This window comes from Ictidomys tridecemlineatus, chromosome 8 (genome assembly GCF_052094955.1).
Source record: "Ictidomys tridecemlineatus isolate mIctTri1 chromosome 8, mIctTri1.hap1, whole genome shotgun sequence".
Classification (NCBI taxonomy): Eukaryota; Metazoa; Chordata; class Mammalia; order Rodentia; family Sciuridae; genus Ictidomys; species Ictidomys tridecemlineatus.
In genome coordinates, this window is record NC_135484.1 from 124,501,710 (window position 1) to 124,635,637 (window position 133,928).

The 133,928-nt window shown below is 41.5% G+C and overlaps 5 protein-coding genes and 3 pseudogenes across 9 annotated transcripts; 6 read left to right on the forward strand and 2 right to left on the reverse strand.

Moving 5' to 3' along the window:
* The first annotated feature begins 855 nt into the window (after positions 1-855).
* On the forward strand, positions 856-31,684 carry Trim26 (tripartite motif containing 26). 5 transcript variants are annotated; one of them, XM_021735602.3, is made up of 9 exons: positions 856-1,012; positions 19,590-20,076; positions 20,232-20,327; positions 21,624-21,854; positions 23,868-23,885; positions 25,247-25,269; positions 25,689-25,804; positions 26,046-26,078; positions 26,625-31,684. In XM_021735602.3, the coding sequence occupies exons 2-9, from the start codon at positions 19,639-19,641 to the stop codon at positions 27,302-27,304; spliced, it is 1,635 nt and encodes a 544-aa protein (XP_021591277.1). In that variant the 5' UTR covers positions 856-1,012; positions 19,590-19,638; the 3' UTR covers positions 27,305-31,684. The 5 variants fall into 5 exon arrangements, with proteins under 5 accessions (XP_021591277.1, XP_077876535.1, XP_021591276.1 ...); XM_021735601.3 differs by lacking the exon at positions 856-1,012 and adding an exon at positions 1,506-1,658; XM_021735603.3 differs by lacking the exon at positions 856-1,012 and adding an exon at positions 11,846-11,990.
* Positions 31,685-44,403: 12,719 nt separating this feature from the next.
* Trim15 (tripartite motif containing 15) lies at positions 44,404-52,042 on the reverse strand. The gene is made up of 7 exons (XM_005338830.4): positions 51,659-52,042; positions 51,212-51,307; positions 49,431-49,661; positions 48,666-48,688; positions 47,010-47,125; positions 46,623-46,655; positions 44,404-45,630 (listed from the first exon to the last, which is right to left on the reverse strand). The coding sequence occupies exons 1-7, from the start codon at positions 52,040-52,042 to the stop codon at positions 45,116-45,118; spliced, it is 1,398 nt and encodes a 465-aa protein (XP_005338887.2). The 3' UTR covers positions 44,404-45,115.
* On the forward strand, positions 50,948-62,739 carry Trim10 (tripartite motif containing 10). The gene is made up of 7 exons (XM_013364542.4): positions 50,948-55,278; positions 56,666-56,761; positions 57,361-57,591; positions 58,325-58,347; positions 58,927-59,042; positions 60,196-60,228; positions 61,606-62,739. Exons 1-7 carry the CDS (start codon positions 54,850-54,852, stop codon positions 62,121-62,123), a joined length of 1,446 nt encoding a protein of 481 aa, XP_013219996.1. The 5' UTR covers positions 50,948-54,849; the 3' UTR covers positions 62,124-62,739.
* Positions 62,740-64,841: 2,102 nt separating this feature from the next.
* On the reverse strand, positions 64,842-84,217 carry Trim40 (tripartite motif containing 40). The gene is made up of 5 exons (XM_040282252.2): positions 80,718-84,217; positions 70,046-70,141; positions 69,389-69,523; positions 69,061-69,083; positions 64,842-67,967 (listed from the first exon to the last, which is right to left on the reverse strand). The coding sequence occupies exons 1-5, from the start codon at positions 81,060-81,062 to the stop codon at positions 67,901-67,903; spliced, it is 666 nt and encodes a 221-aa protein (XP_040138186.1). The 5' UTR covers positions 81,063-84,217; the 3' UTR covers positions 64,842-67,900.
* On the forward strand, positions 73,294-78,913 carry LOC110599516 (receptor-binding cancer antigen expressed on SiSo cells-like; annotated as a pseudogene).
* Positions 84,218-87,345: 3,128 nt separating the features above from the next.
* On the forward strand, positions 87,346-104,668 carry LOC101956125 (uncharacterized; annotated as a pseudogene).
* Positions 104,669-106,504: 1,836 nt separating this feature from the next.
* Positions 106,505-115,745, forward strand: Trim31 (tripartite motif containing 31). Its single transcript, XM_040282243.2, has 7 exons — positions 106,505-106,918; positions 107,527-107,622; positions 108,371-108,601; positions 110,636-110,658; positions 111,185-111,300; positions 113,439-113,513; positions 115,510-115,745. Exons 1-7 carry the CDS (start codon positions 106,505-106,507, stop codon positions 115,743-115,745), a joined length of 1,191 nt encoding a protein of 396 aa, XP_040138177.2.
* A 545-nt stretch (positions 115,746-116,290) lies between these two features.
* LOC144366302 (E3 ubiquitin-protein ligase TRIM31 pseudogene) lies at positions 116,291-117,210 on the forward strand (annotated as a pseudogene).
* The last annotated feature ends 16,718 nt before the right edge of the window (positions 117,211-133,928 follow it).

Consider the following 133,928-nt stretch of genomic DNA (forward strand, 5'->3'; position numbering starts at 1 on the left):
GCCAGCCCTCTCCCACCCCCAGGCCCTGCAGAGGTCTTCCATGCCCCTCCCTCCAAGTGTGCTGGAAAGGTATCAGAGAATTTAAGTCGGGGTGAAGAAAAAAAAGGGTGTGTGTGGAAAGACCACAAAGGGCTGGACCAGTGGACTGAGCAAGTTAAGTACCTCCTAGGATTCTGGGAGAGAACAGCTTAGTAGCATGATGTTATTTGAAGAGCATTTCAAACACACTTTCTTCCCACAACCCTGCAAGAGCAGGTAGCAGGTGGGTGTAGAATGTGTTGACACCATATCCAGAGCATAGGCCTGCCAGAGTTGTGTCCCATCTCCTCTTCCATTCATTCCAAATTTCCTCGCTCTCAGCAGCAGATGGGTGGAGGCTGGATGGGTTTTAGGGTTTAGGACCCTAGGATCACCAGGTCATGAAAATTCCCCACCCCAACACCTGCAACGCAGCGACTACGCCGCCTAGATGGGCCCGCACCTCTGTCTAGATCCCACCCTTAGGATCTGGGAACTGGCGGACAGCAGAACCTCAACGCCTCTTCCCAGCTTCTCCCAGCTCCGTGCCATTACTGAATGTAACAACCTCCCAGCTGCCGGGCAGTCTAGGGTATTTTCACGCAGCAGTGCCTGGGATATGGCGACGTCAGCACAGGGGATGGCCTTGCCGTGAGACCAGGTGCAGCGATTGCAGGCAGAGCAGGAAACCAGCATAGGCTGAGAAAACGGGATGCTTCGTCGTGGTTAGCTTCCTGGGCCGTGGGCTGCTGGGACGCGCCGAAGCCTCTTGGAAACCTCGCCACCAAGGTCCCTGGGAACCCTGGGAACCCGAGTCCCCGTCCACTTTGCGGGTTTTGTAGTTTCTAAATTCAGCGCGCAAGAACGGAAACAGTCCCACTGAGCCGGGCTAGGCCCCTATGCTCACAGAACCTCAGCTTTCTTTCCTGTCGGATGGGGACAGTGCCTGCCTTGCAGGAGGATATTTTACATACAGCGACTCACTTCGGAAATGGTAGTTAATTTTTATAAATAGTCCCCTGAGAATATTTGCCTGTTAAGATTCTGTCTTGTCCTGGAAACAAATTTAGGTCACGTTGAGAAGAGGGAGTCGTTTAATGGTGAGCCTTGGCGAGCGCCACTTCGCATTAAAGCCGCCGGCGACCCTGAACCCGTGCAAGGAGATCGGGAAGTGGGGACGTCTCGGGAAGACCAGGAAGGGATTATAGAACCCGAGTCCTACACGGGTGCTTCACTGGGCCTCATAAGTTAACTCCCTTAAAGCTTGTAACTGTATCCGCAGGCACCAAACTTGGGCTGCGGATCTGACCAGTCTCTGCCCTTCCGTTTTCAGTTTCCTTTTCTCGGGCCCTGCTGCCCCACCCCCCGGCCCTTGCTGCCCCACCCCCCGGCCCCTGCCTGGGGATTTGCCCGGTGATCAGTGACGTCAAGTAGACTAAAGTTCCCATTGGAGGGCGGAGTTCAGCAGGGGCCAATCCCGGGGCTGGTCGGGGAGAAATCTCGGCGGAGGGCACCGAGTAGCCGGGAGATTACGGGGCGGGGACGCGCTGTCGCGCTGGTTGCTCGAGCCTGAGTCGGACCCGGAACAGACCGGTGCGGGAGAGAAGCGACCCGGGCCCTCGATTTGCGGCTCGGGACTGGTGAGTAAGGGGCATCCGAAGAGAAATGCCGTGAAACAGCAGTCTTACACACGCGCCCCCGGCTTGGGGTGACTGAATGCGGCCGCAGGGCCCTGGGACAGAACCCGGCCTGGCCGCCGGGCGGGCTGGGTAGGGGGTCGAGTTCGTTGCGTCTCTCTGCCAACCGAATCCTTCCTGCTTGCTTGACCCTTCATTCGCCCTTCCTCGTCAGTCTTTCAAGCTTTCCGAGTCCAGCTCAGACTCTAATCCCTTGTAGTCCCCTGGGCTAGAAGTAAGCGGGACCCGGATGAAGGTCTGGTGGCTTGGAGCCGTGTAGATAGATAGCCATTCCAGCCATTCCGACTCCATGACCAAAGTTAGGTTTCCTTTCCTTTCTTCTTCTTTGGGTCAGCGTAAACCAGTTTCACCTCATACACTTGGAGCTGTATATTTTCCCTGCTAATTTTTTCTCTGTTTAGCCTTAGGAAAAAAAAAGTATATTAATTTAACCTTAAGGAATAAATAGGAGGGAAACATTTCAGAATTCCCAGTAGATTCCAGATTTTGACACCACAACCATTTGTGTGTGCTTCAAAAGAGGGGAGAATGACATTCATTCGTTCATGCATGCCTGAACCTCCTGTTTAACTGTTAGCTGAAATCATAATCCCTAACATGTTTTTTCCCCAACTTTAAAAAAAAATCACGTTTTCTAAATATAGATTTTTTAAATGTTTCAAAATTACAGTTTTCTTTTTTTTCGTAGACATTATTTTTTAGATTTAAGAAAAAAAATGAGAAGATAGTCTAGAGCTACCATATACCCCAAACATTTTACCCCTTAACGTCTTACATTAGTCTGGTACATTTGATGCAAATAATGAAGCAATATTGGTACATTATTGTTGACCAAAGTCCATAGTGTATTCAGATTTGCTTTTTTGCCTGAATACTTTTCTGTTTGATGATCCCATCTGTGTTAACATATTTTATTGTTGTCATGACTCTTTGGTTGTGTCAGTTACTCAGACTTCGTTTTGATGACCTTTGATGCATTTTCCTTCACTGTAAGAAATACGTGAGATAATTAACTTATAAAGAGAGAAAGTTTATTTTGGCTCACAGTTTTGGAGATTTCAGTCATGATTTATTGATCTCTGTTCTCCTCACTTCATGGCCAGAGAACCAAAAAGAAGAGAAAGAGAGGAAGAAACTGGGGTCCCTTCTAAGGCATACCCTCCCCCCACTCACGATGTAAAGACCTTCCACTGGGCCCCTACCTCTCAAAAGTTTCTACCACCTCCTGTGGTGCCAAGGGCAAGCCTTTAACACATGGACCTTTGGGGTATACCTATATATAGCCAAACTGTAGCAAATGGATATGTATATTTTAGGGTGACCCTCTGTTGGAATTTGCCTGTTGTTTTTCTCCTAAGACTGGTCTTATGGGTTATTTGAAGGAAAACCACAAAGTAGATTTCCATATTCATCACATCATTTCAAGGGTTTTATGATCTCTTCATGATTTATGACTTGATGCTGATCTTGATTACCTGACTGAGAGGTTTCTTCACTATAAAGTTACAGACTCTTATTTTCTCCCCTTTGTGTACTGTATTCTTGGAAGGAAGTCATTAAGTACACTCCTCAGGTAGGGAGTGGGGGGGTGAATGATCCTCCTCCTTGAGGGCAAGTATCTCCATATATTATTTGTAATTCTGTACAAGGGAGATTGATCTCCTCTTCCCTACTTAGTGATTTATTCAATCATTTATTTATATCATTATGGGCTCAGATATTTATTTTATGCTTTGGGTTATAATCCAGTACTACTTTATTCTGTTGCATAATTATTAGAGCTTTGGCCATTGAAATCTCTTTCAAGTTGGCTTCTCTGCGTCTCCTGTTTTAATAATGCTCTTTTGCTATTGAAAACACTTTTACTTATGTGACCTCTCTTGAACCTCAGACAGCTGGTAAACTTAGCAAAACATTTCCCCATGTTAAGAGGTAAGGAAACTGAATCCTGGGGGCAGTAGGTGACTTCTTAGATGTCACTTCCTGCAAGGGAATAACAGGCTGAACTTAGACTAGGTTCAACCACCATAAAAGACACTATAGCCAAGTGGCACACACCTGTAATCCCAGGAGCTCTGGAGGCAGAGACAGGAGGATTTCAAGTTCAAAGCTAGCCTCAGCAATGTCAAGGCGCTAAGCAAGTCAGTGAGACCCTAACTCTAAGTAAAATATAAAATAGGGCTGGGGATGTTGCTCAGTGGTCAAGTGCCCCTGAGTTCAATACTTGTACCCCCTCCCCCAAAAAAGAAACTGCAGACCTCAGATAGAGCATCCAGGGCGATTTCAGACTTAGACCCCCAGGATCAAAATAATAAAAAAAAAAAAAATGAGAAGTTGTTTTGTAAACAAAGGCTTAATTTGACTGTCATCCAAGATGAATTAAAATTTGCCAGCTTATTGACTCCCCCCATATCCCCCAAAATATGTGTGTGTGTGTGTGTGTGTGTGTAGGCCCAGGAGACCTGAGTGATATTTATGGCCAAGAATATCTCTTAGTCTGTTATGAAGCAAGTTTGTAAAGTGGAAAGGGAGAGTGTGATGAAAGCTGGGGAGAATGGAGAAGTAGTGGGGCTCTGAGTCTGGTGACACATTAATTTCACAAACATTTATAGACACTGCTTTCACTACTTTGTGCCATATACTGGAAATAAAAAGATCAGTGAGACATGACCCTTGGGTTCATATTCTTATTGGGTAAGAAGAGGGGTAAAAATACCAAGTATGAGGCAGTGTGATAGTATTATCATAGAAATACAGTGCGTCCAGAACTGCAGGAGGTAACTGAGGGAGGAGAACAGGAAGGAGCTCATAGATAAGGGAACCAATCCTGTTTAAGCCTTCAAGGCTGAGCTCTGCCTGAGAGAACATGTAGGAGGGTAAGGAAGAAAGTGGGGAGTTGTAAAAGGGGCTGTCTTTCCTATACACGTAGTGGTCAGAGCATCAGGCAGGGTGAGGTAGGGTTGGGGGCTGGACTGGTAAGTTGGAACCAGATTGTGGAGTGCCTTGTATGTCCCGATATACAGTTTTAACCTTAGCTATGAGTTTTGAAGCATGAGAATGACAAGATCCTTGTGTAAGAAGGATGATGCTCTCAGCATTTTGTAGGAGATAGACCATATTTCACCAAATATGAGATGCCATATTATTTTATATGCCCTTAACTGAAAAAACATTTTGCCAGTTAAGTTTATGATATATCACTGAACACAACTAATATGAAATTGATGGTATGGGTGTCTCAACCTTGATGAAAAATAGTAACTCCTTTAACTGCTGGTTTAGATGTCTTTCTCCCCCTGATTATGAATGGTTAAAATATCTCTATTTCATTAACCCATATATGTTGAGTTCATTGGCTTCATTTGTGATCTTGAAACACTAGATATGATAAACTGGTCTTTTTCTGTCTAATAGAGAGATAGAAAAGATAGAAAGATAGGTTGCGAAAATCAGCACAAAAATATTAGTGTTTCTGAACCAAAGATTTTAGCTATGTTTATTCTGCTTTGGTTGCTTTTGATAAGAGCAATTACTGTGCTTATGTTGCTATTAAATTGTTGGTGTACCTGCCAAACCTTCATTTCAATTTGTTGTGTGCATGGCTTTTATATTCTCTGACCTCCATTTTTTTTCATGGGTTAGGGTTAGGACTAGTGAAGTCCAGAAAGATCAAGATTCTAGCCCTGGGCGACACAGCAGACATAGTTGCTGAGGCTGGGTAAAAATCCAGATGTTTTAGCTTTAGCCTAGGATTCTATGCAGGCCTTGGTTAGAAGGATTGGTAATGAGTGGAAGAAGATTCTCCCTGTTTCCTTATTCAGAATTCATGGGAGCTGTGGGGAGCGACCATGATGGCCGAGAGCAGGTTGGTGATCTGTTATGTCCTAGCAGGTTTGTTCAACCCTTGAAAGCTAGCCAGAGAACTGCTCCTTGGTCTATGTTTGTTGCAGATATATCGACTGCACAAGCTATTTGTGTATTTCAACCTAATAACCTTTATTATAATGTTGGATCAGACAGTATTCTGTTTTTGCAGAAGATAGACAAGTTCAAAGAAAGAAAAAATAGTTTGAGCATAGAGCTAGCTTGAGGTACAGACTGACAGGATTTGGAAAGATGCCTTCAGGATCTGATATCCTTCAGTTCATCATCTTGGGTGCCGCAGTCTGGCTGGGCACAAAATAACCGAGCCGCCAGCAGGCACTTGTAGGTTCAAATAGGAACTCCTTTATTGCCCCGAACTCCTGCAAACGCCAGTGCGCCACCCACATGCCAGTTTGCCACCCAGGCAGCCCTTCCAGGAACACCACACCACACCACAACCAGAACTTTCTCCTGGGACTTCCTTCGCCCTCCACCGGGCTCCACTGGGAATTCAAGGGGCGCCCTATTGCCTGACCGCAGGGGTCCATATACAACTGAATACAGCAGGGGTCCATATACAACTGAATACACAGCCTGTTTCAATCCAGCATCACCCAATCACAGCAGTTATACACAGCTTAACTTAATTATCATCATCTTAATGGCTCGCTGGCATCACCTCTCAACCACTCCTTCTAGTAATATGCCAGGAGCCATTCCGACTAGGCTGTGGCTCTCAACACTTGGGTTGGCTTTATTTTCAAAGAAACTAACCTTCTGATTAACAAGACTGTTTTAGTATCTTCAAACCAAGCTTATTTCTTGAATGTAAGAAACCACCAAAATCTCCCCTCCCCAACTGAGTCTCCTTTTGACTGGCTATTGAGTAGTCTTATTCTGCCCTAAAGCAACTAGGGGTGGGGTGTGTGTGTGTGTGTGTGTGTGTGTGTGTGTGTGTGTGTGTCTAACAGGCCTTAAGATTTGTCACCTTTGAACTGAGGGAGAGCTTTATCCTAAGCACAGGATCCCCAGAAAGGAATTGAATGAAGTTACTTACCAAAGGAAGGAAGAATGGAATCTGAGTGGGTCCCTCCCCTCCCCTCAAAGATAAACATTTATAATGCTTACTAGTTGGGTCAATGAATTCAATATCTTTTGCTGCTATAGGATTCCTATTATTGGGCTTCTCTCATGTTGTTTCTTTTTATATTTTTACTGTTAAAAACATACACATATGATGAGATTCTATTTCTGACCACCAGATTAGCAAAAACTTTAAAGTTGACAGTAACAGGTGCTGGCATAGCTATGGAGCACCTCAAATACACCAGTACTCTCACTTTGGTAACAGTTTGGTCTGTGCTGATCAAGCTGAGGATGTGTCCACTTGCAAGGGTGTTCTAGGACATGTGTACACATATATTCATGGGACCAGTGTTTATAATTGCCCAAAACTGAAAATAAACTCAGATGGCTAGAAGTAGATGGTGTTAAAGTTTATACAGCAGCACCAAAAGGTTTAAAAATTAGCTCATAGGGGCTGGGGATGTGGCTCAAGCGGTAGCGCGCTCGCCTGGCGTGCGTGCGGCCCGGGTTCGATCCTCAGCACCACATACCAACAAAGATGTTGTGTCCGCCAACTAAAAAAAATAAATATAAAAAATTCTCTCTCTCCTCTCTCCTCTCTCACTCTCTCTTTAAAAAAAAAAAAATTAGCTCATAGTCACATGATTGAGCCTCATCAAAATGATGTTGATTACCCCTCCCCCCAAAAAAATTACATGCTGTTAATATGATTCCATTCATTTGAGGCTCAAAACCAGGAAAAAGAAATTATACTGTTTATGAATGCATGTGTAGGTCTAAAACTAAAGAAAAGGGCAGGCACTATTATAATTTATTCCACCACAACTATTTTCTCACTTTCTTCTCTCCTGATTTCCGCACCTTTTTGGAGCCAAACCTTGGATACTGTGACCCATTGGTGCTATGCGACCCACTGTTCTCCCTTCTACAGGAAAAGAAGAAACCACCTTTCTCCTATCTTGCTGGAGAAAAAGGACAGAGACTAGGACTGCTTTCATTCCTTCAGCAGACACCTATCATCCGCCTTCTTTGCATCAGACATAATTGCATGGACTTTGTCTAGTGGCTTCTTTTGGGCAGGAGGGGTCAGGGTGTGTGTTGGGGATGGAACCCTGGCTAGGCAAATGTTCTACTGCTGAGCTACATCCCAAGCACCATTTTTCTTTTCTTTCTGGTATTAGGGATTGAACCCAGGGACACTTTACCAAGAAACCACCAAAATCCCCCCTCCCCAACTAAGTCTCCTTGTGACTGGCAGTTATGTAGTCATGTTCTGCCCTGAAGCAAACGAGGGGTGGGGTGTGTGTGTGTGTGTGTGTGTGTGTGTTTAACAGGCCTTAAGATTTGTCACCTTTGAACTGAGGGAGAGCTTTGATCTGCATCCTCAGTCCCTTTTATTTACTTATTTATTTTGAGACAGAGTCTTGCTAAGTTGCTTAGAGTCTCACTGAGTTGCTGAGGCTGACCTCGAAATTATGATCCTCCCAAATTGCTGGGATTGTAGGTGTGTGCCAGCATGGCTGGCCTAAGCAAAGGAATAGTATTTTTAAAATGTTGGGTTGGGACATGCAGTAGTACTTTAAGATATAGAGAGGGGTTTGTTTTAGCTGTGGGTCAAGATAAATTTGGAGGCAGGGAATGTCAGGAAGTGATCTGGGGACAAGAACTGGGCCTAGATTATCTGGGGCCTCCCAGAAGAATGGAAGGGAAGGAGAGGAGTTCGACTATCCCTGGAGCACCAGAGAGCCATTGAGGGGTTTCATCCAAGGGAGTTTACATAAGCATATTGACACTTTTAACACGTGGCAGGGTATGCTTGAGGGACAGAAGGAAAGCCAAAATGGCTGGAGCATTGAAAGTAAAGGAGAGAGGAGGTTTAAGTAAATTGAGACACCACTGAGAGTTTGATAATCCTCATTATTGGATCCAATTTCAGCTTTTAAAGGATCATTCAATTATATCACTAGTTATAAGCTCTGGAAGGGCAAGGACCTTGCCATTTTTGTTCTCTTCTGTAACCTCAGTGCCTGGCATATAGTAGGCACCCAGTAAATAACCTGTTAGCTGTTGAGTGAATCATGACATCCTCCTTTTTAAGCCTTCAGTGGCTTCCAGAGCTGTTAGGATTAAGTCCAGTCTTAATGTGGCTTGCATAATTTGTTCCTCCTTTTTCTCCACCTTCCCTCTGCTCAAATGCAGTGGCCTGCCCTGCCCACCCCTGGCTTTATTTGTACTCATAGCCTTGTACTCATAGCCATCCTTTCCCTCCATTCTTCTGTCTGTGAGGCTGTCCCTCCACATCACTTCTAGTGGTGAGGGAGGTTTCATTCTCCACACCCCAGAGTGTGGTGTGGGGCAGTGGAAGGAGTTCTGGGCAGGGAGGTGCATCTCCCACAAGCTCTGCCACTGAGCAAGCCAAGTCAAGCCAAGGCTCTGACCCTCACATTTCTCATCTTTAAATAAAGGGGTTCAGCTAGTGTCCCAGTCCTGACTAGACATTAGAATCAACTGGGAAGTTTTTGTTTTTTATTTTTAAATACCAAAGCCAGGCCCAGTTCTGACATTCTGACTCATGTGGTCTAGGTATGTGTTGAAGCCTCCTCCCCAGGTGATTTTTGTGTCATCTGGGCTGCAAACCATCCCACTAGAGGATAAAGGATTCCTTCTTCTTTCATTTATTTATTTATTTTTTTCTCCCCATGGTGCTAGTGATTGAACACAGGTCGTCAAGAATGCTAGGTAGGCGCCCCAAGATTACTTCTTATATTTTTGGGTGCACAGCACACAGATGACTTTTGGGAATATTGTAGGCAAAAGAGAGTTTGGTTCATGAGTCAACATAAGACAAATTTCTAGTCAACAAACACCTAGAACTTCCAATTTTCTCTTAGGCAGGATTGCCCAGTAGACTGGCTGCAAGACAAGGACACTTTAAAGCCTTGTCTCATCTACCTCCCAGCTGGTGGCTTCCTCTAACCCTGTGGGAATTGCTGCTGCTTGGAGCATTCTCAAAGCCTGGTCCTGGTGGTACATAGGGCCCACACTGCCTTAGGAGCGCCACTATTGCTTGGCCTATGGGAGAAAGTAAAACCCACATGGGACCACAGAAATGCACTGTCCAGGCACCAGGATCTCCTGGGGATAGCCTGGTGCTCAGTACTCAGCCACAACCAAGGTTATAAAATTTGGGTGCTAGGGTACAGCCACTCCTCTAGTTTGCACATCTAGATCATACTTGCTTTTTGCCCTGAATTCTTTTTTTTTCTTTTTCTTTTTTAATATTTGTAGGCAGCCAAAGGAAAGCAAAAGTTTTTGCCTTGAATTCTGTTCTTTCTTGGGTTACTTGAGGTGTCTTTTGAAAGCTTGCTTCTAGGAGAATTTACTTATTTTGCATTAAGAAATGGACCTTGATCTGGGGCCCCAAAAGCCCTTAAATGAGATTCCCACAGAGCATGGACTCTAAATGTTAAGATGACAGGAAGAAGAAGCTATTATTTGGAGGCCCTGAACCTGTGGTCTATATGCAAGGGTGCAAACCTAGGTCCTTCAGCCACAGATTACATATCTGGGATTAAGTGTTTTCTAGGGTACCTCTCTGGCTTCTAGGAACCCAAAGCAGCAGGATGCAGGGGGAAATGTGCTGGTATTAGGGTACAAGAAGCCATAGACTCTTGAGTGAGTGTTTAGCACTTTCAGGAGCAGAAGCTGGCTGCTGTTAAGAAGCACAGGGCTAGAGTTCTGACCCCTTTCCTTTGGAACTGGGCCCAGGCACAGGTGGAGGCAAAGAGTGCCAGTATCTGCCCACAAGGTGTGGACATTGACAGCAATGCTTTCCTCAGCTAGGTTTTAGTTCATAGTTTCCACATGCTGAAATGTACTGCCAGGAATTAATGTCAGCTCCTGCCAGTCTGTTGATTAGAATATCTACTTGTAGGACAGAACTGGATTGTGGAGAAAGGGGAACTCAGCCAAAGGTAGCAAGTGTCCTCAGTTCTGCCCATGAAGAGGGTGCCATGAAGTTGCAGACCTTAGTTTTTGAAGCATCATCTTCTTTTGGTAGAAGTGCATCTGGCTTGTAGCTTATTGAAGGGATATAAGAATGGTCCCACAGAAGTGATATGTGACCTCAGGTACAAAGTAATTCATGAAGTGACTTCCTTGGGATTTAAAGTTGTTTTGTGAGTAAAGGGAATGGAGGTAGACCACATTAGCTCTGAGTTGTGTTGTTTTGTTTTTCTGGCTCTACTCTTTTTTATGGTCTGCCCAAGATCCAAGGTGTAAAAGGGAGAGTAAAGGTTTTTGCCTTTTATTGTGGAAATTTGTGGAGATAATCAGAGAGAATATGCTGAAGGCACAATGATAAAAAGGTCAAAACCATAGAGGAATGTGGTGGTTGAGGGAAGAGTTTTTGGAGAGGATCTGACAGAACTGGGCATGGGGAAAAAAAGAAAAGCTTTTCTGGTTTGCCCATATTCTGTCATACCCAACCTCATTTCCTCTAGTTATGAAATATTGAGATCCTCCTTCCATCACTGAAAAGGAAAAACTGCTATCCAACAGGACTACCTTATGTAAAGCATGCAATAGTGATGGCTAGGGTACTTTCAGTCAGTATCAGCAGAATATGTGTCCCTTTTCTTCTGTCAGCACTACTCAGCTCACAAAGCCTTCAATGTAGATGACCTCATCAGAGCATCCTAACAAAGGAGCTGGCATTAGACCCCATTTTACAGTGTGCTTGGGTTGGGGAAAGAGTGTGATGAACTGGGCTGAGGTATTGGCAACAAACACTGCTTTCTAACCCTAATGTTCTTGGACAGGGTTGCTGAATCCATTGAGCCTCAGTTTCCTCACAAGAGGATCCTGAACATGAAATATTGTTCAGATGTATAATTGGCAGATACCATTGCCCAGAAGTTGTTGTCACCTGGTTATTTGGTCCCAGAGCCCAAACTTGAATCTGGATTGTTCAAACCTGGGATCTTATTTGTAAGTATTTAACAGTACCACAGTCTTTCAGTATACATTGCAGATAGAGTCGGTACAACGAAGCAGTAAGATTTGTGTCGGTCATCTTTTCAGTACTGTGATAAAATATCTGAAAAAATAAACTTAAAAGTAGGAAAGGTTTTTGTTTTGTTTTGTTTTTTCTTCACAGTTTCAGAGATTTCAATCCATGGTTGCTGTATTGGTCAGCTTGTTTGCCTCTGGGACCAAAAGATAATTTGTGGCTCTCAACAAATTTTAAAGGAAAAGTTTATTTGGGGATCACAGTTTCAGAGGTCTCTGTTCATAGATGACCAGCTCTATTGCTCTGTGCTTGAGGTAAGGCAAAACATCATAGCCAGTGGCTGTGGTGGAGGAATGCAGCTCAGGACATGACAGTTAGGAAGCAGAGTGAGAAACTCCACTCACCAGAGACAAAATGTATACCCCAAAGTCAAGCCCCCAATGACCCACCTCTTCCAGCTACACCCTATCCTGCCTATGGTTACCTCCTAGTTAGTCCCTATCATCAGATTAATGTACTGATTAGGTTACAACTCATAACCCAATAATTTCACCTCTAAATTTTCTTGCATTTTCTCATCCATGAGCTTTTGGGGAACACTCATATCTCAATCATACCAGTTTGGCTAGCTCCATTTTTTTCTGGGCTTCCTAGGCAACACATCATAGTGGAAGGGGGAGTATGGTGGATCAGACCTGCTCACCTTGTGGCAGGAGAGAGAAAGAGGGAGAGGGAGGGCTCAGGGACAGGATATAGTCCCCAAGGGCACATCCTCAAAGACCAGCTCCCTTCAATTAGGAACATTAGCTCTGAGTTGTTTTGTTTTGTTTTCCTGGCTGTACCCTTTTCCTGGCTCAACTTCTACCTCCTACAGTTTCCGCTACCTCCCCATAGTGCCACCAGCTGAGAACCAAGCCTCTAATACATGAGCTTTTGGGGACATTCCAGATTTAAATGTAACAAGATTGAAAACAAGAGTGGATCTGTTTCATTTGTCTAGTTAGGACAGACTCTGGAAGAAGAAGAAAAAAAGTTCTATACAATAACATTGTCTTCAATTCCATTGAATCCATTTGTTTGTTCAGCACATGTGTGTTGAGCTTTTGCAATGTTTCAGGCACTTTTATCTCTATTGCAATGATTTAAATATTTTTGTTAGTTTCAGCTAGAGGCTGGGTGTGGTGGCTCATGCCTGTAATTCTAGCAACTTGGGAGTCTTGAGGCAGGAGGATTTCAAGTTCAAGGCCAGTCCAAGAGAGTTAGTGAGGCCCTAAGCAACATAGTAATACTCTTTCTCAAAATAAAAAGAGCTGGAAGTATTACTTAGTGGTAGAGTGTCCCTAGGTTCAATCCCCATTGCCAAAAAAAGAATGTGATCAAATCTATAGATCCTTTCCCCAGAATATTTTTCTTTTTACTTTGTTTTGTTGAGCCATTTCAAATTGAGGGTTTTTTATGTTTGTTTGTTTGCTTGCTTGCTTTTTGTAATTTAGGCCATTAGATTACAAGTGTATGTGACTGCACCTGGCTCAAATTAAGTTTCAGTCATACCACTCTGAATTCTGAAGAATCTATGGCCAAGAAATATAATATTCCCATTCATGATCTCAATAAATGCCATTAAGGAAATAATCACCCAAATTATTTTCAAATTAGTCCCCCCAAATTTTTATAGCTTAAAGAATTACAAAAACAGGTTTTAGTCATGGTTTTTGTTTTTTGGTTTTTTGTTTTTGTTTTTGTTTTGCATTTAGTTTTTACATCTCTTCTATGACATTGACTTTAATAGACCAGGCCATTTGTCTTGTGGAATGTCCCACATTCTGGATTTGTCTGTTTCCTCTTGGTGTGGTTTAACTTCACTATCAGCACTTTTTCTGTGGTGACATACTATAGTGTTCTTTTATCCTTCATATTTTCTCTAAACGGGAAGTCAAATCTAAATCTTGATTAGATTCATTCATGTTGAACATTTTTGGCAAGAAATCTCTATAGGTAATGCTGTATAGTCATATGATGCTTTATTAGGAAGCATATGCCAGTTTGCCTCATCTGTTAGTGATGCTGTATTTGGTTACTTGATTAAGAAGATCACTAGATTTCTCCCTTATTAAGAAACATTAGCCCCAGGTGTGGTGACACACACCTGTAATCCTAGCAACTCCAGAGGCTGAGATAGGAGGATCATAAATTTGAGGCCAGCCTCAGCAATATAGTAATACCTTGTCTCAAAAATATAAAAAATGCACAAGGCTGGTGATGGCAATGCAGTGGTAGAGTGCCCCTGGGTTTAATCCTCAGTACCAGGAGTGGAGGGACACATTAAGAAATAATCTACTCAGTGTACTTTGGCACCATGGGGGCTATTCTGTCCCCACAAATCTTTCATCTGTGGTTTTAGCATTTATTGATGATACTTGTGTTGTTATAATGGCAGATGTTCTTTCTTTTTCTATCCTTAACTTTCTTTTCTTTTTTGTGCTAGGAATTGAACCCATGGCCTCATGCATGCTATGCATGCTCTTACCACTAGATTATACTCCCAGCCCCAAATGGTGTCTAATTCTGTTTCCTCTATTTATTAATGTTTTTCTATAATCCTTAGGCAGTTTTATTTATCTAGTACAATGATTTTTATATAGTTTCAAGACATTTGAAGATCCACTGAAGCCCAGTATGGAGCCTGGCTAAGTGACAGTACCTGTCCTGGTAGTGATAGTACCATATTTTATGTGGAGGGGAGCTATAGCTAAGCTCTTAATAGTCCTTTTTGTCTTTCAGTAAATTGCAAAGTAAATTCTCATCCCCAAAGATGACACTTTCTTTTCCCCAACAACAACCATCCAAAAAAACCTCAGCTTTAAAACTTCCAAGCCATTCAACAAAGTAGCATGAGAAAGGGCTCCAAAGCCCACAAGAATTACCCATACCACTTCCTTTTCTTCTTTCCAAGTTCTTTATAGTGTGTTCCCACTGGAAGAATGCCTGGCAGGCTATTTCCTCAAAAGTAAGAGCAGGCAACTCAGCATTTCTACCAGCCTTACTGACATGCTAGGGGAACTTGATGACACCTTCATTTGCCAGTTGAATGCCTTGATCCCTTCATTTGAGCTGTGAACATGCATGTTTTTTCACACTCATTACATCTCTTAAAGTCACACATCTAAATCCATGAGTGCTTCCAGTTGGGATTTATTATCACAGTATAATCATCCCTTACATTTATATAGTACTTTACAAAGCACTCGTTATGTATTACAGTCACTATATTATAATCCTGTAGGTTTTCTCTTTAGTCTTATAGAATCAGGCCCTTATTTCTATGTATTTAGAGTCACTGTTGACAAAGGCCACTAGACTCTGTTGTGATAGACTTTGATTGTACATATCAATAATAGTATTGATTTGCCTGTGGTTCTAGTTGCTGCATTCCACTTGCTTACCTTTGCCTCCTGTTGGCTGGCTTCCTGGCCACTATCCTAGTTGCCATCCATGGATCTACAGCAGAGCTACTTCCCTACTCCTGCCCCACACCAGGAGGACTTTGTTTACTATAACTCTAGAGCACACTTGGCACCCTAGTTGGTTCTGCTCATTTATTCTCTTGCTGCTGCATTCAGTCTCAACTCTCTTTGTGGTTTGAATACTCTGATTTTGGGAACCAGGGGTCTGGGTTCTTTACTAGATTTCCTTTTGTATACCAGGCTTATGCTTAGTACTTTGAATACAATTTTTTCATATTCTGTGTTTCATTTAACTAAGAATGAATGAAGTTACCCTAGAATGGTAGTAAGGAGGATAAAATGCTAGAGGTCACCTGGTCCAATCCCCTAGTTTTACTTCTGAGGAAATAAACATGCCCAGGCTTCTTTCAGTTGTATCATACCACAGAAGTTTTAAAAACCCTTGGAGGTAAGATTACTCTCCCCAGATAAACTGAGGCCTGGAGTACTTAGATGACTTCTGTGATGTTGTCACAGAGTCAGAGGCAGAAGGCAGCTGTTGTCAAATGTGCCGCATCTTGTCACCTCTGACAAGAACAACCAGGCCTGCTTGACCAGGAGAGTCACAGTTGAGAATGAATCCGATACATCCAGGCTGTGCTGTGCTGACAGACTGAGTTTAGAGTCCAGCTGCCTCCAGGACTGAACCAAGGCCAAACCCTAGAATAGCCTGGGGAAACACACGCAGAGGGAGACATTACACTCAAACTTTTTGCTCTTTTGTTTTGTTTTGTTTTGTTTTGGTACTGGGAATTAAACCCAAGGGAACTCTACCAGTGAGCTATATCTGAGCTATATCCCCAAACTTTTTTTTTCCAGGTTACATTTTTTATTAGAATATTATATTTAAACATTTATTTGTGCTCCTTTTGACAAAATTATGCATATAAGGAATTTTATTTCAATCCCCATTTCTCCCTCTCCCTTTATCCCTCCATCTCTACTTTTCTTCTTTTCACTCCTTTATTTATTTTTGATTGGTACTTTCTACATATACATGAAAGAGAAATTCCCTTGGTGCATTTATATATCTATATATAATGTGATTCTGTTAGATTCTTAATATATTTTTTCCCTGCCCCTTCCTTTCTTCCTCCCTCTCATTCTTCTATTTCTGCTTCACTGATCTTCCCCGGATCTTTATGTTATCTGATCCCCTGCCCAACTCCTTTCTTTCCCTTGTTTTGTTTTAGCTTCCAAAAATGAGAGAAAACATTCAACCCATTCTCTTATTTCACTTAGCATGATTTTCTCCATTTCCATTCATTTACCGGCAAATACCATTATCATTCTCCTTTATGGCTGAGTGAAACTTCTTTGGGTATATACCACATTCTCTTGATTCATTTATCTATTGACAGGCATCTGGATTTATTCCATAATTTGGCTATTGTGAATTGTGCTGCTATAAACACTAAAGTGACTGTGTTGCTATAGAATGTTGATTTTAGTTCTTTTGGATAAATACCAAGGAGGATAACAGCTGGGTCATGTAGTGGTTCCATTTCTAATTTTTTGAGGAAACTCCACACTGCTTTTCCAAAGTGACTATACTAATTTGCAGTCCAATCAACGATATATGAGTGTACTTTTCCCACATCCTTGCCAGTATTTATTATTTATTTTCCTGATAATTGCTTTTCTGATGAGTGAGATGAAATCTTAATGTAGTTTTTATTTGCATTTCCCTGATTGTTGACAATTTTTTCATACATTTGATGGCCATTTATGTTTCTTCTTTTGAGAGATTTCTGTTTGGTTCTTTTGCCTACTTACTGATTTTTTTTTTTGCATTGTTTTTTTGAATTCTTTATATATTCTGGATATTGGTCCCCTGTCAGAGGAGTTGCTAGGAGAGATTTTTTTTTTCCCATTTCATAGGCTCTCTCTTTACACTCTTAATTATTTTCTTTGCTGTGTAGAAGTTTTTTAAACTGATGACATCCCATTTATAGATTCTTAGTTTTATTTCTTGAGCTTTAATTGTCTTGAGGAAGTTGGTACCTGCACGTATATAGTAGAGTGTTTTCTTACAGCAGTTGCAAGGTTTCTGGTTTAATTCCTAAGTCTTTGGTCCATTTTGATTTGACTTTTGTGCAGGGTTAAAAATAGGGTTCTAATTTCATTCTTTTACATGTAAATATCCAGTTTTCTGAAAGAATTAACATTTTAATCCTTCAGAGGACAGTCTCCAACTTCCCAGACTCACTCAAAATTGGCCTTCTTGATCTTTTGTTTGTTTGTGTTTTTTGGTGCTGGGGATTGAACCCAGGGCCTTGCGCTTGTGAGACAAGCACTCTACCAACTGAGCTATATCCCCAGGCCGGCCTTCTTGATCTTGATCTGACCTGACTCGATTTATCTATCTACATTGATAGCCTGTCTAATTGTGGCTTCAAAAGTTTGACTTCTTCTTTTCCTGTTTAATTTCACTCTCTTGCCTGGATGTTCTAGCTAGAGTTTGAAAACTGTATTGACTAGAAGTTTGAAAACTGTATTGACTAGAAGTGGTGAGAGTGAACACCCTTGTCTTGTTCTTGATTTTAGAGGAAAATCTTTTCGTTTCTTTCCATTTGGTATGACGTTGGCTTTGAGTTTGTCATATATAGCCTCTATAATGTTGAGGTAAGTTCTTTCTGTCCCTAATTTCTTAAGTGTTTTTAACATGAATCATTGCTGTATTTTATCAAAAGGCCATTTTTACTTCTATTGAGGTGATCATATGGTTCTTGTTCTTCTATTTACATGGATAATTACATTTATTGACTAGTGTATGTTGAACCAGCCTTGCACCCCTGGGATGAAGCCTACTTGGTCATGGTGCATTATCTTCTTATAGTGTTTTTGAATGGAGTTTGATAATATTAAGGATTTTTGTATCTGTGTTCATCAGGAGATTGGGCTGTAGTTTTTGTTTTCCTAGATATGTTTTTGTCTGGTTTTGTTATAAAGGTTATATTGGCTTTATAGATTGTTTTTAGGAGTGTCCCTTCCCTTTAAATTTCATGGAATAATTTGAAACTGATGTTAATTCTTTTTTAAAGGTCCGTAAATCTCAGATGAGAATCCTGGGCTTTTCTTTGTTGGTAGACTTTTAATTGCTATTTTGATTTCATTACGTGATATTGTTCTGTTTATGTTTTCTATATCTACCTGATTCAACTTGGGCAGGCCATATATGTCTAGAAATTTGTCACTATATTCCAGATTTTGTAGTTTTTTTGGAGTCTAAATTTTCAAAATAGTTTCCAGTGATCCTCTAGATTTCTGAAGTTTCTGTGGGCTTATTTGTTTGCAGAATCGACTCTTTGCTGACCCTATGTATTTTTTTTTTGTTCTCAACTTTATAAATTTAGCTCTGATTTTTAAATTTCCTATCTTCTACTGATTTGGGAGTTTGGTTTGTTCTAACAAGTCTAGGCCTTGAGGTGGAACATAAGCTTATTTGAGATCTCTATTTTTTTTTTTAATTAGGCACTCGATGCAAAAAGTTTTCCTTTTAGTACTGCTTTTGTTATTCCCAACCCTTTTTATTTTTTAATTTCTGACAGGGTCTTGCTCCATCACTCAGGCTGGCCTCAAACTTGCCATCAGCCTTTTGAGTTGCTGGGATTATAGGTGTGCACTACTGTACCCAGCAGTGCTCAGACTCTTTTTTTTATTAGTTGTTCAAAACATTACAAAGCTCTTGACATATCATATTTGATATGCATATTGATTCCAGCGGATTATGTACTCCCATTTTTACTCCGTATATAGATTGCAGAATCACATCAGTTACACATCCACTTTTTTACCTACTGCCATAACTAGTGTATGTTGTATTCTGCTGCCCTTCCTATCCTCTACTACCCCTCCTCCCCTCCCCTCCCCTCCCCAGTGCTCAGACTCTTGATGCTCCCTGATGCTTCCTGAGTTTAGTAGGGAACCTCAGTGTTCTTAATCCTTTTGAAACCTAGAAGAACAAAGAAAAGAATCTCTTTATTTGGTTAGGACCTTGTGGACAGATGTGCAGTCCGTGTACTGCCTAACAGAAAATACCATGTACACGGTAGACATTATAGATTTATGTTCATTATGGCCATTTTCCAGCAGGTAATGGTTGATTATTCTATTAGTTGATGCATTAGAGCACCTTTCCAAAAGATGAAGAGAATACACACTAAGGCAATACTATTTTCTCAGTAGGAAGGTTCAGGCTAGTGGCAGCCTGCTCTTCACTCTCTGAACCTCAGTTTTCTCATGTATAAAATGAGTTGGACTAGATTGATAAGATCTATTTTGCTCTGACACTGAATGAGTCATGTAAGGGCTGATGATATTAATTGAATGCTGTAGTCACAGCCCTTTGCAGGGTGCCACTCCTGCCCCTTTGCTCTGCCTACCCTTAACTCCTGTCTGTTTTTTAAGGAGGAGATACCCTACCAGTGAACTGAGACTACACTGAGCTAAGGGCACTATGGCCACATCAGCCCCTCTGCGGAGCCTAGAGGAGGAGGTAACCTGCTCTATCTGCCTCGATTACCTGCGGGACCCTGTGACCATTGACTGTGGCCACGTCTTCTGCCGCAGCTGTACCACAGATGTCCGGCCCATCTCTGGTGGACGTCCTGTCTGCCCGCTCTGTAAGAAGCCTTTTAAGAAGGAAAACATCCGACCTGTGTGGCAATTGGCTAGCCTGGTGGAGAACATTGAGCGGCTGAAAGTGGATAAGGGCAGGCAGCCTGGAGAAGTGGCCCGGGAACAGCAGGACACAAAGTTATGTGAGCGGCATCAGGAGAAGCTGCACTACTATTGTGAGGACGATGGGAAGCTGCTGTGTGTGATGTGCAGGGAGTCACGGGAGCACCGGCCACACACAGCTGTCCTGGTGGAGAAGGCCGCCCAGCCCCACAGGGTAAGCCCTCCTCACTCGGGAAGTACCCTCTGTCTTCCTTGGGATGCTTCACGATATACATCTCCAGAGGCAAGGCCTGGCTAAACCCCCTCTGGTGGGTTCTTACTGGCCCAGCCCAGAGCACCCATCTGTCTCCACTGCTTGTTTCTCCATAGGAAAAAATTCTGAACCACTTGAGTACCCTCAGGAGAGACAGAGACAAGATTCAGGGCTTTCAGGAGAAGGGAGAAGCTGATATTCTGGCTGCATTGGTGAGTGGGCCTTTAGGAAGCCATGAGCTAGTCATCTATGTGGGACTGGATGGGGAGGACAAAGTTGATGGCATTGAGAGGGGTGGTTCTGGGAGTAGCTCAGGAGGGTGGGCGTTGTGCTGGCAGGGGCAGGCATGGGCAGTAGCCCAAGCTTCATATGTATGCGCCAGCTGTGTGCTTCAGACTTTGGACTTGCTTCTCATCTCAAGGTGAGCGCGCCAGCTGTGTGCTTCAGACTTTGGACTTGCTTCTCATCTCAAGGTGAGCAGTTTGTCTGGATATCAACCAGGGTCCCTGTTCTCCTCATGACTCTCACCTTAGCTGCAGGGCACATGTTGGCAGCTGTGGCCTTCTGCCAGGGAACTAAGTAAGACCTAACTTGCTTCATTCTCCTTTTCAAGGAACAGAGGAGAGATGTGATTTCCTGAGAGTGAAAGGCAGCCAAGAGGGCTTGGGAGGAGAGAGCTGGCTGCAGGGTAGGAGCTGAGAAGGAAGGGGTGAAGAAGGCTGAAGCTGTCTAGGGAGGCCCAGTACGTGGCTAGTGGATAGAAAACTGGTAGCACTTTAGAGGTGGGTCAGGAGGGAAAAAGCTGACAAGATGGTTCCAATTTTCTGGGGGATTGTATGTACTGGGAAAGTAGACAGTAGAAGAATGTTGGGGCAGGACCAATAGCCAGTGACTAGGCCTTGGGAGACGGAGAAAGTAAACCTGAAGATAGCCCAGGTCTAAGGACCATCTGAGGCCCCCAGTATGCATGGATGCCTGTAGCCCAACCCATGCCAGCAGGGGAACTAAGGACTCCAACCAGACCCTAGCCCAGCCTCAGCAGGAAAGGACATGGTCCCTGAGCAAACATTCTGTTTTCACTGAGGAAACATGATACAGTCCTGCATGACAAGGAGGGGGTGCACGTAGACTTTTTATATGTTATGTTAAGATTCTGAAGGAAAGACTGAGCGGGCTTGATGATATTAATCAAGCAAAAGCAACACACAGAGATTTTGTCCAAGAAGGAGCAATGTGTTAGCTCATGAGTAGGACACACAGGAACAGATAGTGGAATCAGTTCTGATTGTGGTAGCAGAGTGAACTGGATTGATTTACTAGTCAGGTCTTTTGAGAATATTAGAGTAGACCAGAGCACTTAATAGCTTCTCTCACCTCAAGGGTTGTAGAGTTCACAAAGGGGAGTAATGAGGGGGAAAAGCTAGCCAGTGCACCTCTAATGCTGAGTCCTGGAGGTATTCTACATCCCAAGATGGAGGTGTCAGCCTTCTCCCTTTCTTCCCCTGCAGAAGAAGCTGCAAGAGCAGAGGCAGTACATTGTTGCAGAGTTCAAGCAGGGCCACCAGTTCCTGAAGAAGCGGGAGCAGCATCTGTTGGACCAGCTGGCCACCCTAGAGCAGTTGCTCACAGAGGGTAGGGAAAAGTTCAAGACCCGGGGCGTCGGGGAGCTTGCCCGACTGGCTCTGGTCATATCTGAGCTGGAGGGCAAGGCACGGCAGCCAGCTGCAGAACTCATGCAGGTGAGTGACCTCACAGGGCAGGGAGCTGGGAGACTCAGGGTGTGTCCTGTCCTGCCTCTACAGCATAGGACCATGGGAGAATTGCTTTCTTATGGTGCCTCAGTTTTCTTACCTGAAAACTGCACCTCATCTGAAACTTGGAAATAGTAATCATATCCTCCCCTCTTATTCCAAGGGTTATGTGAACATAAAGTGAGATAACTGACATGGTGTCACTTCAAATAATAAATAGTTTACAAAGAATATCTAAATAGTTAAAGTGTGCTATAAAAGTGGAAGGCAGGGTTGACAAGATCATCATTACCATGCTCATCACTACCCCCTAGAGCCCTCCTTGTGATAAGTTATCAGTAGATACTTGTTTGGTGACAGCTTAATGTGGTTTTGGGATGAAGAATGGGTTCGTGGCTGGGGTAGCTGAGGTAGTACTGAACAGCAGCTCTTGTCATGAACCTATAGTGTCTGGGAGGGATAGGCGACTGGGGGAGGGAGACATAGATGATGAATTATCCTCAGAAAATAAGGAGAAGAGCAGGTAAGGTGCCTAGGGATGCTTCCTGGAGGGGGGTGGCTTTGATGCTGAGAGTAGGTTGTCAGATTAAAATGACTCCACATCGCCTTCCTCCTGGTACTTCTCAGAGAATTCACTATCCTGACTCAGTAGCTTTTGGAGGGACAGAGGGCTCCATCTTTCCATCCTAATTAGCCAGGAAAGGAGCCATCTCGTGGTTTCCCCCCTCTTGCATGGTTTAGGATGACTGGGCCTGTCTGTCAGCAATGGAACCACCAGGAACTCTAGGATAATGGGATAGCCCAGTAGCAAAGCAAGTTCCCCTATGTGTGCCAGCCCAGGCAGCATAAAGAGATGGCCTCTTACTGCCTCTCCCTGCTATGGATTTGGACATTCAAAAGAGAACTGGCAAGGACTTCGCTCTTCTAATTCAGCCTCTACTGGCAAAATCACTGAGGTCCGGTATATAGAAGGGATTTATGGCAGGCCATGGGGCAGGTCAGGATTAGGATTGAATTCAAGCCTAGGTATTCTGACTTCCAGGTTCTCTGCTCTTGTTCTTTTCTCTTATTTTGTCCAAATGTGTGTCTGGCCCCCTCCTTTTCTCCAGATGTCATTCTGTTCCCTCAGATTTCTTTTTTGCAGGCTCTTTGGGTCACTTGTTTCCCCTCTTCTTCCCCTTCAGCGATGCACATCCTTTCTTCCCCTAGCCACCCACACCACATGTAGATACTTGGTTGCCTGTGTTGCAGAGAGAGACCCAGGGCTGAGGGCGCTAGTAGGGCTAAGGGCGCTAGTAGGGCTGAAACCTGATCCATCCCAGGAGTTGCCTCAAGGCAAAGGCACTGCTTTCACTGATTCAGAGCTTTCTGAAATTCTCCTTGCCATGGGTCAGGGGACCAGGAGAAAGGGGATGTCTGCTTAAAACCAGCACATGAAATATTGACACTGGTGGGATTTTTTTTGTGTGTTCAGGTTTGGTTTGACTGCAAGGAAACTGAATAACTAATTCTTTAATTATTGTTAGTATTTTCCCAGAGATTATTTGACTATTAAGGGACAGCAAGAAAGAGAACCAAAGCAGGGTCCAGAAGTCTGATAGAGAAGCAGAGGTGAGAAGGATCAATAGCAGGATAAAGTACATGAAACAGAGACCTTTGATAAAGGGAATGGAAGAGGAAAGAGTTCCTGGGCTGGGAGCATCAAGAAAATAGTAAAGGGTCAGGGGAATAGAACCCCAGTGTCCCAGAGGGACACTGACCTCCTCCCAGTCTGGCCCACAGTGGATCTTGCATAGAAAGTTTGCCCCTCTGCTTCTCCCACTGTTGGTCACTGACTATACCCATGAAGACCCTTGCAAGTACTCTCTGAAAATAACCAGATAGTCTAAGGAAGCCAGCTTGTTCCCTCTCCATTCCCATTTACTACTCTCTTCTCCATAACATATATCACTTACTAACATAATATGATATTTGTTGCTTCTTATCTGCTCCCCCTGCTAGGATGTCAGCTCTACACAGGTAGGGATTTGTGTCTCTTTCTCTTTTATTGCTGTCTCCTAAGCTTCTAGAACAGTGCCTAGTATATAGGAAGCACTGAATAAAGATTTGTGGAATAGATGAAGGAAGGCAAAAATCAATTAATACAAAGTGCTATGGAGGCTTTAACCTCACAGAAGAGGATCTAAACAGCGTTTCACAAGGACCCCACCCCTACTCACCCTATCCCACCACCAGTCTTTTCCTCATACAGACAGCACCACTTTCTTCCCTGCTGCTCAAGCCACGGCTTGTCCTCAGTTATCCTTGCCTATTTTAATCCCTTGAGTCTATCTCCAGAACATTCCTGGAATGTGCACCTTCTGTCTCCACTGCCACCTCCCTAGTTCAGGCTGTCTTCCTCCCTCTCTGGTCTACAGCAGCATCTCCCAGCTGACCGTCCCATATCACATTGCCACCCTTACTGCATTCTCCTCAGGGCAGCTAAGTGATTGGTCGCCTAGGGTTTGGGCCAGTTGCTGTACAGTAGCTCAAACAAAACAGAAGTTTATTTCTATGAGGGTCTATAGAGGTATCCATTAGGTCATTCTGGTATCCATTAGGTCATAAGGACAACATCACTAGAAGCACCAGCTTCTAGTGATGTTGTCCTTAGCAATGTGGTGAAAGTTGGGTTCATCACCACCGTGTAGAAATTTAGTCAGGAAGAAAAGAGAAACTGAAAGAAATTTTCTTTCTTTTTTTTTTTTTAAAGGACGTGACCCAGAAATCATAGTCATTGCTTTTTTTCATATCCCATTGGCTGGAACTTAGTCACATGACTAGACATGGTTATAGGAAATCTGGGAAATGTAGTTTTCAGAGTAGCTATATGCCCATCTGTAACTCAGTGGGTTCTGTTGTTAAAATGAAGATGACACAGTGGGTCCTGAAAGACACTTTGCAGTCTCAGCTGCATGTAAAGCAGATCACATATGTCATCCTTTTGCTTGAACCCCTTTCCACTGAACGTTGAAGAAATTCATACTCCTACCACCCATATCCATCCCTGCATGATCTGGCCCTGCCTCCTTTTCCAAGCCCTTTCCCATTTTTTTCTTACCAGTCATGTGGCTAACACTTTCTTGTTCTTCATACCCTAACTCTTGTGTTTCCTTGGAGAGGTTAGCCCTGCCATCCACTAGTCGCTTCTGTCATTGTGATTATTTTGTTTGTTATCTTGTTTTATCCAATGCTCCCACTACAATATCAGTTCCATAAGGAAGGGGCCACATTGGTTTTGTTTACTGAAGTGCCCCCACCTCTAATGCAGTACTAATTACATGTGAATGCAGTCTTATTTGACTCACATTGGTGCTTATGTTTTTTTTTTCCCCTTCCAGGATACCAGAGACTTTGTGAATAGGTAAGATTTTTTTTTCTGTATTGTACCTCATTCCCCTGTACCTGTGTCCCCTCCCTTCTTCTTTGTCCTGTTCCATGTGAACCAGTGAGGAGTGATAAACCTGATGGTCTTGTGGGAAACAAGAGCATGACCTGGAGGACTAGATATTCCTTTCCCCTGAGCATATCTCTGAGTAATGCCAGCTTCTTGTAATCACTGTCCTTGTAGAAACCTAACTTAGACAGGAGCCCTAGTATGTGGAATCTGCTGATGGACTTAAGTCTTGACTCAGGTAGTATCTCTGGGTCTCTGTTTTTGTGTCTCTTGATTGGAGATACAAAATAATCTGACCTTTCCTGACCTTTTCATAATTGTCATGAAGATTAGGAGAAAAGTAAGAAGAGCCAAATCACAGGTTGTCATGCCTGTTATCTTCTCAGGTATCCACGGAAGAAATTCTGGATTGGGAAGCCCATCACTCACATGGTTAAAAGAAAGACTGGAGAATTCTCAGATAAACTTCTCTCTTTGCAGCGAGGCCTGAGGCAATTCCAAGGTAAGGGTTGAGGAGAACATCAGGGCAGGAATCAGGAGGGACTACCACATAGAGAGAGAGCCCTTGGCTTTTCCCCATCATAATTTCAACCTCCCTCTTTTGAGGGCCTCCTGATTGTTTTCCTTTTATTCTTAGGGTCTCAGGGATGGAGCTGTATCACAAAATTAGTACCAGCCAAGTAAGAAATGGACCCATATATTTGCTAGGCTTGAAGGTCATTACTATTTTTTTTTCTCCCCAGGAAAGCTGCTGAGAGACTTGGAATATAAGACTGGTGAGTTGAGTGTACAAAGAGTTTTCCCAGATTCATCTCAGTTAAAGGAAACTCCCCCTACAGAAATTTTGGCTGCCACCTGTCAGCCCAGGTAGCCCCCCTAATTTCCCAGCTGGAGTCTTGAAGCCCCATTCTCCTTGCATTTTTTGGCCAATCTTCTACTCTTTAGTCTTCCTTAGGGCCTCTGCTTGGTGTTGGAATGCTCCTCTGCCCCGTGTTATTCTGTCCTCACAGGTATTACCACCAGTCTTTTCCCTGTGGCTAAGTTTCTACTTGTCTGCCTGACCATGTGGTCCTTTGGAGCAAATAGCAATGGTGGCTCAAGGTCAGAGGCCATCCCTGCCAAGGCCAATGCTATGCTCGCTCTCAGCCCTGCTGCCAGGTTGCGCACTGCGTACTTCTAAGGGATAGATGTCAGTAGCAGCCCTTGGATTATGTAGTGTGGCAGCCTTTCCATGGATACCATCAAGACCCCTTCAGTTATGCAGTGTGGTATCCCTTTTTACCTTGCCACTTACACTGTTACTTCTTCCCTTGTCCCCACAGTAAGTGTCACCCTGGACCCACAATCAGCCAGTGGGTACCTGCAGCCATCAGAGGACTGGAAGAGTGTGACTTACACCAGCCTGTACCAGAGTGTCTACCAGCACCCCCAGCAGTTTGACTGTGAGCCAGGAGTGCTAGGCAGTAAAGGTTTCACCTGGGGCAAGGTGTACTGGGAAGTAGAGATAGAGAGGGAGGGCTGGTCAGAGGATGAAGAAGAGGGGGACGAGGAGGAAGAGGGGGAAGAGGAAGAGGAGGAAGAAGAAGCTGGCTATGGGGATGGATATGATTGGGAGACAGATGAAGATGAAGAATCACTTGGGGATGAAGAAGAGGAGGAGGAGGAAGAAGAGGAGGAAGTTCTGGAAAGCTGCATGGTGGGGGTGGCCAGAGACTCTGTGAAGAGGAAGGGAGATCTCTCTCTGCGGCCAGAGGATGGGGTGTGGGCTCTGCGCCTCTCTTCCTCAAGCATCTGGGCCAACACCAGCCCTGAGGCCGAGCTCTTCCCAGCACTGCGGCCCCGGAGAGTGGGCATCGCCCTGGATTATGAAGGGGGCACCGTGACTTTCACCAATGCAGAGTCACAGGAACTCATTTATACCTTCTCTGCCACTTTCACTGGGCGCCTCGTCCCCTTCTTATGGCTCAAGTGGCCAGGAACACGCCTCTTGCTGAGACCCTGAGCCTAACACCTGTTCTCAGCCCCACACCCGTGGATGTGTCACTTCTCTGAGATCCCAGGACTCTGATAGGGGAGGTGCCTGGCCGAGCACCTGGAGCAGGGCAGAGGAGGAACCCCATGGCCACTGCCACGCACCTCCCCATCACCGTGGCCCTCAAGACTTCACTCAGTGCTGTCACTCTGTCTGTAATGCCCTCATCAGGCTCTTCTGCCTCTTGCTGGTTTCCTGTGGGACCTTCTGGCCCTGAAGTCCTTGAGGGCTCCCTTTCTTCTTTTTAACTACCCTATGCTCTTATCTTTGTGCTCTTTGTTGAATAAGGGGCCAAGGAAGGATTTTCTGGTCCAATATGGCATCCTGCGCCAGCTAGTCTTGGGAGGGACCATCATTTACACCTGAGACCCATTTTGTTGCCCTCAAACCTTTTAGGTTTCCCTTGCCAAAACTCACTCAGCTGTCCACCTTCCCTGGCATTTTACACAAACCTGCTCCCACCTCAGCTCAGATTTAAACATACATGAAAATGCTAGAAATAAACTGAAAAAAAACAGAGACTTCCCAGGCCATTTAGGTTGGCTGCCTGGAATGCTGGTAGGAATTATGTTCTCACAGAAGGTTCAGGACAAAGTCCTCTAAAATCAAGCTGGGTGTATGAGGTTTCCATAGCTAATAGGTGGGACTCCCAGAGCCTTGGGGGAAGGCTTTGGGATAACAACTGTGATAACAAGAAATCAACTGTGTGGATTGGTCCTTATAAGGAGAAATTTTTTTTAAAAGATCTAGAACATCTTGTTCTTGATTCCTATATCTAAAAACACCAGAGCAGATGCCCAAGACAGCAAATCCTCCCCTGCTAAGGGGACTCTCATCATTTTTTCCAGGGGTGTTAGGCTTTTGTCATTGGCCACTCAAGAGTTCAAGCTCAATTCTCTAGAGTGGAGGGCAAGACAAAAGCTTTGAGGAAAGGGAAGGAAAATAGGAGTCCACATCAAGCCTTTTAGATCCTCGTGTCAGGGAAGAGATCAAGGTATCTCCTCACTGCCTGTGGATTCAACCCTTGGTCCAAATGCCCCTAGCTCCCACAGTTTAACACAAGCTCACTGCTCTAGCCAAAGTGTTGTCCCAGTTTTTGTCCTTTCCAATTTAAGTGTTCCACCAGTCCCCTGCTTACCCAAGCATTGATTCCTCCCCTCTGGAGGATTGATTGCTCCCTTCCACTCTGGTTCTCAGTGGTCTCTTAGCTACCATATTGTCCCAGAGTGGCCCACTTTGTATGTATCACATGCTGCCTGAGTCACATGTACATCTTATTTCTGTATCTAGTTTGTAAGCTCCTCAATGGTGGATACCATCCCTTAATACTTCTCTTATAGTCTCCATGGCACCTAGTGCCGTGCTGGGCACAGAGTAGGTGCTCAATAAAGACTTGTTGAATGAACAACCTGGAGATAACGTATATATTTATTATGACATAGAGGTCACCATACTTATTGTGGCTTCAAAGAGCTTCTATTGATACTAATATCCCAGAGTTTTCTTTTGTTTCTAGAACTCTTGACTGCTTTCTATCTTCTCTTTGCACACATACTATCCTTTCTGTAAATCCCCAAAGAAGAGCCTTCCATAGACACAGATGGTTTCACCTTGTTCTTCCTCTCCTGTAGTTCCTTGAGCTAGGTCTAGCAGTAAGTGATCCACCTTGAGAAGGGTGGTAGCAGCTGGTATACCCATATTCTTGGGAAATTGATGCCCCCAAGAAAATGCCATCTATAGCCAGTCTTGGCTGCATTCAGTATTTAGCCACTTCTAAATTTTTGAAATTGCCATTTTAAAGACAGAAACAGAAAGATTCTACAAAACTACCTCTGAGATGACACTAATGGCAAAGAGCATATTTCCTCCCTGTACTCCCATTTGGGGACTCAAATTTTCCATTTTTATTTTTTAATGTGCATTAGTGTTTTATGAACTATGCCTACATAAATGATCAACTTTCTGTAGTGCTTCCAAAAAGAGCAATCCCCTGCTTCATTCCTCTCTCAATAAACCTGGTTCATCTTTTTTAAGCAGACTATTAGTGTTTATTTTCAATTCTTAATAACTTGAGTTTAGGGACTTATCCCCTGATTTCCCATTGTAAGGGAGGAAGATTTAGTTTTCTGCCCTCAGTGTACACACTTTCCCACCTATCCCCAGCCCTTCAATGTGGTCCTAACATTGAATAAGTAACCAGTCTGTCTATTATTATGTCTGAGTTCCTGCACAAGTTTTTGTCTTCCCTGGAGTCAATAACTGCTCTCCCCACCACTTCTGCTTTATTTCCTGTGACTTTATTACTACTCTAACCCCTCCCCAGTTGCTAAAGATCTCAAAATGCTCTTATAATTTTGTCTGATGCCTCTCTTCTGAAGCCTCCTGACTTTGAATCTGGAGCCATTGCTCCCTCACCTGTGCACGGCTTCCTGCATCTCCCTTCAACATCATATTGAGGATCCTGGGTTGGCTGCATTTCTTTGTCTTTTGTCTTCCCTCCTAATTTACTTCATTTTGATGAAGCATCATCTAGTAATTTCCTGAGAAAAGGTACCTGTAAGTTAAATCTTCTAAGTTGAATATCTGGAAATATCATCCCACTTTCACAATTAAAGAGTTTTGCTAAGTAAAGGATTCTTGAGTGGAAATAATTTTACTTAGGAATTTCAAAGGATGGCTCCACTGCCCTCTGGCTTCCATCTTTACTGTTGAGAATTCTTGTGGACCTTGGTTCCTGATCCTTTGATTGTGACATGCTGTTTACTGGAGGTTTGGGTGTTTTATCTATGTCCTCACTTAGATTTCTTGATGTACCTTTGTATGTTTTTTCCCTCTCCTTGTGCTGTATAACTCAATGAGCCTTTTGTGCAAGAGATTTATAGTCTTTTGGTTTTGGGAAATTGTATTGAACTATTTCTCGATGATTTTTTCCTCCATTTTTTACCTGTTTTCTCAAATTGATTATCTGCAGCCTTCACATACCTCCTGAGTGCATTTATAGAGTACCCATGATATGCCAGAACATTTCTAGGTTATAACAGTGATAAGGGTAACAGAGTTCTGCACTCGTGGAGTTTATATTCTACTGGAGGGAAATAGATGTGATAGAAAAAATGAATGTGAACATGTTTTGAATATGTTTTGAGGTTAAGGTCAACAGGACTTTCTTGGAAATAATCAGAAAAAAAAATGAACTGGGGTTTTGAATAAGGAGACAGATGAAAGTTAAGAAGTAGGTTTAGGAGCAATAGTAATAAAAGTCAACAGTACTGTTTTGCTTATGCTACATTTGAGATAATCCACTGGGCATCTAAGTGGAGAAGTCAAGCAGTTAATTGATTATAAGAAATCAGGGCTAGAACAACTGGATTGGGAGGATAGATAGACAGATGCCACTTAAATTCATGGAATGAGTGTGAAGATCATAACTAGAATGGGTCCATACTGATCCTTGGCCTTTGATATATAGATTGGCCAGGCAAAAAAGCTGGCAAAAGGAATAGAAGCCACAGCCAGTTGGGCAGAAAGAGGCCAATAGCAGAGGAGAAGAGACGATGTTTAAAGGAAGGTATGGCCAACTATGGTGCTCCTGAGAAGTCATGGAGGTGACAGCGGGGAAGTGATGGCTTTGGCCATGTGGAGAGGATGGAAGATGAAATGGAAAAAACAATTGTAACATTAAAAAAAATTAGCATAAAATGGATGCTAATTGTTGGAACACTAGATGGAGGGCCTGTGTCATATATGGTACCCTCTGCACCCTACCCTGTCACCTGAAAGGATGATCTCTGTGGGATGTATTAACCAGGGTCTCTTGCCCTCTGTCTTCTAATTGGGCTTAGCTAATGCATCATACCTGCAGAACATCCAAGGGTGGGAGCAGAGAAGCTGGTGTTTGTTCCCCTTCTTGTCCTTTGCCAGGAGTTGGCTAATGCTATTCTCTTCTATCTTAGGCCACAGCTCCTGTTGGAGCCACAGGTCTCCAAGTTCCATTGCTGCTCCTCCCTTACCCTTTCAGAGCTGGGGTCAGTAACTGCACTTGCCAACCCAGGAATGCTTCGCTGTTCCTTGGTTTGCCTTAACCCTACATGCATCTTTTTAAATAGTTCCTCCATTAAATTCTCCTTAAGTACTCCTTTTGGGCAGTGGTCATGGTAACAAATTAACTTTCAGGTGGGGGCAATGGAGGAAAGAGGAGGAAGGTGGAAATGAGACATGCTGGGTTGAGTGTGGAACTAAGGAGACTGCTTGTGCTACACATTTTTTAGGAGGATGAGCAAAGAAGGTTCCTTAAAGCCTGGTTGTTATATTTACATTAAAGTCTGTGAGAATAAACATGATGAGATAAGATGTAATTATTCAAGTAATCTTCTTTGGGGTGTGATGAAGAGAATGGAGTGAAGAGAAGGAATGGAGAGCATGCTTGACTTATAGAAGTAATAGGCTGGTTCCCAATCTAGCTCATGAACTTGAGAGACAGTTCTTGAAGAATCTTCCCGAAGGAGTCAGGAACACTTTTGAATAAAAGAAGATTGAATGATGAAATGATGACAAAAGTGCGCTACCGCTTGAGCCACATACCCAGCCCCAAAAAATTGTCATAGACTTGTTCTTTCATCTCAATATTTATACCTCTTAGGTCTCTTAATTACCTAGGACCTCCAGTGCAAGGTTGAAAGAAGTCATGATGTCATTCTCATTTTGTTCTTGTTTTTTAATGGGATGCTTCTATTTTTTAGTTGGAATTATTAAGTATGTTCAATTTGAAGTTTGATATATAAATATATTCTTTATAGAGTAAGAAAGTTTTAATTCCTAGTTGAAACATTTTCATTAGGAACGAGTATTAAATTATATCAAATGCCTTTCTATTTATATTCAAACAACCATCTTTTTTTCCTCTTATTAATGAATAACATTAATGAATATGTTAGATCAATTTTTCTATTTTGGGACAACAATCATTTAATTTCTGCTTGATTTCATTTATTAATTTTATTTAGAATTTTTATGTTTATATTTAAAATAAGGCCTAAATTTTTTTCTCTATGTAATTTTAATATCATTTATATTAGGTTCATAAAGTGATTTGGAAAGCAGAAATTATCTTCTTTTTCTCCCAAAGTTTTCATAAAATTTGCCCACAAATCAACATGGACATGGTGTTTATTTTTGTTGGGGGGGTGGGTTCAGGGGAGAAGGTATTAAATGTTTTATTTCTAATTTTACTTAATGAATGGTTATAGATCTATGTAGGTTTTCCATGTCATCAGGAGTGAATTTGAATAAGTCATTAAAATAAGGTTCTGTTTTTTGTTTTTTGTTGGTGCTGGGGATTGAACCCAGGACTTTGTGCCTACAAGGTGAGTTATATCCCCAGCGCAATATAAGGTTCTTTTTTTATAACATTTATTTTTTAGTTTTCGGTGGACACAACATTTTTATTTTATTTGTATGTGGTGCTGAGGATTGAACCCAGCGCCCTGCACATGCCAGGGGAGCGTGCTACCACTTGAGCCACATCCCTAGCCCAATATAAGGTTCTTAACAGTGTATTTGGTCCTGTTTTTTTTTTAATTTCTAATTTTTTTATACTTTTACTGTATGTTGGTCAATTTTGCTGAAGATTGGCTATATTGGTAATCTTTTTAAAAACCAAGTTTTCATTGTTGTTGAATGTTTTGATTATCTTCTTTATTTCACTCATTTTTATTCATCTCTCTCTTAACTTTTTTTAGGCTTTATTGTTTTTAACTTACTGAGCTAGACATAGTTTAATTTCACTATTTTTTCTCCAACATATATGTCTAAGACTGAATTTCTTATCTAAGTAATGCTGTGTGGACTAAAAGCCATGTCCACAAAATTCTTTGATACTCTTCTTCCTCTTTGATATTCCTTCCATCTGTACTCAAGAGGGAGAGGAGCTGGAGGATAAGAATTTTATATTCTATCTTTCTCCTTCATATACTTCACTCCTACCACTTTTATTTCTTCACTAATATATTTTTCTAATCTCCCATTTACTCAATATACCTATATTTTAATTTTCGTTTGTATCAATATCAGATGAATAGTATATAAATATTGAGAGATTCATGTACAAAATTTTCCTTTTTTGAATAATTTTCCCCTATCTTCTGCCCTCTAAATAACCTATTAGTCATTTTGTTCATCTGTGTACACAGTCAATTCAAATAAATGTGTAAATGTTGTACAAAACAACAACAACAACAAAATAAAGAGGTAGAGGGGTTGAGGGTGTAGGTGAGTGGAAGAGCCTGCACTTAGCACACGCAAGGCCCTGGGTTCAAGCCTCAGCACCAAAATAACAAAGTGATAGAGCTTAATTCTGCCTTCCTTGAGTATTAGTTGGACTTAGTGACTTAATCCTGACACATGGAATACTATAGCAGTGATGGCATGTGAACTTGAAATTGGAAATTCTAGCTTCAGATCACTTCAGATCCAGCTGGTATGTTGACTGCAGCTACATTTCAGAATCAGAAACTGAACCACCCAGCTAAGTTGTTCTCTGATTTCTGACCCACAAAAACTGTGAGATAATAAATTTTTATTTACATAGATGCTAAAATTAGGGGTAATATGTTACTATGTAGTAATATGCAAATAATGCAGCTGTGTTATCTACATCAAACTCTGCCAAGTGATATTGTCTTTCAGTTGTAATATTTTGAAATTTTCATTATGATTCTTTGGTCCATGAATAATTTACAAGTGTTTTAAAGTATTATGACTGTATAAGCATTCTAAATCATCTTTGACTTTTAATTTTATTACATTGTGATCAGAGATCATTGTCTGCATTATTGACAAGATGAAAATCATTTAGACATTGTTTTATTTTTAAAAAGAGGCCCGTCAGTTATGGCTTTATTATGTCATCGTACACCGAAGGAGATAGGTACTTTCCAAAACTAGAAGCAAGAAGTTTTGCAAGCATTCATATTGTTAGAAAACATGTTTATTCAAATATTATGACCAGAGAAATTATCAAACAAGAAAGTTGTTTAATGAAATAGACACTTTCAATGAAATGTTTTATCTGATTCTACAGACCAATGTTGGTCTCTGGAAAGAAACTTTTGTTACAAATTAACATTTTCAAGAAGAGATTTAAGAAAATGGGAAACAGAATTGGGTGGATTATAGTTACAAATTGCCACACAACTCTATACCCAGAACTGTGATGCTTTCTTTAATGTCCTTGGCAGGATACCTTACCAGAACATGCAGGAGGAAAGATCATCACTCTTTGTTTCCTTCTGATACTCCTTTCAGCAGCAGCTGCTACTTGGGAGAGCCAACATCCCCAACACTAAGCATAGAAATTCTACTGGCTAATGGAAGGAGAAAAGACAGGCTAGCAGCTTAAAAACTTAAAATAAGATAGAAGAAAGTGGGGGAAAATATTAAACAGAATATGGAGCATATGATGTTTTACTTTGACAGTGATGTTGATCTACATCTAGGCATTGGTCATTTTCCCAAAATGGTCCATGAGACTCAAAAAGACTATTTCCACCATGAAGTTCAAGGTTCTGTATATGCCCATTAGATAAATCTTTTTATACAAATATGCCACATTATTATTGGAATTAGAATTCCATGGTTCAAATATTTTAGGTCCTTAGTGATTTTTTTGTCTTTAAGTATCAATTGTCAAGAAAGATGTGTTCAAAAATATGTTACTGTGATTGTTGGTGTATCCAGTTTCCTTTGTGGAGTTCTCTTAATTGTTATATTCATTAGAGCTTAGAAGTGTTAGTTTCCAGATAAGTTGCTCCTTTTATCAAAATGTTGTATCCTTCTTTCTCCAACCTAATAATACTTCTTTCTTTTTTTCTCTGATACTGATTTATTTATATCAGCTTTTCTTTGGTTATTATTGGCTGATGTATCATTTTTAGTCTTTGTCACTTTTTTTGTTTTCTTGTAAATAGCATAACTGTGTTTTGTTTGTGTGTTTTGTTTCTTTGGTTTTATGTTTTGCCTCTGAAGCTAGGAGTTGGTCTTCTGGCAGATATGTTTATATTTACTATGATTATTGATAGAACAATTTATTTCTTTCACATTGTCTTATGATTTCTATTTATTTTCTTCTCTCCACCTCTTTCTCCTGTTTGTTAGATTGAGACTTCTTTATCCCATTCTTTCTCTTTTCCTGGTCTGGAACTTATTCTCTTTCCATTTATCCATAAATAGAAATTTAAATGCATACTTGAATTTAAAAAATAAAGTGTATCTGTGTCACTTCCTCTGAAACAATACAAAACCTTGGAATACATTAACTTGGACCACCTCCTCATCTGATGTGACATTATCATCATAGCAGCTTTGTTCCACCCTTGTGTTGCTTCCATTTTCTTAAAAACAGTGCTTCGAAGACAGGTTTATCATTCCCTGAGTATGCACATGCCAGAGTTCCTGTAGGATGAAACTATGGATCACAGAGTGACAACTTTACCAGATAACGCCAAATTTTTTAGAGTAGTCACACCAATTCACACTTCCCCTGTGGGGTTGAACTATCTTGTTGTTCGTGATTTTTGGTAATGTCTGCCTTGTGAACATCTATCTGCCTGTCTAGTTGATAAGTATGAGAACACTGTGGTTAAAATTTGCATTTCCTGGGCTGGGGTTGTAGCTCAGCAGTAGAGTACTTGCTTAGCACATGTGAGGCACTGGGTTTGATCCTCAACACCACATAAAAAAAAATAAATAAAGGTGCTATGTTCATCTACGCCTAAAAATCAATCAGTAAATAAATTTGCATTTTATGGCTGCTAAGGAGGGTTATGTAGGGTTACTTTTCAGGTTTCCTCTCCTGGTAATGCCACTCAAATGTTTTATGTTTTTCTCTCAGACTATCTTTTACATACTCATCTGCAGTCCTTGATGTGCTCTTTTGATTAAGCCTTTTGTCAGTTGTGTTTATTATCAGTATCTTCTTCCATTTGCAATTTGTCTTTTCACTCTTTTTAGTGTCTTGGTTATCAGAATTTCTTAACTTTAATGCTGGAGACTTTATTAATCTATACCTTTGTGGGAAGTGCTTTTTTATCATACTTAAGCGATCCTTCTCTACTTAAAGATATCCTGTATTATCTATTAGAAGATAATATTTTACAGATTTACATTTTATGTTACAGCGTAAAATTTAAGCAAAGTTGCAGTTATTGCTTCACAGATAAAGTTTTATTGGTTTTCCTTCAAATGTTGATTTAACCTTTCTTAAGATGACCCTGAGCACACCGTATTTTAGTGTTAAGATTCCAGTTAGCTGCTGCTGCTGTTGTTCCATAGACTTAATACTTCTTCATATTTACTCACATATTTACCAGATTTTTTGTTCAATAGTGAGGGTTTTTGTCTTCCAATGGGAAAAGGAGTCGTGTGTGTGTGTGTGTGTGTGTGTGTGTGTGTGTGTGTTTTCTATTGTTTGGTTGCATTTTGGAAGGAGGGAGCTAAGCAAGTACTAAGCAAATGCTCTGCTACAGAGCTACACCCCCAGCCCTGCTTCATGTGTTTTAAATTACATGTGAGCTCATCTTCAGGGGGTGTCCCAAGGACATTCCAGTGGTGCTTCTGCCAATCAATCCATGTGCAATTACAGTTAGTACCAATTTCATGTTTATTTTTTGGCTTTGGGGGAATCCTGCATCATAAACCAAAAATTTGTCTGTGTACCAGGCCAGGGTTTCTGTTTCTCAGAAATTTTAGGAAAAGCTCCCCTGCTTTTCTCTCTTCTGCCATGGGGAGTCTTCCTTCAACCTGGCCTTTCTTTGAATGTGTGGTCTACACAGTGTCCAGGCCTGATGCCAGTCTCAGTTGTGACTGCTTGTTACTGAACCAACATTTCATATGCTGAGTTATCCAGGATAACCAAAGGCAGAGAGTCTGGTGCAAGGGAGGCATTACACCCCTGTCACTCATGCTGCCTGGATTTTCACAGTTACTTAGGACTTTAAGGCTGAAATTCCTCCAGTAAGGCAGTGGTGCTCACCTATTTTCTTGTAAAACTGAAAAATAATCAACCACTTAACTCACAGTGCCATTGACAGAAATATATTTTTTTGACATTGGCTGGCAATGTGGTAAAGTTCAGGGTGAGTTATGTTCATCAACTGTAAAGTTGGTTCAAGACACATGTTTCAAAATCCCCCCTAACAAATTCAAAGTGACTCTGAACTTGACCAAAAAAAGAACAGCAAGGAAGATCATGTGATCCTGACACATGCCATGGTATGAGAGAATGAAACTTGTGTGGAACAAATAGCTCCTTCTTTAAAAAAAAATGAGATTGGGGACTGGAGTTGTGGCTCAGTGGTATAGCATTTACCTGGCATGTGTGAGTCCTGGGTTTGATCCTCAGCACCACATATAAATAAAAGATCCACTGACAACTAAATTTGATCCTTGGCACAGAATATAAATAAGTAAAAGATCCATTGACAACTTAAGAATATATTTTTTAAAATGAGATTGCCATTTCTCCCTAGGTCTCATTTATTCGAGGAAATAACCCATTTTCTCTACTACTTAAACTTTGTTGATTGCCTTGTCCCTAAAAGAGTCATTAGGTGTCTGCCTAAAGGCAGAAGTATGAATCTAAGCATTTGGGGGAGATTAAGTAAACATACTAAGGCTACATGACTAAAACATGAATTGGGATTAGAGCCAGGATCTTCCTGCTTTCAGAGCCCATGATTTTCACCACTGACACTAAGGTATGAGACCATTGCTTTTCCAAGAGGCCTGAAAGAAAGTGTGTGAAATTGACTCCCAATCCTATGAGAAACAAGGGAAGACTTAGAGGGTATGGGGTACAAGCAACACTCTTCCTCCTTTGCATGGACCACTCCTTCAGGGCAGTCAAGTCGCAGGTTCACAGAATTAAAAGGGATTCTAGATGCTCTTTAGGTGCTAGGGAGATTGGTTGATTTTTTTTCCTAAAGCCAAAATCATTGGCAGAGCCAAGACTAGAAGAGGCCTACACTTCTCCAAGTGGGGCTCTTGACTTGTTTGCATTTACTGTTAATTCTACACAGTTCTTAGGGCCACTTGCCCAGTCTCAAGATCTCTATAAAGAGACCCCTGTGAAGGGATGATACTGGTGGCAATGGTTTATTGTCATCATGAGAATAAATAGCTATTGTATCTTCTTTCTATTGAGTGTAGGAGGGAGGGAATTTACAAAGACTCGCTGTAAAAAGCCCCATACTCCTAAATTAAGATAATTTCTCTAGCAATTCTTACTAGTTTAAACTTTTCTATGTATTTGATACTGCACTTCTCTTTGAATTCAGGTGACACCCAACACTAGAGATGCAGAAAAAGCTGATGACCAGAGGCCATCCCTGGCTTCACCCCTTCTTTCATCTGTATAAGTTCTCCTTGGTTATTATTGTCCTAGAGTGCTGGACTGGGCTTAATCCCAGATTTAGACTTTGACTATACACTATTGATCACAAATGAGAAAAATAATGGATGAGTAAAGATTGTCCTTTTCCTAAATAATTTCTGTTGGATGCATGTTCTTGTGGCTCACACCACTTTCCTTCTGCATCTGCAGACCAGTCATGGGAGACATTAATCATTCAGCCTCCTGCCATGGTCTCATTTAAGGATATTTGCCTCAATTCCATCACCATGGCCAAACACCAACATTAACCACTTACTAAAGACCAAGCACAGTGGCAAAGCCCATCATGTGTATGAATCCATTTAAGTCTCACAGTAATGCCACAGAACAGGTACTTTTTGTCTCTTTTTCACACGAGAAGACTAAGATTCAGGGGCATTAAGCAATTTGCCTGCGGCAAAGCAACAGGTGAGAGTTTATTACTAAATAAATGAAAGGACTACCACCTGTGCCAAGTACCACTGACCTCACTGATTGGCCCTGCAGTAGATCTTATCAAGGGTCATCCAGACATCTGCCACACTTGCCCAAAACTTGCAGTCTGGTGTACACACACACACACACACACACACACACACACACACACACACACACATCAGGACTGAGCCAATTGAAAGCCTTTCCCAGGAAATTGGACCTTGGAGATCTAGAGTAGAAGCAGTCAGTGAGAGCTGTGATACAGAGTCTTACTCAAAGTGTGGTCCAGTGTTAACAGCACCAACAAATCATCTGAGAGCTTTTTAGAAATGTTAAAATTCAGCCTCCTCCGTATACCTTCTGAATCAGAAACTGCATTTTAATAACACTCCCAGATGACTTTTAAACACTTGAGAAGGGCTGATATAGAGACAGCATGGCCAAGAAGGTCCTGAGTAAGTGGAAAGATCTGTGTATAATTACTAAGTGAATTACTAAGAAATACTACTTTATTGTGTAAAGCTTATCTCAGAAAGGAATAACAGTTTAATATCAAAAGATCTGTTAAGGGATGACCACATCCATGGACAAATAGAAAAAAATTACAGTGACTATCTTGAAACATTAAAAGAAGGTGGGAGGGTATTAGTCTAAAACCTAAGGATTATTTGAACTATCCTAAGAAAATTAGGAATAGAAAAATACTACTAGAGACTGAATGTTTGTGTCCCTGTAACTCATGTTGAAACCTATTCCCCAAAGTGATGGTATTTGTAGGTGGAGCTTTAAGTCATTAGTGCAGAGTCCTTTTGACTGGAATTACTACCCTTATAAAAGAGACCCCCCAAAAGAACCCCTTCCACCATATAAGATTATAGTGAAAAGATAGTTATGAACCAATAAGTGGGTCCTTGCCATATATGGCATCTACCTTGATCTGGACTTCCCAGCCTCCAGAACCAAAATAAGCTTTTGTTGTTTATAAGCCACCCAGTCTATGGTATTTTATTATAGCAGCTCAAAAAACCTAAGACACACTTTCTAGTCCATTAAAGGCTCAAAAAATCCACAATTATTAACCCTACTGAACTTTCTTTCATGTTCATAAGAGACTAAGGGTGCCCTCTATCACAGCTACTGCTCAATACAGTGTTGGAGGTCTTGGCCCACATGACAGGATGAGAAAAATCAGAATTATATGAATTAGAAGGAAAGAGTCAAAACTATCTTTCAGATGACAAAATAAGTGACCTACAGAATGAACAAAATATCAGAATTAATAAGAGTATGGTAAAACTGATAGCTATAGATTAACTTATAAGAATCATTGCTTCTTTATATCAGCCTAATCAACAATAGGTTATATTTTTAAAATAATTTTGCACAGTGGCACTGTGTGCTTTTGAAATCCTTTTAGATACATGCAGTTATGATTCATTCAAGTGTTGCAGAGTAGTGCATTTTATGAATATACTGTTATTTATTTAGTAATTGAAACTGTGCTACCCAGGGATGCTTTACTACTGAGCTACATGTCACATCCCCAGCCCTTTTTATTTTTTATTTTCAGGTTGTTTAGGGCCTTGCTAAGTTGTGAGGCTGGCCTTAAACTTGCCGTCCTCCTGCCTCAGCCTCCCCAGTCACTGAGATTACAGGCATATACCACCACACCAAGCCCAAACTATTTTCAATGCATCTCATTGTATACATGTGTGACTATTTCTCCAGAGGGAGAATTACTAGGTCAAAGGATATGCATATTATCAGATATTACTAAATTGTTCCAGAAAGAAAATTTCAAATTCCCATATTTTCAAAATTTTAAGTTCTTCATAATCAAGTTTCAAAATTAAATGATATAAAGCAGATCTACACAGCCAAAGAAAGAACATTTTATGAATAGGATGATAATGTTAAAATTCTTTAAATTAATTTTCTCCAATCATTTCAAATTCAATTTTTTATGTCAATGTTAACTTCAGTTAGAAGAGCAGCATAATTTCTAAAAAAAAAAAAAAAAAAAAAAAGAAAGAAAGAAAGGAAGAAACTGGATTTTTGATTGTAAATCCAAACTGTAAATTTAGATAAAGGTTCACAAGAATCCACAAAATCAACCCTAGTGAACTTTCTTTCTCTTCATAAGAGACTAAGGGTGACCTCTATCACAACTACTGCTCAATATAGTGTTGGAGGTCTTGGCCCACATGACAGTTTGAGAAAAATCAGAATTATATGGATTAGAAGGGCAGAGTCAAAACTATTTTTCAGATGATAAAATAGTAAGTTGTAATCCAAACTGGGTTTACAATAAACTCTGTTAAGCAATTAGAAGCTATAATCTAACTATGCATAGCAATATGATTAGATCTTAAATGGTAATGGGTTGTTAAAAAGCACAAGATACTGAACTAGTACTATTATATATTTGAGGATTCCTATATATCCAAGGACATATGAAATGCATTAAAGAAGTAGCTATCTGTGGGGGTGAGAAAAATAGGAATGAAAAATGGAGAAAATATAACTAAAATTAGACCTCACATAGACTGATGATGACTATGTACCAAGAATGGAGTGTAATTGAGTCCATTCTCTACACTGAAAGTCCAAGGAAAAAAAAGAACTGGAGAAAAAAAAGGACATGAGTAAAGTCAGTGAGTCTATTTTTAGACAGAATGGTCCCACATTCAGAGCTGAGGGACAACCCATCTGCTGCAGCTGTAGTTCATTACATCCCTCCCATGGTAATCACTGTTCCTGGGCTCTGCAGAGGTTCCCTATGGACCCCACCTTACATTAACCTTTCTGGTTTTCTGAGGCAGCTCAAGAGTGTGACTGCTCCTCACATAATCCAGCATTCTGGCAGTTCTTTCAAAACTCAGGGCTCTCATGTTCCTCAGAAATCAGCTGCTCTTGTAAAAGTATTGGGAGCATCTTACATTGTGCTGAGTATTCTGAAGAGGAGATAGAGGATTTTTTTAAAATTATGTATTTATATGAGGATGGTTTTATATCACAAATAGCAACACAGATATCCTGAGATTCTCTGGCTTAGGGGTAGGAAGGTGGGATATTAGTGCTCAATTTGAGAAATAGCTAGAACCAGAAAGGGTGTGGTGGTGAAGAAATTAGCAACCTTACCAGGGCCTTAACTTGCTGTTCTGGTTTAGATATGAGGTGTCCCCCAAAAGTTCATGTATGAGGCAATGCAAGAATTTTCAGAGGCAAATGACTGGGTGATGAGAGCCTTAACCTAATCAGTGAATTAATACACCGATATGGATTAACTGGATAGGCAGGTAGATTGTAGCTAGAGGAGACAGGTCACTGGAGGTATGACTTTGGGGTTTATATTTGGTCCCTGGTGAGCAGAGCTGTCTTTCTGCTTCCACATTGACATGTCCTGAGTGTTTTCTTCCATCATGACCTTCTCCCATGATGTTCTGCCTTGGGCCCAGAGCTGTGGAGTCGGCCATTTGCAGTCTGATGGCGCTAGAGCAGATTACACTTAGTGAAGCTAGCCAATCCCTAAAAAACAAATACCAAATGTCTTCTTTGATATAATGAGAGCAACTAAGAACAGAGCAGGGAGGAAGAGCAGGAAGAAAAGATTAACATTAAACAGATACATGAGGTGGGAGGGAAAGGGAGAGAAAAGGGAAATTGCATGGTAATGGAGGGAGACCCTCATTGTTATACAAAATTACATATAAGAGGTTGTGAGGGGAATGGGAAAATAAACAAGAAGAGAAATGAATTACAGTAGATGGGGTAGAGTGAGAAGATGAGAGGGGAGGGGAGGGGGGATAGTAGAGGATAGGAAAGGTAGCAGAATACAACAGTTACTAATAGGGCATTATGTAAAAATGTGGATGTGTAACCGATGTGATTCTGCAATCTGTATTTGGGGTAAAATTGGGAGTTCATAACCAACTTGATTCTAATATATGAAATATGATATGTCAAGAGCTTTGTAATGTTTTGAACAACCAATAAAAAAAAGAAAAAAAAAGTCTGAGACCTCTGAAACCATGAGCCCCAAATTTTTTTTATTATTTTTTTTTTATTGGTTGTTAAAAACATTACAAAGCTCATGACATATCATCTTTCATACATTTGATTCAAGTGAGTTATGAACTCCCATTTTACCCCAAATACAAATTGCAGAATCACATCAGTTACACATTCACAATTTTTACATAATGCCATATTAGTGACTGTTGTATTCTGCTGCCTTTCCTATCCCCTACTATCCCCCCTCCCCTCCCCTCCCATCTTCCCTCCCTACCTCATCTGCTGTTGTTCAATTCTCTCCCTTGTTTCCCCCCCTTCCCCTCACAACCTCTTATATGTAATTTTGTGTGTAACATTGAGGGTCTCCTACCATTTCCATATGCTTTCCCTTCTCTCTCCCTTTCTCTCCCCCCACTCGTCTCTGTTTAATGTTAATCTTTTCCTCATCATGAGCCCCAAAATTAACTTTTCCTCTTCTAAGGTTTTTCTTGTCAGGTCTTTTGGTCATATCAACGAAAAACACTGACTAAAACACTTGCTTTGCAAAGTTATTTTAATGTGTGATCTGTTTCAATGTCCACATAATAGTAAAAGGAATAATAAATATTTGGGAAGTTGGTTAGATCTGAACAAAAGTTTCATTTTATTAAACAATAGGGTCTGGTGATTGTCCCATTGTCAACAGACAGGTTTTGAGTAGAAGAAGAGACAGGATCATGTCTTGATCACAGAATGATCAGACCCTCTGTACCTTTCTTCCCTCCCTTTACTTGTCAGCTTTCTATGACTGTAATAAGATCCTTGAGATAATTAATTTGGAGAAAAGGTTCATTCAGTTCATGATTCTGAAGGCTCAGTCCATGATTTAGTGACCCCATTGCTTTTGACTTCTGGCAAGGCAACACATCATGTGAGAGCCATTGGTGGAGCAAAACCATTCATCTCATGAGCCAAGAAACAAAATGGAAGAGGAGAGACCAGAGTCCCACAGTGCCCTCTCAGATTACCCCAGTGGCCTAAAGGCATTCCACTAGTCCTCACCTCCTAAAGGCTCCATCACCTCCCAACAGTGCGATACTGGGGATCAAGTCTTTAACATATAGGTCTTTGGGGAACACTCATTATCCAAACTATGGCACCTCTACCTCAGCTCCAAGTCCCCATAGACAGATTAGACACATGAAATACAAAAGTCTGTAGGCCACATACTTTACTAGAACCTTCTCTACAAATCTAAAGAAATGACCCAAAGGGCTGTTGAGAAGTCTCCATAGAGGTGGAGACATCTCCTAGTGTGTATCAAAATAAAGTCAATGGTAAAAGCAAGCCCAACAAAACCGTTCCCATGATGATTATTTTGAACCTTTTAAATTTTTATTTATGTCTGGCTGGATGCAGGGGTGCATGCCTGTAATCCCAGTGGCTGGAGAGGCTGAGTCAGGAGGACCCAAGTTTGAGGCCAACCTCAGCAACTTAGCAAAGCCTAAGCAACTTAGTGATACTCCATCTCAAAATAAGACACAAAAATGTGGACTGGGGATGTGGCTCAGTGTTTAAGCACCCTTGGGTTCAATCCCTGGCACACGCGCGCACGCGCGCACACACACACACACACACACACACACACACACACACACACAAAGTCTGTTCCCCCTCTCCTCCCAAAACCTACTGGCTCCCAGCTTTGCCACATATGCACCCCTGGTTCTCCACTCCCAGGAGTACTGTCAGAGTGTGAGGTATCAGGTGAGGACGGGAGGAAACTGAAAGGCATAAGATAAATAAAATAAAAACAACTACTGTTCTAGACTCCAAGATCTCATGTTCACCTGCCTCACTGGCCAGCCAGGGACAGAGACAGAGTTGGGTCCTAGGGCGCTGCTGTCTCTGCTATGTGGTGCTTCCTACGTCAAAGTCAAACAGGAACCTTTTTTCCAGACTGCAAAGAAAGGGTAGACTCTGCCTGAGAAAGAGGCAGTAAAGGTGAAGATGGGCACCTGGGTGTCTGCGTCTAGGAGGGTCACACGCCCCGCCTCATAGTCCAGGGTGACGTCTATGCAGTGAGGGATCTCGCTCAGCGGCAGGTCGGTTCCCGGGGAGGTGCTGGCCCAGCACTGCTGGTGCGAGATGATTACGGCCCAGACTCCCTCCTGGGTGCTCAGGCCCATCCCCCCCTTCCTCCTCACTTCCTCGGCAGCCACTCCCACGGTGCAGCCGCCTCCATCGCTCAGCTGCACTTTCACTTGCCAGCGGTGGAGTCCGGAGCAGAAGCCTGGAGAGCCCAGCACCACCGGCAAACTATCGAAGCGTTGGGGGCTGTCGGCCAGGTTCCGCTTATTCCGCGTATACCTCACTGACTTTCTGTCTTCTGAGAGGACCAGGCTTGCATTGGCGGTTTGAGGATCCAGAGTGAGGATCCCTAGAGGAAGGAGAGCGCAGACATCAATAGAACTGACAGCAACCAGGGCCCTGCTGTAACCTGACATTGGCCTGCTCCTCTGAATCTCAGTTTCTGCTTCTGTTCTGTAAAAACAGACAATGGCAACTTCTCTACCTAAATACCAAGCAGTGCTTGCTTCCCAAAGAGTAGCGGCTTTGCCGGCAGCAGCAGCATAGCCTGGGATTTGTCAGACACATTATATCGGGCCCCATCCCAGACCAACTAAGACAGAATCTGTTTTAACAAGATCCTTAGATGTTGTTTTTTTCCCCTCTCACATTAGAAAAATCACTGATATATTTCAGAATGACACAATGCTTGTGTAAATAATTTCTAAATTAAGTACCAACTTAAAAGTAAATGCTATAGCCAGTCATGGTGGCACATGCCTGTGATCCCAGTAACTTGGGAGGCTGGGCAGGAGGATCACAAGTTGGAGGCCAGCCTCAGCAATTTAGTGAGAGCCTGTCTCACAATAAAAAAGCAGGGGGCTGAATATGTGGTTCAGTTGTAGATCCCTAGTACTCTCCCCACCCCCCGCCCACACACACAAAAGGAAATGCTTTCTTTTGAAAATTGTACAATATTGTTCAAACCTATGGAGAATCTAGCACAATACCAGGCAAAAATCAAGGCCTTGTTAGCAATTTTGAATGAATAATATCTTTACAAGTAACTAATGTTAATTGAACATTTATTATGTACCAGGGATTATATTAGCTCTTTGAGTGTATATCAGCTCTTTAATCCTCACAGCTCGTTATGGGGTAGGCACTATTATAATTTCCATTTTATAGAATAAGTGTGGGATGAAGAGGCTTAATAATCTGCCCAGCACCCTAAAGCTAGCAAGAGCCAAAATAGAGAACCCAAGCAATCAGGCTCCAGAATGCATGCATATAATTGCTCTGTTTGCTGCCCAGGATGAAAGGATAAGTGAAGAATGGCTCCCCAAACCCTTAGTGGTTTACCTGAATCTGTTTCCAGATGACGCACCAAGTTTTCTAAGGGAAGCAGAAATAGAAAGATCTGTAATTTAATGTTTCTTAAAGGCACTCCCAGGGCAAGTTGTCCTGAATATGAGGACAGGGACAATGTGAGGAAGGCTCTTCGTTTGCTGTGGTCTAATAGAAGAGAAGTGGCCTCACATTCTTGGACTTCCAGTCCAGTGCCTATCCTCAGGGAAAGGAGGAAATACTCTGGGAAATGACTTCCATGAATAGAGTGGGGTCACTATGAGAAGCTTGGGGGGGAAGACACTTGAGCCAGGTTTTAAAGGTAGGAAAAAAATGTAGATGAATGGAAGGCAGAAGGGCACCTAATAGGAGTGGATGAAGCTTCAACCCCTTCCCCTTTACCTGAAAATTTCTTCATCATCTCCGGGAGGGCAAGTATTTTCTTGTGAAGGTCACGAATCTTCTTGATAAGGTCAGAAGAAATGGTCTCCTGACTCAGAAAAGTCTTCATCTCACAACTGCAGACAAGTTGGTAATTGGTTAGGTCCAATTCTCAAAAATTGGGTGATACTAACCAAACAGGACTACAATTAAACTAAAAACTGGTCCTACTGGCTGTGGTGAATAATTAGATGGAGTATAATTTCTCTACCTTTGATAGAAAGATACAGTTACTAATGCAACAGGCCCTTCAGATAGACTTTACAGGAACTAATGGCTACCACTCCTTAAGAAATGGAGGGTTGGTCCTCTAAAAGACTATTTGGAACTGTCAGCCTCTAGAGGGCAGTGCTGTACAATTTGAAAAACAGCCTTAAATTTTATTATTTATTAAATTATTATTATTATTATTATTATTATTTTGGTACCAGGGATTGAACCCAGGGGCACTTAACCCTTGATACACATCCCCAGCCCTTTTAATTTTTTTTTTTATTTGGAGACAGAGTCTCACTAAGTTGCTTAGGGCCTTGCGAAGTTGCTTAGGGCCTTGCGAAGTTGCTAAGGCTGGGTTTGAACTTGCAATCTTCCTGCCTTATCCTCCTAAGCCACTTGAATTACAGGTGTGCCCCACCATGCCTGACATGAATTATTCTTTCTAATTTGTGTGCTGATCTTTAAAAAGTGAAAGAGCCTAGGAAGGAAGAATAAAGGAGATGGGGACCAGGACTCAGTGGTAGAGCACTTGCCTAGCATGAACTGAGGCCCTGGGATCAATCCCCAGTACCTTTATTTAAAAATAAATAAAGGACATGAAAGAAAGTACATATTGACACATGTTGCAGTAGAAAGTCCCTGATTCTGGTCCTAGTGCAGCCCTTATTTGTCACTGGCTGTGTGGCTTTGTTAGTCACTTGTTAGTCACTGGCTATATGACCTTGCACAAGCATTTTACCTCCTTGAGCCTCAGCTTCTGCAACAGACTGGAAGATCTCTAATGACCTTTGTGGTCTCAGACTCTGACACTCTTTGAAAGCATATTTGGAGACATTTCCTGATTCATAGACATGTGGGATTATCCCTACCCCCACCCCCTCCACACAGCATATGACAAGTGTTCCCCAGTCTGAGTCTTAGTGAGGATTGCTAATGCACCCAGCAGAGAGGAAAGGAAGGAGCATGTATTTACAATGCCTTTCAGCACCTGGCAACTGTCCCATTTGGGTAGCATTGAAAAACTCTGCAGGAAGCAGGAGAAATGGATCTGGGGAAATCTGGCTAGTCTTCCCAGGTTCCATGCCTGTCATAGTCTATGACCATACTTTCCCTTTGAGTACTACTAATAGTGTGGATTACATATATTCCTAGATCAACCTAAAAACACAATTATTATTTATTACTCCATTTCTAGGAATAAAAATAGGTTCCCAATACTGGCCTATCAGTTTAAAACTAAACCTTTAGAATATAAAACTTCAGGGAGTTTGGACTTGGTGTGTGAGGGAGTGGCTCTTTTGTCAGTGCTTTTGCCTTTCTGGGTGACTATCCACAGGGAGGAGGTAGTAGCAGTGTCACGGGGATTCATGTGAAGGAGCTGGTGCCGGGAGTGTGCCCTACCTGTTCTGGTTGACTCTGACATCCTACAAAAGAGAGACAAGAACATGCACTTAGTTTCCATATATAATTCCTGTTAGGGATTCTGTACCTCCTTTCTTAATTCAAATATCAGCTCAAAACTCTTTTCCCCCAGTGAGTTGTGTCTATTTATTACCTACTCATTAAACTGTCCTGTTACCTCATGTTTCCTTGCTAGTGTGGATTCTGAAGCCAGTTCTTTTGTGATAATTTCTGTTTCAGTCTTAAAGGGTAAGTTCTACCTCCAAAGATTAAGAGCTGGTAGAGAGCCGGGACCAGCCTTGAGTTCTCAGCGGGACCTACAGAAGACAGCATCATAATAACCATGACAGACTCCATTTAAGGAATTCTCTTTGTGGTCACAGCCTATGTGGAGTGTTTTACATGGATTCTTTCTTATAATGTTTGCAAAAACCCTACAAAGGAGTTGCTATTATTATTCCTGTGCATAAAAGAGGTTAAAGAGACTCCTCTAGTGATACAACTAGAAGAACCAACATTCAAACCCAGAGCTCTCTGAACTCTTAACAAGAGCTCTTAACAATCTCTTAACACGACCACAGTGTATGCTTTGGGCAAGTTGCTAGACTCTCTGGGCTAGAGGAACTAGACAAGCATTGGTCCCTCCCATTAGAGATAATCTTCACTTCCCTTTCTGCCTCTCTCCAGCACATTCCAGCTCACAGCATGGTGCCCCTTCCCGTGGAATCCCTCTGCTCTCCCAAGAGGGGGTGGGGCGTCTCTCACTTGTAGAAGCTCACTTCCTGGCTGCTGACACTTTTCCTCCAGCTCCTTGATTTGGATTCCAAGCTGGGTGACCTCCTCAGAGACCTTAGTGATGTACTCATCCCTCTCCTTCCAGATCTGCTGCTCTAGCTCCCTCAGCCTGGCCAGCAGGAGATGCCGCTGGTCCTCCAGCTCCTGCTGCAGCCTCTCAAAAGTTGTTTCTACTTGTTGTTTTTTGTTTTCAATCTGAGTCTGTTAGGGAGAGAAAGATAGACATTGTCAGAAGGGGTTTACAGAGTTGACTTCCAGAAGAATTATTTTATTTTGGGTTCTCAGGGGCACTCAACCACTGAGCCACATCCTTAGCCCTATTTTGTATTTTATTTAGAGATAGAGTCTCACTGAGTTGCTTAGCACTTCACAGTTGCTAAGGCTGACTTTGAACCCCCGATCCTCCTGTCTCAGCAGCTTGAGCTACTAGGATTATAGGTGTGTGTCATCATGCCTTCCCAGAAGGATTACTGATGTACTTATTAAGAGGAATAGGGACTAAGGAGCTTGAAGATTCAATCCTCCAAATAAAACTAATGTAAATTGATAGGTCTCAGAGTAAATTTACCAGTGACAAGGGCTATGCTATCATTAGCTTGAGATTCAAATAATGATGCCACATTATGCTTTCAGAACCACATTAAGCTTTTCAAAGGGCCTTCCACATCTACAATACTATCTAAACTCCACTCTACTTTCTATAGAGTTAGGTGGAGATGATTATGGTAATTTCTTAGAGAGAAATTAAGGCAAAAGGAAGTTGTGATTAAAATCAACACAGGTTGGTGAACAAGTATGTGACCCTGGTTTTAGCCACTGAGGTCACCATCTACAGGGCATGTTTTGATGGGAGTCGAGATCTGGAGAGATCTTTCTGTCCTGATAGTCCATCTCCTTGGTCAAGGTACCAGCAATTCCACACTGTGGATTTCCTCCTGACTAACTTTGTAGCATGGATAAAGAGGTGTGAGGGAGCCAGATAGAGCCCCCACCATTAGCCTACTGACCTCAGGGTCATTCTTGTGTCAGAACTAGAATCCAGACACTTACATACATCTTTGAACCCCAAGGCTCCCATCTGAAGGTAGTGTTTTCAAGAAGACACACTCCAGCCAAAGAGTAAAGGACTAGGAGTCAAAAGACTCAGGTTTTTGTCATTTCATCATGAACCTGGGCTTTGCCATGTAGCCTTGCGAGCATCACTTTTCTGGAACTGAGTTTTTCACTCTGTAAGAAATGGATAAAAATGGATCTTGGAGCCAGGTGCCGAGACATGCCTGGAATCCCAGCAATTCATGAGGCTGAGGCAGGAGGATTGCAAGTTCAAGACCAAAGGCAACTTAGTTCTCACTAAGTCAAAATAAAAAATATTCATATTTTTAAATATATGTTATATGTATATATATTATACATATTCAATACATATTCTATATGAATATATATTCACCTATCTCAAAAAATATAAAGGTCTTGGGATGTAGCTCAGTGGTAGAGCACCTCTGGGTTCAATTCCAGTACCACACATTTATATGTAAAAAGGATCTTAGGTTAGAGGACATCAGAACCACTTCTAGCTCTGATGTTCTGAGATGTTCTGAGATCCCAAGTGACTTTGTGTGTGGCAGCAGAAAAGTGAATAAGAACAGTTTGCCAGGTTCTTTCCCGCCAGGCAACAGATACCAGACAACAGACTTCCCTAGTCAGTTAAGAAAAATCCCAGAGAAAATGGTGGCAAATGGCTTGGCCTTTACCAGAAGTGTGTGGAGCTTCTGATCTTCTCGACACTTTATGTCTTCAATCTTGTCCTTTTCTGTGCTCAGAGCTTCCAGACGACTTTTGAGACGATCCTGTGGGAAGAAAGGGCAGAGAAAAGTGGCTCCATTAATAATTCAACTCACAAATATAAATTTTCTCCCACATTCTGGGAACACTGCAGAGCGCCGAAGAATTTGAAGGTGACAAAGATCCACTTCTTGTCCCTAAAAGGATCACTACTTAAGGCAGGAGTTTGTTGAGAGTGAGTAATATTAGATAGACAAATGCAGTAGTCCGGCATGCACACAGCGAGATGGGAACACAGAGGACAGACCTGCCTGTAGGGCAAAGGGAAGGCTTTAGAAAGCAGACTCCCCCACCACCCCATTTCCTCAGCCACACCATCCTACCCAAACCGGCCAAGGGGAAGCCAAGCTTCTTACCCTGTAGGGTTGAATGGCCTCCTCAAGGAGGCCCACAGTGTGGGCCTGGTGGGAGGGACCCTCCCGGCAGAACACACAGAGGAACTCTGAATCATTCTTGCAGAAGAAGTAGATCTTCTCACCGTGCTCCTCGCAGTTCATCTCTCCCACAGGACCCAAAGGCACAGGGGCCAAGAGGGTCTCTGTCTGCTCCTCTTCCTCTTGGCAGAGCGGGCAGAGCAGGACCCTGCCGGAGGCCTGGGCCCCCATTTGGGCATGCGCAGGGAGGCAGAGGCTACAGAAGGTGTGTCCACAGGCGGCACTTACTGCATCCTGAAGGGGCCCTGCACAGGCAGGACAGGCAGCCCCCTGATGGACCAACTGCAGGGAGGAGGTGGAAGGCATCACGGTGCCTTCCCCAGCCTGTCCACACTAGCCTCAGCCACGTTCACGCAAATTTCCTTTACCTGAAATTGAGTCACTTTTAAATACGTCACCAAAGGAAAGGAACACACAGCTGACAGAGGAAGGCAGGAATGTCCGCACGGAGAAGCCACCTGGCTCCACCTCTTGCACACCTAGGAACCCTTGGCCACCACCCATCAGCTAAATGGGTCCAAACTCCAGGGCATCTTGAACTACCTAGAGGTGGCCAGGTGAGCTAGATAGTTTTCCACTCCTCTGTTATCTTCTAGTTCCTGGACTGGGGAGAAGAGCTCCCCGTGAGGTCACGTCTGAAGTTTCCTGGAATCCCTTGACCATAGTGGGGTGGAGAGAACTGGGGAGGAGCCACTTCCTGTCAGATTGAGCAGGTGGGAGCCATAAACTCGCTGTGAGGTTTGCCTGTAGCGTCAAAGTCCAAACTGGAATGGGAGGTGACCGACTTCTGGAGACTCGGGGGACTCTGTTCAGACGGATAGGTCTTCTTGGAGGTTTCCCTCCTCTGCCTGTCTTTCTTCATCATGCCTTATTTGCCATGCTGGTCTTCCCTATACTCCTAAATGCCCCACTTCTGTGGACCACCATCTCCAGTGGAGTTTGGTTAATCCTGGATTTCATTTTCATATTTTAACTGCAGGTGGGAAAAGACAAGAAAACATAATGCAAATTATGTGTTGATTTAAAAAAAACACATAGAAAACTCAATTAGTCAAAGAGATAAACAGATTCAACTATATTTATCTAGGGTTTACTATTTTCACATTATTAGGTCCATTCTTAATAACCACCCTTTGGGGCAGGTGTCATTACTTTCATTTTCAGAGAAGGAAATGTAAACAGAGAAGTAAAGTCACAGGCTGACAGCCGCAGGCTGGGGACAATCCTAATCTCCAGGCTTCAAGTCTTGTGCTCTTCCTGCACTCCCAGCCAAGACAAAGATCAAGAAGCCAGAAATTGGGGGAGGGGGGAGTCTTTCTTTGCTCACCTGCATCTGCAGATAAATCAGGGCCCCTTCCATTCATGATCAGCCCGGCACCTCCTTGTTGTCCCCTTTTCCCTCCAGCTACTTTGTATATCACCCCTACCCTCCACTCCTATCAAGAGCACAGTCTTGGAGCTATATTGTCAAATATGTGAACTACGGGCCACACATATGGCTACTGACTATTGAAATGTATATGTAAAATACATCTGAAATTCAAAGATTTAGCACAAAAAAAGCAATTAAAATATCTCATTAATAAACTTTTATACAGCTGGGCATGGTGGTGTACACCTGTAATTCCAGTGCTCAGGAGGCTAAGGCAGGAGGATCAAAGTCAGCTTTAGCAACTTAGTGAGGCCCTAAGCAACTTAGAGACACCCTGTCTAGAAAATAAAATATTTTTAAAAGGACTAGGGATGTGGCTCAGTGGTTAAGTGCCCTGGTTTCAATCCCTGGTACTACTATTACTACTACTACTACTAGTACTACAATTAATAATAATAATAATAATAATGTTTCATACAGATTACATGCTGAACTCATAACATTTTGGAAATAGTAGGCCAAATAAAATATATTATTAAAATTATTTTTTTCTGCTTACCTTTGAAAGGCTACCAGAACATTTAAAATTGCATACGTAAACACCAAAAAATCATCTTTAGGGGCTGGGGTTGTGGCTCAGTGGTAAAGTCAGTGGTAGAGTGCTTGCCTAGCATGCACAAGGTACTGGGTTCGATTCTCAGCACCACATAAATGTAAAATAAAGATATTGTGTCCACCTAAAACTTAAGAATAAATATTTTTTTAAAAAATCATCTTTAATTTTAGTAAATAAATAAATAAATTGCATATGTGGCTTGCACTGTATTTTTATTGGACAGTATTACTCGGAAGACACACACAGCTGTACCTGCAAATCATGGTCACTTCCTACTTGTTGACCTAGGGCAAGCTGAGGGAACCTGGCTAAGCCTCGGCTTTCTGCTTTACAAAGCAGAAAGCCTAATAGCACCAGCATTATAGAGGAGACAGGTGGAATAAATAAAATGATGTGTTTAAAGTGCTTTTATCAGTATAAGGTGTGTAGTCATCATAAAGAAATGCTAGCCATGACTATTGTTCTTTCTCCTCCCCCATGCAGGGTATATTTTGAACTCATTTGAAACCTCTGGAAGCCAGTTGGGACATCACCAAATACACCCCAGCACAGGACCTTATCTGAGTCCCCACACTCTCCTCCCTACTGACGGTCAGGCCCTGGGATGGCTGATACCTCCAATCTCCCTGGAGACAGCTGGTCACATTGCAGGGAGGCAGGGGTGGCATCATCACTCTGGGACCCAGTCTCCCTCTTGTCCCCCAAAGAAGACTGATCTCTTCCCATAGCTGACAGCTGAGATGCCAACACACTCCTCCACTGTGAGGGTCTCTGGATGGACAGAAAGCAACAGCAAGCCCCAGGCCAGGATCATTGGTCCAGACAGTAACTGAGGCCATCTCTGGAATGCTGTGAGCCCCTCTGCCTCTTTTCCTCCCCTCCTCTGCCTTTTCTCCATTTCTGCTATTGGCAGGTGTGTGTCTGTTCCCAAGAGAGCAGGAAAACAGAACCCTGGCACCAGAGATGCAAGTGGGTGCCTTGTCTGAGTGTGTGTGACTATGTTTGTGTCCGTGGTGTGCACATGTGAGTGTGTGTGTTCTGTGCCCTTGCTGCTCTCCCAATCCTTCCACCTTAATCAAGCAGAGAGAGTGACCTTGAGGAGTGCACAGGGCCAGCAGAACCAGCATGGCCTCAGCTGCCTCTGTGACCAACCTGGTAGATGAGGTCAACTGCCCCATCTGCCAAGGCACTCTGAGGGAACCTGTCACCATCGACTGTGGCCACAACTTCTGCAGGGGCTGCCTCACTCGCTACTGTGAGATCCCAGGTTCAGAATCCGAGGAGTCCCTCACCTGTCCGCTCTGCAAAGAGCCTTTCCGTCAGGGGAGTTTCCGGCCTAACTGGCAGCTGGCCAATGTGGTGGAAAACATCGAGCGCCTCAGGCTGGTAGCCACGCTGGGCCCAGAGGAGGAGGACGTCTGCCAGGAGCACGGCGAGAAGGTCTACTTCTTCTGCGAGGATGATGAGGCGCAGTTGTGTGTGGTGTGTCGCGAAGCCGGGGAGCACAGGGTTCACACTGTGCGCTTCTTGGAGGATGCTGCAGGTCCCTACCGGGTAGGAAGGGGGACCTGGGCTCCCCAGAGTGGGATCAAGTTGGAGTGGACCAAGAGAAACAGAGCAGAGTTGTAGATTATTTGGACCATCCTGAATCCAAATTCTTTCTCTCTACTTATATGGTCACCCAGGCAGTAAAACTAGGCACAGAAAATCACAGGTTTATCATTTAAAGGGTGTCTTATATTGTTTACTTGTGGCCCACAGACAACAGGACCTCAGTAAGTGCTTATTGAATGAATGAGTGACCAAAACATGTGTGTGTGTGTGTGTGTGTGTGTGTGTGTGTGTGTGTATTAGGCTTGTATTTGAGGAAACAATCACACACCGTGTAATTGTACCATTGTTTGCATGTTCACAAGGGGAAACAGTCTTTTGGGTGTGGATCTGAGTGAGTATTCAAGTGTGTAAGTGTAACATTTTATGTTTTTTGAATAAATTTATATATATATATATATATATATATATATATATAGTTTGGATAGAATATGTAGTAAATAATTTTATCTCTTAAATGGATATGTGCCAGTTTTTGTTGTTCATATATTGTTTTACTACAAGTGAGAGTATGTGTGGATGTCTTAATTAGTTAATTAGCTCTTGATGGTGAGAATCTATATGTATTTTTGAATATGCATATGTGGGCTTTTATATGTATGTACCTGTTCCTAATTCCATCCTAGAACAAACAGTTTTAAAACAATTCATCAATTATTTCTGCCTTTCCAAGTTTTTTCTCCCTTATGGAATCATTCCTAGATAATTGATTCTATAAAAGAGAGCATTGTTATTTGTACAAGTTCCTTCTGGATATGTCAGAAAGCTGGAATAATTTCAGTGACATTAAGCTTGAAGTATATCAGGACAGATTCTAGATACCACCTACTAAGCTAGGCATGGTGGCACATGCCTGTAACCCCAGCGACTGGGAGGCTGAGGCAGGAAGACTACAAGTTAAAGGCCAGTCTAAGCAACTTATCAAGAAACTCTGTCTCAAATAAAAAATAAAAAGAGCTGAGAGTGGCTGGGAGGGTATCTCAGTGGCAGACTGCCCCAGGATTCAATCCTCAGTACAGGGGAAGGAGGAGAGAGAGAGAGGGAGAGAGAAAGACCACTTACCAGATGCAAAAGAAAGTGGAAAAACCAGAAGAAAGGGCAAAAGCAAGTCACAGACTTTAATGGCACAGGAGGAAGGGGAAAGCCCAGATTAAAACTCTTGAAACACAGTGTAAGAGGGAAAAGACCCAAAGAGTGTGAGCTGTCAAGGTGCTGAAGACTCAGGGCTTGTCTACCATTCCCAGAGACAGAGGGTTGGATAAGATGACACCCCTTTAATAAATCTTTATTTTTTTTTTCATCTTAGCATTTTATGCTCCTTCTCCCTCAGGAACAAATACAGAAGTGTCTTAGAAATCTAAGAAAGGAGAGAGAGGAGATTCAAGAAATCCAATCAAGAGAAAATAAAAGGATACAAGTCCTCCTGGTAAGTGATTACCAGATCTCTCCCATTCCTCAGTGTCCAGGGTCTCCCTGAAAACAAGCAACACAGCATAGGGCTTTAAAGTCATCCTGAGTCTGAAATCCTGGCAGTGACACTTCACTATATGAGCTCAAGCAACTCTTTAGCTTCAGTTTACTTATCTATTAAATAGAGATAAAAAAAAATCATTACCACCTCAATGAATTGCTGCAAGGATAAATGAGATCCTGCCTGTAAAGTAGCTTGGTAGTATGCACACAGTGTGTACTTCCTATATGACAGGAGGTCAGGTGTCCCCTCTACCTCCTCTGAGCCCTACCCCTTTTAGAAGCTCCTGCAGATGGTGGCTGAGGCAGTGCTGTCCTGTCCAGTTCCCAGAACAGGATGGCAGGTGGAAAGAAAACCATGCCACAACTCCAGATCTCTCTGGGGAGATGGCAGGGATGCTGAAGTCTATGATTTTACCACCAAACCTTGGAGGACATGGACCTGGGCTAAGAGGGAGATAGAACCAAGTAAGGAAAAAGAAGAAAACAGATGAGGACTAAGGAGAGGAGATGATGGGGGAGGTATTCTCCTTGGCTCTTATCCTGCCTTCTCAGACTCAGGTGGCCACCAAGAGACAACAGGTGATTTCTGAGTTTGCACATCTGAGCCAGTTCCTGGAGGAACAGCAGAGTACACTCTTAGAGCAACTGGAGAGGCTAGATGGTGACATCTTGAAGCAACAGGAAGAGTTTGATTCCCTGGTTGCTGGGGAGATCTGCCGGTTTAGTGCCCTGATTGAAGAGCTGGAGGAGAAGAGCGAGAGGCCAGCAAAGGAGCTCCTGACGGTGAGGCCTGGCCCCCCAGTGTGCTCTCTGTGATTACCATCTTTACCTTGTCTACGCCAGGCTACCTTCACTCAGGCATCTCTACATCCCAGATGGGAAATGGGTCACAGGACTACAGGTCCTGATTTTAGGCTGTGCTTTCCCAAATGCTCCCTGGACACTGTGCTCCCTGGTCTCCATCTCTCCATCCTATCATCTCTCAAATCTCACAGGGCTTCTGTGAAGTGAGGAAGTGGAAATGGCACTTCAAAAAGTGCCAAATATTATGCAAACAAGTGTCAGGTGTTACTTCCAATGCAAGTCAGTCTTTATAACCTGAATGCCTCTTCCATCTGCCAGAAAATTCTTACTGGTTTATTTATTTCACTTTCTCAAACTGGAGGAGGGATATTGGGGACCCAACAAGGAATCACAAAGGCAGCATGATTTAGGAGGGTGCACTAGGGACTAAGAAATAGGAGACCTGGGGATGAGATTCATTCCCCTTTGACTCTAACTAGCAGGGACCAGTCACCTCACCACCTGAGTCTACACAATACAGAGGCTGGGCTCTGATCCTCAAAGCCTGTGAATCCTAATGTTCTGGAACTCTATGGATCTGGTGTCCTTTTTCTGTATAGGTCTAGAAAAGGATATTTTGTCTTTTGTAGACCTAAGAAAAGTAATAGAGAAAAACTGAAACTAAATCCTTCTTCCCCCCTTCCCATCCCCTCTGCCTTTCTCTTTCCCCTAGGATATCAGAAGCACTCTAATAAGGTAAGCAATGCAATTTCTCTTTTCTTTTCCACATAAATACACATATATAGCTGGGTGTAATGGTGCACCCTGTAAACCCAGCAACTCAGGAGTCTGAGGCAGGAGGATTGAAAAATCTGAGGTCAGCCTGGGCAACTTAGAAACACCCTGTCCCAAAATAAAAAAATAATAGGCACTTGCCTGGCATGTGTGTGGCCCTCTGTTCAATACCCAGCACTGCAAATAAATAAATATTGAAAAGGACTGGAAATATAACTCAGGGGTAGAGCACTCCTGGGTTAAGTCCTTGGTGCCATAAATAAATAATAAATACGTGCACCACATACCTAGTTATTGCCATACACAGATACAACATCCTCACATTAAGGACATACATTCAAACGTAAGATTCCACATGCCAAAATACATTCGCACTTATAGCTGTAGATGCACACCCTCAGATAGCAGTGTCGTCTGCCCTAAAGGAAGTATGTCTGTGAAAACTGGTGTCTCCAAGCCATGTTAGAAGATGTCCACCTGACTCTGGAGGTGTTCATTAAGGAATATAATTCCCAGACCCTGTCGTTTCTGTGCCCCTAGATGTGAAACCAGAAAGTGTCGAAAACCAGAGGCTGTGTCCCCTGAGCTGGGCCAGAGGATTCGGAACTTCCCCCAACAAGCCCTCCCATTGCAGAAGGAGATGAAGATGTTCCTGGGTAAGTGGACCCCAGGCCCCCACAGAGGTGGTCATGAAGACTGGGTTTGGAATTGGTCTCCCTGCTCCATTGCCAAGTGTTTGTGAATTTTGGCGAGGTTTATTCCCTTTCAGTGACTTTATTTTCTTGTTTGCAGATTTTTAATAAAATCTGCCTCTCAGAATGATGTGACAATTAAGAGAGGTAACAAAGGTAAAGATTTCTGGGGAAAAAATTCAACTGATTTGAAAAATAGACAAAACTAATCAGTTGGCATTAAATAATATAAAAGAGAATGATTGCCAAGCATCTATCATTCTGTCATTTAAAAATCCACAGTGGCATTTGTAATAAGTTTTAGATGATGGATGTTGTTAGTTTTCCATAACCTGTGACAGTAGTTATCTCTACCCTGTGGGAGCTGACTCATCCATCCCTCCCTTTCGCTTTCCTTCTGTTAGAGTGGCTCCCAGAGCTGGGCTGCCCCTGTGGCAACTGTGCTCCACCCTTTTCTGGAACAGGGAGTGTTGGTGGGAAAGAGTGAGGAGAGCTTGAGAGTCCAGAAGGAAATAAAACAGATAGCATCCCTGCAACTATGACATCATAATGATGACCCATCCACAAAAACATCATCCTGGAAGAATTTTCCCTATAAATCTACTTCCCACAAATATTCCCATTCGCCTGACAGTAAAGGAAATTTTAACTCTAACCAAAGGCTGACCTTTCACTATTCCAAAAATTATTTCTAAGCAGGATAGAAAATAAATCTAGCTACTTATCTAGCAGATGTTTCTTGAGCATTTATTATGTGCTGGACTGTGGATACAGAGGTAAGCAAGGCAATATGGCTGCTGCCCACTCAGACCTAGGGCAGTGGTTCTCAAAGGGGAGCTCCTGATCAACAGCAACAGTATCAGTATCCCCTTGGGAACTTGTTAGAAATGCAATTTTGAAGCCCACACCAGAGCACAGGAATGTGAATCAGGTGTGTGTTAGCAAGTACTCAAGGTAATTCCAATGCAAGCTTACGTTTAGAACTGCTGGCCTAGAGGATTCTAACTTCTGTTCTTCTCCTTGTCCCTTCCCTCTTCTGGACCTGTTCCCTTATCACTGGGTGTTCTCTGGTTTCAAAAATAATGAGATCTCATCTTGTTTTATTTCCTCTTTACAGAAAAACTCTGCTTTGAGTTGGACTATGAGCCAGGTAAGCAGCCTACATCAGAATGGCGATCCTAAAGAGGAGAAACAATTTTGCAGGGCTCTACACTGAGCACTACATAATCATATATATATAATCACACACATCATATACACACACATGCATATATATTCACATATATTTGTGTGTGTATACACACAGAGAGTCACCCCTGCATACCCATGGGTTTCATATCCATTGATTCAGCCAACCTCAGATAGAAATATTCAGAAAATCTGTTTGTACTAAATATGGCCAGACTTTTTTCTTGTCGTTATTCCCTAAACAATACAGTATAACATATTTCCATAGCATTTACAACTTTGTATGTATTATAAGTAATCTAGAGATGATTTAAAGCATATAAGAAGATATGTGTATGTAAACACTACACCATTCTATATAAGGAATTTAAGCAACTGAAGATTTTGGTCTCCATGGGGTTCCTAGAACCAGTCCCCTATGGATACCAAGGGATGGTATATATATATATGAAAGGACAGGTGCACATACATTCCTCATGAAGCTCACATTCTGATCTGCACATGTTGAGTGGATAGAAAGATTAAATTGGAATGGGATAAGGCATATCAGAGAAGCCTTTTTGCATGAGGGAAACTTTGGTCTGGGATTATAATCACATTCTCAAAGAGCTGCTCCCTCTCAGGTGTCATTTCATTAATGACAGTTTGAAAGAGGGCAGCGTTATTTCCCATCTATCAGCTAAAGACACTGTCCTTTGGAGGAGGAGTCATAGAGTTGTTGGGATTGCTCCCTAACCCATGGATAGATCTGAATTTATGGGTTTTCCTCACTGTATGGATACTAAAAGTAAAAATTTGAAGGGTTCTGCCAAAGTTTTTGCTGTTAAAAGGTGGTCATCAGAGTCTGGCAGTTTGGAGTGACTGAAGCAGGGTGAATATCCCAAGGCTGTCTGAGTCAAGTCTGACTCAGACAGCCTGCTGGCAGCACAAGTGTGCAAAGGAGTTACCATGCCCTGGAGAGAGAGCAAGGGAGAAATCCTGAAGTTGGGCCCCAGGGGAGAAAAGTCTCTGCCTCTGAGAAGGAGATGGGGGAGGGGCAGCTGTGTGTACCAGCAGGAGGGAGGTCCAGCTGGCAGGTACTTCTTGCAGCCCAGCAGGACAGAAACCGAATAAGGGCTCTAGCACCCTCTGAGGTTCCTTAGAGGAACCCCCTGGGCACCATGTTGAGATGCAGAGTCTGAGAGTCTGTATTTACAACAAGTTCCCAGGTGATGCACATGCTGAGGGTCCTTGCAGGTGCCATAACATTAGAAAGCGGGTGCAAAGAAGAGTTTTAGGCTGTCCTTGAAGGTCATAGCATGTTTTCTGACATCTTTGTCTCTTTGGGTTTTTCTCATAGCTCACATCTCTCTAGACCCCGAGACTTCCCACCCCAAGCTCCTCTTGTCTGAGGACCACCAACGGGCTCAGTTCTCCTACAAATGGCAGAATTCACCAGAAAGCCCCCAGCGTTTTGACCGGGCCACCTGTGTCCTAGCCCACAGTGGCTTCACAGGCGGGAGACACACATGGGTGGTGAGCGTGGACTTGGCCCACGGGGGCAGCTGCACTGTGGGTGTGGTGAGTGAGGATGTTCGGCGTAAGGGGGAGCTGCGGCTTCGCCCAGAGGAGGGCGTGTGGGCTCTGAGGCTGGCCTGGGGCTTTGTCTCTGCCCTAGCCTCCTTCCCCGCAAGACTGGCCCTGGAGGAGCAGCTTCGGCAGGTGCGGGTATCTCTTGACTACGAGGTGGGCTGGGTGACCTTTGCCAATGCTGTCACTCATGAGCACATCTACACCTTCACTGCCTCCTTCACTGGGAAGGTCTTTCCCTTCTTTGGGCTCTGGGGCCGAGGGTCCAGTTTCTCTCTGAGCTACTGAGAGGGTGAAATTACCCTCCTCCAAATACAAGACTCAAATCAAGTATCATGTGAACTTGATCTCTGGCTGAGTCATTTCGAAGATTTGGAATAGAAATGGCTTCTTTAGATATGATGGTAAGGGACAAGATGAGATGAACTTTAATCCACTGATCAAGGTTTTCCCCAAGTGACCAGTGGATGGTCAGGGTATCTGGGAACTCCATTGCTGCAAACTCTCCTCACCACCATCAGTCACAGAAGTAGCAATATACAGAAAGAGCACTGGATTTGGAGCCAGAAGACCTGAGTTCAAGACCAAGCTTAGTAACCAACCAATTGTATGAGTTCAAGCAGGACCCCCAGCTCTCTTCATCTTGTCTTCTTAACAAAAAATGTTAGAGTTCATTTATTCATATTCTCAAGGAACATTTATTGTGGGCTAACTATGAACCAAAAAGTGTAGGCAGCCACTGACTATTTGATATAAAAATTTTAAAAAAGGGCTGGGGATGTGACTCAAGCGGTAGCGCGCTCGCCTGGTGTGCGTGCGGCCCAGTTTCGATCCTCAGCACCACATACAAAGAAAAGATGTTGTATCCACTGAAAAACTAAAAAATAAATATTAAAGAATTCTCTCTCTCTCTCTCTCAAAAAAAAAAAAAAAAAAAAAAAAACAACAAAAAAAAAAAAACCTCATCCTGTATCTGAAGGAGTTCTGGGAAGACACAGAGACGTAAAGAGTATATTTTGACACACTATGGTGGCTTCTGTGACAGGGGTTCAACTTGGGTATTATGGAAGTTCAGAGGAGAGGGTGAGTCAGCGATAGCTTTCTGAAAGAGGTGGGTCTGAGGAGGCATGTGTTAAGTGAGGAATGAAGGGGAGGAAGCACCTTAGGAAATGGGGACAGCAGAGAACTGGGTAGATGGGCTGTGACTCAGAGGGCACTAGGTCATCTCCATAACCTCATGAGCAGACATGCATCATCCCAACCCAACACCACTCACTGCCCCTCCTCCTGGTGGTGTCACTTTGGCTGAGACGAAGGTATATGGCCTTAGGAAAAAGATGACAGGGGAGGCTTAACCATAAACCATAACCCAAAGACCACATTCAACCTCTGGGGGGAAAACATCCTCCTGATCAAGGTGAGGTCAAGAAATAAGGTGATGGAAGAAAAGGTCGGGGGATGAATTGGAGGACCTTTGCCCCTTAGCCTAAAGAGTTGAGGCTGCTCTAGGAACAGACAAAAGGCTACATATGAAAAATGGAGTGAAAAAGGGGAGATTAGGGCTATGGAGATGAGCAGATTTGGAGTAGAGAGGCCTGTGGGAGACGGGAAGCCTGTGGTCATGCTGGGACTGGGAAGTCTAGAATTGCCCCTGTACTGATTCCAGGACAGACATGGCTGCCTAGAATTTGGAAAATGATATGTCATCCCTATGCATTATGAAAATATTTTTTTAACTGTACTGAGTGATCATCCTTTATTTTCTAATTCTTGGTGTTGTATTTTATTCTGCTTACACATGCCCCTTACTCTGTCTGTTTAACATTTGTTTACCCTGCCCTTACATAAACTTCAATTCCTCATGTCTTCCTACTAGGTCCTCCATGAGAAGGTGCACCACTCAGGGTGCCACCTCAAAGGCAGAGGGCACCATAGAGTTAGGTCCAGGCTTAAAATTCCCCTGAGAATTCTGTTGTTCAACCTCGGAGGAGTAGGTAGGAAAGTCATGGTGATCAGGAGCCAGGTATTCAAGAGGGGTTGAATGGCTTCTCCTGAGAGTGTTGTATATTCCCAAATGTTGTTTATTCCCCAAATAATGACACACACAGTATCTATATAATGATAAAACATATCACACCCCAAACCTGGGATTCCACTAGAATGCAGGATTATATTTTTTTTGTTTGCTTCTATTGGTTATTCCTGGGTCTTTAAAAATGAATGAAATGTTAGATGAAGCCAGGTGCAGTGGTGAACACCTGTAATCCCAAGGACTTGGGAGGCTGAGCCAGGAGGATTCCAAGTTGAAAGCCAGCCTCAGCAACTCAGTGAGACCCCGTCTCTAAATAAAATTTAAAAAAGGTCTGGGGGAAGTGGCTCAGTGGTTAAGCACCCCTGGGTTCAATCCCTGGCACCAAAAAAAAAAAAAAAAAAAGACAATGAGCCTACTTAAATATGTGTATGAAGGTCCAGGCCAGCCAGAGAGCTTCACAATTATGTTACTTAATCTTGGTAACTCTGTGAGTTACCCATTTTGAAGCTAAGAAACCAAGGCCCAGTGAGTTGATTATTTCGCAGATGCCTGGGGAACTTGGTGAATATGTTAATACTAGCTATGCTCCACACAGGCAATTTGGATTCAGAAAAAAAAAAAAGGCTTATGTTTCTTAAACTGGGGAATAAAACTGCTGGTGAGTGAAAATACTCATACTGACCTGCTCCTCCTTTAAGGTAATTACTTACTTGAAATTTACTTACTTTTGGAGGAAGTAGATAAATCCCAAAACAGTGACCTTACAATAAAGCACCCCAATGAACTTCCATGCTCTGCTTGCAGAAATCAGACTTGGGTTCCCTCCCCAGGAAGTAAGTGCTAAAGTCTAGAGACCCATACTCCAGTGTCACACACTTACTGTGACATCCGCAAGTTTACCCCTAATTTTTTTTTCACAGTTTGCATTATAGCAGATCTTTCTCTTGCAAAGAAATGAGGCCCACTCCAATTAGTTCAGATAACAGGAAAGTTTATTATAAGAATAGACATCAAAATAAGGAAAATGAGATTTTCCACCATTATTAAGGCCTCACAGAAGCTCTTGCAAGGGTTAGGGATTGGAGAACAGTACCAGTTTCCATAGGAAGAACTAGAAACTTGAAAAATGCTGATAAATAAGAACAAACACAGCTCACTTTGACCAAACGCCATAATAAATATTTTAATATATTAAACTCATTTAATCATCACATCAACTCTATGAGGTAGGTACTATTGGTAAGATCCCATTTTGCATGAGAGAGAACTGAAATGTGGAGGCTGAGTATGGTCCCACATCAGCTGAGAGTGAGCAGCTGCTCAAGCACTGGAAATCAGGTGGTTTGGTTCCCAGGCTTGTGTTCATGGTCATCATGCAATTACAAGCCCAAGAACTGGTAGAAAGGAGGGTTCAGGTCCAAGAAAGTGTAGAGACAGGACCATCTTGTAGTCACTCAGCAACAGGGTCATGAACACTTGCTCTCAATATCTGCTGTATGGCAGCTCAGCTGCTGTCTGCAGTAGTTTCCCTGCCAACTAATGATACCATTATCAAAGATCCCTTTTGAATTTCCAGGAGAACCTGATGGTTTCAGTGAATCACTATTGCCCCTCTTTGACAGGTTCTTTCTCAACAGGCAACCCATAGACTCAATTGGCCAACCATCTGCTGACCAGATACCCACCCCTGTTCCAATCATCTATGGCTCCATTGGAAGAGGTCAGAGGTCCTGGCAGGCAACTGCAGCATAAATGACCTCTAGTTTCAATCTCCTCCCACTCCTGTCCCTTCTAGACAGGTTCTCTCTGTGACATTAACCCATTAGAGGAATCAGGGATTGTTAGCTGTCACCTTCAGGGGTCTTCTTTCCTTGGCTGCTATCTTGTTTTTAGATGTGGGGTCTTAGGTTTCTTGAGATCTACACCTTCTTGCCAAGTTACTACACTCTTGTTTTCCTGAACATCGACACTAGGCTCTTTCTCCTCTAGCCTCTCTGGAATCCCCAACTCGCTGCCCAGTTCATCTTGCACAAAGGATCCAGACTAGTTACTGCAAACACCACTTTCCTTTTCACTCCCAACTCAAAAACCTTTGATGGCCCCCTACATCTTGCTCTCATCCATCTCACCTGTTTGACGTCTGGTGTCCCTAGTTCCTGAACATTCCAGATGAGCAGTCAGTTTCCTCATGTGTCTACAGTTGTGTCATGGCTTTTTTCTACCTCTATACTTTCATTCAAGTGATAGTCTGACCTGGAATATTTTCACCTTTCTCTCCAACCTGTCCAGGCCCCACCTCCCCCATGAAACCTGCCCTGACTCATCCAGCTTCACTTGTTTCTCTCTTGCAAATTCCAAGCATTTAACATCCATGATATTTAACCCAGTTACACACTCTCTTGTAGCTTCTGGATGGGGAAGTGGAATTTTTTAAAAAGTAGTGGAAGTAACATACTTGATGTTTTACACTGTGGGAGAGACACTGCAGCAGACACTGAGCATGCACAATGGAGTTTAATTCTTACAACCACTGCAGGCCACAGGTACCATTACCCACACTTTAAAGGGGGTAGTACTGATGTTCAGAGAAGCTAAGTGACATGTCCATGGCCACAGAGGCATTAGGTTTCAGCACTGGGACTTAAACTCAACTCTGACACCTGAATCTTCACTCTTGGCAGCAGAACATGGCACCTCCTTGAGGCCATTTTTTTTTTAATCCCTAAGTGCCTAGTACAGTATTGACTCACAAAGGCTTAAATAATACTGGTTAAAAGTCAATTGATGCCGGGTGTGGTGGTACACACCTGTAATGCCAGTGATTTGGGAGTGAGGCAAGAAGATGGCAAGTTTGAGGCCAGTCTCAGTAACTCAGTGAGACCCTGTCTCTAAATAAAAAATTAAAAGGGCTGGGGGAGTAGCTCAGTGGTAGCACATCCATGGGTTCAATCCCCAATACTAAAAATAAAAATAAAAAAGCAATTGATGACTCCTTTCATACGTGGAAGATCAAGTTTATGCTATTAATTCACTCATTGCCTCCATTTACAGTTTTATTATGCACCAACTATGAGCCAGGCACCAACAATTGAGGACATAGAGTAATATCTTTGCTCACCCAAAGAAGAGAGATACATGAATAAGTAATTAATATACAATTATATTAGTTATTCATTTTCCATTAATACTACCATAAGTTTACTACCTTAAACAATCCATATTTATTGTCTCAGTTTTTTGGGGGGGGTCAAAAATTTGGGCATAACTTAACAGAATGTTCTGCTTAGGGTCTCATAAGACTGTCATCAAGGTGTCAGCTGAACCAGGTTCTTATCTGGGAGCTCAAGTGGAAAAGAATCTACTTCCAGTCTTACTCAGATGTTGGCAGAATTCATCTTCTTACAGCTGGGAGTCTAAGGGTCCCTGTTTCTACTGGTTAGAAGGTAGATAGATCCTCCACTTCAACAGGTCAGCAAGGAGAGCTTCTAGAGTTGAGTCTGCTAGGAAGGAGGAATCCTAAGCCAAGTAACATAGTACTAGAGTGACACTCCACCATCTTTGCCATTTTTCATTGATGAGAAGCAAGTAATGATTCCCAGTCTACTCAGGGGAAGGAAGTCACACAAGGGCATGAACACCAAGAGGTAAGAATCATGGGAATCCCCCTGGAGTCTGTCTACTGTGACAGTTGGATGGTACAAAGAACAGGTGCTACTGAAGCTCAGAAGAAATATTCCTCCCACAAACCTGCTGGGATCCATGTATTGACATGGCATCATCATTGGTGAGCTCGTGCCACCCAGATACCTGGGTGCTTATTTTAATACCATTGGTTTACAGGCAAAATGGAGATCATATAAGTGGTCGTGGAGATCATGGATCTGACTTCCACAGTGACAGCCATAGCATGAACCTCATTCAGGAAGGAGACTGAGTCCAAGTGTCAGAGATACAGGCATCAGATCACGGCTGTAGGGATGACAAAATAGGTATGTGTTCTGGAGATGGCAGACCTGATGATGTACCAGGAAGATTAATTGGCCACTGGACCAGCTGGAGCAGGCAGAGAGAGGAGTTCATCTAGATTCTTTGGAGTACTCCTAGAAACAAAGAAATCCTTGATAAATTCATATATTCTGTAGAATCTTCCACTGTTAGGTAGTTACTAGCAATGAGCAGTGAAATGCAGGCAAGGTATTTTTTTTAAATTACTTTAAGCCCCCCCCCCCCCCCGGGACCAGGGATTGAACTCAGAGGCAGTCAACCATTGAGTCATATTTTTAGCCCTATTTTGTATTTTATTTAGAGACAGGGTCTCATTGAGTTGCTTAGCACCTCACTTTTTCTGAGGTTGGCTTTGGACTCCTGATCCTCCTATTTCAGCCTCCCGAGCCACTGGGATTACAGGCATGTGCCAGTGCACCTGTCTTTAGGGTCCTTCTTTAAGCTACTTCAAAGTAGAAGAGAAAGCAAAGAGTAGTAGGTGATTTGTAGAAAATAAACAAGCAAAAGGAGCTAATTGGGAAACATGGCAAGAGAAAAGGATTAATGGAACTAACTCTTATGGGGTCCATTGATGTTGACATAAAACTCAGAATTATGGCTTTAAGTGTCTCCAATTGTCTGGGAAGGAAGATTCCTTTAGTGGGTGCACTAAGGTAACTTCTGACAAGCTAATGACCCCAATGCTCACATTAACATGGGATTGACTTATAGATGAAACCTTCCCTAAAGAGGATGGCCACTATGGCAGTTTTGGAGAGGACCAACTAAGGTCAGTAACTCCACTGCCCAATGTGAAGGAAGAGTTGAACACTTGATTGACAAAGAGCACAGAACATGGTCCCCAGTTCTCCTGGTAAATAAAAAACAATAATAAAATTGGGGACAGCATTGTCTCCTTTGTTGTTCTCTGCTTGGAGACAGCCCACTCTCTCCCTTGAGAGTGCTTTTTGCTAAGCCTCACTTTTCTTTTACTTTATTTTCACCTCACTTTGACTTCTAATAAAGTTCTCTTGCATGACTTTTAAATCTTCTTTCATCTGAACACAGCAGCTGACGTTTGGAGTTTCAACTCCCTGCTTTCCTTTGACACCACTGGCCATGAAGCATGAAGGCAAAAATGATGAAGTCTATGTGCACCTCTATGTGATGAGTCTGTACATGCAGGAAGAGAAAAGGGATGACTCATACCTTTTCAGTAAGTCACTGGCAGTCTAAAAGAGAGAAAGAGAGTGAGAATCACAATCAGATCTCAGGTTCCTGACACCTCCAAATTCCCTTCCAAACTTGCTCTTGAAGGTCACTCTGGGGGCCACCTTGGAAGCTGCAGGGGATTGTACCCTCCTTCTACACCTTACCAGGCTGAAGCAGCAGGGTGTGACCTTGGACAAACACCACCACTACTTGCCCCTATGTACAATGTGAATACTTCCTTTACATCTCCTGGAGGGGTGCTGTAGGTGGGCTGCATACTATTCAGAGAGAATCCCAGTGTTGGGGAGGTGCCTCAGGTACACACCGTCAGTGTATTGGCATCCAACTCCTTGGCTGTACTCTCCAGATCAGCAACCAGAAGGCTGATCTGTGCTATTGCCTTGGAGAGCTCAAGGATTCTGGCCTCCTCTGCTGATGTGTCCTCCAGCTGGCCCACCTGCTGTTGAGAGATAATATCCAGTTGTCCCTTGTTTTGGTGCTGACTCACCAGCTCAGCCTCCAACTTGTGGTTTCCACAGTCTTCCTGAAACTCCAGAAAACAGACTCCCTAAAACTCAATATCAGATGGCTCCCTCCTGGCCCTCCACAGTTGAATACCTGAGTAAGAATGCTGATTCCTCAGTCCTCTTCCCCTGGTGGGACAGCCTCCCTGTTGGGAGGGCTCTTGGGACAGAGCCCTTGGTGGGTGTAGTAATTTTCACTTGATGTCTCTTTTGAATGTCACCAGAGAGAGTAAGGTTGATTTTCAGTTAATGTAAGTCACATGAATGTCAGAGGGCTTATCATGCCCCAGGTCACTCCTCTAGCCAACCCTGAAGCCCAACCCAACACCCAGGTATTTAGCATCAGCAACTTTCCATCCTCTTCAGGCTGCTCAGGGGACAGACATCCAAAACAGGAAGAGAGGTGCCTGAGGACTCTCCAACACAATCCCTCCCTCCTAGGATTTGGAGAAACCCACCTGCAGAGCCTGCAGCTTCTCCTCCTCCTGAGCCTTGAGCTGCTGAAGTTTTCCAATGTCCTTTCTGAGCTTCCTGAACTTGTGGGTGAGTCGTTTCTAAAGACAGGGGCACAACTGCTCATCAGACAAGTGGTAAGGGCGCACCCACTGGGGGAACCCCACACAGCAGGTAGGGTCCTGCCCAGCACGAGGCTAATGTAACGTTCTGCCTAAAAATAGTAGTTACCTTTGAAACAAGGAACTTGAGAGTTTATTTAATAGAAAATCATAGGATAAAAGTAATGAGTAATTTTTTTTAGTTTAGATCCACACAAAATAACAGATAGTGATAGAACTATTTTCACTTGAGTTTAGGGTGCTCTCCTCTCCAAATATAAAAGTCATATGACAATTTTATATATGTATATAGTATATGTATACATATACATGTATATATACATATATATTCACTTTAAATTGATACATAAAATTGTACATATTTATGGGGTGCCATGCAATGTTTCAGTAAATATTGTGTAATGTTCAAGTCTGGGTATACTATATACTCAAAGATTTATTTTTTGGTGATAATAACACTTAAAACCCCTTTGTTCTAGCTTTTTTTTGAACCCACAGGCACTTAACCACTGAGCCATATCCCCTATCCTTTTTATATTTTATTTTGAGACAGGGTCTTTATAAGTTACTGAAGCTGGTATTCAACTTCAATCCTTCTGCTCAGCCTCCCAAGTTGCTGGGATTACAGGCATATGTCACTCCACTTGACTACTTCTAGCTTTTTTGGGAAACATACTGTACACTATCATCATCTACAGTCACCCTACAGTATAACAGAATTCCAGAACTTCTTTCTCCTATCTAACTATAACTTAGTACTCATGACACTCTTTTCCTCATAGTTAGTCTTCTGGTGCTTCTTACCATTTTACAGTAACAAGTGAAACCAGTCTGGCGAGAATTGCCTTAAAGAGAAAAAGAAAAGTTTCTTATTCCTACCACATCCTGTCCCCAGGATGGATAGCAAAGCCACTTATTAAGTACAAACCCATATCCTAGACAGGCATGTACTCCCTCTTTCAATCTTAAATCAGAATCTAGATGGGTCACTGTATCCCTGAAACTATGGATATAATGAATGATTTGAGTTTTCTTTCTTTTTTTTAATTTTTCAGTATTGGGGATTGAACCCAGGGGTATAAGACTGCTGAGCTACATTCCCAGACCTTTTTATTTTTTATTTTGAGACAGTGTCTCTCTAAATTGCCCAGGTAGAACTCAAACTTGAGATCCTCCTGCCTCAACCTCCTGAGTTGCCAGGACTGCAGGCGTGTATCACCACACCCAGATATGATTTAAGTCTCTACAAAAAAAAAAAAAAATGCTTTTAGCCAGGAAGTAGTGGTGCACTCCTATAATCCCAGTAGCACAGAAGGCTGAGGCAGGAGGAGCACTAGTTCAAAGTCAGCCTCAGCAAAAGCAAGGTGCTAAGCAACTCAGTGAGACCCTGTCTCTAAATACAAAATTGGGCTGGTGATATGACTCAGTGACCAAGTGTCTCTGAGTTTAATCCCCAGTATCCCCTTCCCAAATTGCTTGTAGGTTTTTTATAATCCACCAGAAAAGCAAAAGTAAACAAAACCGGTATAGATATCAATAGAGGTGAGTATTGAACTGGAGGAACGGGGGATTGTCAACTGAAGACTCTGAAAACATTCTTCTCATAATCCCTTGTTCAATTAGTACAGAATGCATTTGCCCTACCAAATTTAAAAAAGAAAAATTATTTGCAACTATAGTAATAAAAACAGTACTGGTGCAAAAAGAAATTTAAAAAAATGAAAGAGAAGAGAGAGCTCAGGGACAGATCATATTCATACAGGAATTTTAAAAAGAAAGAACAGTGCATATATTTGCAGGAGGAGGAACAGAAGCTATAGAAGATGGTCCTGGGAAAACTGGCTTGTGATAACAAAGAAATAAAACCAAGTCCCTATCTAAAAAACTGCAGTATGAAAGGTAAAAGTGTAAAGTTAATAAAAAATAATATTCACATATAAAGTTGTGAACTGAGGGGTAGGGAAATAATGCCATATACAAACACCCCAAAGCACAAACGATGGGGAAAATGTTTAATTTGATCACATCAAGATTAAACATTTCTGTTTAATAACAACACATGTATACAAAATTAATAGAGAAATGACAGATTAGATTGAGGTTTGGTGGCACACACCTGTAATCCCAGCTACTCAGGAGGCTGAAACAGGAGGATTGTAAATTCAAGGCCAGCTCCAGCAATTTAGCAAGACCTGTCTCAAAAAGGCTAGGACTATATAATTCAGTTATAAAGCACCCCTGGATCCAATCCCTAATACTGAGAAAATGAAATAAATTACAATATGATAAAAATAATTCAATACAATATAATACAATACAAAATGTCCTAGCAATATTTACAAGTGCTCACATGGGGCCCATCATAATTGTTAACCTAGACTGGCCTACTATCTCTTTCTGCCTGCTTCAAGACTAAAAGACATCTACCAGCCTCCATGACTGGAAACACCAAATAACGTGAAGAGTGAAATGAAGTGGCACTGAGAACCTGGAAGATCTTCACCTATTCCCAGAAAATACATGAATACTCCTCCTCTGTATTAGCCTATCCCTCTCCCTCATTATTCCTATCCTATATCTGTAACCCCTCAGCCTTCTGGAGTTGAGTAGCTGATTCATGAGCTAAGCTCCTTCTTCACTATTCTTTGGCCACTGAACAAAGCCTTCCCCTCTCCCCAACACTGTCTCTCAGACATGGGTTTTTCTATGGGATGAGTCTTGAACCTGGGTTCCTTAACCCAGGGACAGTGGGCAGGTAAGAAGTCAGCTAGAGCATTCTGGCAAATCTGTCACTGGGTACTTCCTGCAGGCATTTCCCAGCAGAGGCAAAATTTTAAAACTTAAGGCAATAACTGAGTGTCACTGTCACTCACTGGCCTTGCAGGTGAAGGTGACAGGCTGAGAAGGACTGTGGAATTGCTTGTGTGAGCACAAATGTTCAGGTCTTAAAAGTCACAAACAGCCTTTGCCCTTCAACCTGCTCACTTCTGCCCTCACAGTCAGATGTCTATGAGCAGTCAGTCTGTCCTCACCATTGTCCATCCTGATGGCCCTACATTTCGTGCCATCTGCCTTGGTTTTTCATCCTTCTCTTGAAGCTCCTCTCTCCAGGGTGACCTGTGATCTCCGTGATGAAGTGAGAAGACTTCTCGGCTCTCTTTTTTTGTGGATGGCATTTCCCTCTCTTGTCCCACCCTGTCCTTCCCAGCCTTGTGCCTTCTGTTTCTGCATTTCAAAATCCTATAAAAAGAACCCTGATGGGGGTTGGTTCCTTAACCCTTCCCATCTTAGATTATGTCCTTAACTTCAGATTATGATGAGTCATAATTCTGAAACCAAATCTTTTTTTCTAACAGTTAATCTCATATTTCCAACTGAGCTAAATATTTCCTGTCCTGCTAGTAACTCAAAAAATCATTTGGAGAATTCAGACTAGTCACCCCTTCCCGGGCCTCTCCTACAACCCTTTCCCCTTGGCCTTCGTAATTCTGTCATTGTACCCACTTTTCTGTCTGCCCTTCTGTCACATTTTACTTACTTTTTAAAAAATATTTTTTAGTTATAGATAGATGCAATACCTTTATTTTTCATTTATTCACTTTTATGTGGTGCTGAGGATTGAACCCAGTGCCTCACATGTGCAAGGCAAGCACTCTACCACTGAGCCATAACCCATCCTACATTTCACTTTTTATCTGTGCTTCTCTTCCCTTCAAACTGCTCCTCTTTGACAAGATAAGCCCAAACTCCACCCAGCCTCTAAGGCTCTTCTCTTGGTGACACAACTCCAATTTACATTTCCAGTGCTCTCTCTCTCTCTCTCTCTCTCTCTCTCTCTCTCTCTCTCTCTCTCTCTCTCTCCTTCCTGCACACCCTCTGCACTGGCCAACAGGATTGCTTGGGGCTTTCTGAACACACCCATGAAGCCCCTCCTCATTATGGTTTATCTCTTATTTCCTCTTGCCAGAAATACTGTCTTCTGATGGTCAGAACCCATTTTCCAAGTTCAGTTTTAAAAGTCAGAGTCTTATCTTCTGGCAGTTTAAAATTTAATGAAGGGTTTAAAGTCAACTTACTGGCACTGTGTAAATGAGAAAAGAAAGCAGAGATAACCGCAATAAAGATAAATGCATGAAATGATGGAAGATTACAGGTTATATAGATGTATCATTTACAATATTCAAAATGGGCAAGGTGGAGTTTTCTGTTTCAAAAAGTATGTTTTCATCCATTTTTGCAGTAAAATAATATTCAATGAGAGTATGTCATATAAATTAGCCACTTGTTTGACTTTAAAAAGCAAATTTCTACAAACATTTACCACCCCTCGGCAGCCAGCACCCTGCCAGGGATAGTTTCCTGCTCAGAAGGTGATGAACTACCTGAGAAAAAGAAAGTCTGGAATAATTAGTAAAGAAATAAGAGCCAGAGCCAGAAAGTGGATTCAAAAACGGGGAGCTCTGGAGAGGTCCTCCAGTCCCAGTTGGAGCTAACACTGAATGACTAGAAAATGGCTCAGGTTCTTTATTTAAGAGAGAGTACATCAAAGGCAGGGATAAGGTTTCAGCCTATGGAATCTTGCTTCGTGATGGCTTGCAGTCAACAGGTTGACTGGCCTCTTGGCAAGCCACACCCATCTCTGAGAGGTTGTGTGGCTATGTGGTTCCAGCAGGGTCACTCATCTCTGGTGCCATGCAGAACCTGTGACAGAGCTGAATAGAAGTCACAAGTATCAGGCAATCTCAAACCAGTATCCGGGAGTTCCCAGATACCAGACTTTCTTATCCAATGGCTTCCGTGCCAATTGGGTTCATGCACATTTCACTGGTGGCTTCTAGCAATTTACCTACCAAAAATACTCTTTAGTATTACCTTCTGGCAGTTTAAAATTTAATAAAGGACTTAAGGTCAACTTACTGGTACTGTCTAATGAGAAAAGAAAGCAGAGATAACAGCAAGAAAGATAAATGAACGAAATGATGAAGATTGGAGCTAGAGCTGAATGGCTAGAAAATGGCTCAGACATATTGGAATATAGTGAATAGTTTAATGCCTGTCTTTTCTTGAATGAATATTTTTTTTAAGTTTGTAATCCTATAAGCTGCCAGATAAACTATGATTTCACAGTAAAAACCAGGGTGTTAAGCAGTGATGGAATATGAAAACCTAGCAACACTGAAATTTGTTCTCAAACAACTCAACTAATAGCATGTATAAAAGAAAATGCAGTTGACAGACAAAAAGCACTCATCCCCAATATATTAAATAACAAAAAAAACCCCACAACTTTCAAAATGCATTCTTCTACAGAATAATATCATCCACATCATTATGCTCTAGAAAAGGTCAGGAAATAGACATAAAGGGTTTATGAGTAAATATAGGAGCTCAGCAAAGACTCTCATTTGAATCTATAAGACCAAAAAAAAAAAGCCAACATTATAAAATATAGATATAGCTAACTTCAATAGAATCAGGGCACCTCAAGTCAAAGACAATTTGATTTCCAATTCAGAACAGAGAAAAACTTTGTGCAGGTTCTCTCATAGTTCACTTGCCTGAATTATATCACCCAAACTATTCTCTCTTTTCACACCTTTTGCATCCCCACCTCTGCCACACTGCTGATGTTCCTGCTTCTTATATTATTGAGGAAATAAAAACCAGAACACCCAAGCCATCTCTAAAACTTAAAAACTGTTTATGTTTAGAGACAGCTTCTTTTGTCCCCTACGGAAGAAGTGGAAGAAGTCCCTTTCTCCCAGCCCAGGCTTCTCTTCTCTGCCACTATCTAAAGGGCCCCTCGGTCTCTTTCAATGCAATCTACCATCATATCTTTAAAAGCTCTTCTCTCAGCACTGGAACACAATTTTCTGTTTTTCTCCTGTCCTTCTGTGACTCACCCTGTCTCCTTTTCTGGGTCTTTCTCCATCCTACATCCTAGTGATCACCTTTCCCATGACCTTCCCTGAAACTGATTTTCTCTCAAGATTCCCTTCTAAGGATATTGCATCGATTCCCTTGGATGTAAATATCATATTCAAGCCAGGTGCCGTGGTACACACCTGTAATCCTAGCAATTTTCAAGCCCGAGATAAGTGGTTTGCAAGTTCGAAGCCAGCCTCAGCAACTTAGAAGATCCTCAGCAACTTAGTGAAACCCTGTCTCAAAATACAAAATAAACGGAAACTGGGGAGCTGGGCATGGTGGTGCCTGCCTGTAATCCCAGTGGCTCAGGAGGCTGAGGCAAGAGGATTGTGAGTTCAAAGCCAGCCTCAGAAACTTAGCAAGGCATTTAGCACCTCAGCGAGACCCTGTCTCTAAATAAAATATTAAAAAGGGCTGGGGATGTGGCCCAGTTGTTGAGCGCACCCCTGGGTTCAAGCCTCAGTATCAAAAAAAAAAAAAAAAAAAAAAAAAAGAACCAGGTTGTAACTCAGTGGTAGCATGCCCCTGGGTTCAAGTTCAAGTACCATAACAAATAAATAAATATCACCTTTATTCCTGCTCTAGATTCTGAGAATATAACCCCAGACTCTTTTTGGAGATACAGAGTTGATATCCAATTACATATCTAAGATCGTTACTATGGTGTGTCTCAACTTGGACTCAACTTGTCCCTAATGAAACTCTTGATATTTCATTCAAACCTGTTCTCCCCAGTCCTTATCTGTCACATCATCCCTTTGGTTTCTCAAAGCAGAAACTCATGAGGTCATCTTTGATTCTTTGATTTTTTTTCCTCACCCCAATTCTAACCTATCAATAAATCCTAACAATTCAAACTCTGATTATAATTTTTTTAAATATAATGAGACCTTCCAGACTTGGGTCTCTGCATATATTCCCTTTCCCTCAGCTTTGCACTGGTCCATTTTTCTTCCTCTAGGTCTTAACTTCAATGTCATCTCCCCTAAGAGACCCCGCCAGACCACACTAACATAGTCATGTGTTACTCTCCATCTCAGGGTCTTGTTTGTTTTCTTTCTAGATCACAAAATCATGTAGTTTGTTTCATTTCTTATTTTTCTGTTTTCCTAAGTGAAGACTCATACCTCATCATACATAAATTCAGAAAGAACTCACTGTGTTTTCCTTAAATGAATAAATATTGTTGGCATTTATTTGTTCTGCAATTCCTATTTCTGTTTAAACATGAATTTGAAGACAACAATCATGAATCATCTGGTACTTCCTATAACAGCTAGCATGACATTCTATACAAGGTGCAGACCTGGGTAAATCATTTAGTAGATGAGTAGATTTCTCCCTCTCGTGCCTGTGGCTCATTAGCCAGTGGGAAGCTCCTCCCCACACTCCTGAGGACACCATACCTGGAGAGTGCAGAGCTCTTTGCCTCTTCAACTTTCTGAGCTATTTCTCTCTTTTCTATAGTCACTCCCAAGCTGGAATATCTTTTTTTTTCTCTCTCTCATTTTATATCATTACAATATTCTCCAAAAATCAAGAAGACTTAGAAAACTCAGTCTTCATCATTTCAATAGAAAGATATTCACGGTGTACCAATACTACCTGGATTGGAGTGAGGGAAAAGGTTGGTAAAAATAATTCTAGAGGAATTGACAAAATAAACATGTGAATATCCACAAAAATTCTGAAAAATAAGAGTGTTGTGAGAAATTGAAGATCTCTCCGACATTTAAATATATTACAAGGTGGAAAGTGGGAGGGAAAGGTTTTGATTCCCATGATGGCCATCATGCAGTTTCAGTTATTTAAAGTTTATAACTTGCCTATAATCCCAGTGATTCCAGAGGCTGAGATAGGAGGATCTCAGGTTCCAGGCCAGCCTTAGCAATTTAGAGAGTCTTTACACAATTTTGCAAGGCCTTATCTCAATAAAAAATAAAAATGGTCTGAGGATGTGACCTGGTGGTTAAGCACCCCAGATTCAATCCCTAGTACCAACAATAAAAATATAGTTTGTATCTGCCTAGCAATAGTATACTTATTCTTAAAGAGATTAATGCAGAGATTAGCAGAAGACAGAAATTAAATGGAGACCATTTAACTGTGCCAACCACATGAGGTAAATATACATTTATGACATATTACAAAGTTGGCATTCAAATCAGTGGGAGAACTATATGGAATATTTATTGGTTCTAAGCAAACAGGAGTTGAAGGGTGGACTTCCTGGATTGAAGAAGTACCTTCGGTGTAAGGATTGAAGGAGAGAATGGGAATGTGTCAACAACAGAGTGCCCTGGAACAACAGGAACCTGTTTTAAGAACATGATGCCAACTATGAGCAAAACTTAGACAATCATTAAGAAGAGAGAATTCTTCAATTTTGGTATTCCAGATGGTAACACAGGTTCCTCTAGTAAATTAGCACCTACACAAAAATGCCTGTGCTTCATCAACATTCTAAATCAGGTGACTTAAATATCTGGCAAGAAAATACTAACACAGGGCTGTTGGTAAAAATCAGCAGTGGAATGCTTGTTTAGCATGCCCAAGGCCCTGGGTTCCATCCCTAGCAGTGAAAAAATGAGAAAGAGAGAGAAAGGAGGAAGGAAGGAAGGGAGGCAGGGACCAATGTATGGGAAGAAGATGGAGCCTGGCAAGAAGTTCTGAGACAGCAGAGAAAAGAGAGGAACCGGACCACAAAGGGAGAAAATGGAAAAGAAAGCACAGTGTCTAACAAGGAAGGAACAAGATAAAATTGGTAGGAAATTTTATAACATGTATTCTTCAAATGTCATGATACCTGTAGGGGAAATCTAGCTCCACCAGTCAAGCAATGTTTTATGAATTTAAGAACATTTTCAGAATATAAACATATTGCTTGGTTTTAATTCACTCACCAAGCCCTCTAAGAAATCAGAGTTTTACCAAATACCTTGAACTCTTAGTGATTAAGACTCAAAAGAACAACAACAACAAAAAGATTTAGGAGAAAATTTTTTTAATGTGCTCTAGATGTAAAACAATTATTTGCTGTAGAGAAATTATTAATGAAATGTCATAGCACCTCTCAAGCTAGTTTTCTAGCTGAATAAGTGAGAGTAAGTAATTTTATGGTATAAAAGAACTCTGCTGCTTATTATTCTTTCCTTCATGGCCTAATTATAAAATAAATGATTTTAATATTCTTTTGTTTCTACAAATACCTGTCCTGAATTGAACATATAGCAGGACTTAAGCTGTTTTTATTATCAGAAACTGGTACTAGCATATATTTCTTTAATTTGAATTGGCATTACTTATGTTTGGTATGATACTAAAGTTGTCATTTTTGATTTTTCAGAAAATGGCTTTAAAACCATAGTTTTATTTATCATAAAAATTTTCTATATCACTATTTATTTTGGATTATGTTGTAATGTTATACATATTTGTAATTTATAATGCATGCATAAACATTTAAAAGTAAAGAACAAATTTATAATATGTAAAATGGTTTGGCATACAAGCAGGAATATAGAGAATAATGAAACAGAATAGAATCAAGAACATATAGTAAATATATATTTATGGCATATTACAAAGTTGGCATTCAAATCAGTGGGAGAACTATATGGAATATTTAATAAATGGTGATAGGACAAATTGTAACTTAGAAAAAATAATTAGATTCCTATACACTTTCACCAAAGTATATCTTGGGTATTCTAAGTTATCCAAAATATACATTGAAAAATATTCATTACAACATTGTACACAACCTCAAAACAAAATAATAACTTGAAAATAACACAATGTTTGTCTATTTATGTTACATTCAAAAAATGAATACCATACAATTGTTGAAAAGAATTCAGAAGATCTGGATGTACTGATGGAAAAAATGGGAAAATGTCCAAAATATTTTTTTGGATGATAAAGACAAGCTACAGGAAAAAAAAATCGTGTGTATGTGTGTGTGAGTTTTCAAGAGTACATTTGCACATACAATTTTCTGGAAGTATACACAAAAATCTAACAATGATTACCTCTAGGACTGACAATGGAGGTAGGCAGGAAAAATGATTTTGAGTTTTGATGGTATACCTTTTGGTGTTTAATACCAAGAGGTTGAAATTTTTCTGATAAAACATTAAGTAAAGATAAAAATAATCATGATAAGAAGGAGAAAGTGAAGAAAAGACAAAGAAAGGGGGAAGAAAAAGAGAGAATCATATTAATATCCAAGTTTCAGTATACTTGCAGGATAATTGCTAGCGTAGGTAAAATTTGATTTCACTTCTAGCCAAGTTGCTAGAACTATCAACTAGGGAGTATATAATCTTAGTACTGAACAGGCTTTACATTATCTGGTACAACTTCATTCTACAGATGAGCACACTAAGAGTGGCTCAGGCTTCCTGGAAATCTGCCATTACAGGGACAGTATCAACTTTAAGACAGCCTCACATTAAAGCTTGAAAGTCCAACATCAGCAGCAAAATATACACGGAAAAGCAAAGACAAGGATATAAAATAGAATGAAGCAGAGGGAACAAAGGTGTCAGTTACTGATCCTCTCTGTAAGGTGCCACGCACAGAAGCAAATACCTCAGGGAGCCATGGCAGGGGTGCTCAGCCTTACCTTGTAGTGACTGATGGCAGTTTCAATGGTCGGCTCAGAATGAGACTGGTGTTCAGGGGACTCCAGGCATTCCACGCACAGTAGACATTTGCTCTTCTCACAGAACCTCTGAAACCTCTTCTGGTGCTTGTGGCAGATGTAGCCTTCCCCCAGTACCCCCTCAGAATAGGGCTTCCTGCAGAGGGGACAGCAGAGAGCCCCAGAGGCCAAGGCCTTCTCCATGTGCTGGGCCAGGCACACACGACAGAAGAGGTGTTTGCAGTCCGTGCTCACAGCCTCCTTCAGGTGTTCTTGGCAGATGGGGCAGACAGCCTCCTCCTGTCTGTCCTCTTGTAAAGAGACCATGGTCTCCAACCTGTCCCACCAGCTTCCCACTGGGTCTTCTGAAGAATCCTGCCACACTTGATACTCCTAGATGAGAGGGCTCAGGTGGATGGACCCAAAGGACACAGCTCAGGCTCCAACTTCAGGCAGTTGCCCCCTTTCCATCAAAGGAGACAGTTCTGGCCACCTAAACCATGATTCTGAATGAGTTTCAGAAATACCTCATTAGCTTTGCTATGCATCCTGTGGTTTCCCTATATCTGCTTCACTTGAAATCACTATTTACATACAACTCTAAGAAGCAGGTGATTAAAAAACTCTTTTATTTTTCCCCCCTGTTTTCTCTTGAGAGCTTTCTGTGAATATTTATACAGTTCAAAATTAAATGGCCAGGATGTCATTGTCATAGCCAGAAACAGAACCACCATAATTTACAAGTTGAAAGTCTTCTCTGATTTGCTGTTGGTTGCCAGGATTCTGCAGGAGTTCAAACTGTTCTCGCCCACAGTAACGTACTGCCGTTGATACAGCCAACCATTTATAGCAGCATGTTGTCAGCAAGTCATTTTCCTAACTAGCATCTTTTCCTCGGTTATAGATGCCACAATGAAAGAGAAAGAGAAAGAAAACAGGACAGAAAGCAGAAGAGAGACTTGTGTAATGTTTGAAGCCATCTTTTTCTTTCTTTTCAAATCATCTCCAAAGATGACCCAAAGGAAGTCTCTGCCACACCACTTCCCTTAAATATGGTGTGTTCACTCTCATCTTGCCTAACTTCCTTCCCCGCAAAAGCTCTTTTATAATCCTACCTTAATTTCTCCTTTTGGATTTCAGGTCATTTTCTCAGGCTCCAGATCTGGGGAGAAGGCCGGCGGGTGAATGGTTCCTTCTTAAATCAGGCCAATTATATATGCTCATGGGTCCGTAAAACTGGGGGAGAGGTGGAGCAACTCACCCAATCTTAGAAACACTGAATTACCAGGGAAATGAAAGTCCCTGTGACCGAGGGTAACTGGAAGAACAGGTGGACTTTGGTTGTTGCAGGGTGTGGCTTGTTTGCTCACGGGAAAGAGGAAAGTCTTGGTGCTTTTAATGCAAATATTACAGAAACTGACAGTCAACTCAGAATGGAGGCCACCAGAATCCCAGCTTATGGAACTGTAGGATCCAGGTGTCATGAGACCTTGACACTTACTGCTGGATGATGCTGGACCATCAGTTGCCCACCCCACTGTCCTCCAGTAACCTTCCAGTCAGGCTGATCTCAGCATTGACATTGGGAGAGACACCAGCTGGTGCCAGTAATAAGGATTGCCGCTTGAGGCTTTTAATGATCTAAGAGTCTTATTTGAAAACCTCAATCCATAGCCCCCTCCTTCAATCCTACTTTGCCACCGATTGCTATGTGGAGTTGGGTGGTATTATAATAAGATAAGTATACTTTTGGTCTTCATCCCTGGTTCTGGAAGACAACTCCTCAAACCCTTGTAGTTTCCTGAGTGATAGAAGTGACTGGTGTATATTTTGCTATTCACAATAGGACCCTTTCAACCAAACCTGATTTTATGCCAAAGAGGTGGCTCTTAAAATATGGGGCCAGTTACTAGAAAAGCCAATTATGGTTAGAGAGTTGGAACTTATAGCTCTACCTCCTACCTCGAGAAAGAAGAGAGAGTCCTGGGAACTGAGTAATCACCAATGGCCAATAATTTGCTCAATTATACTTACATATTGGAATATTCATGAAAGTCTCAACAAAAGGGTTCAAAGAACTTCCAGGATGGTAAATGCATCACATGCTGGGAAAATGGTGCTCACCAAACTCAGCAGGGATACAACTCAGCGGGGACACAAGATCCTGTGCTCTTCCCTTCTGGAGCTTACCCTATGTACCTCTTCATCTGGCTGTTCGTGACTTCTTTGCACCAAATCAGTAATAGCAATTAAAGTGTGTTTCTGAGTTCTGTGCACGATTACAGCAAATTGTTAAGCTTAAGGATGGGGTCATGGAGAATTCCAATTTGTAGCCAAGTCAGCCATAAGTGTAACCTGGGGACCCACTACGTATGATGTGCATCTGAAGCAAGAGGCAGTCTTCTGGGACAAGCCCTTAATCTGTGGTATCTGTATTAACCACCGATAGTGTCAGAATTAAGGACATTTAGTTATGTCAGAGAATTGTAAAATTAGTTGGTGTGAGAAAAATAAATCCACATATTTGGTGCCCAAATGTTTAAACAGATTTTCTTTTAGGTTGATACCAAAAAGTCACTTTCTCAAGTCATAGTTCCTTGGCTTTCTTCTCAAAGGAGATGACTCCCTAAAATTTCAAGGTCACAGGTGGGGTGGGTACCTTCCTCACTCCATACCCCCACCTCCTGACCATTATTTCTCAGACTCAGAGTAAGAATATCTGTCTGAAAGATCTCTGGTTGTCTACTCTGGCTCTTCTTTGCTACCGTTCACACACCTGTCTCCTTTAATTCATTGAGGACTTGGGTACAAGGATCACAGGTTTGTCCTTACCCCATGTCTTTCCATTATCCTAAGTACAAGACTATATAAATGGACATCCAACACTGAAGTCCGTCAGTTCCTTGACCTTGACCTGCCCACATCTAATGACCTTCCCTTTTGCCACCTACCCTGTGACCACTCTCTGCACTTCATTGGAATTCAGATTTCAGCACTTGAAATCACAAATCTAGGCATCAACCTTGTCCTGCTGCTCTCTGTAAGCTACTCACTGCCACACCTGTTCTTTAACCTCTAGTCCTTGACCCTCCTGCATTGGACATTTCTGCACAATCTCATGGGATAATATAGGAAACAAAATATAGAAAAATTAAATAACTTTCCAAAGTCACAGTGGGGCAAATCTAGACCTGGGATTCAGATTTGAATGTCTGTTATCCCAGACCCATGGCTTCCTTGCCACAAAGTGTCATCTCTCTCCACACCATTCCTTGCCCTTGATAAATGAGTGGGTGAATGGATAGATGGATAGAAAGACTGATTAAGTGGATATATGGCCACATAGATGAAGAAAAATATCATTTTATGCCAATGTGGAATATTGATCATACAGTAACTTTTACTATAGTTATTTAGGTACTTGTTTTTCTTACAGGTTTATTGAGCAACTTAAAGGCAGGAACCCACTATTTAGTAATATTAGCTTGTGTATGTGTGTTTGTATATGTGTGTGTGTGTGTTTGTATGTGTGTGTGTGTGTGTGTGTGTGTGTATGTGTGTGTGTGTGGTGTTAGGGAATGAACAGCTTTATGCCTATGCTGTACCAACAGAACTATACCCCCAGACCCCTGAGTAATATTAGCTTAAGAAAAAAATTGTAAGTAAGGCTGGAAATTTATGAAGTAAGGGTTTTTACACACAATTACCTGATAATAACTCACAGAAGACTCTGCCAGACTCCAAGCTTTAACAAAAATACTTCTACAAGGACATCTACCAAGCAATTGTCTATTTAACCTTGAACTGATGTTACTCAAGTTATTTGCCATTATGGCCAAGAAACAATGTTTCAAAATATCTGATGTAATCTTCATTTTTGAAAACTTCAAAAACTTCCCCTTGTCCCAACCTCCTTGAATACACCCATAGTTTGCTGGCATGCACAATCCCAATGCAGTGCTATTCCCAAATAAATATCAGTATTTGGGGGAAAATATGATTTTTAAAATTTAGATTGACAATCCTAAACTTGAATTTCAGTGATATTTTCTCAATTTACATCCAAACTTATGATTCTGGGACCTTAGTTCAAGCAGTCCCCTCCTTGTAATTCTCTTTTCCTTGGCTATTGGTTCCCTCTCACCTCACCCCTCTAATCATCCGTAAAAGGTGGACTACTCCAACCTTGTGTCATGAGGTGTAGCTAAATGAACTTCCAAGGCAGAGGCCCCAGGTTCATGCCACCACTCTTTTCCTACCTGAGCCTCAATGCCATTCAGATTCTTTTTTCCTTGTCTTGATCTCCTTGAGTTTAAATTCCTGCACATCCTTGGATGTCCCACCACCACTTCAAGTTCAATGTACCTTCTAAATTATTCCTACCTGTATTTTAACCTGCCACTCTGCCCAGAACAGGAATAGAGAGGGTGCTTCAGCTGAGTGCTTTTGGTAGCTGACTCTGGGTGCAAAGTAAGTGGCACTGCCTCTCAAGTTGGAACATGACTTCTTCCTTTCACCTCTGGAAGGTAGACTGCTGCTGCCATGACTTGAGAGCACTAGGATATTTCTTTTAAAGTTGGTGACTTAAAATTGGCAGTGTAATTACTCAGAGCAAAATATAATAAACACTGGAAAGGATGTGGGGTAAAAGGAATAGTTTTATACTGTTGGTGAGATTGTAAATTAAATTAGTACAACCACCGTGGAAATCAATATGGAGGTTCCTCAAAAGACTAAGAATTACTATATGACACAATATAATTAAAAGTCAGCACACTATAGTAACACATGCATACCCATGTGTATAGCTGCACAATTTATAATAGCCAAGTTATGGGACCAGCCCAGTTGTCCATCAACAGATGATGGGTAAAGAATGTGGAACATATACACAATGGAGTTTTACTCAGCCATAAAGAAAAATGAAATTATTGCATTTGCAGGAAAATAGGTAGAACTTGAAAGCATTATCTTAAGTAAAATTAGTCAAACTCAGAAAGTCAAGAGTCTTATGTTTTCTCTCATATGTGGAAGCTGGAGAAGAAAAAATGATGGGGGAATCTCAGAGAGACCAGTAGAGTAGAAGAAGGGGACAGGGGGAGGGAGAAGAAGATAAGGGAGGCACTGGAAATGAAACTGGCCAAATTATATTGTTATATTTTGTGCATATTCAAATATGTAACAGATTCCACTATTATGTATAATTGTAAAGCACAAAAAATAAAGAAAAAGAAAAGATATCTGGCTGTGTAAAATTAGTCATAAAATATGTAGACGGGGTGGGGGTGGAAGTAGGAGAGAAAGAACATAAAATTGTATAAGAGAAAGAGGGAGCCAGGAGAAAGGTAGAACCTACAGGGCAGCAGAAGGCAAGGAGACTGGGGACAGTTTGCCAATGAGACATGTCATGTGGGAGAAATGTCAAAGAATGGTGAAGAATGTAAATGCCTAATACAAAATCTTAAGTTATCTGCTCTGCAATTTTGTCCTTTGATGAAAGCCATCCTCTAACCTGGAACTCAACACCACCTCTCCCTTAAATCTCCAGGAAACTGTCAGTTGATATAATATACACAACTACTTGAGTAAGAAACAACATAAGTGTGGTGGACCACACCTGTAATCCAGCGGCTTGGGAGTCTGAGGCAGGAGGATACAGAGTTCACAGCCAACATCAGCAACAGCGAGACCCTAAGCAACTCAGTAAGACTCTATCTCTAAATAAAATACAAAATAGGGCTGGGAGTTTGCTCAATGGTTGAGTGGCCCTGAGTTCAATCCCTGGTATCCAAAAAAAAAAAAAAAAAAAAAAGTAACGTACGAGAAATTACAGATTTCAAATATTTTCACCAAGAAACAAAAACAAGTAACGTTTGATGATGTGGATCCCAGAAAATGAAGTGACTCATGAAGTTCAGGAGATGTGGGTGCCTCAGCAGAGACCTTAAGAATTGCTAGTACAATCCCCGAATTCCACCCAATAGCATGGAGGAAACAGCCCCAAATACCTCATGATCACATTTACTTACAAAGAAGAAAAAATTAAATTCATAGAAGCAAAGAGTAAAATGCTGATCACCAGCTTCTAGGGAAAGGAGCAGGTCAGGGAGGTATTGATCAAATGATACAAAATTTCATACAGAAGGAATAAGTTGAAGAGATCTATGTCATGTTGACTACAGTTAGCAAAAGTGCAGTTTATTCTTTGAAATTTCTGAATGTAGATTTCAAATATTTTCACCAAGAAACAAAAACAAGTAAACAAACCCCCAATTAACCTGAAATGTATTGAGGCAGTTCATCATCCACAGGTTGAGAAAGAATCTTACAAAACATCTGCTCCTAAGAACAGCCAGATGGACCAGTATGGACATTTTGCTTATAGAAGTTGTGGAGAGGGATGAATCTACCCTGAGTGGAATGTATACAAGTGGTTGACTTACTGTAGGCATTAAGTGAGACACACCTATTTCAACAAAATGATGAGGTTACACAATTAGACACTTCCTTATAATATGGGAATTTATGAGCTGCAAATTCCAAACTTACTGAGGCATTGAGAAAAATCAAAAGGAGTAAGCAAGTGCAGAGAGTGATGTTCGATAAGGCTATGAGAGTCAGCCTGAAGTAAGACTTCAGCAGAAGAAACTTCAAATACAATTCTTATTCAAGTAATTGGGTGTGCAGAGAAACAAGTACCATGAAGTTCATCACTTGCACTGGCTATTTCCAAGGCCCCGGGATGGACTGTAGCAATGTGTTCACATGGTCACACTATTTTGTAGATTTGCAAAAGTAATGTATATTTAACTGCAGTTAGCATTTCTCTTTTTCCATCCCAACTTTCCTCTGTCCTTGTATCAGTGGGCATTTGGGGATCCAGCAAAAGGGAAATTGAGTTAGGCTTACATGGTTTGAGTGTACTAAGACATGTGGCTTATAAATACCTCTGTGTTTCATCAGGTTATTGCTAAGTTTAGAAATGGCTTCCAGGAATACTTCTGCCACCTGCTGAGATTACTCACTTGACAGCAAAGACTAAAGGGCAAGGTCAGAGGAATTGTCACTATAAGAACGTGTCTTAAGACATGAAGCACCAGAAGTCTGTGGACAGCAGAGCCAATAAATCCTTCCAATACCAGAAAATTCTAAATGTAGGATCATCAATGTCTATTCAAAATAAAAGCTCTCATCTTTAGGAGTATATTTACAATGCAACACATACAATTGTACATTTGTCATGAGATAAAATTGTTTTTTACATTTTTCTACATAATTTTTTTTTTTTTTGGCAGTGCTGGGAATTGAGCCAGGTTCTTGAGCACACCAGGACAATGCTGTGCTACTGAGCTATATCCCAGCCTTCTATATAAATTAACAGAAGTTATTCTGACATCAAAAAAGTGGATTGTAGATGGGCGCAGTGGCCCACGCCTGTTATCCCAGTAGTTTGGGTGGCTAAGACAGGAGTATTGCAAGTGCCCAGCCAAGCTCAGCAAAAGCGAGGCACTAAGCAACTCAGTGAGACCCTGTCTCTAAATAAAATACAAAATTGAATTGGGGATGGCTCAGAGGTTGGATGCCCTTGAGTTCAATCCCCGGCCCCCCCACCACCACTCCACCCCCTACTCCCCCATCCCCCCACCCTACCCCACCAAAATAAAGGGAATTGTAAGAGCTGGGAACACTGGTGCATGCCTGTAATCCCAGCGATTTGGGATGCTGAGGAAGGAGGATGGTGGGCTCAAAGCTAACTTAGTGAGGTCCTAGCACCTTAGTGAGACCTTGCCTCAAAATGAAAAATAAAAAGGGCTGGGGATAATTGGTAAAACATCCCAGGTAGAATTCCCAGTACAAGAGAGAGAGAGAGAGAGAGAGAGAGAGAGAGAGAGAGAGAGAGAGAGAGAGAGAGAGAGAGAGAGAAAGAAAGAAAATTGTAACAATTATTTTTCATTTCCAATCAAAACCAGTAATTTACTGGAGAGAAAAGATTAATTTGAAGTAGAATTGATGCATAGATATTTGTAATCTATTTATGAGGAATGAAGTATATAAACACATAGAAACTATAAATTTTTGTTGATTTAACATAAAATATCTACATAGATATTTACCAGAAGGACTTAGCAATGAACAAGTCAATGACCATTAGCAATTTAAGGAGTATTTGAAGTGAGTCACTAACTACCCAAGGAAACTTGAAATGCCCTGACAAATCTTAGGATCATAAAAGAAACACTTAACATTGGCAGCTTTCCAAATGAGTGCATTAAAATTGGCACGCGATTACCAATGATTGTGAAATAAAAATTAACTTTTCTAAATTTTCAATAGTAACTTAAAAATTTTTAAATTAACCACGTTTAGAAGAAATACAAAATTATTCTGAACCAAGAAAACACATTTCAAGCTGTCATCAAATTAAAGAGTTAATCAAATAGTATAAAACTAAAAATATAGGAAAATATAGCAGTTATTAGAAATATTTATCTGGATTTCTTTTTGGTTGCGGTATTTGTCAGCTTTTTAAATTGTATAATTTATTGTCACTGCTTTTTGCATGCTAAGTTAATATTTACTTTGGTTCCTAATTTAGTCTGATGTTGTATATTTTTTTCTTGAAGAGGTCCTCAAGCTGCGCGAACCTGGACTGAACCCCGCCCTGAGTTTTCAAGCTGTAAGGTTGTGCTCCTGGAAGGCTTCCAGCCCTGGCGGTTTTCCATCAGGAAGTCCTTAAGAGAGTCTGAACGGAAAAAGACAGATATCTTGGCAGATGAGGTCTTGAAGGTGAGAAGCAGAGTTGCCGCCCATGGATCTATCTATGAGTCCCTACTGAAAGCTCTAACCGTCGCCAGAGGCTGCAGTTTCCAGAGCTCAAGCAATTTTTAGTTTCTGTCTTTGCAGCGGCTTCCGAATTCCAGAGGCAAGGTCTGCACAATGCAGTTTGCAGAAAACCTCCACCAACACGCATCTCAGGGCCCGCAGCTTCTTAGCATTCATAATCGAATATGTGCTTTAGGATTAAAAAACAAAAGCAGAACAAAAATGAGCCCCCTCAACTGGGGAAATATAATCAGGATTACTCCCAGATTGTTTATTTTTCAAATAGGCTTTTTAAAACACCTTCAGCCATTCAGGTGTGGGGGCGCGCGCCCAGTTCGTTCCGGAGCGCGCTCACCAACAGCTTTGCCCCAACCACCCTAACGTCCAGCAACTGCCACCAGAGCTGCTTCACTCCTTGTCTGGCCTTCAAAGGGAGAGACTTCCTGTGCCGCCTCTAGGCTCACAAAGCCTGTCGCGGCAGCCTAGCCCGCAGCCAGGATGCTGGACTGTCCTCTCACCGCCAGCCGGTTCTCTCTGGTCTCCGCGCTCCTTCTGGCTTCTCTAACCCTGCGGACTTCGGGTTGCCAGCGCCTCACCTGGGTCTGCGCGCCTTGAATCGCTCACAGAGTAGTGATCCCCAACCTACAAATGAGGAAACCGAAGGAAGCCCAGAACCCTGGAAGGCAATCCCCAGTGGCCACTGAGAGTAGTCACCAAAAACAAGTACTGTAAGTGACTCTGGGAAGATTTACATTTGATTTCCTACAACAGAGGCAGTCTCTGAAAACCAGCCTCCACAAATTCTACCCTGCGGACCCAATCCGCCCCATACCGATCCATTTAGCAAAATCTCGGGGAACAGTTCACCCCAAACCAATGGAATGAAAAAGCTTTGTTTAAAAGTGAAGCCTGCCGAAGAGGAAATCTTCGCGGGGGGACTTACAGGTTTTTAATGCATCATTTAGCTTCTGTTTTCTGTTTGGCTCCTCTTTCTCCCTCTAGAGCTGGCTGCAGCTCCGATCTTCTTGTCACGTCCTATTCTGCAAACTGAGACCTATCAGGGGCCTTTATACCCAGGGCTGCTCCTCATGCTAGTGTTGCACTGAAGAGAAAATTATCAAAGCCACGGCTGTGCACCTGCCTTCTCCAGGCCCCACCTGAATATTTGTACCAACAGGCTGTTTCTGAGTCTGGTAAGGAGGGCCACTCTGACCTCAGCTTTCCTGGGATATTTGGTGTGTAGGATGCAGGGTTCTCTTCCAGCCCAGACTGCAGGTGAGGGAAGCAATGTGTGTGTGTGTGCACAAGTCAATGTAGACTTTACTGCTAAAGAAAAAAGAAATCGGAAAAAAAAAAAATGTTTTCTAAGAAGCTCATGTCCAGAGAAACGTAAACCTCTAAAAAACTGAGGTCTGGATCAGAAGGATTTCTACTTTCATTAAGGACTGAGTAATTCAGAACAATCTTCCAGATGAAGACAACTAAAAAAGCTGGATAAAATATTTTAAAATTCAAAGGGCTAGTAAGGAATTGCTAGGCCAAAACTTGGGAAAGGATTCTGTGGACACAAGCGTGGAACTTGGGATTGCTTTTGTTCTGGGGGAAGGGTGCATTTGTTGATTCTGTAGGGGGTTTGAGAATCTAAACTGAGTTTTGGCATCCTTTAAAGGCTTATGGAAACTGGAAGTCCCAAGGCCAAAAATGCTCAAGCATAGAACTTATTTAAGGTGACTCCAAACTGTTAGTATCAAAAACTAGAATTCTTTTGGGAGGAAGAGAATATCACCTTAGGCCTTGATTTCTTTCTACAGATACTTTCTTGAATATGGCTTCCAAATTATCAGAGGTAACCAGGCACCAGAAGGAGGACAATACTAAGAAAAGAATAACACACAACAGGGTCTCCAGATGCTGGGATATTTGGACACAGACTGTACAACAACTATGTACATGCTATTTTCAAGAAGATAAAAAGCCATGCTTAGAAATTTGCCAGAGAACGCAAAATTCTAACAGGTGGCACAGGAGATTTTTGGGGGAGAAAAATATTCTAGACTAAATTAATAATGGGCACTAGAGTTAAAATATAGTAGAAACTCAAGTATGGTGGACTTGGTCCATCTCTGAGCCCAGGAAAAAGTAAAGATGAGCAAGTAACCTCAGAGAAATTGATATAGTAGTTTACTGTTTTCCATTTCAGCTTTTGGCCATCACAAAATGGATACCCCAAAAATAAATAATTTTAACTATATTAATTTTTAAAGAGTTATGCATTCACTTGGCTCAATAATATATAAAAAAGGTGTGCCCAAGACGATTTGCAACAATACTGCCCGTATTTTGTCCCTTCCCCAAACCCTGCCCTACAGGTAAACAGTAGTTTCCTCTATGTTCTTTCAATGTTCCTTGATGTGAGTGGAAGTAAATGAAGTATATGTGTGTATATAATTTTATGTCATATTTTATTTTTTTTAATTTTTTTTAATTTTTTTATTTTTTTTATTGGTTGTTCACACCATTACAAAGCTCTTGACATATCATATTTCATACATTAGATTGAAGTGGGTTATGAACTCCCAATTTTACCCCAAATGCAGATTGCAGAATCACGTCGGTTACACATCCACAATTTTACATAATGCCCTATTAGTAACTGTTGTATTCTGCTACCTTTCCTATCCCCTATTATGTCATATTTTATATACCCCTTTTTAAGCAAAATTTCACAGGCTAATTACTTTTTTTTTCATTTCACAAAAAAAGATTTTTGCTACATCAGTACATATTAAAATGGCTCAGTTTATGATGGCAATGGAAAAATTAATTATTTTGTGCCAGGTCCTGCAGAAAGTGCAGAGGATATCATGAAGAAAAACAATGGTCATAGGTAAGAAGATTTATTTTCACAGTCTTAAATGGAAAATTCATCTAGACTTGGCTCTGGGAGGATTGCACAGCTATTCCTGAGGGCTCTCTCCCACTGTATCCCTGGCCACCTGTGATATGAGCTCATGGGAACCACTGGCCAATGTTGGACAGTTTTGTGCAATGGTGGTGCCAGATGTCATCCCCTGACTGGCATCCCCTGAGTTTGAGACAGCTTGGGCAGGGCAGCTGGGGCCCAGCAGCTCTCCTGTGCCAACTCGGGGCCAGTGCACATATTGTCTACAGGAGACGGGAGCAATCAGTAGACTTAGCAGAAACTCAATGTCAGATGTGAGTTGACATTGTGCTAGGACCACAAGTCTAACTCAGATATCAGCTTTAAGGTGCTTTTAGGTCTCAATGGAATTAATGAATGGGATAAGGGCCATGGGAAGCCAAGGGGAGGCAGACTAATGGGGGAGCATCCTCATTTGAACAGACTGTCCAATTTTTACAGCCCCCATAAATTATTCAGTATTTTTAAAACATATTTTAGAAATCACTGGGTTAAAAAATGACATTTTATGTGAATTAAAATCGCTGAAAATTTTGAGTAAACATAACTAAAATAGTTTTATTTTCTGGGGAGAACTCTAGACATTGACCCATTTACCTGACTCCTACATCAGGATTCTTGGATCAAAGGTATATTCATTATCTACAGAAAAGTCTCAAGTCAAGTTGTTGCCAAAAGCTCTGTCCTTGTCCCCGATGTTAATCCAATAACTGGAAAAGGTTTTGAGAAAAAGGATAAAGTTTTTGTTTTGCTAGAAATGAGAAACACGAGGGACTCCTGCCCCAAAGGCTGTGATTCTACCCATCAGCAGGAACAGGGGGCTTTTATAGAGGTGATTCCAAGGCTGGAATTGGGCACAGTTCTGCAATACAAAAATATTACATAGAAAGATTTAAGGAATTGGCTCACCTGATGGCAAGGGATAGCAAATTTTAATTCTGCAGGGCAGGCCTGTCTGCTGGAGAGCCAAGGAGGAACTGATGTTGCAACTCAAGTTCAAAGGCAGGATTTGATCCTGCGATCAAACCCCCCACTTCCTTGGGGAACCTGCTTGCATTTTTGGGGGGGGGCGGGGTTGCTAGGGATTGAACCCAGGACTTTGTTCATGCAAGGCAAGCACTCTACCAACTGAGCTATATTCCCCAACTCTAGGAACCTCCATCTTTTTTCCTTAAGGCCTTCAACTGTGTGGATAAGGCCTACCAACGTTACAGAGTGTCATCTACCAACATTAGAGTGTCATCTACATAATAGTAACTGATTTAAATGTCAATTGCATCTAAAAAATACCTTTGCACAAACAAAACTGGTGTCAACAAATATCTGGGTATGGAGGCACAACCAAATTGACATATAAAATTAATCACCAAAGCTAATTCAAGAATTCGACAATCTTAGGTACCTGAATAAAGAGAAGGCTAAGTTCCCCTGATCTTGCTCCATACTAAATTGGAGCTGAGGTTTTAGGAAGCCTGCATATTCTCCTGGCAAAAGAGAGGGGTGAGACCACTATGGCACTTTTCTGTTGCATTGCAGCCTTTAAAACTGTAGATATCTTTTAATGGTTCTCTCCAAGGCAGAAAAGATATCTTGTATCTTGTTTTTCTAATCCCAAGATCAATTCTTTTGTTTAATAATTCAAAAAATTGAAAGTAATATCTTGTGTTCCTCACTACTAAAACACTCAGGGTCACTCGGGGTGAACTGGGCTGCACAAAATCACACAAGAGATAGTTTTTTCTTTGGGTCCTGGACGGCTCCTCTGAACTTAAGGGTCTGCAGAAAGAGAGAGCAAGAGAGCACATGTTGAACCCCTTTTTTGAGAAGCCATTCAAATAAGGGAAGGGGTCAGGTTTCAGGGGGTTGAGTCTAGCTTCCTGATGTCTGCTGTCAGCAGGTTAATTGACATCTAGGAAGGTCACACCAAGAGCAAGAAAAGGGGACATAAACAAAGGACATTTCTATGGAACATTCTATCCCAAACCAGGGCAAAGGGATAGTATTACAAAGGAATAAGTGAGTGTAGCTCCTGAAGACCCGCCTTCTATTTCCTGGACTGGGACAATGCCCAAGTCACCATGAAATGTAGAGCCTCTTGCTTCAGGATGGAAGGCGTGAGTCATTCAGAATGGCTCCCCACAATATCTAATACTCTATTACTTATAAATCGACTTCTGTTGCCCCATACATTTATTTATTTAGGTATTGGGGATTGAACCCAGGGGATCTTAACACTGACCCACATCCCCAGCCCTTTTTATTTTTTATTTTAAGACAGGTTTGCTTAGGGCCTCACTAAATTTCTGAGGCTGGCTTTGAACCTGTGATCCTCCTGCCTTAGTCTCTGGAGCAGCTGAGATTATAGGAGTGCACCACCACACCCAACCACAGACATTAATTTTTATGGGTTTTTGTTTGTTTTGCTGCTTTCTGTTTGCATGTGCAGTATACAATTTCTGTAAAGGATTTCAAATTCTATTATTTTCAATTGGCATCCTATAATTTGATGACCTCATCAATTCTACATACTAAGTTTGTTTTTTTCCTTTCAGTACTGGGGATTGGACACAGGGTCACTCTGCATTGCCAAGACTGGCCTCAAATTTTGATGCCCCTGCCTCAGTTCTCAAGTCCTTGTGATTACAAATCACCACGCGTGACAATTATTAAAGTATTTTAAACATAACTGTTTTTATTACTTTCTAATTTTTACTTTTTTAAAAAATATTTTTTAGTTGCTAATGGACCTTTATTTAATTTATTTATATGTGGTGCTGAGAATCAAACCCAGTGTCTTACACACCCTAGGTGAGCACCTTACCCCTGAGCCACAACCCCAGCCCCATAATTTTTACTTTTTTAAAATATTCTTTTTTTTAATTTTTAAAATTTTTTGATAGACCTTTATTTTATTTTTTTATACATGGTGCTGAGAATCAAATCCAGTGCTTCACCCATGCCAGGCAAGTGCGCTACCACTGAGCCACAGCCGCAGCTCCCTAATTTTTACTTTTAATGAAATAAAATCTAGCTTTCTACTAAGAAAACTGGTTACAGGTGTCTCTGCTCAGATTGTCCCATGACCTCATTCCTACACTTCATCCTGAAGTCTAAAAAACTTATTGAAATTCTCTTTACATTTGACTCTCTTATAATATGCTTTTCTACTCACCCAATGATTGCATTTTATATCATTTGCCTTGATGCTTTCCAAGAAGACAGTGACCAGCTATCACTTTCTCAGACTCCCACGGGCAATGTGTGAAGAATCCCATTTTCCCACATCTTTATCAGCTATGGACATTTTAAAATGCTTGCTCATATGATGAATACAAATTTTATCTCATATTTGTGTTTTGTTATTTGTATTTTCCTAAGTAATAGAAAGACTGAACTTCATTTTTATTTTGAAACATTTTAGAATTCCTTTAAATTTCAAGTTCTATCCATTGTTCATTTTTAATATTTTTCTTATTTTAACAAAATTGTTTTATTTTGAAAAAAGTGAAATGGAAAAGAATATTAAAAATAACATAACCAGTACCCTTGTAACCAACAACCTAGAATTAACAAAATTTTTTAATTAAATGTTACAAATAACTTCAAGATTTTTCTCTATCCATTTAGTCCTATTCTTCCATTTCTCTCCCTCTTTCTCCAGAAGCAAAAACTTATCAAAACTTCAATGTGTGTCCTTCCAGGCTATGTGTTTAAATCTCTAGCATGTATATATGGAACTGCAAATTATATACAGTGTTGGTTTATGTATTTTTCTTATTTTTTATTTGTTTTAATTAGTTATACATGACAGTAGAATGTATTTATGCACTTTGATATATCATACATAGATGGGATATAATTTCTCATTTTTCTGAGTGTACATGTTGTAGAATCACATTGGTCATGCAATCACATATATACATAAAATAATGATATCTGTTTTGTTCTACTATCCTTCCTATCCCCACATCTCCTCCCCTGCTTCACTTCCCTCTAACTCTATTCTTTTCTAGTGCCCCCCACCTTGTTACTCTGCATATTAGAGAAAACATTCAGCCTTTGCTTTTGGGGGATTGGCTTATTTTGCTTAGCATGATACTTTCCAACTCCATTCATTTACTGGCAAATGACATAATTTCATTCTTCTTTAAAGCTGAGTAATATTCCATTGGATATATATACCACATTTTCTTTATCCATTTATCTATTGAAGGACACCTAGGTTGGTTCCATAGTTTAACTATTGTGAATTGAGCTGCTATAAACATTGATGTGACTGCATAACTGTAGTATGCTGATTTTAAGTCCTTTGGGTATAAACCGAGGAGTGGGTTAACTGAGTCAAATGGTGGTTCCATTCCAACGATGGTTGCAACAATTTGCAGTCCCACCAGCAATGTATGAATGTGCCTTTTTCCCCACATCCTTGCCAACATTTACTGTTACCTGTATTCCTGATGATTGCTATTCATACAGCAATAAGATGAAATCTTACTGTAGTTTTGATTTGCATTTCTCTAATTATAGAGATGTTGAACACTATTTCATATTTGTTATCGATTGTATTTCTTCTTCTGTGAAGTGTCTACTCAGTTCCTTATCCCATTTATTGATTGGGTTATTTGGGTTTTTTTTTTTGGGGGGGTGGTAAGTTTTTGGAGTTCTTTATATATCCTAGAGATTAATGCTTTATTGAAGGTGCATGCGGTAAAGATTTTCTCCCAATCTGTAGGCTCTCTCCTCATATTATTGATTGTTTCCTTTGCTGAGAAAAAGCTTTTTAATTTGAATCCATCCCATTTATTGATTCTTGATTTTACTTCTTGCATTTTAGGAGTCTTGTTAAGGAAGTCAGATTCTAGGCCGACACAGTGAAGATCTGAGCCTACTTTTTCTTCTGTTAGATGTAGGGTCTCTGTTCTAGTTCCTAAGTCTTTGATCCATTTTGAGTCGATTTTTGTTCAGAGTGAGAGATAGAGGTTTAATTTCATTTTGCTACATATAGATTTCCAGTTTTTCCAGTACCAGTTGTTGAATAGGTTATCTTTTCTCCAGTAAATATTTTTAGCACCTTTGTCTATTATGAGATAACCATATTTATGTGGTTTTCTCTCTATGTCTTCTATTCTGTACCATTGGTCTACAAGTCTGTTTTGGTGCCAATACCACGCCATTTTTGTTACTATAGCTCTGGAGTATAGTTTAAGTTCTGGTATTATGATGTCTCCTGCTTCACTTTTCTTGCTAAGGATTGTTTTGGTTATTCTGGGTCTCTTGTTTTTTCCAAATAAATTTTATGATTGCCTTCTCTATCTCTATGAAGAATGTCATTGGGATTTTAATAGGAATTGCATTAAATCTGTATAATGCTTTTGGTAGTATGGCCATTGACAATATTAATTCTGCCTATCCAGAGCATGGGAGATCTTTTCATCTTCTGAGGTTTTCTTAAATTTCTTTCTTTAGTGTTCTGTAGTTTTTATTGTTGAGGTCTTTCACCTCTTTTGTTAAATTGATTACCAAGGGTTTTTTTTTTTTTTTTTGAGGCTATTGTGAATGGGGTTATTTTCCTAATTTCTCTTTCAGTGGATCATCACTAATGTATAGGAATGTGCTTGATTTATGGGTGTTGATTTTATATCTTGCAACTTTGCTGAATTCATTTATTAGTTCTAGAGGTTTTTCTGGCGGAATTTTTTGGATCTTCTAGATACAGAATCATGTCATCAGCAAATAGTGATAGTTTGAGTTCTTTGTTACCTATTTGTATCTTTTAATTTCTTTCTTCTGTCTAATTGCTCTGGCTAGAGTTTCAAGGATGATGTTGAATAGAAGTGGTGAAAGAGGACATCCTTGTCTTGTTCCAGCTTTAGATGGAATGCTTTCAATTTTTCTCCAATTAGAATGATGCTGGCCTTGGGTTTAGCATATATATAGCTTTTACAATGTTGAGGTATGTTCCTACTATCCCTAGTTTTTCTAATGCTTTGAACATGAAAGTGTGCTTTATTTTGCCAAGTGCTTTTTCTGCATCTATTGAGATGATTGTATGATTCTTGCTTTTAAGTCAATTAATATGATGAGTTACATTTATTGATGTCTGTGTGTTGAACCAATCCTGCATCCCTGGGATGAACCCCACTTGATTATAGTGCACCATCTTTTTAATATGTTTTTGTATGCAATTTGCCAGAAGTTTATTGAGAATTTTTGCATCTATGTTCATCAGAGTTATTGGTCTGAAGTTTCTTTCCTTGATGTGTCTTTGTCTGGTTTTGGTATCAGGGTGATAGTAGCCTCATAGAATGAATATGGAAGGGTTCCCTACTTTTCTATTTCATGGAATACTTTGAGGAGTATTGGTGTTAATTCTTCAAAAGTCTTGTAGAACTAGGCTGAGAATCTGTCTGGTCCTAGGTTTTTCTTGGTTGGTAGGTTTTTGATGGCATTTTCTATTGCATTTCTTGAAATTGATCTGTTTAAATTGTGTATGAACACCTCATTCAGTTTGGATAGGTCATATGTCTCTAGAAATTTGTCAATGTCTTCGATATTTTTTATTTTATTGTAGTATAAATTTTCAAAATTGTTTCTAATTATCTTTGTATTTCAGACATGTTGGTTGTGATATTTTCTTCTTCATCTTGTATTTTAGTAATCTATGTTTTCTCTCTTTTTCTCTTCCTTAGCATGGCCAGGGGTTTATCTATTTTATTTATTTTTTCAAAGAACCAACTTTTGTTTTGTTAATTTTTTCAATTGTTTTTATTTCATTGATATCAGCTCCTATTTTAATTGTTTCCCATCTTCTACTGCTTTTTTTGATTGTATATTTTTAAGTGCATATAAATAATGCCATACTTATTGTTGCTTTGAGACCTAGACATGTGATACTTATAGATCAGTGGTTCTCAGCCAGAAGTGCTGTCTGGAGACATTTTTGTTGGTCACAACTGGGGAATGGGAGTAATACTGTAATCTAGTGGTGAAGGTCAGGGATTCTGGTAAATACCTTAAAATGCACAGGGCAAGCCCTACCCCAGCTTAAAATGTTTTAGTGCTATGGTTGAGAATCTCTGATGCAGGTCTTATTTAATATTTTGCTTTCACAAACAATAGTGAAAATACTCTTAACACACATCTCTGAGTGCACATGTAAAAGATTTTCTCCAGGGGGGTAGAATTGTAAGAAGGCTCTGGAGGTTACCAGGGTTCAATTTCCCATTCCACTGGTACTTACCAAATGACCTCTGGCAAATTGTTTAATCTCTTTAAAGTTCAGGTAACTTGTCCTCAAACTTGGGATAATATAACTTCCTGCAAAATGTTTACATTTGTGCTTGGCACATGATAAGCCCTCAATAAATGTTAGCTTTTATTATTAGCAGTACTGTTTCCATTATCATAATTATATAACCTTAAAATGAAGGTGCAATTTTACACTCTACTAAATATTAACAAATTGATATAATTTACAGCATCAACAACAAGATATAAGAGTACCCATTTCTCCATGTTATTGGTCATATTTTATGTTCCCAGACTTAAATCTGAGTTATAAAATATATGTTTTCATTTTCAAGATTACTGTTTTCATACATGAATGGGTCAACAATATTTATTATTCTGTGAATTTCCAGTTCGTTCTCTGTCCATTTTTTAATCATTTAATGTCATGAAGACATAAGGTATTTACATAAATAAAAATTCACAAAATTTAAGAGTAAACAATGAAAAATCTCTCAATTTCTCAGTCAGCTAAATCCATTCTCTTAGAAGAAACAAATGTGGGGATGGGTATATAGCTCAGTTGGTAGAGTGCCTTCCTTGCATATACAGGCCCTGAGTTCAATCCCCAGCACCACACACACAAAAAAGAAGCAACAAATGTTATATAGAAAGCTTATATGCATGTTCAAGAATTTTTTTAATCCAAATGGTGGCATGGGAGTATATACATTATATTGCATCATTTTTTTCACATACAACATATCTTAGTGATATTTTCTATCTGTAAATACAGAAATTTTATTTCTACTCAGTTATAGAGCTAGAATATGATTCGTTTCAGCATTTCTCTACTGATAAACATTTAGATTGTTTTCAATCTTTTGCTAATGCAAACATTACTACAAAGTTCAAAGTAAGTTTAGGCATGTGAGTGTGGCTGTAGGATAAATTCCTAGAAGTGGAATTTCTGAGATAAAGGAGAATGAACATTTGTAATTTTGAAACATTGTGACATTGGGCTCCATCTGTATCAATTTATATGGGCCTGGCAATTTGAGCCCTGTTTTTCCTGACATTGGCCATCACTTCTGGATTTTACTTCTGAAATATAAACCATTGCATTTCAGTGCCATTTTAATATGCATTTCTTTAATGTTCTTCTCATAGAGAGGCTGAGAGTTCTTTATTTGCACAAAAGTTGTTTGTATTTCTTTTCCTGTGAATTGTCTATTCATATCCTTTGCCTATTTTTCTAAGAGATTGTTGGTCTTATTGATGTGTAGCAACTCTTTTATATCCTGAAGAAAGTGATCCTTAACCTTTGAATATTATGTGATATAAATTTCCAATATTTTCCCCAGTTTTGTATCTGTTTATTTTTAAAATTTGCTTTTGTAAATTTTTGTCATGCAGAATTACTTTTCTATTTGTAAAGTCACCAATATTAATGGTTTGTGTTATATTTATAAAGACATTCCCCACTCTTAAGTCATAAGTCATAATTTTTGCATTATTTTTTCTAGTATTTTTACATTTTCATATTTTCTTTTGAATGTGTTTTGAGACCTCTTCCTGCTCATCCTATTAAAGCTGGTGATTTCAATATAGATTTTTTTTTCTTCCTTGATTGCTACCTTTTTGTCCCAATATCACTTATTCAATCATTAATATGACATTTCACCTTTAACAAATACTAAATTTCACCCTGTGTACAGTATATCTGGCTCTGTTGTTAGACTTTCTGCTCTTCTTCATGACTTGTCTCTCTTGTTCACCTATAATCCCTGCTACTGGAGAAGTTGAGTGCAATTCTGAGGCCAGCCCAAGCAACATAGGGAGACCCACCTCAAAAAAAAAAAAAAAAAAAAGAAAGAAAGAAAGAAAAGAAAGAGAGAGAGAGAGAGAGAGAGAGAGAGAGATATTAAAAATATGTCTGTCTGATTCTTTGCCCATCTTTAATCTCTGTAGATTAGTTCCCTGTTATGGACACTGTCAACATCCCACTTCCAACTTCCAGCTCCTGTAACTTTTCATGCAAGGGCTTCTTGTGGTCATCAGTCTGCTCTGCCTGTGCAGTACAGGCTGAAAGTGCCCAGAATTAACACAACCTAGAAGCAGCACCCAACCAATGACTAGAAGGAACCTGGGTTCCCATCCCCTAGCTCCCACTCTGCCCCTGAGCTACATCAGCTTCTTCCATCCTTATCTTCATCTATAAACTGGAGCTCTGATACAGGGGAGGCTGATGTAACATTGTAGGACAGAACAGGAGATATCTAGTCACAGAACTACCTCTGGCCCTCACTGACTTCTGAGAAGGTTATCATTAGTCTTAACAGGACCCCAATGAATCCATGCACCCGCTGCTGTATGACTTCTTGTCTGTTTTTTTGATAGCTATGTTGGCAGCAGCACTACATCACTTCTCTTCTAGGATGTCTTATCCCTCTGGAACTAACATGCAATAGCATCTCTTTCAAGTCCTCAATCCTAAGCCAGGCATGGCAGTGCAGACCTGTAAACCCAACAACTTGGGAGACTGAGGAAAGAGGATCACAAGCTTGAGGCCATGTCACAAAAAAATGAAAAGAGCTGGACATATAGCTTAGTGGAAAAGCACCTTTTGAGTTTGATCCCCAGTACTGAAAAAAGAAGACCTCATCCTTTGTAAATTGGAGGCAGTTTGATTGCAAACTGCTGAATATGCTAAGAGTTTTAAATTTCCATTCCATTGAGTCTGGTGGATGAATAGCCCAAGAATAACAATAATAATTCTAGGAGAGTGAAAGCACTTTTGGACCACTACATAATGTGTGTGTGTGGGGGGGGGAGTGTTTGTTTTGTTTTTGTTGTTGAGCCCAGGGGTGTTCTACCACATTCCCAGCCCTTTTTATTTTTTGTTTCGAGAGTATCTCACCACATAGTGAAGCCTCAGACTTAAGATCCTCCTACCTCAGCCTCCTGGTTGCTGCATTACAGGCATGTGCCTCCACACTGGTCACAGTCTCCTCTTTTATGTCTGTTTCCCCTTCATGAAGTTATCATGCCTGTTTAGTGATAATTGTCTGAAATGGCTGATGGTGTTCATATGTGCATTTTCCTTTTCTCTCTCTCTGCTGGCTTCTCCAAACTTGAAAAGATTTGCTTGTCACTTTGGAAGATTGCCATGTGTTTTTATTAATGCTGTGAGAAAGAAAGAACATTTAATATGGAGCTCCGTCATTTGTTATCTAGAGTAGCTCTAGCAACTTATGGTGTCTCTAAACCAATAGTTCTCAGTGGGACAGCACTGCACTTCCGGGGAATTTGTTTAAAATGTGAAGTTCTTCCCTGGACCTATTGAAACAGAAAGTCTGTTCTGGGGCTAAGGAAATCCGTGTTTCAACAAGTCCTATTGTTTTGTCCTATTGTTTAACAAGTCCTAAGTTTTGATTTTGAAGCATACTTGGTTTCCTAGAGAATGGATACTGACATTTTTTTTTACAAATGAGATTTAAATATTATAATATATGCAAAATAAATTGCTAAGTTAGGAAATGCCTACAGGGGCTGGGGAGACATGAGGTAAAAGGGAGTGGTGGAGGAAATAGCCACCTTGTAGAGAGACATTCAAATTATCACTACTTTTTAAATCATCATACAAAATAAAACCTGTCTAAAAGTTAAATTCTACAAGGGGTAAGAGGCAGGGAGGGAGGGGGAAAATGCTGGAGAGTGATACTGGCCAAGTTATATTGTTATAGTGTGTGCTTGTATGTATATGTAACAACAAATCCCAATAGGTACAACTATTATTCACCAATCTTAAAAATGTGGGGAAAGAAATAAACAAGAATTTTTTTAAGTTAAATTCTGCCTCCAGAGGCCCTTAGTTTAGGATGAATATAACCTATAAAATCTTAAACAAAATTTTCAGCTGCTTTAATTTGATCTTAAAACAAATGGAGAAGCCTGTAGGTATATTATTCCTGAAAGTCCTTGGTTTCCAACAATTGCTATAATTAGCATAACCACATAATTTATTATCCAAACTGGAAAACTGTGAGAATGAAAGGAAGTACTAGTAATCTTTACACCAGGTTAGGGTGTAGCTCAATGGTAGAGCACTTGCCTACCATGCACAAGGCCCTCAGCTCAATCCCTAACACCTGGTGGGGGCTGGCGAGGGAGAAAAAAAAAAAAAAAAAGTTGTGTACCAGGACAAAGGTGAAACCCAGCACTATTCCAGGCAAAGAAGAATGTATAATTGCTCTGGCTATATAATCATAAAATCATCCACCATCTCCGCTTGATTTAAGATTTAGACAAGATAAAAATGCTTTCTCCGCTAGCACCCGCGACGCTGCCCCTCCTCCTTCTCAGCCTTGGCATTTACGTTCATGGCTTTCTGCTACATGCTGGCACTGCTGCTCACCGCAGGGCTCATCTTCTTAGCCATCTGATTATAGCATTTAATGATCTGAAGATTGATTACAAGAATCCTATAGACCAGTGTAATACCCTGAATCCTCTTGTACTTCCAAAGTACCTCATCCATGCTTTCGTCTGTGTCACGTTTCTTTGTGCAGCAAAGTGGCTTACACTGGGTCTTGGCATATCATATTTGGAGGTACATGAATAGACCAATGATGAGTGGACCGGGACTCTAGGATCCTTCAAACATCATGAATGCAGATATTTTAGCATACTGTCAGAAAGAAGGATGGTGCAAGTTAGCTTTTTACTTTCTAGCATTTTTTTTTAAACTACCTGTATGGCATGACCTATGTTTTGGTGAGCTCTTAGAACAACACACAGAAGTATTAGTGCGGTTAAGTGCATGCAACAGCCACCAAATGATGGCAAGATCCTGTTTCCAAGAGTAGCCTATGGAATCTGATCAGTTACTTTAAAAAAATGACTCCTTATTTTTTAAATGTTTCCACATTTTTTTGCTTGTGAGAAGTCTGTTTTCATATGTTATACTTGGACAAAGAATTTAAATGGAATTATGTATAAATTAATATAAAATGATTACCTTTGGTGTTGACAGGTTTGAACTCCTTAAGGAACAGCCATGATCCTCCAAATGAGTGCATTAATTACTGACTGTCCTTATTTCATTGGAAACTTTTGTTTATAGAAACTTGTAGGCCCCATTTTGGTTTTATTGAAGTGTCATTTAATCATAAATTAGCTGTAGCTATCAGGTGCTTCTGATGAATTGAAAATATGTATCTGACTTGTGGGAAACTTTATAGGCTTCCTCATTTATCAGGTAGATGATTATATATGGATACATTTACAAAAATAAGAAGAGTGGGAATTTTTTCCTTCAACTTGAATATTATCCCTATATGTTGCATGAATGAAAGACTTCCCATGTTTCCATCAGAGTAATGTACTTGCTTTAATTCTTAAGCATAAGTGAACGTGATATAAAATATATATACTGGATTACTTGTGAAGGATGCATTTAAAGCAATTTAAAATGTGTTTTTATTTGTAAGACACTACTTATTAAGAAATTGGTTATATTATGTTTACTGTTTTAATCTGGTGGTAAAGGTATTCTTAAGAATTTGCAAGTACTTTAGATTTTCAAAACTGAATGAGAGAGAAAATTGTATAACCATCCTACTGTTCCCTTAGTGCAATACAATAAAACTCTGAAATTAAAAAAAATGAATGATGTCCTCCTTGATGGGAATAGGTGCCAGACGCTGGAGAGAAGAGGAGGTAAAGGTAGAAACCAGTACTCAGAGATGGGAAGGGAGGAAGCACTCTTTTTCCTTGAGACATATGGAAAGAGTAAAGATTAAGACAAATGTATTGAGATAAAGGAGGGAACACAGGTGACACTGCTTGATATTTTCCTCATCAGAACAAAAGTCATAGGGCAGGGTAAGCCAGGGATCAGAGAAGCACCAACAAGGAAGAAGAAACATACATAGACCAAAATAAGATTGGGTAAAGAATGGGCACAGAGACATCAGAGTGTTGAAGAACTGCAGGAAAAAAAAAAAAAACAGTAGAGGACAGGTGGCTACTGGTACAATGGGAAAGTAAAAGATTCACCAGGGTCAAGAATAATATACAAAAAGTAAGAATGACCCTGTAGAAAGAAAGTTTCTTGCTTCTCCCACTGGACTAAGAGTTCCCCCACAAGAGAAATAGTTGTTTCTCTTTGTGACTAAAAATTCCCCAAGGTAGGTGATAATGTCTTCCATATTTTCACAGAATTCTTCAAACCCAAAATAGAGGATTATCTTATCTCCCTTCCTTCCTCCCTGCCTCCCTCCCTTCCTACTTCCTTCTTTTCCATGTGCTCTCCCCAAGTTTGGGCTTGGCTTACAAGGAATGCCCAAAGCATTGCGGGCTTCACTCAGCCCCTCCTCAGGTCCCTTCACAGCTGATGGGAAGTACTTCCTGTGTGGACTTTGGTGCCTAGTCCTTCTGGTCTCAATTAACTGCCTTTGAAACATATCCTTAATTAGTTCAAAGTTATCTCATTTCAAAAGCAGCCTAGATACATTCACAATATCCATTTGTTCTTAAGAGGTAGCCAGGTAGGATAGTTCTGTTTTCCTCTCTTTATAATATTCCCGACATTTGAATTTTTACTCTTTTCTATCATTCATTTACTTTTCTCTCCCTCTTTGTTTCCTCCCTCCCCATCCTTTGAATTGATAGTCTCTTCGACCCGCACCTCCTCTCTTTCCTTCTCCATTACTAGAGCCAGTGTCCATAGCAGACTTCCAGACTTTCAACACCTGAAGCAGCCTTCTCTTCACTCATGGCCAGCCAACAGTTTTCCAGCCAACTGCAGGAGGAAGTAATCTGCCCCATCTGCACAGACTTTCTGCAGGACCCTGTCACCATAGACTGTGGACACAATTTCTGCAACAGATGCATCACACGGATTGGGGAAGCATCAGGCAGTTTTTTCAAATGTCCCCTCTGCAACAGTTCTATGAACAAAACATTCAGGCCCAACTGGCTGTTGGTAAATCTGGTGAAGAAAATCCAAGCTATGAGTGCTTCTGAGGAGCAACCAGAAAGGGACGAGCTGAAATGTCAGAGGCATGGAGAGAAGCTCTATTACTTCTGTGAGCACAGTGGGAATTTCCTCTGTGTGATGTGTTGTGAATCCGAGGACCACAGAACGCATAATCACAGTTTGATAGAAGAAGCTGCCCAGAAATATCAGGTAGGCATCTGGGGGCCCTTCTCTGCTCCCCACATCAGAAGAGGACGTTAGTGGGGATCTGTAAACTGTTACCTCTTCCAAGTGGTTTGTACCACCCTTTGCTCTTAAGTGGGCAATTCAGTCAGCCATGGTGGGGGATGCCTGCCCAATGCAATGCACCATGAAGACTGGACAGGACTTGAATTCTGGCTCAGAAGGTTTGGGCTCAAGTTCTGACTCCTGTGTATCCTTATAACCTTCAAGGAAACTCTTTACCTCTCCCAGCCTCAGGTGCCTCAAGTTTCAAATGATCCAAACAAAACCTGTGTCTTAAAATTGTTGATAAGGCAAATCAGGGCAAGTTTGTGGGAGTTCTTTGATGATGCCAAAGCATCCTGCAAATATTAATTCTAATTAGTCATAAATAACATTTTTCTCTCTTAGGTCAGTCACTAAGGCTCCATCTTTTCCCAGCTTGAGAAAGAAAGTGTGTGTGTGTGGGGGTGCTATTAATAATTACATTAGGACTCCCTGGAGAGTCAATCATACCTGCTCCTCTGAGAGACTCAGAGGGATTTAATGAGAAGAGAACTCAGGCACAACCTACAAAAAGGACCCCCTCCCCACAGGTGAAGATTCAATCTCAGATTGAGATCTTGCAGCAAACAGAGAAGGAGATAGTACAAAAGAAGGAGCAAGGTGAATGGAAGATCAATGATTTTATGGTAAGGAAAAACTCTATCCCATGGTCCCTGGAAACAGAAACATCTCTGTGGAAGATCCTAAACTCTTTATTATTCTCACTCTCCAAAAAAAGGTTCTGTGACAAAAACTGGGGCAGAAAGAGACAGTGTATAGGAGGAGCAGCCCTGGGTGGGGACAGAGAATGTGACCTGCGGGCTAGGTGTGTTCACGCCCTCTCCTCTAAGAACTTGACCTGCCAGGGTGCAGCAGCTGGGTGACCCACCTTGCTTTCACAGAGCAGGTAGGCAGCTTGCCTCTGACACCGGCCCCACAGTTGGTAAAAAGAAAACCTTCACTGGTCTTAAAATCAGAAATACTGGCTTTTAACTAAGCTCTGCCTAAGGAGGCCATGACTAACAAGAGACTGATTCTCAAGTTCGAAATGAGAGACTGTGGTATCACCCAACACTTTTAGGTGTCTTGTTTTGTTGTCATGTCCAAGGAAAAATTATGTGATTATAACCTGACAGCCTTCTGAAAATGTGAGTTTTAGACACTGAGGTCCTTAAAGGTGAAAATGATGAAACATAACTTAGCCTAAAACAAAGAACATAGGAAGTGCTTTTAAAGTTCATTCTTCTCACCTCTCCTTTCCTACAGGTCTGTCACAGTACACGGTTCTGCTCTGGCACTTAGTATAAACTTAATACACTTAAAATTGAATACAGTGGCCTGGGCAGATATTGGAGGCTACCCTCTCATCTCTGTGTCCCTTTGTCTTGCCACCAGAACCATGTAAATTTTGAGAGGATAAAGATCCTTGGGGAATTCAGACACCTGCAGCAGGTCCTTGAGGAAGAGAAGAATTTCCTCCTGTCCCGGCTCCATTGGCTGGAGCAGGAGGGGACAGAGCAGAAGAAACTCTTCATGGCTTCAATGGAGTTGCAGCTGACCACCCTCAAGAAGCTCATTGATTCCTTGAAGGTCAGGCAGCAAATGCTTCCTAGTCAGCTGCTGGAGGTGAGAGTCCTTTGGGGGCAGAACTGTGGACAGGTAGCAGTCTATCCCTGGTCTCAAGTCAGAGCATGGATCACCTGACAGAATACGAGAGATTGCCCCAATCATCTTTTTTTTTTCTTTTTTGGTAAATTATAGTTGTACATAATGGTGGGATTCATTGTACATATTCATGCATGCACACAATATAACAATGTAATTTGGCCAATATTATTCTCCAGTATTTCTCTTTCCTTCCCCTCTTCCCTTCTTCTGATCTCTTTTCTTAATTCTACTGATCTCCCTTCAGTTTTCATGAGATCCTCCCCATACAACATTTCTTTTCCTTTTCCTTCTCTTGCTTGCACATGTGAGAGAAAACATATGAACCTTGACTTTCAAGTTTGGCTTATTTTGCTTAACATGATATTCTCAAGTTCCATCTATTTCCTTCAAATGAAACAATTTCATTTTTTATGGTTGAATAATACTCCATCATGCATATATATACCATATTTTCTTCATCCATTCATTCATTGATGAGCACCTACTCTGTTTTCATAGTTAGGTGAACATGATTATACTGCTATAAATATGACTATGCATATATGATTATAATATGAAGTCTTTTATGCTTTAGGATAGACTTCAAGCAGTGAGATAGCTGGGTAATGTTGTTGTTCTATTCCTAGTCTTTTGAGGAACCTCCATACTGATTTAAATACTGGTTGTATTTATTTACAGTCTTACCAATAATGTAAAAGTGTTCCTTTTTCTCCACATACTTGCCATAATTTATTATTGTTTATATTCTTGATGGCTGACATTCTAAGTTGGGTAAGATAAAATCTCAGTGTAGTTTTTATTCGCATTTACCCCAATCTTATTACCTCTAGCACAGACATGTAAGCCACATATATAATTTAGCAGTATAATGTGGGTCACATGTGTAATTTAAAATATAATGTGAACTATATAATGTGATTTAAAAATGCACTGCAAGACATGTATCTAACTTAAATTTTTCTAGTAACCACATTAAAAAGGTAAAAAAGAAACTAATGAAATAAATTTTAAGAAAATATTTAGTTAACTCAATGTCTAAAAGTTATTTTGTCCTGTTCTCCATATTTTTTAAAAATTTTTGTAGTTTAGATGGACAGAATGCCTTTATTTTATTTGTTTATTTTTATGTGGTGCTGAGGATTGAACCCAGTGCCTCATGCATGCTAGGCAAGCACTCGGCCACTGAGCTATAGCACCAGCCCCTTTCTCCATATTTTTGAGGTATTACATTCTGGGAATTTTCTGGGGGGTGGGTGGGTACTGAGTTTTTGACTTCTAATATATATTTTGCACCTTTAGTACATCTCAGTTCAGAGGCTAAATTGTCAGTTGTTGAAATAAAATGTAATCCTACCAAATCAATAAAGTTGTGTTCCATGGAAAGAGAATTTTACTCCTGCTTCAGTTTTTAATTTAAATTTTAATTAGTGAAAATTCAGTTAAGTTAAAAATGTGGCTTATTGTCACACTAGCCTTGTTTCAAGTGTTAATAGCCATAAGTGGCTGTGCAGTGGCTACCATATTGGACAGCGTAGGTCAGGGTGATGCACAAAATTAGATGAGATGATCACACCTGAATTCATCTCCTTTGCCTATAAGTTTTTCTTTCTTTCTTTCAAGAAATCTCTCTCACACACACTCACCCTCTCTTTCTCTAATTCTCTCTTCCCCATCCCCCACCCCACCCCCAACCCACACAAAGAGAAAGGAAAAGATTATGCAAAGCCATTCCAGCCTCTCTCCTGTCCTTGGTTTAGTATCAGAGACAAAATTAATTCTCAGAATCTCAGTGTTTCTTCTCCTCATCTTCACTCAGTCTAACCACTTTCTTGTCTACTGATATATGAGGTGCTTCTTGGAGTAGTCCTCCAGGGCAGATGGGAAGAGTGAGGGAATTGGAAGGTTTCTCACTCCATCTCTAGCAGGGTGTGAAGCTTCACTTTGGCCCTGTGGTCAGCTACACACTAAAGCTGTGCTCTCTTTCTCTTCTAGGACATCAGAGTTATCCTGCACAGGTACGATGGGCCAACCCGCATGCATCATGCATATAGTACTCAACATATATTCAAACACACTCAACATTTTTCCCTCCCAAATATCTCCACTCTAATTTTGCAGTCAACTATTTAGGTTGAAGATGGGGAATGCCTGAGCCTTAGCATAGGGTTGGTTGGTTTAAAAAAAAAAAAAAAGAAAAAGAAGCTTTTTGTCAACTTCCTAGTTCTTCAGCACAGATTCTCCTATTTTCTGGCACCTTCTGTATGCCCCCTTGCTCAACTAGGTGGCTCCTGGGTCCCCTACTATATTTCCCTGCCCCTGTTCTGGTCTCTCCTCTGTCTCCAACTCCCACCTTCGTTTTCATATTTCCTCAAGCCCCACCTCTTTCCAGCTCTGTAGCTCTAGCCCTGGCCCCTGACTCACAGCTCACTACCCCCTGACTCACACCAGCCAGGCCTCCATCTCCTCTTATGCATGTCACTAGGTCCTCCCTCCCCCACATCCCATCCTCTGATCTCACCATCACCTGCCACGACTTCATAGGAGTGAAGAATTTCAATTTCTCAATTCAACCCTGATTCCTCCACACCTGGAGAAAAAACTCAGTGAAGCAAAATCAAGACATGACTCCATCATAGAGAACATGAAGAAATTCGAAGGTATGGAACTGGCTGTCACCCCTTCAGTCACCTGCCTCTGGGGATTCTCTCCCCATCACCCTGCCCCCACAGAAGCTGAACTGTAACTCTTACGTGCCAATAATAATTAGTGGGACCTTCAAATGCTAGGATCTCTGTTGGGCAGTTTCCAAGTATTGCTATGCTTCCTTTCAGGCAATTCTAACTCTATCTTCATAGTATGTTATTTATTTGCCTCCCGGACTCATGACAGCCACTAGAAGGGGCTTTGACTTAAACCGTAAGTGACTATTTCTGGGGGACCAGAGAGGAGACAGGATACTACTTTCCCAAGACTTCAAGCAGGGACTGTGAGATCTACAACCCAGTGGTTCTTCCTGAGTACAGAAGTGAATCTCAATTAAAAGTCATTGACATTTTGGGAAAATCCTTTTTCCTCCCTCCTGAGGAAACAGAAATCATCCAGAACACCAAGTGAACAACTTGGACTTTAGATAGTTTGTCAAATATTCTTCAAAACCTTGTCTAGGGCTAGAATTGTGGCTCAGTAGTAGAGTGCTTTCCTCACGTTCGTAGGGCTCTGGGTTTGATCCTCAGCACCACATAAATAAATAATATAAAAGTATTATGTCCATCTACAACTAAAATTTTTAAAATTTTTTTTTAAACTTGCCTGGGCAGGGCATGGTGGTACATGTCTTTAATTTCAGAACTCAGGGGACTGAGGCAGGAAGATCATAAGCCCAAGGCCAGCCTCAACAACCTAGTGAGGCCCTAAGCAACTTATTAAGACTCTGTCTCAAAATAAATAAAAAGGGCTGGGGATGTGGCTCACTGGTTAAGAGTCCCTGGTTCAATCCCTGGTACGAAAGAGAGAGAGGGGGGGGGGAGAGAGAATGGGGAAAGGAGGGAGAAAGGAAGGAAAGAAGAAAGGAAAAAATCTTATCTGGGTTTGCAACAGGGAAGCAGGTTTGGCATCAGTAAAGACTCCCTTCCTTGCAAAACTGTGTTGTCTAAGCTGGGAGTAAAGATAGTTTTAATATAAGAGTCCTCTACTTAGAACTATCACAAAAGTCGACATTCCATCCACATTTACTTCAGGATGTGTTGTCAGCTCTGAAATGTAGCTTGTCCGAATGCGCTACAGGTTTAGAATGCATACCAATTTCTGAAGACTTGGTATGAAAATAAAATGTAAGCTGGTGCAATGGCACATGCCTGTAATCCTAGTTTCCTAGGAAATGGAGACAGGAAGATCCAAGTTTGAGGTCAGCCTCAGCAACTAAGCAAGACTCTGTCTCAAAAAAAAAAAAAAGAATCTAGAATGTAGAATATGTGTGTGTGTGTGTGTGTGTGTGTGTGTGTGTATAAAATTTATGGTGCTGGGGATTGAACCCGAGGTCTTGTACATGCTTGGCAGGCACTCAACCAACTGAGCTATATCCCTAGCTCTACAATAGTTTTTTAATTGAGACAGGGTCTCACTTTGTTGCCCAGGCTGGTTTCAAATTTGTGAACTCAAGTGATCCACCTACCTTGGCTTCCTGAATAGCTGGGACTATAGGTACTCAGCTAGCAATACATTTTTATTCTATATGTTAAAATGACAACATTTTGAAAATACTGAGTTAAATGAAACATACTTTAAAATTAATTTCACCAATTTCATTTACTTTTTTAATATGACTATTAGAAAATTTAAAATTAAGTGGTTCATATTTGTGGCTTCTACTGTGTTTCTCCTGGATAGTGCTGGGCTAAAGAATCACTGCACGGAAGCACAAAGGACACTTCTATATTTTAGTATCTTCTTGGTTCACTAAGAATTTGAGAGACAAGCTGGGTGTGGTTACACATGATGATAATCCTAGCAACTGGGGAGGGTGAGGCAGGAGGATCAAAGGCCAACCCCAGCAATTTAGGGAAAACCTGTCTCAAAATAAAAATAAATAAATAAAAGGTCTGAGGATGTAACTCAGCCCCTAGCTTCAATTTTCAGTCCAAAAATAAAATTTAAAATTTAAAAACCAGAATATGAGAGAGAAATCCATCTCCCACTTGTCCCAAGCATCTCAAATTTCAAGTCAGTGCCAAGCTGTGTAGTCCTGCTTCCTGTTTCACCTCCCTCAACTCCATTTCTTTGCATTTTCTACCCCTAGATAACCTCCAGGCTAATGGGAAGAAAGATAAAAACAGATTCCTCAAAGGCATGAATGAAAAAAACAAGCAGAACTGTAAGTGATGGCTGCTTCCTGTCATTTGGGGCAAGTGAGAAATGTAAAGGGGAAGAACTCTCTCTTTGGGTTCAAAAAGGCTTCCTGGGTGAATGCTAATTGAACCAATTGAGAAGAACAGATTCATATGTTTTATTTATTTAAACTTAGGTAATTCACAGCATAGTGACAATCCTAAATTTTAGAAGTATTTCTATTACTTTTGAATACTTCTAAAATTTAGGATTCTTCATTGCTTAGAGGCAGAGAAAAAAAAAAGTGAGACAAGGAAGCAGAGGAGGCGTCTCTTTGTAGTATTAGCTGACCTGCTGGGCCTAGGTTTCTGGGCAAACTACTATGGATGTGATGTTAGAATAATTCAGAGATGGAGAATCATTGTCATAACAGCTTGTACTGAAATCAGTAGAAATGGTTCTGCCAACCTGATGGTAACACTAGATTTATCATTTCTTAAAGACCCACTATGTTCTGAGCATCCCATTTCCAAGATTGCAAACCCTACAACTATCCCCCAAGGTAGATGTTATTACCTGCAATTTACAATGAAGCTCCCTGGAATTCCAGAGAAGAGAGCTAGGTTTCTTGGGCCATGTGATTTTAAGTGAAATAGAATAAGAATTCATGAACTGGGGTTGTGGCTCAGAGGTAGAGCACTTGCCTAGCAAGTGTGAGGCCTGGGTTCGTTCCTCAGCACTACATAAAAGTAAATAAAATAAAGGTATTGTGTCCAACTACAACTAAAAAAATAAATATATATTTATATATATAAAAAGAATTCACTTCTCCAAAGCCAGAAATGACACTATTCATTCCAAAGTCAGCAGGATTTAGAGATTCTATTCTACCAGCATTCCACAAGAGGAGATACTGACCTTTGAAGAGGGTGAGTGATTGCTGTGTTCCCTGACTTGTACCCTGATGAGTGTTCAACATCCCAAGTTCTAGCATTATGGACCAGTAGGGAAGCCTCCTTCTGTCTGTCATCCCCTTGGGTCGGGGATGGTGTTCACTGAGAACCACTGACTGTTGTTGTGGTACGGAGGATTGAAGCCTGGGGTGCTCAACCACTGAGCTACATACCCATCCCTTTTTATCTTTTGTTTTGAGATGGGGTCTTACTGAGTTGCCAGTCCTCAAACTTACAATTCCCCTGCCTCATCTTCCTTGGTTGCTGGGACTATTACAGATTTGCACCACTACCCCCAGTTGACTATTTGTATTTGTTTTTAATATGCAGTTTCTGGTTATTAAAACTAAATTTGGGTCTGGGTACATGGCTCAGTGGTAGAGTGCTTGGCTGGCATGGTATGTGAAAAACCCTGGATTCCATTCCTAGTGCCTCAAAAAACTTTTTTGTTTTCTCTCCCTAATTTCTAGGGTGTCTTTTAGAGAAAAATAATCCAGAGTCATCTTTTCTAACTAGGAGTCTACTCAAAACCCTGGGATTTTCCTGTGGAGTAGTGAGAGGACCTCCAAGTCTACTGGAGGAAATGCTCTTTCCACCCAGCATCGGGAATACACTGAACTGACCCAGAATACACTGAAATTTCCTAACATGCAGGCCACCCTCTCCTGTCAGAACTAGGTGGAATGAATCAATGCTTTCAGTACCTACCTGAGATTGAGATTACAAATCAGCAGAAACTCCCCACTACTCAAATAGGAGAATAGGAAAACAACAGAAAGAGGGGTTTAGAGACACCTTAAAAAGAGATTGGGGGATGGCGTGCTGTGGAATCTATAGTTCTTGAATATACCAGGTGCCACATATTGCATGGGCAAATATGGGTGGCAGACAGCATCTCATGAGTCTTCTCTACTTTCCGAATTACAGGAAATACTGGGCCCCCCGATCCGTTTGCCCCTAACCTGTTTCTTGAATTTAGCCTAGGTCCCTCCTGCTGTAGGTAGAACTCAGCCGCACAATTGGCGATGGAAATTCATTGCTGACGCTTACTGACATCTTTTCTATTTTCCTTCTCCTTCTTCCTCAAAGGGGACGAAACAATTAAGCCGGGGCCATCTAATCCCTACCCCCGAACTCCAACCCACGCCTTATTTGGGGCTCCCTTTGCTGGGGAAGCCGCCCCTTCAGCATCACTTCTGGCCGGAAGCAGGGAGACTTATGTTGAAGTTCCTGAAAACGGAGCGGGGAGCTTTAGCGCTGAGATTACTGAACGGTTCAAAGTGGTGCTGAGTGAGTGGTTGAAGGCGATCATGGTCCCTGGTTGAGCAGAGTCGCGTCGAGGGAGTGGAAAGTCGGGGAGAGGCCTGGGCTACTGACAGGGAAGATGCGGGTGGTGGTGAAGGCTGGAGAAGGATGAACGCGTTCTTTAATGAAACGAAAGGAAAAGGCAACCTTGGACCCTTGGAGCTCTAGCCTCATTCTTGGCTTCTCCTATCACTTTGGCTATGGTGCCTCCTAGAGGATAAACGTAGTCCCTACCACTGTCTCCCTCTGATTCCCTCCCTGACTACCCCGCCGCTCCTCTTTTTAAACTGTTTGAGTGGCAGTAGTTCAGGCACAAGGCCAAAGATGAGTAAGGCCTGCTTGGGTCAAGATCCTAACCCTCCCCATGAGCCTTCATTCTTGTGTTTGAGGGACTTCACTTTGGAAAAATTACTTAAGCTCATTAAAGTCTGAGCCTCAACATCTCATACTAGCCTCAATCAGGGACCACGGGAAACGAGGAAGGAAGAGATGATCTCTCATCTTTGATTGTTGAAATGATCCCACCACCATCAGCAGCAGGGAGCTCCCCTCTGCACCCACAGAACAGCACATGATGAAATCAGGGATGGACTTTAAGGGGGAGATAGGCCTAGGACTTCTCCTATGGCTAGGGTTGTGCCTGGGGAGAGGAAACCTATTTCCAGCTGCATCTGGGGAAGTTCAGAATTTGGGGTTGAACAACTTGACTCTCCCTCTTTCTCCTCATTTTCCCACAGCCCCTGTGACACTGGATACAGCCTCGGCCCACCCAGACCTCATCCTTTCCCAGGATCTAAAGACAGTAACTCTGGCCCTCCACTTCCCGCGCAGGTCGGAGGAGCCCGCCAACCCCGAGTGCTTCTACCCTTTTCGTTGTGTACTGGGCTCTCCAGGCATTACTTCTGGCTGCCAGGCGTGGGAGGCGGAGCTTCAAGGGAGGGAACGCGGGGGCTGTCTGGTGGGCGTGGCCTCGGAGCTAGTGTCAAGACGCGGTTGTCTGCTTGTGGAGCCCTTGGCAGGCCTCTGGACGCTGCGCATCACAAGCCTTGGGTGCGAGGCGCTCACCGATGGTGGTACCCGGGAGAACCTCCCCATCCATCCGAAGAAAGTGGGCATCTTCGTGGACCACGCACGCGGGAAGATCGTCTTCTTTGACAGCACCACAAGCAAGCACATCTATACCTTTCACGCCTCCTTCGCTGGGCAGATCTTCCCCTTTTTCCAGCTCCTGTACCCTGGCACCCGAATCTCCCTGAATCCCTAGAGTTGTTCCCTTTCCTTTCTCTCCATCTCTTCCCTTCTAACTCCCCATTTTGGGATGCGCTGCAGCTAGTCCCATTGAAGCTAGGCTTCCTGGAGCCCTTTCCAAACATTCTGATATTCTGACCCCATTTAAAATTTTCCATTTTTCTCTCAGGTTCCCCTTCCCCTTTCTATGTCTGAATCAAGAAGAAAGACTCAAATACACCAAAAGACTATACATAAGACTATCCGTTGCAACACTTTTTGTAATAGAACAAGATTGGAAGCAACTCAAATGCCCCTCAACAAGTGATGGTTAAAAAAAGCTGAAGTGAGAAAGCATTTGAACCCTAGTTGAGACTAAGATGCAGAAGCTGACCTGAGCTGCTCCCTTCTTTTCCTCCACCTCATTTTTCCTGCTGCACACACCTGCACAAGTAACTCTGAATGCAGCCTTTGCTGGTCCAGACCTCATCCTTTCCTGAGGTCTGAAAACCACCATGTTGGGCTTTGTCTCTTCAGAAGACTCAGCCAGATCCTCTTTAACACCAATTTGCAAATGAGGACTATTTGTGTTGTAATATGGGATGACCTCCAAGATATATTGTTAAGTGAAAAAATTAAGTGGGTAACCATACATATAGTATGTTAAATGTCACATAAGGGGGGGTATTAATATACATTTTTCCTTATATTTATTTTCTTTTTAAAGAGAAGGATAAATCAAAACCTAATTCAAATTACCTATGAGGGAGGGTAAAATTAGGTGGAAATTAGTCTTTTCTAAATATTTCAAACCCAGGGCCTTATGCTTGCCAGCCTTTACTGAACTCACTAAGCCACATCCTCAGCACAAGTGTGTGTCATTTTGTATATTTGACATAATGTAAATATTTTACATCATTATAAAAAATTAAATGAGATTAAATGAATCTAACTGTCTACATAGTTAGTAGTATTTCTTAGCTATGTCCATAAAGAAGAACTAAAACTAATTTGAAACTCATCAGATTTAGATCTGAGTAACAAGAGATTCAGAAGACACAGTCTGAAACTTCCAATTTGGAAAATTTGCAGGAGAAAGAACAAGTTTTCTTCATTAAATAAATTGCTGAGAGGTAGGCACAGTGGCACATGTCTATCTATAATCCCAGCAATTTGGGAAGCTAAAACAGGAAGAATAAGAGTTGGAGGTCAGTCATAGCCATGTAGTGAGACTGTGAAAATGAAAAATAAAAGACTGGAGATGTAGCTCAGTGTTAGAGCACCCTTGGGTTCAATCCTCAATACCACACACACAAAAAAGAAAAAGAAAAAGTAACAAAAAATTGCTGGGAAAGGAGGAGAAACATACAGACTAAAAGAGACTAAAGGACATATCAACCACATGCATTGCAGACTTATTTGCATCTTGGTTTGAATAAGTTAATTGTAATTAATTTTTAAAATTATGAGACAAAAATTTGAACATCAGTTGTACATTTACATTAAAGAATTGTTCATCTTTAAGGTATGATCATTATATTTTTATAAGCTATTTGCATACTGAAGTTTTTACAAAAGAAAAGATGTGATGTCTGGTATTTGCTTAAAAACAGTGGGAAAAAAGAGGCGAGATGAGTTGCTAATTGTTGAAGGAGGAGATAAGTGCCCAAGAGTTCATCATACTATTTTCTCTACTTTTATATAGGTTTAAAACTTTTCCATAATAGAAAGGGAGCGCGCGCGCGCGCGCGCGCGCGCACACACACACACACACACACACACACACACACACACACACACACGAGGGTGGGGGAGTGAGACCCTCTAAGTAAGGTCTCTACCAGAATCAATATTTGGGAGTGAATTTGACTCAGGACCCAGACATCTATCCCTTCAGAAATGCTGAAAAGTTTCTGATTATGGCAAAAGATTTCTTTTCAAAGACAAATCCATCCGATTTTTCCAGGTCCTCATATTGAGAAAGCAAAGTTAAACCAGTACTATGTGCATCTTCCTCTCGAACTCTCACCATCACAACAAAAATCTGTATCATTTCTATTTTTGCCAGGAATCGAAGTTAAACTCAAAGGACTGCCTGTGTTTCCTGGGTGATACTGAATAAGTAAAAAGGACGAAGAGACGGACCCACGATTTGCGCCAGAGTTCAAATTTTTCTAGGGTGTCTTCCTCTACGACTCTCTTCAGCTGGCCGGCGGGCAGGATTGGCAGATGGGGCGGGCATTCCGAGGTTTTTACAGCAGCCCAGTTGGGATTAGGAAGCGGCAGGATTGCAGCCGACGTGCCGAGTCGCCTGCTGACCGCCAGGCTGCTGGGCGCGTGTCCCCGCGAAGGGAGGGCGGGCCCAGGTGTCGGGGCAGGAGCGAGCCAACGCCCAGAGCGCGGATTCCAAGAGCGCGCTGTCAGCCCTGGCTGGGCTCCTCCATCCAGTTCCCCCGGTTGCCCGCGAGGCGCCGCTGATTACATAAACAGCCTTGGCTCTTCTGCCAAGAAAAGGACCTGGGACTGGTGACAAGGCGGCCAAGACCGGCCAGCAATTCCCGTCCTGACATTCATTCAGAATCACCCCGGGGTAGTTCAAATTCCCATATTCAAAAGTCCTAGCCATGAACTTCACACACTTTACCCTCTTTAATAATATGCATATTTAGCATCTTTGCTAGAAAGAGAGATCTCTAACTGTATTACATTAATTACCTACTTCTTCCCCTTTCCCAATCCCTGACACAGCACAGACACTAGAATGGGGTAGTTGATTAATATTTACTAAATAGAAACCATCTCCTAATTATTCTTTCCTGCAAAGGGCCAATGTCTTGGAAATTCAATTTTTTAAAAACATTCAGCCTTTAAAAAAAAGAGAGAGAAAGAATTTTTTTATATATTTATTTTTTAGGTGTAGATGGACACAACACGATACCTTTATTTTTATGTGGTGCTGAGGATTGAACCCCGGTCCCGCCTGTGCTAGGCGAGCGCTCTACCGCTGAGCCACAATCCCAGCCCCGAGAGAGAATTTTTTAATATTTATTTATTTATTTATTTTTTTTAGTTTTCGGTGGACACAACATCTTTAGTTTTTAATGTTTTTTTTTTTTTTTTTTATGTGGTGCTGAGGATCGAACCCAGCGCCCACCCCCCTGCATGCCAGGCAAGCGTGCTACTGCTTGAGCCACATCCCCAGCTCTGGAAATTCAATTTTTATGGACCAGTTCCACCTCACTTCCTCCAAGAAGTCTTCCCCAGCCAGGGTGCCTGACTCTTGCTGTAGGAAGTGTGCATACTCTCAAAGCCACCAAAGGACCAGTTAGTAGATGGAAACTCCTTGAAGACAGAAGCAGCCTCTCACTCATTTTTTACTCCCGTATTCCAGTGGCAGTTCAGGGTATGGTTCAGAGTGAATGGAAGAATATTTTACCACCAGGTTTAAATTTGGGGAGGTCTTCCAACCTGAATCTTAATCTTGGGCAATGACCATCCCCTCCCTTATCCCTGAGGAAAGAGGGGCTTCTCTTTCAGAGCCTTTTGGAATCCTATATCCCTGAGGAGTGTTCCGGGCAGGTACTGAGTCCATATCAAGAGCTGAAATTTCCATTCCTTAACTTTTTATTTTCCTGTTCCCCCACATGTTAATAGTACCAACAATAACTTGTGCAGCAGTTTTTTAAATGGTTTCAGAGATGTTATTCCATTTACTCCTCACAATCTCTTGAAGAATTATGTATCATGGCACTCCCACATTCCAGATAGGTCATGGATGCTCAAACTTAAGTCTAAAGCACATACAAAAAGTGTTTTGAAAAGACAAAACCCCATAAACAAGTGACAGAATGATTATGACAAATAATAATCTTTCCATGGTATTGTTCCCTCCTAGACACCCTATTAGTTTCCTAGGACTGTCATAACACATTCACACAGACTGAGTGGCTTGAAACAACAGAAACTTATTCTTTCACAGTTTTGGAAGGTAGAAGTCTGAAATCAAGATGTCAGCAGAGCCCTGCTCCCTCTGAAGGGTCTAGGGAAGACTCCTTCCTTATCTCTGCTAGCTTCTGTAATACTGAAATCCTGGGCATTCTTTGGCTTGAAGATGCATCACTCTGATCTCTTCATCTGTCCTCTCCTCTATGTGTCTTTTTCTTCTCTTCTTCTCTCTCTCTCTCTCTCTCTCTCTCTCTCTCTCTCTCTCTCTCTCTCTCTCCCCACCCCCAGGGATTAAACACCCAGGGGTGCTTAACCACTGAGTCACATCCCCAGCACTTTTTACTCTTTGAGACTGGTTCTTACTAAATTGCTGACTTTGAACTTGTGATCCCCCTGCCTCAGCCTCCTGAGCTGCTGGGTTTATAGGCATGCACCACTTTTACCCTGCATTTCTGTATCCAGATTTCCCTTTTCTTGTAAGGACACCAGTCATACTGGACCAAGGTCCACAAGTCATGGCAGCTTTTGAAAGGCTCTGAAAGAAGAACTCCTCTTCCTTCAGGAGCTGAGAAGGGGATGGTCATTGTTCTATTACTGAAAAAGCCAAGCCAAAAACTGAAGGAAGTCAAAACAAGAAGAAAGGAAGACAAGGTAGTGGGTCAGAGGATGCATTCTCCAGGGAGAGTCAAGTTTGAGCAACTAGGCTGGAGGACCAAGGAAGTGGCAAGGTAGAAGAGAAAACTGTGTAGTGGGAGTGCAGAAAGCATGAGGGGGTGCAAAAGAACTGCTCCCTAGCAAGGGAGAGTAAGCAAGAGCCACCCACTCTTGGGGAAGTCCAGTGACAACTAAGGTCAGTGTCAAAAGGAGGAGGCCCATGGTGCTGAGACCCTTCCACCCACCCCTTGAGAAGTATGGAGTCTGCTAACTCCTGAAGCATAGTCCAGATACTTCTGGATCTTCAAATCATCTTGTCCTCCTTCCTGTGGCCGTTTTCTCTACTCATTTTTTTGCCACCATCCTCCACTTACTCACCTTCACCTAGGTGTTTTTCTCATCCTCTTTTTCCTCACTCTCATGGTCCTTTAGGGCCCAACTCTATGCTTCTTCTTCAGAACTCCACCCTCTTTCCTCTGCACCCCTTGCCATTGCCTAGATCAGGCCATCAGCCCCCATCTGAATTACCATGACCACTGCCTCCCTCATCTTCCTGACTCCAGATCCATTCTGCCCAATCATCCTCTCTAACTCAGGCCAAAAGAATTGTTTCCCTGTTTTGTTTTGTTTTCAGGACTGGGGATTGAATGTAGGGGAGCTCTACCATTTAACTACAACCCTGATACTTTTTGAGACAAAATCTTACTAAATTGCCAAGTCTATCCTCAAACTTGCTTGTGTTTCTTCTGTCTCAGTCTCCTGTGTTGCTGAGACTACAACTATATTTCACTGTGCTTAGCTGTTTCCCAAAATTTTATCACAAGCATTCAACAAGCAGAAGAGGGGCTTGGGATGTGACTCCATTGTAAAATACTTGTCTGGCATGCATGAGTTCTTGGATTTGATCCCCAGCACCACCAAAGGAAACACCCCCCCACCCACACACACACACAGAGAAGTTGAAAAGGGTTTTGCAATGAATACCCAAATACCCACCACCTAGATTCTGTCATTAGCATTTGACTATAGTTGCTTTATCCAATGTTTCTATCTACTCATCCCTTTATCATCAGTCCATCTTGTAATTTTATGAATTTTAAAGTACATAGCAGACATTCAACTGAATTTTTAAAACTGAATCTAACCATATCAGGTTTAGCTGGACTTTCAATGATTCATTTTCTCTAAAGGAGAAGGACTGAAATGCACATTGTGATCTGTAAGAGCCTCTAGTCTAATCCCTCCTCTTGCCTGCTTCCCATTTTTCACTCTAGTAAAACCAAACTGCATAAAACTCACCACCCATCACACTATCTATCATCTCCCTGACCTGCTTTTGTTTCTTCTTATGAGCTTTTCCTCAGCTTCCAGGCCTCAGATACCCATTCCCAGAAGCCTTTTTTTTATGTCCCCTCTTCTCTCCTACACTGGTTTGGATGAATCTCCTCTATGAGCATAGAACAGCCCCAGGGCCGTATCTAAATTATTGGACTTATTTCCACAAATCAATGATCTGCTCCTATCTCTCCCACCCTCACCTCAACTGAGTGCTTCCTGAAGTCAGGGATCTTGTTCTATTTGCCTATTGTCCTTGGCATCTAGAACAATCTGTGGCATATGTGGGTTCTCCACAAATACTTGCTGAGTGAATACATGACTATCTGTCCCTTCTGACAGCACCTCCTGCCTTTGTCCCAGCTTCTTCCCCACAGCATGGATCCAGTTCTTCAGTGTGCATCCGGAGGATAAAAATGAAGCAGGATGTGGTGGCCATGCCTATAATCCCAGCTACTTGGGACACTGAAGTAGGAGGATCACAGGTTTGAATCCAGTTGGGCAAATGAGTAAGACCCTGTCTCAAAATAAAAATGAAAAGAACTGGGGATGTAGTTCAGTAGTAGAGGGCCCCTGGTTCAACCCTCTGATTCACATCAAACAGAAAAAAAAGGAAGAAGAAGAAGGAGAAGGAGAAGGAGAAGAAGAAGAAGAAGAAAAGGAGGAGGAGGAGGAGGGGGAGGGAAGGGGGAGGGGCAGGGGAGGAGGAAGAAAAGTTTTAAAAGGAAAAGAAAGAATGAGAAAAAAAGAGAGAACACTGAATGGTTCTGCATCCAAAGACCCTGGGAACACACTTGCAATTGAACAAGTTGAATTTATTATTCCTTGCAGAGAGGGAGAATGCACTCCATAGGAAATCATAGGCCATCTCAATAAGTGTGTTAGGAAAAAAAAAGAACACCTACTATAGGATTTGTGGGAGAGGAAACTAGAATGAGGATAAAACTGTAATTGGTTATTTATTTATTTTTTTAAAGAGCCAAACACAGTGAAGCTCCTCTGTCATCCTGGCCACTCAGGAGGTTGAAGCTAGAGAACCACAAGCTTGAGGCCAGCCTCAACGACTCAACTTAGTGAGATCCTATCTCAAAATAAAAATAATAGAAGGTTGGAGCTTTAGCTTTGTGGTAAAGTGCTCTGTGTTAAATCCCCAATAAAACACACACACACACACACACACACACACACAGCAGTTATCTCACAAATTGGTCAAAAATGCATCTTCCCTTTTAGCAGAGGTGTTTGGTATTTTGTGAATGTACAGTTACCATGATTTTTTTGGTCTGTGCTCAGACAAAATTATCTTGCTTTTTCTCACTATCACAGTTTGGGGTAAATTTGTCTGAGGTTGGTATTTTCTAGGGCAGTTTATGTCTAGGAGGAGAATAAAAGTGTTTGGGGTGTCAGGCCACCCTCTAAATAGCAGAGGCTGCTCTGTTTTCCTGTCTGAGTGCTTAGGTGGGGAATTGGGGCATAGATGAATTTGTGTGGTTGGGGAATTCGTGTTTAGAGTCCAGTTCAATGCAAAAGCTCTTCAAACAGGACAAGTCTTGAGTTTATCTCCAAGGTATTCAATCTCCATCCTAGCCATAAAACCCCACCTTTCATGGCCACGGTGAAGACAACTAGTCATTAGGGAGCAGCCTTGGGTGGCCTTGACTGGGGCCTCATGCAGGCCTCTCCTATCTGGAGGTTCCTTGTTCTCCCAGGGCAGAGACTCTGAAGCTTGTTGTCTTGGCTGGGCTGTTTTTGTTTGTCATCCTGCCTTGTATCACAGTCTCACAGTGACTCCCATACCCACTCATTTGAGCCCTGAGGAAAACCTATTAGATATGAATTCTTTGTTGATAGTGGCCTCTGACCAGACGGGTTCAGCTCCCTGGACCCCAAGGGCCTTCTTGTCTCTGCTCTTTGCCTTTTGGGGTGGTGATCTCACCCAGCCTGTCAGTTTCAGGGATCCAGTGAGTCATTGGTGGGATAAATCAACAGCCTGCCAGATGCCTGGCTCCTGAGTTGTCTTGGGACATCCTCTAAGGATGTGGGGCCATGACCTTTAATCCTCCAGTGCTTCTGTGTATTAATGATTCCCTTTTCCTAGTAAGGCCCTTAATGTTTCTTCAAATCAGATATTTCTGATGTTAATGCCTCCTGCTTTCATTTCCCCTTTCTGACAAAGGCAGACTCTCTTGTTCTTATAGGTTCTTTATTATTCTCCCACCCCCACCACACACACACACACACACACACACACAAAACGCCTGGCTTTTTTATCACATCCTATGTCCTGCCTTCTCTTCTTTTAGGTTCAAATCTTCTTACCAGAGGTGTTTGATTGCTGTAAGACCTGGAACAAATTACTTAACTCTCTGGGCTTTAGTTTTTGCATCTGTCAACTGTGGATAATGATAATTGCCTTTTAGTATTGTTGTATGGATTATTTTTAAAAAACTATACAAGTAATTAATGTATACATTCATTTGCAAAGAATTTAAATGAGATAGGCAGAATGAAAGTCTCATTTAACTACTGTCTCCCTAAATCCTAACTTAATGTAGTCCTTCAGGACATTTTTCTGAGTATTTATGTACATACTCATGTATACATAGAAATATATATATAGGGCTGGGGATGTGGCTCAAGTGGTAGCGCGCTGGCCTGGCATGCGTGTGGCCCGGGTTCGATCCTCAGCACCACATACCAACAAAGATGTTGTGTCTGCCGAGAACTAAAAATAAATATTTTTTAAAAATTCATTCTCTCTCTCTCTCTCTCTCTCTCTCTCTCTCTCTCTCTCTCTCTCTCTCTCCTCTCTCACTCTCTCTAAAAAAAAGAAATATATATATATATGTGAATGTGCATGTATGTATGTTTGTGTTTTTGAAATAGCTATTAAGTAAGGGTAATGAAGATGGGAGGATATTTGCTTGAGGACCAAGTGAGGTTATGGTTTAAATAAAAAGTTATATCTTGCATAAATCAATAGATAATGCCTAAAATTGAAGGAGCATATAATTACTAATATAATCCTGGCATATAGAAACAAACACCAAAAACAAATGAGCTAAGAGTTGAAAGTAGAGAGATAGGGGTGAGGGCTAATATTTTTTTTCTAACTAACTCATCTAATTATTTGACTTTTTATTTACACATAATAACTTCAATTAAAATTCTGGAAATAATCTTATTATGTTCTGTGTTCTTTTTCTTTTTTTCCCCCCACATCAAGCTGTGCTGCCCACACACTCCCTCACATTTCCTCCCCCTCTCTATTCCCGCAGTCCGGCCTTCTGCAATCTTCCTGATCTTTCACACCTTTGACAATCCACTCTCTACCTGCTGCCAGAATGATCTCTGGAACATGTTCAGAATATATTCCTACCCGACTTAAGAACTCTCTGAGACTTGCCCAGGATAAAGGATTGATGCTAAGCGTTTGGCAAGGCAAGCTCTAGGTCCTTCTCAGCTCCAGCCCCAGGCAGGATGTGATGCTCACCACACACTGTAATCCTCAGCTGTGAGCTGCACCTGCCCTTCTCCAGGCCTGGCTCTGTTCTCTCTATCCCCCCCAACAAAATCCTTCCCTTGTGGGTGTTTATTGAATATGAATCATAACCCACAGCACTCAATATTCTGAACTTTTTCTTTTTAACCACGTTCCTAGAGATTGTCTCATGTCAACCCAAAGAGGGTTCTTTTCCTTGTTCTTTGTTTTGTTTTGGTGCTGAGGATTGAACCCAGGGCTTCACACATGCTAAGCACGCTCTACCACTGAGCCAGTCCTTCCTCATTCTTATTAAATACTGCTACATGGATTAAATTACCTAATATACATGAAAGCACTTTGGATGTCATCTGGCATACAGGTATGCTATGAATATTTCTATTGTCCCAACAAAGGGAGAAGCACTTTAACCCATAGCCCTATAGTTGTAAGATCCCTCCTAACCCTCATGAGAGCCATGTGATGATTTTAAATGGATCATGAGTTTAATGCCACTGTCCTCCCCATCATTTCTTTAGCTTTTCCATTGAGTTCCCTTCACATCCCTCTTTGTTCTTTCACACACCTACTCTCCTGTGCACTGTGCAAACTGGCTTTTACCTAAAAGGCCCTCTCTGACCCTCTTCCACCATCCACTGGAGAAAGGTTTTCCCTCTTCTCAGACATCCCCTGTGAAAGCTTCCCCAAGCTGCCCTCCCCCAGAGGAGCCCTCAGGCCTGGGGCCACACCCTTGTCTTGTTTATACAGCTCACATCTCTGCTGGACTGGAAGCTCAGTCTTTTGAAACAGACTCTCTTAATACCTTCAGTGCTTAACATATCACCTGGCACAGAAATAGTGGCCCATAAATATTTGTAGGATGAAAATCCTTAACCTCCTAAGAGTCTAATCTCTCTCTTCTATTTAACGTGTCACCTACAGACACAAAGCTATGGTATAAAAGAGAAAGTAGAGATTTTCTCTTCTTACTAGTGATGTGAATTGGGGCAATTCATTTCACTTCTTGAGCCTCAGTTTCTTGATCTGTAAAATGGGAGTAATGATATTTATGATAAACAAATACTGAAATAAAATATATAATGGTGCTCCAAAATGCAAAAATTATTATCTCTTCTCCAATTTCATGTCCAACTTTATGTGGTTCTGATGAAATCCTCTCATCACATCCACCTTCTTCTGCCAGATTCCCTCCTCCCTGTGTTTGCTCCTCTTTCATTTCAGATGCTGTTGTTCACCACCCCATCCCCTCTATCTAACCCAAAGGGCCCTACTTTTCCCTAATTCCTCCTTAGTGTCACTTCACTAGGCTTCACCTTTCTCCTCCTATGAATAGGTCTGTCTTCACAGCCTCCTCAGAGCCATCTCAAGGGCTTCCTTGAAGCCTCTCCCTTGCTCTTCCTGCCCCACATGCCACCCTGAAGGCAGGGGAGCCAGGCATGGGTGTGGGTACCTCTACCAAGCCCTGGTTTCAAGGACGCTCACAAAGGTGCTCAGAGATGGCAGATAAAAGGGTGCGAGAGGCCACACTCTGCTCAGGGAGCGGCTTGATGAAGGGAGCCCCAGAGTCCAAGGTGGGTCCCCAGGCCAGTTTTCCTCTCAGAGATGCAGGGTGGGGCAGGGCAGGGCTGGAGGAGTGAGTTGGGGGGCACCTCTGAGGCTCTGGAGGAAGTCAGAGGGAAGGGCTGCTGCATTAATTGGCAGGCTGGATGCCAGCAGCATGCCTGTGATATTTTGGCAACAGGTCACCGGGGAAGAGGAAGGAAGGGAGGGAGGGAGAATGTCATGTGGGCCAAGTCCCAGAGGCACATGGGGCTGGCTCTCAGCTCTTGAGGCTTTTCTAGGTCACTCTGTGTAGCTGTCTCCCCGACTGAGTCTCTGCTCTGCCTCACGCTTCCTTTCATGTTTCTGACTTGGTTTCTCTGACTCATAGTCCATGTCTCTGACCCTCTTTGTGTCTCTGTGTCCCTGGGAGTCAAGAGTCAGGGTTCTAACACTGCTGGAGGAAGATGAACTCAAGCCCTGATTCTGCCCCCAGGCCGACTTTGATCTTGAGAAAAAAGGTCACTTATTCTGCCTGGCCCCCAGTTTCCTCCCAGTAACTGGAATGTGACATATTCTCCTTGAGTAGGTAAGAGAATGGTAAAAAAAAAAAAAAAAATTAACTTGAAAATTATTATTTGCTAATATTAATACTATTCTTTCTTTTTGGTTCTGCCACTACTCATAATGTCATGTGCTGACCAAGTTTAACTGCACAGTTTAAAACAGGTAGCTGAGCTACAATGTCCAGCGTGAAATTCCTCATCTTCCCATCCCAGCCACTGACAGTTCCATCCTCTCAGTGCTGGGGCCAAATCCCTCAAGTTCCCTAACTCCTTGTTTGCTGTTATGACTTACATCCAACCCAGCAGCAAACTGTCAGCTCCTGTTGACACATGTCCAGAATCAGTCCCTTCCTAGCACCTCCATCCCCTGCCAGGCTCACCTTACTCTGAACTAAATGAAGTGCACAACGTGGTCACCTCTCTCACTTCCTACTCCTCCCTCTGCTTCAGACACATAGCCTTCATGCTAAATCATTTTCTTTTCTTTTCTTCCTTTCTTTTTTCTTTTTAAAGTACTAGGGATTCAGCCCAGGGACACTTTACCACTGAGTCACAATCCCAGTCCCCACAACCTCCTGCTTTTTTTGGACAGAGTCTTGCTAAATTGCCTTGAACTTGAGATCCTCCTGCCTCAGCCTTCTGAGTGGCTGGGATTACAGGCATGCACCACTGTGCTCAGGCATTCTAAATCTTCAACACACCAGCAGCTTCTGCTTCAGAGCCTTTCCCTTCATCTGGAATAACTTCCTCCAGATAAGGACTTGAGTAATTCTTTCACCTTCCTTGAAGCTTTGCTCAAATACAACCTATTAAAATTGTAAACCTGCCCATTCCATCCAGCATTCCCTATCGTCTTTCCTGACTTTAAATAGCTTATGGTGCAGCTTGAGTGTCCCTAACCCAAAAATCTATAATTGGAAATGTCCCCAAATTTGAAATTTTTGAGTGTCCAAATAACTTCATAAGTGGAAAATTCCACACTTGACTTCCTATAACAGACCACAGTCAAAATGCAGACACATTCAAAATATTGTATTGCTGGGTGTGGTGGCATACACACCTGTACTCCCAGTGACTAGGGAGGTTGAGACAAGAGGAGCACAAGTTTGAAGCCAGCCTCAGCAAGTTAGTGAGGCCCTAAGCAATTTAACAAGATCCTGTCTCAAAACAAATATTAAAAGGGCAGGGGGGCTGGATTATAACTTAGTTGGCCTTGCATGCACAAGACCCCAACACCACAAAAAATAAATAAGTAAATGAAAGAGCCAGGGGTATAGCTCAGTGGTGGAGTACCCTAAGTTCAATTCCCATTAGCACTAAGTTAATATATGTATTTTTAAAAAACAAAAATAAAATTAAAATATTGTATAAAATTACTTTTAGTTTCAGGTTATGTTTGTAAGGTAAATATGAATAATAACTGAATTTTGTGTTTAGACTTGGATCCTATCGCCAAGATACCTTGTATATGCAAATATTCCAAAATCTGAAAAATTCCCAAATCATTTCAGGTCCCAAGCATTTTGGATAAGAGCCACTAATTGCTGCCAATCACATGTCCCTTATATATTTGTTAATGATCTGTTTTCCTTAGGAGGGCAGGTTCCTATGTGCTTTGGTCTCTGCTGAATTCCCAGCTCCCAACACTTTCTGGCACATAGTAGGTACTTAATAAATATTTGTTGAATGAGTGAATATAAATTATTTCCTTAGATCCTTAGAACAATTCTTTGATGTAATATATGTAATATTTTTATTCTATAGTCACAAAGCTAGCAAGAGTTGAGTTGAATCTTGAGATGTAACTATTTCCAAGCTGTGTGTATGTACTTTCATACTGTGCAGTTTCTTACTTAATTTAGCTAGGAAGCTGAAAACATGAGTTATTTCAGTGTGGTTGTTTATTTTGTTGTTGTTATTATTGTTGTTGTTTGTTTTTGATACTGAAGCTTGAACCCAGGGATGCTCTACCATTGAAACTACATCCCAGGCCCTTTTTACTCTTTAGACAGGGTTTCTCTAAGTTTATGAGGCTGGTCATGAGCTGGAAATCTTCCTGCATCAGCCTATTTGAGTTGCTGGGATTATAGGTAGGTAGCACTGTACTCAGTAATTAGTTCAACTTTTAAATGAGAGGGTTTGAGCCTGGTATAATAGCATACACCCAAATCTCAGCACCTAGGGAGGTTGAGGCAGGAGGATCCCAAATTCAATGTTAGCTTCAGCAAGTTAGCGAGGCCCTATCTCCAATATATTCATAAAGGACTGGCAATGTAGCCCAATGGGTAAAGCCTTCCCCAACCAACCACCTGGTGTCCAATTCCCAGTACCCACACACACACACAAATTTAAATAACAAAATAAATGAAGGGGTTTGGACTGGTGGATTTCCCATCTGCTAGAAGATGAGGCCTGCTCCTTCCTCCAGAGCCTTCTCAACTGCTTTAGTCAAGTTCTTCTCCCTCCTCCCCACTTCAACATTTCCTGAGGCCCAGGGAAGAGAGGTTAAGTGGTTTACCAGGTCTATTGGAAGACTGTGAATCACAGAACCATGGGAAATTTTTCTGGTTTTGGCTATCTACATTCTACCCTTCCTGATGGCTTAGCCTCTGATTCTGTCCAGGAAATAGGATGACAATAAATCAAAAAGAAAGAAGAGAGAAGGAAAAAATGTGGTGGAGAGAGCAGGGAGATAGGTAAGAGGAAGAGAACAGAGAGGTAAGTACATGGCTGGGAATATTCTGCAGAGAGGAGAGGCAGTCCTTGTGCAGGGCTGTTCATCTGAACCAGGAAGACTCAACACTCTGTCTGTATCTCCTCTCTTGTGATCCCATTCCCGTTTCAGTAATTGCATCTTGCTTTGAACCAGTTGTTCACTCTAGGAATTAGAAACTCATCCTTGATTTTCCTCGCTCTCATCCCACAAAGACCTCTTCAATACTTTTGTCAGTTCTATCTACAAAATGTATTTCAAATTGGCCTGCTCACTCCAGCTCCACTGAATTCCACAAACTCAAGCCAACAACATCTCTTGCCTAATCAACTGGAATGTTTTTCTCTCTTCAGAATGATCACCTTGTATAGATCTGGGGAATGTTATTAGTATGTAGTAGCCCTAGGTCTTCCCCATTATACTCTTGTCTTATTTCACTACTCAGAACTGAAGACTTCTTGATTTAATACCTTCTTATGTCTTCATCACTACCTGTTCTCTAGCCCTCAAATGCTTTTCCTTTCTCTCTGTGTATGATGAACTCCTCATCTATCAGGTTTACCCTTAAATATTACCTCCTTAGAGAGGCCTTCCTCAAGCCTTCATCAAACTTAGAACTCAGGCTATTAGTATCTGTGCTGGATACTACATTATCAGATTTCACAAATAAAAATATTTTATTTTTATAAACATTTTTATATTTATAAAATGTATATATATATAACAGGCTCATGCCTGTTATCCCAGAGGCTCAGGAGGCTGAGACAGGAGGATCTTGAGTTCAAAGCCAGCCTCAGCAATGGCAAGGCACTAAGCAACTCAGTGAGATCCTGTCTTTAAATAAAATACAAAATAGGGCTGGAGATATGGCTCAGTGGTTGAGTGCCGCTGAGTTTAATCCCCGGTACCTAATAATAATAAATAAATAAAAATAAAGGATGCCCACTTATATATGCATTTAGATAAATTATGAATAATTGTTTAGTATAAATATGCCTCCATTCAATATTTGGGGATACTTTACACTAAAAAATTAATTGTTCAGGAAATTCGCTCACATGTGGAAGCTAGAGAGGAAAAAGAAAAAGAAATAGATGAGGGGATCATTAGAATAGAGGAAAGGGACTAAAATCCTGAACGGGACGAGGAGGGGGAAAGGAGACATACAAGGGAATAATACGGTCAAGTTATATGTTATATTGTGCACATGTATGAATATGTATAATAAATCCCATCACTATGCACAACTATAATGCACTAAAAAGTGGAAAAAATAAAATAAAATGAATGTTAAAATATATACAAATTGGACCATATAAACCCCAATTTAAAGCTTAGAAGAAAGCCCAGCTCCTTATCCTGGTCCTTAAAGTCCTGCACAGCCTGGCTCTTGGTATGGCTCTAATCCCAAGTCAAACCATTTTCATAGCACTTCACTTTTCAACAACATTGTTCCCACTTCAAGGCCTTTGCACCTGCCATTGCCTAGAGGGCTCTCCTCCAATTCTTTTCACTACTGGATCCCTCTCATCCATCATGGCTCAGCTCAAATGTCACTCCTCAGAGAAGTTTTCCTACTAAGAATAGTGCATGCCTCCTCCAGTTAACTCTTCTTACATTACCCACTTTATATTCCTTAAAGCATTTATCATAATCTATAATTAGTTTCTTAATTTGTTTGCTTGCTTATTGTTGATGTCTCCTAATAGAATTTAAATTGCCAGAGGACAAGGGACTGTGTCTGGCTTGTTTTCTACAGTTCCCTTAACTCCTAGAACAGTGCTGGGCACATAGTAGGTGCTCAGTAAATAGTCGTTGAATTATTAAATGGAATAGTTGGATGAATGCACAGCTCTTAAAGGAATGCTGATAATAGGTTGAGGAACAAAAAAAACTGGGGAGCATTGGGAAGAGAAGTGATAGTGGATATTTAAAGGGGAATTTAAAGAGTGAATAAAGAAACGTCACTTAATGAGATCCTAACTCAAAACTTAAAAAAAAAAAAAATGTGGTAGCGCATGCTTTTAATCCCAGTGGCTCAAGAAGCTAAGGTAGGAAGACGGTAAGTTCAAAGCCAGTCTCATCAATTTAGCAAGACCCTAAGAAATTTAGTGAGACCCTGTGTCAAAATAAAAATAAATAAATAAGGAATGAGAATATGGTTCAGAGGTTAAGCGCCTCTGGGTTTAATCCCTGGTAGAAAGGAAGGAAGGAAGAAAAGAAAGAAAGAAAGAAAGAAAGAAAGAAAGAAAGAAAGAAAGAAAGAAAGAAAGAAAGAAAGAAAGAAAGAAAGAAAGAAAGAAAGATAGATAGATAGATTAGTGTCATTGACAAGGGGGTTGTTAGGAGAGAGAACAAAATGAGCATATAGGATGAACTTGAAGAAGGCACAACATCTCAGAGAAAGGTTATCTCTAAATAGGTGTTTAAAGAGAGAGAGAAGAAAGAATTTCTCATTAGGGGTAGAAAATTCAAAGTAAAGTCTCAGAAAAAAAGAAAGTAGTGCTTAAGAGAACAAGCACAGAATTTGAAACCAATTCAATAGATTTGAATTTCAGCCCTGGATCCCCCTCCTACCAGCTCTTTGAGCCTAGTCAAATCCTGGATGATGCCCAAGGCTCAGTGACCTCTCTAAAATGACTGGATGTGGCCCACAGCTCTTACTGGGTTAAATAAGAGGATAACCTGTGAGGATGACATTCCTGTAACAATACAGGTCATG

Bases quoted from the DNA above. Each gene is read 5' to 3' on its own strand.
- Trim26 (XM_021735602.3), top strand. From the start codon at position 19,639: ATGGCCACATCAGCCCCTCTGCGGAGCCTAGAGGAGGAGGTAACCTGC. The intron at 20,077-20,231 runs GTAAGCCCTCCT...GTTTCTCCATAG, and splicing joins AGGCCGCCCAGCCCCACAGG to GAAAAAATTCTGAACCACTT. The intron at 25,805-26,045 runs GTAAGGGTTGAG...TTTTCTCCCCAG, and splicing joins AGGCCTGAGGCAATTCCAAG to GAAAGCTGCTGAGAGACTTG.
- Trim15 (XM_005338830.4), bottom strand. From the start codon at position 52,042: ATGCCTTCCACCTCCTCCCTGCAGTTGGTCCATCAGGGGGCTGCCTGT. The intron at 48,689-49,430 runs GTGAGAGACGCC...TCTCTTTTGTAG, and splicing joins CAGGAAGTGAGCTTCTACAA to GATGTCAGAGTCAACCAGAA. The intron at 46,656-47,009 runs GTAAAGGGGAAG...TGCTTCCCTTAG, and splicing joins GATGATGAAGAAATTTTCAG to AAAACTTGGTGCGTCATCTG.
- Trim10 (XM_013364542.4), top strand. From the start codon at position 54,850: ATGGCCTCAGCTGCCTCTGTGACCAACCTGGTAGATGAGGTCAACTGC. The intron at 58,348-58,926 runs GTAAGCAATGCA...CTGTGCCCCTAG, and splicing joins ATCAGAAGCACTCTAATAAG to ATGTGAAACCAGAAAGTGTC. The intron at 59,043-60,195 runs GTAAGTGGACCC...TCCTCTTTACAG, and splicing joins GGAGATGAAGATGTTCCTGG to AAAAACTCTGCTTTGAGTTG.
- Trim40 (XM_040282252.2), bottom strand. From the start codon at position 81,062: ATGGTCTCTTTACAAGAGGACAGACAGGAGGAGGCTGTCTGCCCCATC. The intron at 69,084-69,388 runs GTGTGTACCTGA...TCTCTCTTTTAG, and splicing joins TGGATGCCAATACACTGACG to ACTGCCAGTGACTTACTGAA. The intron at 67,968-69,060 runs GTATGAGTCATC...CTTTGTTTCTAG, and splicing joins GCCAGTGACTTACTGAAAAG to GAGTACTCCAAAGAATCTAG.
- Trim31 (XM_040282243.2), top strand. From the start codon at position 106,505: ATGGCCAGCCAACAGTTTTCCAGCCAACTGCAGGAGGAAGTAATCTGC. The intron at 108,602-110,635 runs GTGAGAGTCCTT...TTTCTCTTCTAG, and splicing joins TTCCTAGTCAGCTGCTGGAG to GACATCAGAGTTATCCTGCA. The intron at 113,514-115,509 runs GTAAGTGATGGC...TCTTCCTCAAAG, and splicing joins TGAAAAAAACAAGCAGAACT to GGGACGAAACAATTAAGCCG.